Source organism: Anguilla rostrata, chromosome 2, assembly GCF_018555375.3.
Source record: "Anguilla rostrata isolate EN2019 chromosome 2, ASM1855537v3, whole genome shotgun sequence".
NCBI lineage: Eukaryota > Metazoa > Chordata > Actinopteri > Anguilliformes > Anguillidae > Anguilla > Anguilla rostrata.
Window position 1 is genome coordinate 56,806,136 of NC_057934.1, and position 144,179 is coordinate 56,950,314.

The window sequence follows — 144,179 nt, forward strand, 5'->3', positions numbered from 1 at the left end:
ATTCTGAGGGTCACATGCTCACAGTACACTGGGGTTGCATGTTATGTTTGGTCTTAAGGACCTGCAGTAGTGTCTATGAGTCCAAAAAAAACAAATGCATCTGACCAATCAGAGATAATCTGAGCAGGCTTAATGGGTGGAGCTATTGCACCGAAACAGAAAGTTGACCAGAACCATGCAGCTGGCTTTCCTGTTGACCATTCGGGAGAGTGCTGACAAGCGTTTGCTCTGTAAAAAGAGATGTCCGTTGACTGCTTCTTTTTACCCAACAGGCGCGAGTTTGCCTTAAAAGGGAAGTATTTTAAAAAAAAAGGAAGATACTTCTGATCTGTGATCAAACAGAGTTGATAGAATTAGTCTGGGGTGTTCATTTCACGATTGGGCTGTACATTTATACTGTAGCAATCACACCCAAGGCCCAGTGCCATCTTATTTTCAGAACTGGAAGCAGGAGGGAATCATGGAAATTGGCGAACAGGCCGCTGTGATTGGTGGACCCTTGGGAGAGTTATTGTCCCGACTCTTCTGAGACTGGCTCCTTTGTCTGACGTGTCACCAGCTCAGCGAATCAGAAGACAGGAATAATGAGTGACATCGCCCCAGACCTGGAAGGAGTTTGTTCTCTTTCTTGGTAGCTTCAGTGATCAGGGCTTAAGATCGCACGTGCTCAGTAAAAGCGCCGCCTGTGGCGTCTGGAGTGAGCACTGCTGTTTCGGAACGAATCCAGGCCGTGCCAGTGCCGACTGTGGCCAGCAGCCCAGCAGGGCAGGCGCATCGTTGGCTGGTGGCCGTCCGGGCATGTGCTCTTTCATGGTTGCGGTGTGAAAAGAAGCGGCTGGCTGGCAGGCGCGTGTTTCGGAGGAGAACCGTGAGTTGTGTTTGCACTCCCGAGCCGGCAGCAGGGGGCGTATGTGAGCACATTTGTACATGGTTTGTGAGCTGGACATTCCAAATTTGGGTTAGAGAGGGAAAAAAAAAAGATTGCATGAGCTGATCCTGGATCATTTCTTGGTGGCAAAAAAGTACCAGGAGACTCGACAACTTGTGAGTCTCTTGTATGCAGCAGGTGGTAAGTCTGAATCCTGGCTGTGGCACAGCTGTTTTTTTCTCCAGTGAAAATACAGACATTGTAATTATAATGTCCCTGAGGACGTGGCCCCATGTTTAAGGGTGTGGCACATCATTGGGGGCGTGGCCTCAGAGTTGCCCTCTGTTTGAGGGTATGGCCATGTGCTAGGGGGTGTGGCCCTGAGTGTCAGATTCAAAGGCGTGGCTGTATGGGAGAAAAATTAAAACAGCTTAATTACAACATGGACACAGTATCACATGCAACGTCTCTCCCATGTGTGAGCACCAACGGTCCGTTTGTCTCGTCTCCCTGAATCCTCTTTTCTACTGTTGACGGTGATTACAGGAAGGAGGAGGAGGAGGACAGACCAGTTTCCATGGTTCCCAGGTGAAACGGCAGGTTTCCTGGGTTTTGGCCATGGAGAGGGCATGGAGGTGGTGTGGAAAGCTCAGGGTAGGGTCCAACCCCCCCCCCCCCCCCCAAGCTTGTACAGAGCTCCAGTATCTGTGGGCCGGGAGTCAGGGATCAGGCATCAGGGGTCTGGGGTCAGAGTCCGGGGGGCGTCTCCGGGTTCCAGTTTCTCCGACAGCACCCTCAGCACCTTGTCGAACTTCTCCCAGCGTTCCTGCTTCTCGGCCGCTGCTCCCGACTGACCCCAGAACAGTCGCAGGGCGAACTCGGTGCGGAACGCCTCCAGCAGCTCGGGGATTGGTTCCCAGCCTGCTGGAGAGGGAAAAGGGGTGGGAGAGGCCAGGTGATTCAGCCAATCGGCTTAATCCATGTCAGGTTCCCTTGCTTATGTTGGCTGTCCTTGCCTAACATGTGCAGGCTACTGTGTGAGTACTCGTGATGAATTAAGACCTCATTGATGTTGGGGTTTCAGGTGCATTTGAATGTATTTGAGGGTATTTGTAAAGTGTTGGGTGTCAGGTGCATTTGAATGTATTTGAGGGTATTTGTAAAGTGTTGGGTGTCAGGTGCATTTGAATACATTTGAGTGTATTTGTAAAGTGTTTGGTGTCAGGTGCATTTGAATGCATTTGAGTGTATTTGTAAAGTGTTTGGTGTCAGGTGCATTTGAATGCACTTGACTATATTTGTAAAGTGTTCGGGAGCCTGGTGCATTTGAATGCATTTCAGGGCATTTTATTTCATTTGTAAGTGCTTCTGCAGTGCACTGAACACTCAAGGCACCTGTGAGCAAGGTGTGGGCGTGGGCCTGGTACTGGGGTGCGTTGAGGGCGGCTTGGCGGGCGGACTGCAGGGTGTTAAGCAACAACTGGCACCCCCGCTCTGTGTGCTCCCCCAAATCCTCGCCCTCCATCACCCGCAAGAGGGGCAGCACGTGGGGCATGGAGAGAGGGCCTTGGACCGCCTCAGCTAAAACATTACACAGTGCAAAACAAGGTGTTACATAGTGCAAAATAGGGCTTTTTTACATTTGGTAAAACACTGAGAAACGCTTTAGAAACTTTTCAGAGTGTAACGGCTTTGCCTTACTGTTTCCCTCGTTGAGAGCTTGCAGGAAGGGCTTGAGCACCTTCTCAAAGGCCACAGCGCTGTCTGTGTGGTTTCTCCTCAGAGCTTGCCACGTCATCTCCAGCCTGGCCACCTGGAACACACCTGAGTCTCAGTCACCTGGAGCACACCTGAGGCTCTTTCACCTGGAACACACCTGAGGCTCTTTCACCTGGAACACACCTGAGTCAATGTCACCGGGAACATACCCGAGTCTCTTTCACCTGGAACATACCGGAGTCTCTGTCACCTGGAACATACCCGAGTCTCTGTCACCAGGGACACACCTGAGTCTCTTTCACCTGGAACACACCTGAGTCTCTGTCACCTGGAACAGACCTGAGTCTCTATCACCTGGAACACACCTGAGTCTCTGTCACCTGGAACACACCTGAGTCTCTGTCACCTGGAACATACCGGAGTCTCTGTCACCTGGAACATACCAAATCTCGGTCACCTGGAACACACCTGAGTCTCTGTCACCAGGGACACACCTGAGTCTCCTTCACTTGGAACACGCCTGAGGCTCTGTCATCTGGAACACACTTGGCTGTTTGTGGTGGAGTGTGTGAGCAGGTGAGATGCCGTGGAGAAGTGAGGTAATGTGTGTGTCTGTGTTGGTGTGTGCACCGGTGAGGGTGTAAGGTGAGGGGGAGTGTAAGGTAAGGGGGTGTAAAGTGAGTGGGGAGGCGGGGTATAAGGTGAGAGGGTGTAAGTTGAGGGGTGTGTGTAAGGTCAGTGGATGTAGGGTGGGGAGCTGTAAGGTGAGGGGGGAGTGTAAGGTGGGTGTAGGGTGGGGATGTAGGTGAGGAGGTGTAGTGAGAGGGTGTTGAGTTTAAGGGGCGAGGGGTGTAAGGTGAGGTGGTTGGTGAGGGCTGGAGGTGAGGGGCGTTTAGGGTGTAGGTGAGTGGTGTGTGAGGTGAGGTGGTGTTAGGTGAGGGTTTAGGGAGGTAGGTGTGAGGGGCGTTAGGGGTTTAAGGTGAGGTGGTGTGTGAGTGAGGGCGTTGTAGGTGAGGTGTTGAGGTGAGGGGCGTTTAGGGGTGTAAGGAGGGGGTGTGAGGTGAGGGCGTTAGGGTGTAGGTGAGTGGTGTGTGAGGTGAGGGGCGTTTAGGGGTGTAAGTGAGGTGGTGTGTGAGGTGAGGGCGTTTAGGGGTGTAAGGTGAGGTGGTGTGTGAGGTGAGGGGCGTTAGGGGTGTAAGTGAGGTGGTGTGTGAGGTGAGGTGGTGTGTGAGGTGAGGGGCGTTTAGGGGTGTGAGGTGAGGTGGTGTGTGAGGTGAGGGGGCGTTTAGGGTGTAAGTGAGGTGGTGTGTGAGGTGAGGGGGCGTTAGGGGTGTTAAGGTGAGGTGGTGTGTGAGGTGAGGGCGTTTAGGGGTTTAAGGTGAGGTGGTGTGAGGTGAGGGGCGTTTAGGGGTTTAAGGTGAGGTGGTGTGAGGTGAGTGGCGTTTAGGGGTGTGAGGTGAGGGGGCGTTTAGGGGTGTAAGGTGAGGTGGTGTGTGAGGTGAGGGGCGTTTAGGGGTGTAAGGTGAGGTGGTGTGTAGGTGAGGGGCGTTTAGGGGTGTAAGGTGAGGTGGTGTGGTGAGGTGAGGGGCGTTTAGGGTTTAAGGTGAGGTGGTGTGTGAGGTGAGGGGGCGTTTAGGGGTGTGAGGTGAGGTGGTGTGTGAGGTGAGGGCGTTTAGGGGTTTAAGGTGAGGTGGTGTGTGAGGTGAGGGGCGTTTAGGGGTGTGAGGTGAGGGGCGTTTAGGGGTGTGAGGTGAGGTGGTGTGTGAGGTGGGGGGCGTTTAGGGGTGTAAGGTGAGGTGGTGTGTGAGGTGAGGGGCGTTTAGGGGTTTAAGGTGAGGTGGTGTGTGAGGTGAGGGGGCGTGTGAGGTGAGGGGGCGTTTAGGGGTGTGAGGTGAGGTGGTGTGTGAGGTGAGGGGGCGTTTAGGGGTGTAAGGTGAGGTGGTGTGTGAGGTGAGGGGCGTTTAGGGGTGTAAAGTGAGGTGGGGTGTGAGGTGAGGGGGCGTTTAGGGGTGTAAAGTGAGGTGGTGTGTGAGGTGAGGGGGCGTTTAGGGGTGTAAGGTGAGGTGGTGTGTGAGGTGAGGGGGCGTTTAGGGGTGTAAGGTGAGGTGGTGTGTGAGGTGAGGGGGCGTTTAGGGGTGTAAGGTATCCCTTGCTGGGGTACCTGTGGGAGCTCCAGAGCCTTCATCACAGCAGAGAAGGCGTAGAGGTCGTGGGCAGTGTGGCGCAGCTCCTTGGCCAGCTGGATGAACCTGTGCAGGACGTTCGCCCGCTGCCCCACCGTGCCCGTGCAGCCCAGGATGTCCACCGCCACACCCAGGGCGATCAGGTGGTGCCTGCCAGAGACAGCGGGCATCAGCAGATAGCTTAACACTTCCATACACGCCCAAACACCACAGGAAACTCAACACTGCTTAACACTTACACAGGAAACTCAGTACAATCGTTTAACACGCCTACAGGAAGCTAAGCCAGTTCAGCCTATCAGCTTGATTGTTCAACAGGAAGCAGTGATTAATCATCAGATCAAAAGTCGTAACGGCGACGGCCTGTTAATCATCAAATCAGATGCTGTTAACAGCGGTGGCGTTTTAATCCTTCAGCTTAAAGAGAGACTAACAATAACAATACTTTAACTGTTTGAAAAGATCAGAGGCAGTATCAGCGATGATTTTACCATCCTTTCTCATCCAATGCAACTTTCCTCTTATACTAATTATAGTGCTTGGAATTTTTTCTGGGATAAAAGATAGAAGTGATTTCCAGTATAGGTGGGTGAGGAATGTTGTGGCGCAGGGTGATGATGTCACTACCTCTCCAGCAGGTCCTGTCTCAGCTGTTGGCCGTGTGGTAGGGTGATCAGCTCCAACCCGGAGCTCACTCCCATGAGCCTCTTCTGCTCCTCCGTCACACCAGTGATCCGGGCCACCTGCCAGGCAACCAGCAGGTTAATGTTTGTGATGGGATAATGAGTACGCAGGACTGTGGCACAGATTCTGTAGCCAAACCAGATGGTCAGCTCCTGCATTATGCATATTTATGAACAGTCTTTTTTGTCCGAAATCTTCGTGACTGCGGGACAAATCTGTGGCAGCGACGCATTGGGGGAATGTCTTATAAGAGTGGATGACTGTTGTACTGGTTTGTGAGAGCAGAGCAGAGCAGCGAATTGTGGGACTGGTTTGTAACTGTGGAGGACCCTGGGACTGGCTTCTGAGAGTGGATGGTCATTGCCCTGGGTTGTAACTGCAGTGCATTGTGGGGCACACAAACGGTCTCCATGGTAACTGTACCTGGCAGTCGACACTGAGCATGTGCAGGGCGATGGTCTTGGGGTCGCTGCGGGTGAAGAGCTCCTTCAGGGCCAGCAGCACCGCGGGCTCCAGGGGCCGGTTGTTGTCGGGCAACAGGAGGGAGCTGAACTGGTCCAGGTCGAAGCTGGAGGACGTCTCCACCTGCGGCCTGACAAAGTGTGGCTCCGCCCCCTGGTCCTGGGGCTCCACCTCCTCCCCCACCCCCAGCAGCTGGGGAGCCCCGCCCATCTCCAGGAAGCTGAAGCTGCTCTCGGTGAGGCGGGCGCGGCTCTGCCACTTCTCCTCGGCGCGCAGGCGGTCCACGTGCCCGCGCAGGCGGGCCGGGGGCACGCGCGGCACCAGCTCGTCGTAGAAGGAGGCGGGGTCCTCCCCGGGGGGGCGGGCCGGGAACACGGCCGACACCCGCAGGGGCTTGGGCGGGGCGCGGGAGTGCAGCTGCCCGTCGGAGCCGCGAAGGGTGTCGCCCCCTGCTGGGTTGGAGGGGTGGGTGTGGCGGGGGGTGCGGGGGCTCAGCATGGGCTCGCTTCCTGTCCGAAAAAACGGGGACATGGGGGCGGGGCTGGGGTCCTCTGTCTGGTTGGATGGTGGGGTGCCTATGAAGGGGGGGGGGGTCAGACAGGGATGTAAGATGTGCAGATAGTTCATTTACCTATATGCAGACAGGCTGTACCTGCACTGGTGAGTTTACCTGAGCGCAGGTTGCTATCAGACTGTGCAGTCTGCAGGGAGGGTCTCCGGCCCAGGTTTTCCAGGTTACCAGGGTGACTCCCGCTCTTCTCCTTGTTCCTGGTACACACAGACACACAGCCTGTTAATGCAGGACAGCAGCAAGCAGCATACTGTGGTGTGTGTGTAGTATAACTCTGTATGCATGTGTGTGTGTGTGTGTGCATGTGCATGTGTGTGTGCGTGAGTGTGTATGTAGTATAACCCTGTGTGCGTGTGTGCGTGAGTGTGTGTGTGTGTGAGAGTGTGTGTGTGTGTGCATGCGTGCATGTGTGTTTGTGTGCGTGTAGTATAACCCTGTATGCGTGTGTGTGTGTGTGTGAGAGTGTGTGTGTGTGCGTAGTATAATCCTGTATGCGTGTGTGTGTGCGTGTGTGTAGTATAACCCTGTATGCGTGAGTGTGTGTGTGTGTGTGTGTGTGTAGTATAACCCTGTATGCGTGCGTGAGTGTGTGTGTGTGTGTGTGTGTGTGTGTGTGTGTGTAGTATAACCCTGTATGCGTGCGTGAGTGTGTGTGTGTGTGTGTAGTATAACCCTGTATGCGTGCGTGTGTGTGTGTGTGTGTGTAGTATAACCCTGTATGCGTGCATGAGTGTGTGTGTGTGTGTGTGTAGTATAACCCTGTATGCGTGCGTGAGTGTGTGTGTGTGTGGTGTAGTATAACCCTGTATGCGTGCATGAGTGTGTGTGTGTGTGTGTGTAGTATAACCCTGTATGCGTGCGTGAGTGTGTGTGTGTGTGTAGTATAACCCTGTATGCGTGCATGAGTGTGTGTGTGTGTGTGTGTGTGTGCGTGTGTGTGTGGTATAACCCTGTATGCGTGCATGGGTGTGTGTGTGTGTGTGTGTGTGTAGTATAACCCTGTATGCGTGCGTGAGTGTGCGTGTGTGTGTGTGTGTGCGTGTGTGTGTGGTATAACCCTGTATGCGTGCGTGGGTGTGTGTGTGTGCGTGTGTGTGTGGTATAACCCTGTATGCGTGCGTGGGTGTGTGTGTGTGTGTGTGTGTGTGCGTGTGTGTAGTATAACCCTGTATGCGTGCGTGAGTGTGCGTGTGTGTGTGTGTGTGTGCGTGTGTGTGTGGTATAACCCTGTATGCGTGCGTGGGTGTGTGTGTGTGCGTGTGTGTGTGGTATAACCCTGTATGCGTGCGTGGGTGTGTGTGTGTGTGTGTGTGTGTAGTATAACCCTGTATGCGTGCGTGGGTGTGTGTGTGTGTGTGTGTGTGTGCGTGTGTGTAGTATAACCCTGTATGCGTGCGTGAGTGTGGCGTGTGTGTGTGTGGTGTGGTGTGTATGTGGTATAACCCTGTATGCGTGTGTGTGCGTGAGTGTGTGTGTGTGTGTGTAGTATAACCCTGTATGCGTGCGTGAGTGTGTGTGTGTGTGTGTGTAGTATAACCCTGTATGCGTGCGTGAGTGTGTGTGTGTGTGTGTGTAGTATAACCCCGTGTCTAACCTGAGCAGGTTGCTGTTGACCTGTGAGGAGTCCATCTGGCCAGAGTGGAAGCTCAGTCTCTTGCTGCGCTCGGAGCATGGCTGCTGTTCCGCCCCCGGCCAGCGGAGGTCGCTGCTGCTGTGGGCGCGGGCTGCCTGCCGCTCCCTGATCACACGCAGGGGCACGGTGCGGTTCACGGGGTGGAAGACGATGGCCCCCGACGCCTCGGAGATGGGCCGACGCCCCCCCACGTGGAAGCGGACGAGCGCCGGGATGTTGTCGAACTGGTCCTGTTCAAACTGGAACAGCTCCCGCGAGTATCCCTGGGCAACCAGAGGTCAGATCGCCATGTCAAAAACAGACGCAACCGGCCTGGCTGTGGGCCCAATTGGGTGGGCCCTAAGCTGCGATTGGGTGAGTCCGGGGGGAGAGTGAATCAGGCAGAGAGTAACTGCTGGTTTGGGGAATGCACACAGCAAAACACCAGCGGCATGCTGGGACACATTGACAAAATGCTGACTGCTTGTCCACGGTGGGGGTGGATTCTAGGTGAGAGGAGGCTTTATAGGGGCGACATAGCTCAGGAGGTAAGAGCGGTTGTCTGGCAGTCGGAGGGTTGCCGGTTCGATCCCGCCCTGGGCATGCCGAAGTGTCCCTGAGCAAGACACCAACCCCTAATTGCTCTGGTGAATGCGAGGCATCAATTGTAAAGCGCTTTGGATAAAAGCGTTATATAAATGCAGTCCATTTACCATTTACCATGCAGTCCATTTATAGGGGAGGCGGGGGGTGGTCTAGGAATGGGCAGGTACTTTAGAATGGGGGCAGGGTTTAACAGTGGTGGGTTGTATAGGTTGAGGGTGGGGTCCAGCAGTGGTCAGGTATAGAATGGGGGTGGAACCTGGATGTGGGAAGGTCCTATAGAATGGAGGCGAGGTTCAGAGTAGGCTGATGGTAGAATGGGGCGGAGTCTTAGAAAGCAGATTATATAGGAGTGGGCAGGCACTGTCGAATGGGGCTGTGAGAGTGAAGGTTATGTGAGATAGGGGCAGAAACAGTCTGGGAGTGGGCGGTGTTTGTGGGGTGGGGGGCAATGGGCAGTGTGGCAGTCGGTGGGGTTTGCAGGGTGGAGGAGGGGACAGGGGTGGTCTGGGAGTAGGTGGGGTTTGTAGGGTGGAGGCAGGGACAGGGGTGGTCCGGGAGTGGGTGGGGGCAGGGACAGGGGCGGTCTGGGAGTGGGTGGGGTTTGTAGGGTGGGGCAGGGACAGGGCGATCTGGTAGTGGGTGGGGTTGTAGGGTGGGGGCAGGGACAGGGGCGATCTGGGAGTGGGTGGGGTTTGAAGGGTGGAGGAGGGGACAGGGGTGGTCTGGGAGTGGGTGGGGGCAGGGACAGAGGCGGTCTGGGAGTGGGTGGGATTTGTAGGGTGGGGGCAGGGACAGGGGCGATCTGGGAGTGGGTGGGGTTTGTAGGGTGGGGGCAGGGACAGGGGCGATCTGGGAGTGGGTGGGGTTTGTAGGGTGGAGGCAGGGACAGGGGTGGTCTGGGAGTGGGTGGGGGCAGGGACAGGGGCGGTCTGGGAGTGGGTGGGGTTTGTAGGGTGGGGGCAGGGACAGGGGCGATCAGGGGTGGTCCAGTACTCAGAAGTACCTTCTTGGGCCTCAGTACCACACGGATGATCTTGAAGTGCATGGGCTCGTTCCTCCACTGGCAGCTCAGCACGTAGTCCCCAGGGCTGGAGAGAGAGTCTCTGATCAGGAAGTCCCCGTCTCTCTCCAACAACTGCTCCGCCCCCTGTGGGGAGAGAGAGAGAGAGAGAGAGAGGCAGAAAGAGGGGGACGGGGGGAGGGAGAGCAGAGAGAGAGTGAGAGAGAGAAAGTGGGCGAGAGGGGGTGAGGAGGGAGACGGAAGAGAGAGGAGGAGAGGGGAGGAGAAAGAGGAGAGAGAGAGGAGGGAGGAGAGGAGAGGGGAGAAAGAGGAGAGAGAGAACGAGTAGGGAGAGGAGAGAGGAGAGGGGACAGGGAGAGAGAATTTGTTACAGGTCTGTGAAAAACTCAGAGAGACTCAGGGGCATATCATTTACAGGTATGTAATAGAGTTACAGTTTTGTGAGAGTTACAGGTCTGTAATTGTGCTACAGGTGTGTGAAAGTTACAGTACAGGTATGCAACAATTACAGGTATATGAGAGCTAAAGGTGTGTGAGCAATAAAAGCATGTAATAGAGTTACAGGTGTATGAAAGTAGGTGTGTAATAAAGTTACAGGAACGTGAGACACAGCTGAGGTTTAGAGATGGTAGGTGTGTTGAGGTGATGTACATGTGAGGTTAGAGACAATGTGAGGGTTACATTTGTTCAAGTGATGGTTACAGGTAAGGGTTGTACAGGTGTCTATGTGATGGCCACAGGTTGTACAGGTGTCTATGTGACGGTCACAGGTTGTACAGGTGAGGGTTACAGGTGTATATGTGAGGGTTACAGGTGCGTTTATAGATTGTACAGGTGAGGATTGCAGGTAAGGGGGTAGTACAGGTGAGGATTACAGGTGTATATGTGAGGGTTACAGGTGTACAGGTGGGGTTATAGGCTGTATGGGTGAGGGTTACAGGTGTACAGGTGGGGTTATAGGCTGTATGGGTGAGGGTTACAGGTGTACAGGTGGGGTTATAGGCTGTATGGGTGAGGGTTACAGGTGTATATGTGAGGGTCACAGGTGTACAGGTGAGGGTTACAGATATACTGGTGAGGGTTACAGGTGTGGTTATAGGTTGTACAGGTGAGGGTTACAGGAGTATATGTGAGGGTTACAGGTGTGTTTCTAGATTGTACAGGTGAGGATCGCAGGTAAGGGGGTAGTACAGGTGAGGATTACAGGTGTATATGTGAGGGTTACAGGTGTACAGGTGGGGTTATAGGTTGTATGGGTGAGGGTTACAGGTGTATATGTGAGGGTCACAGGTGTACAGGTGAGGGTTATACAGATGAGGGTTACAGGTGTACAGGTGAGGGTTATACAGGTGAGGGTTACAGGTGTACAGGTGAGGGTTATACAGGTGAGGGTTACAGGTGTATATGTGAGGGTTACAGGTGTACAGGTGAGGGTTATACAGGTGAGGGTTACAGGTGTTTATAGGTGTACAGGTGAGGGTTACAATCTTGAGGGTACAGGTGTACCAGGTGATGGGTTATACAGTGAGGTTACAGTGTTGTGAGGCGTTACAGGTGGGTTACAGGTGAGGGTTACGTTATATGTGAGGGTTACAGGTGTACAGGTGAGGGTTATACAAGTGAGGGTTACAGGTGTACATGGAGGTCTACCCGAAGTGGCGGTACGATCAGGTGCAGTATCACACTCTACAGCTTATCAGGGGTCCACCACGCGTCAGGTACGCATACACCTGAGCTTCACAGACTGCAGTCAGTACACGCTACACCTGCTACACAACACTGCAGTCAGTACACCGCATACACCTGCCTACACCACACACTGCAGTCAGTACACCAGCACCTCCACACCATCAGTAGCCTGCTACCTACACACTGCAGTCAGTACACCATGCATACACCTGCCTACCCACACTGCAGTCAGTACACCATGCATACACCTCCTACACCACACACTGCAGTCAGTACACCATGCATACACCTGCCTACACCACACACTGCAGTCAGTACACCATCATACACCTGCCTACACCACACACTGCAGTCAGTACACCATGCATACACCTGCCTACCACCACACTGCAGTCAGTACACCATCATACACCTGCCTACACCACACACTGCAGTCAGTACACCATGCATACACCTGCCTACACCACACACTGCAGTCAGTACACCATGCATACACCTGCCTACACCACACACTGCAGTCAGTACACCATGCATACACCTGCCTACACCACACACTGCAGTCAGTACACCATGCATACACCTGCCTACACACACACTGCAGTCAGTACACCATCATACACTGCCTACACCACACACTGCAGTCAGTACACCATGCATACACCTGCCTACACCACACACTGCAGTCAGTACACCATGCATACACCTGCCTACACCACACACTGCAGTCAGTACACCATACATACACCTGCCTACACCACACACTGCAGTCAGTACACCATGCATACACCTGCCTACACCACACACTGCAGTCAGTACACCATACATACACCTGCCTACACCACACACTGCAGTCAGTACACCATGCATACACCTGCCTACACCACACACTGCAGTCAGTACACCATGCATACACCTGCCTACACCACACACTGCAGTCAGTACACCATGCATACACCTGCCTACACCACACACTGCAGTCAGTACACATACATACACCTGCCTACACACCACCACTGCAGTCAGTACACCATGCATACACCTGCCTACACCACACATGCAGTCAGTACACCATGCATACACCTGCCTACACCACACACTGCAGTCAGTACACCATGCATACACCTGCCCCACACAGACACACTGCAGTCAGTACACCATGCATACACCTGCCTACACCACACACTGCAGTCAGTACACCATGCCTACACCTGCCTACACCACACACTGCAGTCAGTACACCATGCATACACCTGCCTACACCACACACTGCAGTCAGTACACCTCATAGCTACACCACACCTGCAGCTAACATAACCTGCCACACACACACTGCAGTCAGTACACCATACATACACCTGCCTACACCACACACTGCAGTCAGTACACCATGCATACACCTGCCTACACCACACCACTGCAGTCAGTACCACCATGACATACACCTGCCTACACCACACACTGCAGTCAGTACACCATGCATACACCTGCCTACACCACACACTGCAGTCAGTACACCATGCATACACCTGCCTACACCACACACTGCAGTCAGTACACCATACATACACCTGCCTACACCACACACTGCAGTCAGTACACCATGCATACACCTGCCTACACCACACACTGCAGTCAGTACACCATGCATACACCTGCCTACACCACACACTGCAGTCAGTACACCATACATACACCTGCCTACACCACACACTGCAGTCAGTACACCATGCATACACCTGCCTACACCACACACTGCAGTCAGTACACCATGCATACACCTGCCTACACCACACACTGCAGTCAGTACACCATGCATACACCTGCCTACACCACACACTGCAGTCAGTACACCATGCATACACACCCCTATCTATACTACACACTGCAGGCAGTACACCCCATACACACACCTGCCTATAGTACACACTGCAGTCAGTACACCGCATACACGTCTGCCTACACTACAGACTTGAGTCAGAACATCCCACCCCTCACAAACACACACACACACAAACAGACAGACAGACAGTAAAACTCAAATACATCCTGCTCTAGCTCAAATGTCAACTGAATAGCAGTCTGACAGTGAGTGCTGATACAGGGAAGCCTTAAGCCCTCTTTGTTCCAGGGAACTGAATACATGTCTCTACAAAGATGTGATGTCATCTCCTGTTTGTTAGTGCATACACAAACTACGGGCAACTACAGGCTGCATCATGCATATGCAACTTCTTTGCCAACAGCCAATGACATCATCATTTCCTGTACATGCATGACCATGCAAGGAGAGGTCGCCCTTACCTTAAGCTGACTTAAATACACGCCAACACTCTTCCGTTTGCTGGAATCAAAGCACAATAATTGCATATTAGGCACCACCAACAGCTTTAACCTAAATGGAAATAGATCAGGATGCTGTTTTTAAAGAATTCCAAAACTGCAAACGTATACTTGTGTTTTTTGGTAAGCAACTTGCTAGACTGCATCAGCCTGGTAATCAGACCTGGGTCAAATATGTATTTGTTTTGGATTCAAATACTTTTCTGTACTCTATTGATCTTGTCTGGTATAATTGAGCCTGCCAATATGACCCGAAGGCAGGGTTTGCACTTTTTGAGAGTATTTCATTGGTTCCAATACACCAGACAAGATCAGTAAAGTGTAGAAAAGTATTTGAATCCAAAACAAATACATATTGGACCCAGGTCTGCTGGTAATATAGTAAAACTAAATGATGGCTCAATGAGTTGGAACTATAACAAGTGACTAGCTCTCAAAATAAAGTATAGTCCCAGATTGTGCAGTCAGACAGGCCCTTGTAGGCTACCCTATGATCTCTCAAAACGGGTTGCACAGGCATTAGAATAGCTTGTAGCATTGCTAATTTGTGGTTGAGAAATAAATTGAGAATACAGGAGCAGCAAACTAGATAGTTACTGAGGGGTTTTGAGCTATAACTCAACCCTTCAATAGATAATGCATTTTTGGATAAGGGATTTCAGAAAGCATGATGCCTGCATGTAAGACACTGTTAGCCAAGGCAATGACACTGGGGTTAAGCCTGCTAATTGAAACTCTCTGTCTGCATGACGCTATGACCAATTGTGCAACTACAACGGTCATAATTCACAACTGTACCGTCGGTCGCGTCACTGCACACGCCCACATTGAGTATACCAATCGAGTTTAAAAAAAAAAAAATCCCCACCATGAAAACGTCCTTCAAATTTTTGCATAGCCCCGAAACGAAGTGACAAGAAATTTAAAAATGATTGTTGTTTTTAACGTGGCACTGGGCTTTGTGGAAAGTAAGCAAGTTTATTTAATGTTATGTGTTGTTTTTAACGCGGTTCTGTGTGGGACATCGCTGTCGTCTACTAATGCGGACTGTTTTCCGCACGAATCGGTACAGGTAACAGGCCACAACGGTTCACACGTGACTAAGAATCAACCGCTGCCACCACGCGCTGCCACCTGCCCCTCTGTTTCGCTTACAAAAGACCTCATGGCATAGGCTTTCAAACAGCATAATCAAAATTATTTCTGTTAACTTTCTACTCCCCCCTGGATATTTAATGAAATCCACTGGATCATTTAACATTCACGAGCTCTGAAGGGAGGGCATTTCAGCAGTGACCTCCGCAATAGTCTTGTCCTCGGCTGGAGTTGTCAGGGACACGGGCAGGATGAAGACGCTGCCAAAATCCCGTGTTAATGGCCAAAACGCTGCCTTTTAATAGCCACATCCTTCCTGATCCAACAGAGAGGAAGCCATTGTTCTGTGCGTCACCGCAAACATACTGCGTAACCGCGGGAGAGACCTCGGAGGTTACTTCCACTGCCATGGGCGTTACTGCTGACATAAATCCTCGGAGAGTGCAGACATGCATTCCAAAGGTTTTTTGGAGAAAAAAACTCAAATGGTCAGCAACGGCACGATCCGTTAACCAGATATAAATAGTGTACTTAAATGTTTCTTTAACCATCTGTATGCAGCATAACTTTGAATGTCCGTCCACAGAAACTGGCTTAGGTTTCATTTCAGCTTTGTGGGAGACACTGCTTGGAACATCTAGTCTCGCCTACCTAGTCAAACGTCTCACAAATAGCTAGTTTAGCAATTAATTGATATGAAAGAACTCTGGGTCTCCCCATCTCCCCGAAATCCTACGCCAATTGGTTCGTCCACCAAAGGCACGGGCATCCCAATTGAATTTCGTGTTTACTTCCTCACATTTTAGTCCATTCGGATACACAATACAAATTTGCATTTGCACAGGACTTCCAATTCAATTACGGGATACATCCCTTTAAAACGTGCCGGGACAGCGACTTTCTACTTATGACACGCATTTCAAGACTCAATTATGAAAAAAATAAAATAAAATTAAGCAACTGTACTCCGGAGTCAAATCGATGGTTTCTTGCAAAATAACTGTTGCAAAAGTATGTACGGTCATGTTACATAATATTACTCATCAGTCCTGTGAGATGTTTTGAACGGAGGGAATTACGTTCAGGTAATGGATCGCTACCTGCGTTTCCTACCTTGCGAAAATGGAATGTACTGCAAAGTACACTAATTATAGTGGTATAGGGTATATTATTTCGACACGTAACATCATACAAGTAAATAAGCGCATTACTGCCGATATCTGATTTTTAAAATGTACTATTAAAAATACCTGTCCATGAAATATATTCAAATATTCCTAATATGTCAACATATTTTCAATATGTGGTAGTATATAAAATTTCACAGTATCCTTACAGCTTCAGTAGACAATTCAGTAGACGACTTTAAAACATTTTGGGTATCTTAAAAATAAAACTTCGATCGTGGTGCAAGGTTTACCACGATATTGTCAATGACAATTAAAAAGATATGCTTCGTAGTTCTATAGGCGTTTTCCGCGTAAACGAAGGTCCAGGAGCCTGGTCGTGAGAGGGACACCTTACTGGCGCAGAATATAACCTGGAATCGGCAACGGAACGGCGGAGTCAACCATCGCACCGTAGCTTACCTGCACGCCCCGAGCCCTCCCCTGTCTTAATGCCGTAACATATTCGGATTTGTTGTTTCGTATAGCGATGTCCAGTGTAGAAATTCAAAACGAAATGGGAGTTTAAATCCATCCGCCGTCAGCCTCTCACCTCCTAAAACACGTTGCAGTTTTTAACGTGTCCTTACAAGTTTTCGGAATCCATTTTCAGCGCCTCGGAGCAAAAGTTAGCACTATCTAGGCATTCCACGGATTCCGCGCTCGCGCCCCATTCACTGCGTACACACAGTCTACAGTCTGACGAATTCCTCCCGGTGAAAAAAGTTTGTAAAACACCGTTAGGCGACATGAAAGTGAAAACTGCCAACGCTAACCAAAAGTCACGATTGGCTGCCTTTTGTCAGCTTGATTCGTCATTTCGCACCCCTCCCCTACTACAGTCGCTATCTGAAAGAACTAGCAGTTTTTTTTACTATTATCTCGAGCATTGCACAATACAAAGTGTACCTTTCCAAGGCTGTACCATTTGCAATGGACCGCGGAGGGGCATTCGATTTATTTCGACAGGAGCTATGTTTTTCCAAGTAGGTTAATGAAGACTCAGCGACTAAATCCAATATATAGACAGGCATTTCTAACGCGCTCTGTAATTATACAATATCGACAGGACCAGTGGACAGTTAAAGATTCCTAACTGCGTCTTGATTGCAGTATCCACCTGGACATTCACGGCCCGAACTTGACTCGCCAGGAAAAAAAAATTCCGGACAGACGAGAGAGCTTTAGTTCAAACTCGTGTTTTAGCGTTCTTATAATCCACTTAATTCATTATATTGGTTAAATGTAGAATCTTAAAGTGGACGTAATTAAGTTCGTGTTTTTTCTCAAGCTCAAAAAGTATCCGTGCTGTTTGTCCCGGGTACTAGCACAGGTGGTAATGTTTACCTTTATTTCCGATAATGTTTAAAGAAAAAAGAATATCTATCATGATTTTTACTCTTCATCACTGCATGTCTGGCTCACTATTCTCTTTATACCAGTTTCACCAGTAATTAAAAAAAATAATTAAAGGATTACTACTACTACTCATGTTACTTATACCGTTATTATTGTTACTTCTACAAAGCAGTAGGCTAATGAACAACATAAAAACAACACAAGTTATAATCACAGTTAGTGCAAATGGTGCTGATAGACTGACTTTGTGCAATATGTAGCATTTCATATAGAAAAAGTCTACCACAAAAAAAAACCTTAGGTTAAAGCGATCTGCTACCTCCCGTTGTTTGCTAATATTGTGGTCAATGGACTTTACATCATTTGTAATTAGCCTCATGACAGATCGTGGCACATTCCAAGTTGCCACACCCAGCCAAATGGGCTACAGTAAAGGAATGCTGTAAGTGTGTGTGTGTGTGTGTGTGAGAGAGGGAGAGAGAGAGAGAGAGAGAGTAGTTGCTATGGGCAATAAATGCAGGCCAGTAGACAAAGTGCAGGTCATGTATCCTAAGCCTGGTTGTTCAAACTGCAGCTCAACCTGCATGTGCTCACAGTGGCCAACATCGACCAGCAAGGCTGCACTGGACAGACCTCCCATGCTGCATCACTGGTGGTTTCCAGGTATTTCGCATAAAGGTAACTAACAGCATGATGCATTAAATTATTACTGAACTGTAAATGAAGGACCTGCTCTTAAAATCTACACTTTACCTGATACGCTATATGACCACAAGTGTATGGACACCACTTTGTCTGGGGCTGTTTTTCACGGTTTGGGCTAGGCCCCTTAGTTCTAGTAAAGGCAAATCTTAATGCAATGACATTTTAGATGATTCTGTGCTTCCAACTTTGCCGCAACAGTTTGGGGAAAGCCCTTTCAGCATGAAAATGTCCCTGGGCTCTCAGCAAGTTCCATATAGATATGGTATTGTTGAGATTGGTGTGGAAGAACTTGACTGGCCTGCACAGAGCTCTGACCTCAACCACATCCAACACCTTTGGGATCAATTGGAAAGAACTGCGAGCCAGGCCTAATCGCCCAATCACTGCACGACCTCACTAAAACTCTAACGGCTGAATGGAAGCAAATCCCTGCAGCGATGCTCCAACATCTAGTGTAAAGCTTTCCCAGAAGAGTGGAGGTTGTATAGCAGCAAAGAGTGAACCTGTACCAACTCCATATTAATACCCATAATTTTGTACGAGATGCTGGATGTAAGGTGTCCACATTCTTTTGGCCATATAGTGTACTTACGCCACAATTGTTTTTTATCCTGTCATATGGTAATATTTTGTTGTGTGTGCCAGCTTCAACTGTGAAGTGTAATACTCTGCTGACCTTCGCATTGTTTGGAGTTCACCTCATTAATTGTTTGGAAAAATGTCCAAAAAATGTTAAAATGAGATATACACAAATAAATAAATCATTAACATCCACTCTCCTTTATCATCCCTCAGTCTAATATTATCTGAAAGGTTAATCTGTTATTTGCTGTGAGTTACATTTATTATATTTGTTACATTTAACTTCTCGCACACAAGCCCTTGTCAATGAATAATTTATGCCGGCAAGCTTGTGTTTGTGGTGTTTGGTCCGTGTGTCACGTGAGCTGAATCGATGTGGTGTAAACAAATTCTCCTTCCGTACAGCTCTTTTGGGCGGGATGTTTCTGCTGTTCCAACATCTGGTCCGCGCGGCTGACGTTAATCATCAGCCAAAGCCGTGTGGGTCTTAAGGGCTTTGCTCTACATGCATGTTCAGACAGATGTAATTGACGGACTTGTACCTGCAATATTTGGAGAAGCACTGAGTGCTTCAGGTCTCGTGGGAATGTCTACACCAGTTCCTGTTTCCTGGTATTTATTCGTGGAGCATCATGGGATTGAGATTATTCATTACGTCATCGGCATATAGTATTATCCCTGCAGCTCTGCAGACTGCTGTAAGGCTGAACAACACTCAGGCACCTACAACAGAGAAGTGTGTTTGTGTGTGTGTGCATGTGCGTACGTGTGTGTGTGTGTGTGTGTTTGGTGTGTGTGTGAGTGTGTGTGTGTGCATGTGCGTACGTGTGTGTGTGTGTGTGTGTTTAGTGTGTGTGTGAGTGTGTGTGTGTGTGTGTGTGTGTGTACAGCATGTTACCTATTTGTTAGATGTATTACCTATTTAGGCCATAAGTGGGGGCCTGATTAAGTAAGGAGAGGTGCAATGTCTGGCAGTTTGGACAGAAGCACTGTGGCCTGTTGAGTGGGGAAGTGCAGTGATATGTAAGACAGGTAAGTGTCGTGACCTGTAGGAGAGGTAAGTGCAGTGACCTGTGGGGCAGGTAAGTACAGTGACCTGTGGGGAAGGTAAGAGCAGTGACCTGTGGGACAGGTAAGTACAGTGACCTGTGGGGAAGGTAAGTACAGTGATCTTTGGGAGAGGTAAGAGCAGTGACCTGTGGGACAGGTAAGTACACTGACCTGTGGGACAGGTTAGAGCAGTGACCTGTGGGACAGGTAAGTACAGTGACCTGTGGGGTCGGTAAGACAGTGACCTGTGGGACAGGTAAGTACAGTGACCTGTGGGGTCGGTAAGACAGTGACCTGTGGGCAGGTAAGTACAGTGACCTGTGGGGTTGGTAAGACAGTGACCTGTGGGACAGGTAAGTACAGTGACCTGTGGGGTCGGTATGACAGTGACCTGTGGGGCAGGTAAGTACAGTGACCTGTGGGGTTGGTAAGACAGTGACCTGTGGGACAGGTAAGTACAGTGACCTGTGGGGTCGGTAAGACAGTGACCTTTTGGGCAGATAAGTACAGTGACCTGTGGGGTTGGTAAGACAGTGACCTGTGGGGCAGGGAGGCACTGTGGCATTGAGGTTCACTGCAGTACCTGTGTTGTTCTTTGTTGGTGGAGGCAGCTGGCTGGGAAGGGTGGAGGAGTTCCGGGCCAGGGGAGGGGGGCACCAGCACCTCCTGCAGGGGGCTGAGCTGGGAGCAGGAAGAGGAGAGGGTGACCCGGTCCCTGCGCTTCAACCGGGGCAGTATGCTCTGCCGGAACAGATCCGCCGTCTGCCCTGACAGCCTCCGGCTCGGCTTCATCATGTCCAGGGAGGAGCCCAGCGAGTACTTCCGGGTCACCCTGCGTGAGGTCACTGTACTGTTCCCTGGAGGTCACAAAAAGAGTGGGAAGGTCAGAGGTCGGGGGTCAGTGGTGTGTCACATGCTGCTTCCAGGTCATCCTGCACAAGGTCAGTGCGCTATTCCTCTGGGTAATCTAAATGAAATCAGGAGGGTTACAGCAGGTCAGGGGTCAGTGGTGAGGCACAAAAACTACCTCCAGGTGACCTTGTGCAGGGTTCCCATTCTGTCTGTAGTGGTCACAACACAAGAGCAGAGGTAAGTATCACAAAGGCTGCTGGGTCAATTGTACTGATGCTCTGTGGAAAGTCTGGCTCACATTCTGTGTTGAATATATTTTCAGTCTGGCACAATGTACTGACACAGCCTGAAAGGAGGAGGCTACTGCTCAGGAGAAGGGATGTGTTGACTGAAATGTTCATGTTTTTAAAACTGCATTTGGAGGTCAGCAGTGTGCGTGCAGGCGTACCCAGTTCTTCCTGTCCCATGCCCGACTGTCCTTTGCTTTTATGTCTCACAGCCTCACCCAAATCTGCTGTGTCAGGGGTTTGAGCCAATATGTGTCTGTCTCCTGTGCATATCAATAAGTGCCTTGTTTTGTGCTTGGATAGCTCTGTCGGTAGAGCATCAGACTTCTAATCTGAGGGTCCAGGGTACAAGTCCCTGTTCGGGTGCAGTTGTTTACACTGGTTGGCACGTGTTGAATGTTGTCCTGTTTCAAGTCTTGATACATTTGTTTCACGTGTGAAAAGTATCACATACTTGTGAAATGGCAAGAGATGGTGGAATATGTGTGATTTAAAGCCTGTGTGTGTAAACCTGTTGTATTCATGCATAGCGTGCTTTCTGAGGTTGCTGCAAGCGCCTACATAAAAAGAGACTACACTGACCTCAACGTGATTTGAACACGCAACCTTCTGATCTGGAGTCAGACGTACTGCCGTTGCACCACAAAGCCAAGCTGGCTATGAGAAATGGCTTACTCATGCCAGGTTAGCAACTGTGCTGTGGAAAATATCACTGATACTAATGCTTTTTAAAAAATCTGTCCAAATATGGATCTGAATCCTGATCCTCTGAATCATTGCCACGTTCCGGTGCATCAGTTGGTCGACCATCGGACTTTTAATCTGTGTGTCCAGTCCCTTTCAAGTCCCTGTCCGAGTGTGATGATTTGCATTGTTTGACCGACACTAAATGTTGTGAACTGGCTGTGTTTTAAATTTTGAAGCTCTAGTTTCACGTGAGAAAAGTCACGGAATAATTGCAGGGCTGCTGACCCCTGTTCCCAGAAATCTACAGGTTTTCACTCCAACCCAAACAAAGCACACCTCATTCAATGAATTAGCAGCTCAATGGGATTTTTTCGCTGTTGAATGAAATGTGCTTTGTTAGGGTTGGAGTGAAAACAGCGCTAGATCTCCAGGAAGCCCCGGATTACGGATTTCTTATCTATCTATGGAAATCACTCCTCAACGTTTCACATATTTGTCAAACAGCATATTACTATTAGTAACTGCACAGTGCCAAATACCACAGACTATGAATGTTTCATATGTTTCCTTATATGGATCCTTCTTCTGATGCACTATATCGAGCTGTTCCTTAGAGCCCGGATAGCTCAGTCGGTAGAGCATCAGACTTTTAATCTGAGGGTCCAGGGTTCAAGTCCCTGTTCGGGCGTGTGCCTTTTCATGGTTTGAATATTGTGAAGCTGCTGTCCTTTACATATCGAAGCTTTAGTTTCATGTGTGAAAAGTCACAGATGTGACCATGGCTCCCCAACCCTCTTCCTGTCGATGCAATAATGACGATAACAGGCCATTCAGCCCAGCAATGCTTGCCTCTTTCCGAACTAAATTGTACCAAGTGCTCTGATTACCAACGGACTAGATTGTATCAAACACTGTATCAAGCCTGATCTTGAAAATCCTCAGAGTTTCTGCCTGTACTGCATGACCTGACAGGTTATTCTACACTTTGACGACTCTCTGCCTGAAACATTGCTTCATAATGTCTGTGCAGAATTTTTCTTTTACTAATTTCCATATATGTCCCCTTGTTCCACTAACCGAACTCAACCTGGAGAATCTCTTGTATTTCACTTTGTAATCCCTTCATGAATTTCAAAGAATCAGTCAAATTGCCCTGAAGTCTCCTTTTACCAAGCTTGAAGAGATTAAACATGTTTACTCATAGCTTTTGTCTTTCATACCAGGAATCAGTTTGGTTGCCCTTCTTTTGTCTTATCCTGTAGCCTGTTCTAAACTCACTCTGAAATACATTCTGTAATACAGTCTTCATTTTGCTAATAAGTATCTCATGTGGTGCCTTATCAAATGCTTTTTGGTAATCTAAGTGTATAATATCAAAAGCCTTGTTATAGTCAGAACACTTAAGGCAGTCTGAGTACTGAATTGCTTCCTGTCTATTCGTAACCTCCTCTTTAGTAAAACTCCCGACAAAGTAACTATTTAAGGTATCAGCAATATCATTATTCTTATAAAGCAATGCTCCTTCTATATTCCTCTACTTGACATCTTCCATAACTTTCCTTTTCCTGCTACAGTATTTTGCATCTTGAGTAATTTGTCTTTCAAAAAGCCTCCTAGTTACCCTTAATCAGCATAAGCAGCCTTTTTGATGCACAAGTTTTCAAGATACTCTTTGGCTGGATTCACACCAGATCAGATTGCCACAGGGTTGTGCGGCAAAAACGGCAGTCTTCCCATTCATTTGAATGGGGGTAGTGTGTTTAGGCTGCGGCAGTGGTTGACCGCATGGGGTGCCGAAAAAAAACGCAGCGGCCTGCGGCAAGAAAGTTGAACCAGAATCAACTTTTGCCGGAACGCAACCCGACGTCATGCTACAGTGGCCAATCACGTAAGTTGTTTAAATTACCACGTGGCAGTCCGCTGTTTACCGAGGCACTGTCAGATGAATTACTGATGCGATTCATTTCCTAAGATATGATTTTATCATTGTCATCGTGATTTGACAGTACCGGGTAATGGGACGCGTACCGAAACAACAATTAGGCTACTAGCTAAATATCAATTCCGAAAGTTGGAATTAAGCTGTATAAAAGATTAGCTATTTAGCAGTTTTTGCATGTTAGTTTATTGTACCTAGCACTATGGAGTTCATGGACCAAAGGATGATACTCTCCCAGTTGTGTCCTCGCTTGGTTTATTTTGTGTACACAGCTTCGACGTCTGCGTCTGACTGGCAGTCTACGCTGCAAAATAACGATAGCAAGAAGCTTCCTTCGGTTTGCGTTTTTGTCCATTTTTTTTTTTTTGAGTTAGCGGACAGGAAATGGAGGGGGGGCGGTTAAAGTTCACAACACGACGTCACACGAATAGGCCACGTAGTGACACGCCCACACCGCCACGGCAAGGTGCTGCATTGCCTGATTTCGCAGAAATTCGTTTCACCAGCGCAACTGCAGCTCTGAAATTCTTTGCTGTCAAAAAACACAACCACTGACCTCAACATGATTTGAACACGCAACCATCTGAGCTGGAGTCAGACGCGCTACCGTTGCGCCACGAGGTCTGACAGCAGATGTTGTCTGGGTGACTGACATCAGGTCTCCATATTTCTATGTAGAAGTAACTGTTCGGTGCCTGATATCACAGACTTTGAATGCTCTATTACATGTACTCTTATCGATCTAACTCCTCTCAATCGAGAACCCTTGCCGGGCCTGGATACCTCAGTCGGTAGAGAATCAGACTGCTAATTTTAAGGGTCCAGGGTTCAAGTGTGTGTGCATGTGTGTCTACCTGTGGTGGGGTTCAGCATCTGCTGATGTCGTTTCAGTTGGGTCATGATGGTTTCTCTGTGTTCAGGATCCTCCACTCCTGCCTCCTTCAGATCCCCCTCTGTCACATACAGCAGGCCCTGTGGAGGTGGACACGCACACACAGAGTGCATTAGAGGTGTTATAGCATTGACCCGTTAACCTGCACTCTCCACTGTACTGAACATATGCCTGGTCTGCAGCCTATAAAACGTTCTCCTGAAGGGGGGACAGACAGGCAGACAGACAGACGGGAGAAAGATGGAGAGACAGACAGGCAAACACAGAGACACTGACAGAGTGGGAGACTGATGAATTTTCCATACTTCTCATGTGTAATGCATGTGCTGGCAGTGCTGTTTTGCTTGTCTGACCAGTAAAGAACCATTGAACTGAGCTGACTGCCAGAAATACAAAGACAGAAGGACAGGCAGACAGTCAGACAGACAGGCAGACAGACAGGCAGGCAGGTAGACATGCAAAAGGACAGGCAAACAGGCAGTCAGACAGGCTGACAAAAGGACAGGAAGACAGGCAGACATACAGAAGGACAGGCAGACAGACAGACAGACCTCCAGTCCATAGTACTGTCCCTCCAGGGTCTTGGTGTACTGAGGGAGGCCGATCTGCCGCAGCCACCAGGCTATGGAACGGTTGTTCATCACTGAGGGGTCCTGAGTCCGCCCTGGCACGGGTCAAACCTAGGTCAAACCCAGGCCAGACCTGGGCCAGGTTCTGGAAAGGAGCAAAAAGACAAAGATCATCCTTATAAACTGGTTTAAACACTAAACTTCCTGTGTGTGTGTGTGTGTGTGTGTGCGAGTGAGCATGTGCGTATTATGTGTTTGCGTGTGTGACTGTGTATGCATGTGCAGAAACGTGTGTGCACATCTGTGCATGTAGTTGTGAGCGCTCATGCGTGCATTTGTATGTGCATGTCTGTGTGCATGCACAAGCATGTATCTGTGTGTTCAAATGCATGTATGTGTACGTGTGTCTGCACGCTCGTGTGTATTCATGTGTGAGAGTGTGTCACCTTGTTTCAGAGCACGCTTGTGTTTACATGCTTGAGAGTAATTTTTTAATGAAGGATTTGTTTGTGAAAGACAAATGCTTAGAAAATTGTCAGTAACCTTTGTTTTACACACACATACTTTTGTTTAACACCCAGCTGGTTTGCTGAATGCTGAGAGAGTATGCAGACTGACAGGTAGGGTCCTGCTCTCTACATACCAACAGCGCAGACAGCTTTATAGACGTCTATAATAATTACGAACGCTCTCGTTTTCCAGCTGGTTTTGTGTTAACAGTAGAGTGCACACATATTCTCTGCTGCTGTCTCTCTCTCTATCTCTCTTTCTCTCTCTCTCCCCCTCTCTCATTCACACACACACACACACCCCTGGCCCCATGCACCCGTATGCACACATACGTATGCATATGCAAACACACGCACACACACACACACACACACACATCCCACTTGTGTTGAGTGGTGAAAGAGGTATGTGGCACCTACCTGTGTGTGTGAGGAGTGGGGGGGAGGCCTATGCCCCAACTCCCTGTAAGTCTCACTCTCGCTCAGCTTCTCTCTGTCTTTGAGTCTTGCTTTTCTCTCTTCTCTCTGTTTCTTTAATAACCCGGGTCAACTCCTGTCTTTCTTTCTCTTTCTATCTCTCTCTCTTTCTCTGTCTCTCTTTCTCTCTCTCGCTCTCTCTCTCTCTCTATCTTGAATTTCCAGTGTGTGAGTTCCAGAAGCCCGCGGTTGCTCAAACATGCACATTTGCTCTCCTGGCCAATCAGCGTTCAGGGAATGCCCCTGGGGTCCCTGGTCTAGCCAATCAGAGAGTGAGGACTCTTTGGGTGTACTAAAGAGGCTAAATGTTACAAGCTGGGGCAGATTCACACATACTTGAGATTCAGGATAGGAGAGGAGGGAGAGAGAGAGAGAGAGAGCGAAGGAGAGAGAGGAAAACAAGATGATGGAGGGAGCATTAAGGAAGAGAAAAAACAGGAAGTTTCAGTCTCTGAAGGAAACATGTTCTGACAGAGAGCGCTGTCCATCTGCGTGTCTGTCTGTCTGTTGCTGCTGAGCTGTGCATTTGCTCAGATAGACAGGAGAAAATGAAAGAATGAAACGATAGCCAGCGGAGTGTTCAGCCGTGGAAAAAGCAATGGATCTGGTGAAAACACACCTTTCTTTATAAATAAGAAGCGGGTTCATTTGAATTTGTCTGTCTGGGAAGTTGCTTTGGTAACGGCAGCAGACCTGCTCCTATGTACCTGCGCTAGCTACATTACCATTCTCTGGGTTGCCACACCTCGTTATTGCCTAGGGTTGCCAGATTCAGAATTAGTTCAATCTGGACAACATGCGCAAGCTTTTTGGTGGGGGCTAAGAGAACCTATGGCAGGGGGGAATTATCGATTATTGGAATGGATCGCAGACTGGGGGTGGCTGGGGTGCACATTCATTACAAACTAACAGTAAATTATTTCAATCAATTACTCAGACCAAACTTTATATTGTCTAGTTGGGACCACAAACCGGACCTGTAAAAATAATTTGAAAGCCGAACATTCTGGCTAAAAATCCAGCATCTGGCAACCCAATTGTCATATTATGCTCTTATGCCATAATTTCTGCTGGATATATCTACCTTCCCGCTGTATCTCATGGTCATGATGACAGCATTTGGTGGTTAGAATTGTCTCTTTGGAAAAAGGATCTGTTAATATACAACACACTGTCTGTGTGTTTCCACTTCTGTGTTACTTTCAAAACATTTTGTGTCATGGTGACTACTTTTGTGTTACAAATATACAATTTACATGTTACAAAAAGGGAGACTTTTGTAACACAAACTGTGTTGAAAGTAATACAAAATGTGTAGTCCTCATCTAAGCATAGAGTGGCCACAAATAAAAGAGGATTACACATTGTTTTCAAGGATTATATTTTATTTATTTGCACACACACACACACATTTATATATATATATATATATATATATATATATATACACACACACACTTCACCAGGTGAACCAACAGGGGGCACTCAAACGATCCATAAAAGGTTTATTAAGAGGTTTCTGCTTTTGGCTCCATTGTATTAATGCAGTGAATATACAGTACAAAGGAAATACTATTCAATATATAACACAATGTTTATTTTCTAAAGCATACAGTGTAGCAATCCAGGTAGGTAGCTTGGCTTGTAAATTCTATTGGTTGTAATTCTATTCACAGTTGGGACACTGCTGTTGTACCCCAGAGCAAGCTACTTAACCCTAATTGCCTCATTAAACATGCACCTATTTAAATGGATTGCATACTTCTGCTCAGTACCTGAATGTATGAATGTAATCTCATTTGTGTGGTGAAATATTACCCTTTTTACAGGTGCTGAACAAAAGCACGAGGCCCAGGTTGCACAGCACAGGAAATTAAGATATTAATATTGATTTGGTGGACACCAAAAAACAGTGAAGAAGAGAATCATGGCTGTTGTAATTAATCGTAATAAATGTCATATCAGTTCCTGACTTGAGAAAGAACAAGATAGTAATCTCTCATTGAGAGCTGTCTCTCCAGAAAGAGACCTGATCTCCCCTGAAAGAGATCTGCTCTCCCCTGAAAGAAACCTGATTTCCCCTGAAAGAGATCTGCTCTCCCCTGAAAGAAACCTGATTTCCCCTGAAAGAGATCTGGTGTCCCCTGAAATAGACCTGATCTCGCCTAAAAGACGCCCGATCTCCTGTAAAAAAAGAGACCTGATCTCCCCTGAATCAAACCTGATCTCCCCTGAAAGAGATCTGCTCTCCCCTGAAAGAAACCTGATTTCCCCTGAAAGAGACCTGCTCTCCCCTGAAAGAAGCCTGAGTTCCCTTGAAAGAGATGTGCTCTCCCCTGAAGGAAACCTGATTTCCCCTGAAAGAGACCTGCTCTCCCCTGAAAGAAGCCTGATTTTACCCTGAAAGAGATCTGCTCTCCCCTGAAAGAAACCTGATTGCCGCTGAAAGAGATCTGCTCTCCCCTGAAAGAAATCTTATGTCCCCTGAAAGAGACCTGATCTCCTGTAAAAAAAGAGACCTGATCTCCCCTGAAATAGATCTGCTCTCCCCTGAAAAAACCTGCTCTCCCCTGAAAGAGACCTGATCTCTCCTGAATCAAACCTGATCTCCCCTGAAGGGACCTGATCTCTCCTGAATCAAACCTGATCTCCCCTGAAGAGACCTGATCTCTCCTGAAAGACCCCCAATCTGCTCTCGCAATCCCTCTTAGCCAGACGCCCCTCCCGAACCAAGTCTGATTTAAAAGGGATTGTTGAAATTCACCACCCACATTCTTAGTGACCACATAGCAGGTCTGCTGAACCCCAAAGTAACAAAGCACACCTCCAACCTCCCTCACTCAAAAAAAAAAAACAAACTAATAAATCAGTTATAGTTCCTGTAACATGTCTGTTTCAAAACAGCCAATTTCAATTTTTGTTCTTTATAAACCCTTTCTACCATTGTTCATCTTCCAATAATATTTTTGTTGTTATCGTTGTTATTTTTTAGAGCAATAATAATAGAAATATTCATTTTGTTATTTATTTTTGGTTGTTAGCTTGCTCTCTGAGCCATTGTAAAATAACTATATGAATGATACACTATCGATGTATTTTAAATTCAATGCATCAGTATTACCATCAGCTCCTCTCTTGCCGATTTTTAATTTGAGGGGCTGCAGTACTAAAATAGTACACTAGAGGGAAACAGAACCGCACTGACAAAAGCACTTGGCCAACGTTTAAATTTGCTATAAAACTACGACCCCGACATGCTGTCTGATTTGTATACACAGACACAAAATTATGGCTTTTCCATACACACACACATACATACATGCACGCACACATGCATAGACAACACACACACGCACCCATGCACACATGCACACACACAAATACACATACATGCACAATGCTCTACTGATCCGACTGCAGTTTTATTTTTGGGAAAACAAATAGCTTTACATATATCTGTTAGTCATATATATATATATATATATATATGACTAATATATATATATATATATATTAGTCATAGATGTACCCCTGAATCAGCAGTGTGTTAAAATAGCTTTATCTTTCCCCTACATCTGTATCAACGAAACTACTGACTTGTGTTGGGCCATTAAAGGAGTTGAATTTGATCCAGGAGACGGTCTTCAACCACAGGTGGTGTCATAAAATTCACACTAAATTCACAGTTACAGATCTGGGCTCCATACTCACATTGTTAGTGTAACCTTTGTTATACTTTACTGACCCTTAACTTGGTGGATGGCACAACTTCAAAACCAAGCTTCCATCTCACAACACAATGATCAGTAATGAATGTCTTAATTATCTCAACGATGTAATGATGTCTTTGTAATGCTATTTGGTTTTGATTTGATAGGCTACAATTAATTTGTAGGGCCGCCATGATCCCTCCACAACTTTTTAACCAAAGATTTATGCAAATCAACGTGATTAAATTCCCATCATGGCGATGATGGGTTTCTTGAAACTGTACACTATTTTCAGTTTCATTCTGCATAAATTGTGGTTGTTAAAAAGCGTGTGCATTTCAGTTATAGAATGAGGAAGAACTGTAAGGCACACATCATCAGTCTAAGCACTCTCTTCCACATACACCTCTAAAACATTCTAGACAGCAGTTGTCAGGGGCATTTCTAGGGATTCTGGGCCCCCTGATAGAATACTGATCTATAGAACACATTGAATTGATTCTTTCATTCTACTGGCATTTCTGCGGGTCCTCTCGAGCTGCACCCCGCCCCCCCCCCCCTGGTTGTGGGCCCCTAGAATCTTCATGAACCTTCACCCCACTAGCGCTGAAAGTTGTAGTCACTATTGGACTGGCCGTGCCATATTGGCCAGTCTAATTTTGACCCACATTGCCACCTTTGGTTCACAATCACCCCCACACCCCAACTCCCCCCCCACCCTGATAAAAAGGCCGAATTATCTTCATTTATTAGTTTTATGCGATTAAAATGATCTAAGTTCATTCATTTTACAAAGGTTGTAGGTAGAAAATATGTGTGGAAAATGTCCTTATTCTGAATTTTGATTTCCATCACTGTTTTCTGTAGTGTTATGTTTAAAAAAATTAAAGGCTGCTTCCTTTAGCAAGAGCAGAAGTGTACAGTGTTCTTATAATATCAAGGGTGTTATGTTGATTTTACTTCTCCTATTACACGGTGGATCAGTCTCACCCATTTTCAGCTTTTTAATGTGCTGCCTGTAATGCATGGGAAAGTCTCATTCTCAGAACTTTTATGACTTTTACTCCTTTGGGGTCCTGGACTTATATGGAGTTGTAATGTCTACAGGAAGTGTTGTAACACTAGTGTGCCACCTGCTGGTTACTGTTATTATGCGGGAAGTCAGTAGAGTATGACCCATGCCCTGTATATGCACTGGTAAAGAAAACCTCATTTGAATTGGTTGTCCGTTGGTTTCTTAGGTTATACACATCAGAAACATCACAGGACTGTTGTCATGCCCAGCTGTGCATGAAAAATATCTGTGCACATGCTGGGCCTGATTTATTGAGACCTTGAGCAATAAGATGACCAATTATTGGTCATGGTATTTGTTTGCACCAGTCATGGGTTGTGCAATTAGTTTTGTGCGTGCTGAAAAAAGTTTAGCTTATTCTAAAGCTATTAGTTAATCCAACCCTTCATGAACGAATTGGGGACCAGTTTGGGTCAATAATGATTTATCGTTAGTTTTATGAAATGCAAAAATGTTCTTGTATTTGTTTGTTGTGAATGGAAATATTAAACTAAAAGTTTTCACTGTTTAAGGTTATATATTAGTCATTATGACTATATTGACTAGATTTACACTGTGTGGGTCAATTTGACCTGCAACATAAGAGATGTAACTATTTTCCAAACGTAATACAATTCATAAATAAAATAATTAGTTGTTATCATTTTCATTGCCAATGTATTGCCAAGTGTTGCATTATCTTTATAATAAATCTTATTTTAAATATATTAAATTTCTGTAAGGAAAAGCAATTTGCACTTCCACAGATATAATCTGTATAATCCCACCATTGTCATAAATATCACATAAAATGGCATCTCTGTACCCACATAGCTCTGTTACCCACATTACTGGTAACGTCTAATGTTGTAACTATGATGTAATCTCTCTGTAAGTTCACAGATGAAATGAGATTGCTTTAATCTCCCAGGTAGAAATGTCATTTGCCTTCTCACTGGTGTAGAGTAGTCTTTGTAATTGTTTCACAAAAAAAGTTACAAAGCAGCCAGAATGTTCTTATCGAGGTGACGTAAGCCATTCGATGTCTCTGCACTCTGACCAATGAAATGAAACATGCCCTTTTGATTGTAGGTCTAGTGCTTGAACACTGACTCGCTTTACCGTGCGTGTCGTGCTGGGCAGAGTGTGAAAGTCACTGAAGTACACTGCACTGCTGATACATCCGTGTTTACTGTGTCAGGTTTGCCACCTCCAGAGCGGTGGTATGGCTGACAGTGCCGTGTGAAATCTGCACTGTGAGATCCAGCCCCACAGCGCCCTGCAACTCCTACACTCACTGCAGACTTCCTGCTGCTGCTGTGGTAAATGCAACACACACACATGCACACACACACGCACGCACGCACCCACACACACACAGACACACGTATTCGCACACACACGGACTCACACGTATGCACACACGCACACATGCACGTGCATACACACGCACGCACGCACACACACGCAGACACACACACACACACACACGCAGACACACACACACAATGCCAGACGCACACACACACAAGCGCAGACGCACACACACACAAGCGCAGATGCACACACACAATGCCAGACGCACACACACACAAGCGCAGACGCACACACACGCACACGCAGGCGCGCACACTCACACAGCTTTCTGAGGTAACCGCTCTGAGCAGAACTTTGTGTGGTGGCAGAAAGAGGAAGTTGAGCTTTGCAGTTAAAATATTTCACTGAGTGAGACAGAGAGAGAGAGAGAGAGAGAGAGAGAGTGTTCAGAGAGATAAGAAGAAAGATTGAGACAGAGAGAGACGAGATTAGCAGAAGAGCTTGTGGAGTGGAGTCAGCTAGCGGGGCACAGTGGTGTGGATCTGGTGCTGGTTCTGGTTCTGGTTCTGGTTCTGCTGAGGTATGGAGCTATGGCGCCAGTGTGCAGCCTGGCTGATCCGGTGCCGGGTGCTGCCAGAGAACCACCGCGTCACCTGGGACTCGGCACAGGTGTGCGACCTGGCTCACGCGCTGCGGGACGGTGTGCTGCTCTGCCAGCTCCTCAACAACCTGCTGCCCCAGTCCATCAACCTGAAGGACATCAACCTGCGGCCACAGATGTCTCAGGTGACTCACCTACACCTGCGCGGCTAACGGCTAACTCTGCTACAGGCACACAGGCACACGCACTCACCCACACACACACACACACATACATACACACTCATGCTTATACACACATACACATACCCACTCACGCACACACACACACACACACACACGCATTAACATGGACCCACACAGACACACTTTCACACACTCACACACACGCAGACCCACACACACATACACACACACACACGTGCCCATCTTCACACCTTCGCATTCCAACATACACCTCAGTATTTAGCTATGTTATTGTGTAGCCTCTGTGTGTTATTTTGCATGGTACGGTAAAGGAAGTGAACACCAGCTACACTGCAGCTCCACTCACCCTTAACGCTGTTGACAGCTACCCCATTTCACACGGAATTTAACACTTCAAAATGCCGGCACCTCGTCATGCGCCATTTTATGTTTTCACAAACATAGCCTGTTTGTTTTGCCCGAGTCAACGGGTTGCAGTTTGTGTTGTGTAGATGGTAAAACTGTAGTGATATTAATGAGCTTTGGCAATCCTGTGTGTGTACGTGTGTGTGTGTGTGCGTGTGCGTGTGTGCGTGTGTGCGTGTGTGTCAGTGTTTCTCTCATTATGTCTCGGTGCTTTTCTCTGAGTTTCTCAGTGCTTCTCTCAGAGATTCTCAGTGTTTCTCTAAGAGTGTCTCAGTGTTTCTCTCAGAGTGTCTCAGCTTTTCTCTAAGTCTCAGTGTTTCTCTCAGAGTGTCTCAGTGCTTCTCTCAGAGTGTCTCTGTGTTTCTGTCAGTGTCTCAGTGTTCCAGAATGTCTCAGTATTTCAGAAGTTTCTCAGTTTTTATCTCAGAGTGCCTCAGCTTTTTGTCTAAGTCTCAGTGTTTCTCTCAGAGTGTCTCAGTGCTTCTCTCAGACTGTCTCAGTGCTTCTCTCAGAGTGTCTCAGTGTTTCTGTCAGTGTCTCAGTGCTTCTCTCAGTGTCTCAGTGTTTCTGTCAGTGTCTCAGTGCTTCTCTCAGTGTCTCAGTGTTTCTGTTAGTGTCTCAGTGCTTCTCTCAGAGTGTCTCAGTGTTTCTGTTAGTGTCTGAGTGCTTCTCTCAGAGTGTCTCAGTGTTTCTGTTAGTGTCTCAGTGCTTCTCTCAGAGTGTCTCAGTGTTTCAGAGTGTCTGGGCGCAGCTTTAGCAGCGGCGCTCCATGCCCGTTGTGTGCGTTCTCTGGCCCCTTTGTCCCGGCATGCCGGGCATCACGTACAGATGCAAAGCTTCCACAGAGATTTCCGACAAGATAGACAGATCTCAGATAAGAAAATGAAGCCATTCCCCTCATGCAACATGGTGTAGGACTGTGTTGTTTTTTTTAGATTGGCAACCCTGTCTGCATAATGGTGTGGTCTCAAATCACAATGTGTAGGAAACACATATATATTTCTACACTATATTTTATGCATACAAAGGCTGTAATTGTTTCATGTTTGACCTGGTATGGATGTAAATTCCTTCAAATTTAAGCTGATAGTTTGCACTTCAACCTCATATTCAATATTTAATTTCAAATAATACAAAGTAAAATACAATGTGCTGAAGTAAAGGCTCATTTGACAAATGCAAAAGACTCTGATTGCATTTGACACTTGACTCTCTCAGTCTACTTTATATAGTTGACTGAGAGAGTCAAATGTCAAACGCAACCAGAGTGAGAGAAAAAGAGATACAGAGAGGGAGTGAGAGAGAGAGAGAGAGTATAATGGTCAAGGCACTGATATTCTAATTGTGTGTGAAACAGGTTGTGTGAAGGGAGATCCTGGAGTTGAGTAAAGCCATTTTGTAAGATGCAGGAAAAACTCACTCATGGCGTCATTTCAGTTGGTCAGGCCCATGTGAATCAGCGGCTGTCCGGCAGTGACATAAGACTTGCCAGACTGCCGTCCGGTAGTCACATCAAACAACGTGAGAAATTTAGTCAAATTACCACCTTGAGAAATTGAGCTCCGGACATCCTTCATGCCTTGTGGTTCAGCGTGAACCAGCCACAAAGACCTGAGGGGTGATTTCTCTGACCATATTTTTATAGTACACATTGATACAACAATGGAAATTGATTCTGAGAAGGTGAAAACGTGCTGTTTTTTTTACAAGACGTTTTAATTCGTGCAATGCTCCTGATAGAGTGGAGTTCATTCAAAATGACGCTGCATATAAATAATGCAGAAGAAAAATGAGCTGACATCTCCCCTATCCTTTTATACCCTACATTAGTGACGTGTGTCTTTTACAATCAATTTTTAAATTCTTTTACTTGTTGTACAATTATTTATCAGAATATCTTGTCCAGAGTATATTCAATAGTATACATTTAAATGCAAATAACAATTTTATTTGTATTTACATATAAATGCTAGATTTCATTATTCTTCATTAGCTAGAGGTCCACATACCTAGTTTCTATTCCATAAATTGACTGCTGATTGAAAGGAAACAACAAACACAAGCAGACCCTGTGGCCCTCCAGTACTGGAATTAAACCTGCAGACTCTGTGGCCCTCCAGGACTGGAGTTAAACCTGCAGACACCGTCGTCCATCAGGCCTGGAGTTAAATCAGCCTCCCTGGTCTAGAGTTTGGGAGACGTGCGAGTTTGTCTGATTCATAGCGTGCCTTGCCTGTACATATAGAGGTGTGCACAGGTACGCACATCTGGGTACCTGGCCCACATTCAGAAGGCACCTCCGAGTGGGAGGACTGATCTGAGGTCAGTTTTGAGTTACAGTGTAAAATGTTGGTGATATAGAAGGGGGACACCTGATCTTACATCAGCGCTCCTGACTTGAGACACTTCATGAAAATCAGCCCAGTTCTCCATCAGGCTTCCAGTCAGAGGTGCGGCCAGTTCCTGTTCAGTTCAGACTCAGGCTATAACGTAATCCCAGAGGGCAAATGATGTGCAGCATGAAGATCAAATGCAGCACAGAACATAAAAGAACCAACCGACAGTATGATATAAAACACTCACACACCCGTACTTCATGCAAATAGATTAGTGGCTACTGGGGTGTCCTTAGTCAGCTCCAGGCTGAACTGAAATTCAATGCATGAACTGAAAAACCCCCATAGAACATTGCGGACATTTTTAAAAATTGATTTCTTATGTTTCACTTTTATTTATTGGATTGACTGAATTGACGTGGAATTGACCGCGGCTCTGGTACTAACTTCAGTAGAACTCAGATCACATTTTTTTTGGGAGTTTATTTAGCTTCAGAGCTGGAACTGAACAGGGAGCACTACCAGGATAGCACACCGTCAACTGAAGCACAACAGGGAAAAGTACCGTCAGGCTTGACTTCCTCTCAAAGAGGAAGTGGGGACAACAGTGCCTGCGCCGTGTTCTGCATGAACTGTTTATTTAGGCTCATGGTGTGTGCCAAAAACACAGAAGACCCAATTGTGCAAGGGTGTGAGAGTGTACCTTTGTGCCTGTGCATGTGTGAGTGTGCTTGTGTGTCTATGTGTGTGCGTGTGTGTAGTTGTGTGTGTGTGAGTGTGTCTTTGCGCATGTATGTGTATGCCTTTTTGTGTGTTTGTGTGCGTGCATGTGTGCGTGTGTGTGTGTTCGTGCATGCATGTATGTGTGTGTGTGTGTGCCTGTGTGTGTTTGTGTGTGGTGTGTGTATGTGCGTGTGTGTGTGTGTGTTTGTGTGTGTGTATGTGTGCGGGTGTGTAGGGGACATGTTGTCTGGATAACAGACAGTTTAGCACACTGACTGTTTAGCTTACTGACTCCCATAATTCTGAGATTGAGGTGCAAAGTAACATTTCCTCAGTGTAAGTCTTATCCCACCCGGCTGTGCTCTGATGACCTGCTTATTCTGTGAGAGAGCACCACCGCACAGCCCAACAGCCTTTAAAGGGGTTGCCCAAACTATTTTCAGGTTTACCCTCCAAATGAGCTCAATTGAGGTTTTTTTTTTTGTTTCCTGGTCTCTGCAAAACATCTGTTGTGAAGTTTTGTGAGACACAGTGTTTGTAAATGGCGATGTACAACTGTATAAATTCACCCAATTGATTAATAGATGTTTGATTGATTGATTGATTGTGCCTGAGTCTGCTGTTGCAGTACTGTAAGAAATGGACCTGGCAGTACCTCAGACAGATAGAATTATCCCCATGTGCACAGTTTAGATGGAGTAGCACCAGAACATGAGGAAGTCACGGGCGTGACGATGTGTCACTTGTTTCCTCTTTGACAAACCTATCAGGAAGGATTGCCATGGTTATTGCCATGGTAACATACACACGCTATATCTGCAGCATTTCAATATGCCTGGCACAAATTACATGTATTTTGGTATATATATTTAGCCGTTGGCTTTGATTCAGGGCTGTTGTAATTAGACCCAGGACTGCCCCCGTCCTTATGGGGACACTAAACAAAATTTCATCACCCCCCTTTGTATGGCTATCATCCCAGGAGCCTTAAGCATTGCAGACTGGCTAGTCGTTGTCATTGCGGACTCGGGGCGGGGGGGGGGACAAGAAAGTCCTCTCTTGGACCCTATCCAGGGGTGACATAGCTCAGGAGGTAAGACCGATTGTCTGGCAGTCGGAGGGTTGCCGGTTCAAACCCTGCCCTGGGCATGTCGAAGTGTCCTTGAGCAAGACACCTAACTCCTAACTGCTCTGGCGAATGAGAGGCATCAATTGTAAAGCGCTTTGGATAAAAGCGCTATATAAATGCAGTCCATTTACCATTTACCAATAACAGGGCCTGATTAGTCCACACACACCTTCAGCTTTTTGTTTTGCTCAGTTTGGGCATGTAACAGCCTTTGTTTCTCTGTTTCTGTGTACGGCATGCCTGGTTCGTTCAGGAGGATTTTTTTCTCCAAGCCTCAGAGCAAGCATATAGAGGAACACACTGCATGGATTTGCCTTCTAAATTTCGTTCAGTTCCACACTTGTGGAAAACTTTTTCAGAACTGGAGAATGAGCCAAAAGATCCACCTAGGCGCTCAGTTTTACAAGGTTGTCTAAGGCCGGTTGCAAATGAACCGTGGCCTGCTTTTCAGAGTACAACAGTAATCAGCACCCAAAATAAGATGGCGGCTGCATCCACAAAGGACAACTGCGATTCGGCATCTGTCCAAACTCGGTGACTTGCCCCCCAAACCGGTTAGTGCACATGCGCAGCACTGACAACACAAAACCAGTGTTATGCAAACGCGTTCACGTTCAGCAGAATTTCTTTACAAATCTAGACTAGTAAAAAAAACTGGAATGACAAGCGCACTGTTTCAGTCTCTATCGAGTGAAACAGATATGAATGAACCCTCAGGGGAGAACTCTTTGGTATTGTGTGTGATAATATTGCGTTTGACCCGTGGTGGAAGCCGTACCCTTTGCCAGTGAGTGGGTCCGGGTTTCCGTTGTGAGAAATCTGTGGCCGTTTGATTGACCTACAATGGGACTGCGTTTGAGGAGCTGGAGAGAGAGAGAGAGGGCTAAAAGAGACAATCAAAGGTATAAAATTATCCAAGTGAATTTTGGAATGGAGAGGGGTATTTAAGAAGCTCTCTACCACCAGAGCTTAATGGGCCTTGCAGGAGGAAGTGCCCCCTCCCCCAAACTCCAGGAAGGGGAATCCGTGCGGGTGGGGGGGGAGGGAGGTGGTGAGACTAGAATCAGGATCAGCCTTGTCAGAGTACACCTGAGGGAACTGCTGTGACTCACGGGTCATTTGCATACGAAATGGAGTCCAAAAAACAGGTCACGTGCTGAGAGCAATAAATAATAATAATAATAACAATAGTAATAATAGAAGTAGTAGTAACATAATTGTTAGAGAGCTGGCATCTGTGTCATAAAGCTGGGCCCTGTTTCACCAAGCAGGATCATTTGACTTAGCTGGAGAAAAACCCGGAATCCTTAAAAAATCTGGAACATGGACTGAAGTAAAAAGAGCTGTTCCGGGTTTTAGTGCAGTGCAGCAGCTATCCAGCTAACTCAGTAATCCCGCTTTGAGAGCCAGGCCCCAGGCCTTGTAACTCCAAGGTTGGAGGTTTGATTCCCTGCCATTGTACCCTTCAGTAAGATACTTAAGCAGAACTGCATCAGTAAAATATCAAAAGGAGAGTAAGATTTGTAAGTTGCTGTGGTTAACAGCATCTGTCCAATACAGAAATACAACTGTTTGTGGGATGGTTGTGTAATGGTTGTGCAGGAATCTCTGGCTCAGTAGATTAACAGCATTACGTTTTTATGTAGCCAGTAATTTATGTCTTATAAGTAACTCATGACTTGTATCAGGCCACCCCATTACAGCGATGTTCCTCTTTTAAATTTAACCTTCCCCTTTTTAATTGCTGGAATATGTCACTTTAGCAAAAAATGTTGTCTTGGGAGAGGAGAAACACGCACACACACGCACACACACACACACGCACGCGCGCACACACACACACACACACTTAACATTCCATCTTATCCTGCTTTCTCCTCTCTGACTGCTCAGCATAGCATGTTTGCTAGTTTGCTAGTTTGGCTTGGCATAAGTTCAGAGGTAGAATAATGTTCACAGCATGAACTAAACTGTGTTCTATAAATAGCTGTACGAAATGAGTATTGTACCTTACTGAACCTGTGTTTTGTAGTTGTCCAATGACAATAATATGCACTGTACGTCGCTTTTGATAAATGCGTCAGCTAGATAAATGTAATGTAATGTAAGCATGTTTGGTAGCCATTATTAATTAAATATTTCTGCCTTTCTCAATAGAATAGGCTGTGGTCAGTGCACTTGTGCTCAGTCAGGTATACATACTGTAAAGGCTTTTGTTTTTTTTATGGCTTCAATGGTAACATTTTTCCCACATTCGTGTTTATTTCATAACATACAGTTTGTTATAAGTTGCGGTGGTTTGTTAGCACATCTGTTTCCAAGAATGAAATTTTACAATGGTGTTCTGCCTCATGTGCGCATCTATACCTTTCTAAGGTAAGCGCTGCCAGTCCAGAAAGTTTTCAGATAGTAGCGTAGCAACACACGACTGACAGCAACATAGCATATTTAAAATAGAGATTGTGATTGCAGGCTTCCCCCTCGCATCAAACGTAAAGGGGAACCTGGTTCTCATTGTCCTGCCATGTTTAAATAAAGGTGTCCCCAAGCTATCAACCGCTGATCTGTATTGATACGGATCGTAGCCTGGCTTGCGGAGTTTGAGTTTGACGTGTGCTTTAGGTGCATTGGCAGCTAAAACGAGCTGTATCCCTTGTTTGCTTGTTATCCATGGAAATCAACCATATAAACCAGGAGATTGGGAGCGAGCTGCCAGGCGACGGCGGGGCGCTCGTGCGCAAACCGAGGCAGGAACACGGCGAGTAAGAAACGAAACGAGGCCGCAAGTGAGCAGCGGGGAAAACCACGGGGAGGTTGTGAGCAAACCGAGGAACGAAATGAAGAACATTGTGACACACCCTTGGCCGTGAGAAGGCCGTGAGGAGGATCTGAGGCAGCTGCTCTGAGCAACCGAGATGTTGCCTGAGAAGTAAAACTTCTCTACTGCTAACGCAGAAAGAATGCCGTTTTAAGCGGACCCTACTCTGGCTAAGCTCCACATTGAGAGGTGGTCTGGTTAGCACCTTTTCGAACAAGATACGCTCCCAAATTAACTATGTGGCTTCATTTGCTGACACGAGAGTGCCGGAGGCTGGTGACTATAATTACTGGTCTATCGATATTTTTATTTCTTAAAAAAGCAGCACTCGCGAGACAGAAAGACTCTTGTATGAACGCCCCTAAGGTTCCTAAACCTTCTGAACTCACGGTCTGAGTGATGAATGAGGGATCTCTCAAAGCAAATAATTAAATGGGTTGGGCTGGTTACAGTCAGAGGTATTGAACTCGCTGCCAAAAGCCAGCCAGCCCAAGCAAAGAAATGTCCATTAATATGCTCTTCAGAGGGGCGGTGCATAAGGACCTTAGGTTCCATCTGAGACAGAAATAATCAAGGTCGATCAGCTCCTCATAAATTCATTCTGGTGAATTTCAAACTGTAATAGTTGAGTGTAGGTGCTGTTTCATTGCAATTAGAGAGAAAAATTAACGTACACATACTTGAACATGTTATGTATAAGGGCACATGTTTATTTTGGGAAAATAGACAAAAATGCAAAAATATATTACTATAAAAAGCCATTTCAATGCAGTTTCCAGGATTATCCACTGCTGTCCACGCACAGAGCGTATATCTGTCTCATGGTGCACTGCATCCGTCTACATCCAGATATAACATTATATGCAGAGCACACAGAGAGAGAGAGAGAGAGAGAGAGAGAGAGAGAGGAAAGGGTTTAGCAGACTTGCAGTGATATGATGCACAGGAAGTTGTGCAAAATGTATGTGTGCATGTGTGTGTCTATGTGTGCTGACATATTTCTATAATTTCACATTTCAATTTGTCTCATATAAAGAATGTGTGTGTCTACATGCTTGTCACTGCGCAAGCGAGTGTGTACATGTGCATGAGTATATGTATGATTGTGTTCATATGTGTGAGAGTGTGTCTACATGTTTGTCACAGTGTTTGTCTGTCTGTGTGTGGGTGTACGTGTGTGTGTGGGTGTCATCTGTGTATGTGTAATATTCTCTGTCTGTTTGTCTGTCTGTGTGTGTCTGTCTGTGTGTATGTGTGTGTCTGTCCGTGTATGTGTGTGTGTGTGTCTTTGTGTGTGCATGTTGGTTTGTGTGTGTGTGTGTGTGTGTGTTTGTGTGTTTGTGTGTTTGTGTATGCATGTTGGTTTGTGTGTGTGTGTGTGTGTGTGTGTGTGTGTCTGTCTGTCCGTGTGTGTGTGTGTGTGTCTGTCCGTGTATGTGTGTGTGTGTGTGTTTGTGTGTGCATGTTGGTTTGTGTGTGTGTGTGTGTGTGTGTTTGTGTGTGCATGTTGGTTTGTGTGTGTGTGTGTGTGTGTGTGTGTGCGTATTCACACGCCTTTCTGACTTCACCCAAGTGACCTTTATGAGAAACAGAGCGTGTTTAAGAACAGATTCTCTTCTGAGGCCCAGAGCTGCAAGGTTTGCAGAGAGATGTGTGTGTTTTTTTTTACAAAGCCCCCCCATCTCCCCTGTGATGTGGGAGCAGATTGAGAACTGTGTGGTTTATTTTACTGCGCGAGGGTCTGACTCTAACTTGTCGCTTTTACAATAACACCCCAGTAACTTCAGTTTACAAAAAGGAACTGAGAACGTTCAGACTGCGTCCCTCACCGCCAAACATGCTAACTAAATGCTAACATGCTAACTAAATGCTAATGTTCTAATTTTCATTCCTGTTGAAGCTGCTGCTTCTGCAGCCTAATATAGCTCTCGCCACAAAAGGTGCACCTGAAATTCGTACCAACTTCTGCTCTTATTATTTCATTTCTCCAAAATATAGCGTGATAGATAGATTTAAATAAAATCCAGAAGTTGGCGGAAACCTGGCGAATGAAATTTAATATAGCCAAAACTCAGTTTGAAGAAGACTTGGGAGTAATGGTTGATCAAAGCGTTTCTGGTTCTAGGCTCTGTGCTGTAGCAGTAAAAAGGCCAACAGGATGCTGGGATACATAGCCAAAAGTATTGAGTATAAATCCAAAGAAGTTATGCTTATCTTATACAATGCATTTGTTAGACCACACCTAGAGTATTGTGTGCAGTTCTGGGGATTGTACTACAAGAAAGATATAGAGGCTCCGGAAAAAGTTCAAAAAGCAACAAAATTGATTCCTGGTATGAAAGATAAAAGCTATGAGGAAAGACTTAAGATGCTTAACATCTTCAAACTTAGTAAAAGGAGATGCAGGGGTGATTTGATTCAGGCTTTTAAATTTATAAGGGGGATCAACAAAGTGAACTACAAGATACTCTACAGGCTGAGTTCTGTTAGTAGAACAAGAGGACATAAATGGAAATTAACAAAAGGGTAGATTCCATACAGACATTAGGAGAATAATTTTTTTCACACAGAGAGTAGTCAATGTGTGGAATAGCCTAGGTCACGTAGTAGAGGCAGAAACTCTGGGGATTTTCAAGACTAGGCTCGATACAGTGTTATATACTATCTAATCTGTAGGTAATCAGAGCACTAGTTTAGTTAGGAAAATGGCGAACATTGTTGGGCTGAATGGCCTGTTCTCATCATTATATTATGTTATGTTATATAAATTTTCAGCTTCGTTTTAGAATTTACTGATAAGCTCGCGAATGGAAGACCAAGACTATTATTGGGTCGATAACATTTTACTTTCGCCTAATCTAAGAATGAACTGGGCATTGGTTTAATGCTAATTAGCTAATTAAGACAGGATTAATTGGTAAAGGCTAAAACCTGTGTACGCTGGCATTTCAGGAATGGAGTCGCCCTTCCTTGGTCTAATAAGCTGTTTGCTGCATTGTAGCCTGTATTCAGTGTGTGTGCTTATTTTGTTACAACCAATTACCCTGGTTTTGTTTTCTAAAAACAAGAGCTGGTTTATTACCATAGATCAGATCACAATAAAATGTATTCTGCAAGGATGAAACTGCTGAATGTTTTATAAAATCAGATCAAGTAAACGACTGAAGCAATCAAATTATTTAGAGCAGGGGTTGGAAAGAAATCCTGAAATGGATTTGCCCCTGTTGTTAAGATGGGTGGGGGAATCCTATTCCTGGGGTGTCTGATATTTCCCCACAACCCCCCTCCTCCCCACCTCCTCTCCATGGCAACACCACATTATGCTGCTCCTCTTTCTCTTCCTCTACTTCTGCTGCTCTCAATCTCTCTATCTCTCTCTCTGTCTCCCCTTTACACCTTTTTCTTTCTCTTCCTCTCGTGTACTTGTTCTTTGTCATCCTGTCTCTCTCACTGTTTACCCCCATTTATATTTTTCTTTCAATTCCCTCTTTTTTAATGTAGGAGAACCTCTTTCCACCTCATTTGTCTCAAATTTACTACACAGCCTTCTCACTACTATGCCTGTTTATAATGGCCTATCTTATTATCCCGACTGTGGGAACTGAGCCCGACTGTTCATAATGGCCTTTCTCATTGGCCAGGCTGTGGTCATTGGGCCTGTATTTGGTCAGGATCTGTCTTTGTATCTCTGATGGTGGTGAGATAGTCTGCCAATATGTGATCATGTTATAGGGCCTATCAATTTGCTAATTTGCTTTCCATTTTGGCAAGGTTTTCGCTATGTTTCATGATATGGTTCATTCTTGGTTGTCATAGACCATTAGCAAAGCTGATCTGAACCAGTTTTAAATGATATTTGGTTTGTAAGCTTCAAGGTCATTTGACTCATGGTACTTTTCAGAGGAGTTTGTCTCTTGTATTTTTAATGCTGTTAATTGTATCTGAAATCTTGATTGCCTTCTCTCTCATCTTTCCTTTCCTCTCTCTATCTCCCTCTCCATCCTTTTCTCTTTCTTTCTTTTGGTCTCCTTCCCTCTATTTATTCTCATTTATTCATCTCTGTTCCCATCTGTCTCTCTCACTTCACTCGCTTCATACTTCCTGCTCTGTCTCTATGGCAACAGCAAACCCAGCCCCCCTGTGTAAGCACTTCCTGTAAGCCTGGTGGCAGGTTTCCCCCCGGCGACTGGTTTCCCCACTTCAGGTTATTGCGGCGAAGCGATTCGATGCGCTGCACGCCCATGCAGGGTGTAGACATCCTGCAGGATCAGGGCTGCACGGGTCCCCTCTACCAATCGTCTTCCTGTCACCATAGCGATGCAGTCACTGTCTGTAACTGTGGACTCATGCCTGTGTGTGAGGGAAATGTATGGGCACTGGTACTGAATTAGACAAGGTCTAAGACATCCCTGACATTTTTAAAAATCGGGGCCTTTTCCTGAGAGCTTAACTGAGCTATCAAATAAAGAATAAGTGTCACTGCCAGCAAAGCAGGCCACCATCTGGCTAGAAAATTAGAAGTGAGCTCAGCAGTCAACCACCTGGTAGACCTCAAACGACCTCAAGACCATAATAGTTGAGGTATGTCTGTCACTGGAACTGGCTCACTTGTCTTCATTAATGATGAAGATTGTTGACTGCTGACAGCAGCAGCAGTGATAAATTCAGAAATTTACAGAAACATCTTATCGGCTCAGACCCAATCAAATGCTTCAAAACTTGGACGGTGCTTCATCTTGAAGCGGCATAATGATTCCAAACACAGTGCTAAAGCAACCAAGGAGTTTTTTAAAGGGACAAAAAAGTGGAATGTTCTTTACTGGCTAAGTCAATCACTCATCATGAATCCAATTGAACATGCGTTTCACTTTCTGACTATAAGTTGCAGACTTCAGGCAGCCATCCAATGCAGAAGATTTGCAACCACATACTACACATGATGACTTATTTTCAGATTATGTAAATTTGTCCCATTATTTTCACTCCCATCAAATGGAAAGACGATGTTTTTGTGCTGTGGGGTGGAGTTTTTGTGATTTGCTTGTGTGGTTTTGTTCTGATGGGAATGCACTTGTCTATGTGTCCTGCAGTTCCTCTGTCTGAAGAACATCAGGACCTTCTTGTCCACCTGCCAGGGCCGCTTCAGGATGAAGAAGAGCGAACTATTTGAGGCCTTTGACCTCTTCGATGTGAGGGACTTTGGCAAGGTAAGAAACTCCCCTTACCAATGATCGCCAAGCTTGGTTCGTAACTCCTGCAGCAGTAGCCAACTGTGTCACAGCGACGTCCTCACAATGTCATGACTGTGTCACAGTAATGTTCTCATAATGTCATGCCTGTGCCACAGCAGTGTCCTCATAATGTCATGACTAGGTCACAGTAATGTCTATAACTGTAACATCACCCACAACAGGTTACAAACACTATGAATGAAATGTACGGTAGCTCAAGTTGAGAAGCTGACACATGAACCACTGTTTCTCCTGTGGAGCAAGATCCTGCAGGCACTATTGTAATGCATAAGATGGATAAACTGTTGAAAAGCCGGGGTAGTCCAGAAGTAACACATTCACATTTGAAATTCGACTGATCACGATCTAAGCAGCTACATTCACTGGAAATTTATCGAAAAGCATGTGAGCATTTTGTCCTCAAGTGGTCTTCAAACAATTTGCATATTTTGAAACTATTTTTGGCTACATTGTTGTTTACTTTTTATTGTTCAAGAAATTAATCAATTTGGCACCCGGTGCAGAACTAAGCATATCCAATTTCTTCCCAATTTGAAATGGCCAATCATCTACAACTGCAACTGGATTGATGTGCGAATCCCACTGCCAATTCGGGAGTGTGTAGAAATCCATTTTTCTCCTCAAGTGGCATTGACAACAAATAGAGTGCCTAGCTGCTTCTTTCCCACTGCAGACTATAGCTTAGTCCACACAGAGCAGAGTGGGAGGAAGACCTTTCATATGTGGCTTTGACTGCGATCTATGGATGTGTGATTGACCAGCAGAGGTTGCTCGATAGCAATGCACACTGAACCTTATCTAACTGAAGTGTACTGTTCCCTGAGTGATACAATCGGCAATTTAATTTTGTCCCATGCAGCTACTAGTCACAGTTGGCGCTGGCACAGTCTATATTTCATTTGAAGCCATGAGGCTCATCCATGTACTAAGGTGTGGTGCCCCAGCTGCTCCCCCCTCTCCACCCTATTACATTCATTATTAAGTATGAATTAGCCACGGGAAGCCTGCAGTCTTTACTTCCCGTAACGCTGCACATGCAGAATTTACGTATGCGGGCATTTGAAGGCTTTTGCAGTGTTCTTAAAAGTTCCTTTTCCTTCCATCCGCCAGACTTTCTCTTCCTCTTGTTTCAGGTTTCTGCACTCTGCGGTTCTGATCACTCTTACTAACAGGGTTGTCCCTCGGTGCCTCCCGGTCCGCAGATGGCCGCTTTTTTCCGCAGCATTGCTAACGGTCGGCCAGTCAGCCGCCATCTCTGTGCCTCAAGCTCACACTAAAAAGGGGGTGGAGTCAGGGTGGGCGGGGTTTTCACAGGCAGCTTTTCATCGAGATACAGAAAATGGCCGCCGTATTTGTGTGACATTCACACAAAGGAGGCTGTGTACTGGAAGGGTTTAGGGGGACACGGGCACATCCAAGGCCTGACAGTAAACAAACAATCATGCTAAGCAGTCTTCAGCATGAGGCTGTATGTATGAGCTCTTTTAGCTCGACTCGGCTGAAAACTGTGGAGATAAGGCTATTGACACTAGCAGGACGACATGCTCATCAAACGGGAAGTGTTCCCATGTGCCCCAGAGGGCTCTGGGTAATCTACTGTGGCAGATCTGTTTTATGATAGCCCAAGAGCACATGAAATAGAGGAAATCTCGAGGCTTGAAAATTATTCTTCCCTTTGTGCAGGATAAGTGATTAATGCCTTTGTCTGTTTCCCCATAGTACACAGTGGCTGTGTTTTTTTCTGGGAATCCCCGGTCACGATTGTATCTACTGTATACTTTCCTGTTGGCAGGTTGTGGTCCCTAAGTCTGCACTTTTGTTTGAGTTTTTCTTTAACCGTTATGGTGGGAAATCACAAATATGTGATTAGAATATTCTTTACTGAACATTACAATGCTGATGTAACAATCGCTACTGGTGATTGAAAGCAATGGGGTTCTAGAACACTGATTTCGAAGCAGTTCTGAGAGTAGATGTGTTAGTACACCACGTACGTGGGGAACCAATCATGTGCATGCTGTGGGGGGAAGGGGGATGTTTCTGTATGAATGCTCTTACCAGGAAGTAAATGGGAGCAGACCACACAACCGCGATACAGCCTGGTATTTACATTACAATAACCTTACATTACGAAAAATTAATTTATCAGGTACTCTTATCCAGTGTGATTTACATATTGTAGAGAATGTAGAAATGTATTGAAACATATTTTTAGTTTATTTCTGCATTTTACTTTGGAAAAAGATGACATAGATTTCCAAAATAGCATATGACACATTTTGACGTAAAACAAGGAAGAAGAGGTGATAGATCAAAAAAGTTAGTTGTCAAAACAAAGTCCTTGTGCTTAGATGGAGATTTGAGCATGTTGAGTTAGTGAGGATTTTGCATGTCCTTCTCTTTCAGTCAAAAATAAAAGTAAGCAGTCTCAAAACATGAATTTAAATTAAGTTAATTTAACATTAGCTCATATCCATTTGATAAATTTTTATATACACATAATGTCATTTTGCAGCTGGAAATTTACTGAAGAAAAGTTAAGGGTTGAGTTGTAGTGGTCTATCAGGGAATTAATTGAACCAGCAGCCTTTTTTAATGGTCCGATTTTCGGACCATCATATCATACCGTCCTCCTTGGTGTCTGTTTCATTTTGTTCTTTTTGAACAGGCTCAGTGGGAGTCTTTGCCTGAACTGTGCAGATAAAACTGTTATGTCGGGTCAGACCCTAAATTACAGTAGCCTTGTAGTTTGTCCCCATGGACTGGCAAATCCGTTGAATTTACTTCATTTGGTCTGATGTAACAGAGCTCTTTCACATTGTTTCCTGTTTCGGTCTTAAAAAGTAAAAGTGGGCCAGCTACTTCCCTACGAAGCCGTTTTTTAAAAGTTTTTTATCGAAAATGGTCACAATCAGGCATGTTGACAGGCTCGGGTTAAACCTATATTGTGACATAGGCATGGGCAATTCCCCCCTGACTACTAACCGGGGCTAAGTGCTAATTAGGGCCTGTCAATGGGGTAATTACAACTGTACTGTACCTTAATAGATTCATTTATACGGGAGGTTCCCAAATCTTTTCATTACTTCTGCATATTTATCACATATATTTACATATATTTCAATATAATTATATAGTAATGTATTGAAGTATGTACACAGTGAGTGTTAATCATTTCATAAATATATTTAAATATATATTTACATATATCTTGTTAATTTATGCATTTCATACATTTAAGTAGATTTTGAATATATTTAATTACATTAGTTTGTTGTTTGGGACTATAGGCTGAAAATGAGCTACGATTGAAGACGCTAGCACGTGGAAGCATGTCTAAATTGCGATGTCATCTTATCTTTGATCTGTGTGAACAGCAGTATTGTACAGTATAATACAGCCATCGAGTACAAAATTAATATTCAATATTTACATTGATCACAATATTAGCAAGGGTATGTAAGCATGGACAAGATTTATTTTAATCTAAAAGTCTAAAACGTGTTCATTTTTTTAAAAAGTGCTTGTTTTTAAGACGAAACATATTTCTTCCAGTTTGCTGACGACCATCTCTGAGACTCCTCTGTCAGGGCCCAGTTTGGGAAGCCCTCAATGTAATCTGTTAAGAAACTCTTTTAAACTCACGCCATGGAGGTGAAATACCCCAGAACTTTTGCCCTTTCACAAGACTGGAAAGGGAAGTTAGACCTCTGAAACTGCAATAACAGCGCAAATCAGCATCGGTTTAGGCCTGGCCACAGATATTTATGGCACAGTTTTCACAGTGTGCTGCATTTTCTAAAAATGTGTATGTAGACGCTGTAAGATTACAGTACTCGGAGTTTGTGTAAAATTTTGCTGTGGTTCTTCACTATAAGTTTTAAAAAATTAAAGAAAATGTCCATATTTTCAAAATGTGCCTCTGCCAAAGCCGCCCTTATTTGGAGCTGAACTCTTCTGAAAGGGGCGGGGCGTCTGAGTCAGCGCAGACGGAAAACAGGAAGTAGAATTATCACAGTCTAAGTAAGGCTGATTAATGCAATGAGGATAACTGGAAAACTAAATTGTTCAACAAGGACAAGCCGTTCTGACACCCCATTCAAATCTGCGTTCCTCACAGAATGACATGTTGCTTCTTTGTGGCTTAATGTTTGTTTTTCTGAGGCTGAAAAAAGAATTAAACACCTTTTCCTGAGGATGCAAAATAAAAACAAAAATAACTACAAAATTAAAAAAAAAAATCATTAATGATAAATAATTTTGGGATGAACCGCTAGGGAGTCCATACCATTCAGTTAATTTGGAACAATGCTAATGTTCAACTTGTTTGAACTGTGATGTCACAGGAAATAGCGCTCTGTAGGGCTCAATTACAAAGATAAAGGAAGCAGAAAGCAGTGAATGAAAAAGAGCATGTGCACAGGACGTGTTGACACTTGATGAATTCATTATTTAATTTATTAATCACTTTGATTTCATTTTACCTTTATGAAATGATAGATGAATTTAACTTTTCATAAAGTGACAAATGAATCTGTTTTGATGGACTTATTTGAGCTTGTGGCATGCATTTTTTATTTTGAGCATTACATCATTTTGCTAGTGAAAAGTGTGTTCAGAGGATTCCGTTATCTGTTCTTAAAAAGTGACTTCTGTTTTAAAAAATTATTGTAACAGAAACATATCAGTCAATCAATCACATTTATTTATATAGTGTATTTCACAGCAATTATCGCAATATGTTTCACAGACAACCCTGGCCTAAACCCCGACAGGAGCAAGCCTAAAGCAACACAAATACTGTAAAGGGGATCAATAAGGATCTTTATGTTTTCCTTAATGCTTATTCCAGGGGGAGAATCATTAAGCAAAACAATAAAGATTAAGGAAAACAAAGTTTAAATAAAGATTCAATAAGCGGTTCAGTAAGGACATGGGAAACAGGAAATGCAATTCAGTTGGGTTCAGTACATATAAGAGGGAAACAGGAAGTACAATTCTGGCGGGTAGAGCAAAGGATGGAGGTTCAATTTTGTTGGTTTGAGTGAGGGATATAGTTGATGTGTTTGTATCTTGGCAGACTGGACAGTGAGAGTAATTTAATCAAATAATTAATTTTCCCACACGCAATATAATACATGGGCCATTATGAATAAAGGACCGAAACAGTAAGGACAATAAAATAAATAAAAAATAGCAGTAATATTAGCTTTGCTGTTAAGCCATTTTGACCTTTGATGCTGTTTAATGTTGAATCTTTTTTCTCAGAAGGAAACAGCTGAAATTCTAAGAAAAAAAAAAAAAACCCACGAAGGCGGAGGGTGTGATTGAATCCATGACGACAATTAAACCACGGAGAGAAAAGAGAGCGTTTCTCTAGAAGTAATGCTTCTGTCCTTTTTCAGGTGATTGAAACGCTGTCATCCCTGTCCTACACATCGATTGCAACAGAGCGGGGAATCCAGTAAGTACCTGGCCACCCTGTATTAGCAGCAGTCCAGTTCAGATCAAGTTCGTTTTGTATAGAGCTTTTTACAAAGGGCATTGTCACAAAGCAGCTTTACAGAGATCTGGGCCTGAACCGTACCTCAAGCATTATACTACAGAAGGGGTTCAAACACTGTCAAGACCCCCAACACCCCTCTGTTTGATGGCTTCTGTTACAGCCAGCATCTTAATCAAGGTTGCTGAAAGCACACACATAAATTCTTTCATTTTTTCCCCTTACATATTTCCTTTACTTACATGTTGGCACAATATAGGGTTGGCTCCTTGCAATGTGTTTTGTCTTTGGCAATATCAGTTGTCAGAATATAATTTAATCCAGCCTTTTGTGATCCAGGGACCTCAAGCCAAGCTCAAAGACATCCGGGGGACCTGCATCATAAGTTAAAAAGGGTCCTCTTCTAAAAGGGATTTATATTTAGAAAAATTTTCCAAAGTTTATATATATATAGTCATTACATTTACATATCTAGTCTGGCCAGGGACCTCATGCAGTACCTGCAAGGACCTCCAGGGGTCTGTGGATCCCCTGTTGAAAAGCCTGGATCTAATCAATTGCAAAAGTGACCTCGTTGTAACACATAACAGACAGAAAATGAAAACACTGGTAAACGTACTCATTGAAGGTCCAGGGATGTGAATAAGGGACGTTTATTCACGGTGTACATAGCTATTCGTTATGTGGCTTTAAGAGGGGAAATCTCTCCACAAACAGAGATCAGGTGTATCTTATCGAGAGCGATTGATGACTCATTTACGGATTGTGCTTGTGGTCGGAATGAAAACCGCAGGGGTCCCTTAAAGGGGCGTGCTGAAAACCCTGTACTGTAGGCTGTGCAGGTGGAGTACCGGTGAGTGCTGCCTGATCTGGCGCTTAGCATGTTCATTTCATTGGCTACGGATATTTCAGTATGACCAGTGTGGTTTCTATGTCTTTTACTGATTATTATTGCACTGTCATCAGTGTGAGAGATAGGTTATTGCTGTGGTCAGAATGATCATATTTGATTGATGTTTATCGCAGTGAGTTAATGTCAGTATGGCTTGTGCGATTCGTGTACGCTTAATTGATCTATGATTTTAGTGTGGTTAATGTGTGTTTAATTATGGGGTGGGATTAGTATGGTTATTACTGCATGATTAGTTGTGATCAGTGTTATTGGTGCGGTCAGTATGGTGAGTGCGTGTTTGTGGTTTACTTTAGTCACAGTGGTCAGTATGGTGAGTGCGTGTTTGTGGTTTACTTTAGTCACAGTGGTCAGTATGGTGAGTGCGTGTTTGTGGTTTACTTTAGTCACAGTGGTCAGTATGGTGTGTGTTCATGGTTTACTTTGGTCAGTGTGGTCAGTATGGTGAGTGTGTGTTTGTGGTTTAATTTGGTCAGTGCAGTCAGTATATTGAATGTGTGTTTATGGTTTACTTTGGTCAATACGGGTAGGATAGTGAGTGTGTGTTTATGGTTTATTTGGTCAATGCAGTCAGTTGTTCTTGTCCCTGAGTGGTCGTTCTGTTTCTACAGGCCATTTCCATTAGAGGGCAGTGTTCCCGATGAAGAAATCTACAATGGCCTGTCCGACCAGATAGAGTAAGTTTTTGTGTGTGTGTGTGTGTCTGTGTGTATGTGCAGTGTGTGTGTGTGTTTGTGTATAGGTGTGTGTGTTTGTATGTGTACGTGTGTGTGGGTATGTGTACGTGTGTGTGTGTGTGTATGTTTGTATTTTTATGTGTGTGTGTATGTGTGTGTGTATGTGCGGTGTGTGTGTGTGTGTGCATGTGTGTGTGTTTGTATTTATATGTGTGTGTGTATGTGCGGTGTGTGTGTGTGTGTGCATGTGTGTGTGTTTGTATTTTTATGTGTGTGTGTATGTGCGGTGTGTGTGTGTGTGTGCATGTGTGTGTGTTCGTATTTTTATGTGTGTGTGTATGTGTGTGTATGTGTGGTGTGTGAGTGTGTGTATGTGTGTGTGTATGTGCGGTGTGTGTGTGTGTGTGCATGTGTGTGTGTTTGTATTTATATGTGTGTGTGTATGTGCGGTGTGTGTGTGTGTGTGCATGTGTGTGTGTTCGTATTTTTATGTGTGTGTGTATGTGTGTGTATGTGCGGTGTGTGAGTGTGTGTGTGTGCATGTGTGTATGTGCAGTGTGTGTGTGCTTAACTCTGTGACAGTGGCAGTATGACGGGTGTCTCTCTTTGTACAGTGACACAGCAGATGAGGATGATGATCTGTATGACTGTGTGGAAGACGAGGTTGATGAAGGAGACGAGATCTATGAGGACCTGATGCGGGCAGATGCCCAGGAGGTGGGTCGAGTCAGGGGTGATATGGAGAGAGCTCTAGTGAGGTTACCTCAGCTGAGGGAGAAGGAGAGACCAAATTTAAATATTACCCTGTGCTGAGAAAGAGATCAAATTCAATTTTACCTGAGTTAGCGAGATCAACAGTAATTCAACCTGAATGTCAGATCCTCTGTAATGTTACCTGGGCTGAGAGATATACTGTAATGTTACCTGAAAGGTAAGATATTTTCTGTGATATTATTACCTGAATAGAGCGTCACTTAATTTACCTGAGTTAGGAGTCAACAGTAATTCAAGTAAGAGGTCTTCTGTAATGTTACTGAAAGGTAAGAGGTCTACTATGATGTTACTTGAAAGGTAAGATATTTTCTGTGATATTACCTGAATAGTAAGAGGTCTACTGTAATGTTACCTAAAAAGATAAGAGGTCTACTGTAATGTTACTGAAAGGTAAGATATTTACTGTAATGTTATCTGATAGTTAAGAAATCTACTGTACTGTTACCTGAAAGGCAAGAGGTCTACTGTAATGTTACTGAAATAAAAGATATTTACTGTAATGTTACCCGAAAGTTAAGAAATCTACTGTAATGTTACCTGAAATGTAAGAGGTCTACTGTAATGTTACCTGAAAGGTAAGAGGTTCACGGCAATGTTACCTGAAAGGTAAGAGGTCTGTTGTAATGTATCTGCAGCAGAAGATGCCAGAGGTGGACAAGAGGAACTGCTGCCTGCAGGAGATCAGACAGACAGAGGAGAAGTACACTGACACCCTGGAGTCCATATTAAAGGTGCCACTAAAACTACACAAGTACACATGTAGGCAAATATATATATATATATATACAGAAGCATACACACATAAAGAGACATATACACCGTATATCCAGCTGTATAAATGATATATAAATGCCATATTTTTACAAAGTTGTATAAGTACACACACGCGCACACACACTCTCTCACCACTCGCCCTCACACACTCACACACACACACACACACACACACGCGCACACACACATGCTCACGCACACACTCTCACCACTCACCTCACCACCACACTCACACACTCACACACACACAACACCACACTCGCACACACACACGCTCACGCACACACTCTCACCACTCACACTCACACACACACACACACACACTCACACACGCACACACACACACGCTCACGCACACACTCTCACCACTCACACTCACACACACATACACACACACACACTCACAACTCACCACACACACCTCACGCACACACTCCACACACACACACACACACACACACACACTCACTCAACACACACACACACACGCCACGACACACCCACCACTCACACTCACACACACATACACACACACACACTCACAACTCACCACACACACACTCACACTCACTCACACACACACACACACACACTCACACTCACTCACACACACACACACACACACACAGTCTCACTCCCGTTCTGTCTCTGTCTCCTGCAGCACTTCATGAAGCCTCTCCAGCGGTTTCTGCAGCCTCAGGACGTTGAGAACATTTTCATCAACATCAAGGTTTGTCTATTTCTCCATCTCTCTATTACTCTCTCTATCTCTCCATCTCTCTATCACTCTGTCTCTCCATCTCTTTATCACTCCCTTTATCTCCTCATCTCTCTATTACTCCCTTCATCTCTCCATCTTTATCTCCACATTATGTGGCAAATAGCCCTCTTATTATTTAGCTGGACAGTTTGACCTGTTTTAGCATGGGGCGGGATGTAGCCCCTCCTGCACCCCTGTGAGTGTGTAAATGTTACATGTAAATCAATCTGACTGGGCAGGAGCTGGCCTCTACACACCGCAGCCTCCTGGAGGAGATCCGCACCTCCATTCTCTCCTGTGGGGCGGAGAACCTGTACCAGGTCTTCATCAGTTACAAGGAGAGGTACCACACTGCTCACCTGAACACTGCCCACCTGGACACTATTCACCTGTACACTGCTCATCTGCACACTGCTCACCTAAACACTGCTCACCTGGACACTGCTACCTGCACACTGCTCACCTGGACACTGCACACCCTGCACACTGCTCACCTGCACACTGCTCACTTGGATACTGCTACCTGCACACTGCTCACCTGAACACTGTTCACCTGGACACTGGTCACCTGTACTCTGCTCACATGTACACTTCTCACCTGGCTAGGCTGAATGCCAGGCCTTCTCCCAGCATTCTCAGTCTGACGAGCATTCTGTCTCCAGGTTACTGCCCTACGGCCGCTACTGCAGCCAGGTGGAGTCGGCCACCAAACACCTGGACAAGATCGCCAGCACTAAAGAGGATGTGCGCATGAAGCTGGAGGTGTGAATCAATGCCCCGTCCACACTGTCAATCAGTGCCCCGCCCACCCTGTCAGTCAGAGCCCCGCCCACCCTGTCAGACAGAGCTCCGCCCACACTGTCTGTCAGAGTCCTTCTTTTGCCATGCTAATGTATTTTTTCCTTCATTCATCCATCTTCTCCTCTCACGCTCTCTGCCTTTCCCCATGGTTCAGGAATGCTCCAAACGAGCAAACAGTGGCAGATTTTCCCTGCGAGATCTCCTCATGGTCCCCATGCAGAGGGTCCTTAAATATCACCTACTTTTACAGGTACGTCTGCACCTACTAAATACACTAACTACTTTCAGAGGAACATGACCGTGTGTGTGTGTTTGTGTGTGCGTGCGTGTGTTTGTGGATGTGTGTGTATGCGTGTGTGAGTTGCTGTGGCTCAGTGTGTTTCTCTCTCTGGTCTCAGGAGCTGGTGAAACACACCACTAATCCTGCAGAGAAAGAGAATCTGCGCACAGCCTTGGATGCCATGCGGGTGAGTCCTGTACTACACACCCTCTCACCCTGTACTACACACCCTCTCACCCTGTACTATACACCCTCTCACCCTATACTACACACCTTCTCACCCTCTACTATACACCCTTTCACCCTGTACTACACACCCTCTCACCCTGTACTATACACCCTCTCACCCTATACTACACACCTTCTCACCCTCTACTATACACCCTCTCACCCTGTACTACACACCCTCTCACCCTGTACTATACACCCTCTCACCCTGTACTACACACCCTCTCACCCTATACTACACACCCTCTCACCCTATACTACACACCCTCTCACCCTCTCACCCTATACTACACACCTTCTCACCCTCTACTATACACCCTTTCACCCTGTACTACACACCCTCTCACCCTATACTACACACCCTCTCACCCTATACTACACACCCTCTCACCCTCTCACCCTGTACTATACACCCTCTCACCCTATACTAACACCTTTCACCCTCTACTATACACCCTCTCACCTCACCCTGTACTACACACCCTCTCACCCTCTACTATACACCCTTCACCCTGTACTACAACCCTCTCACCCTGTACTACTACACCCTCTCACCCTGTACTAACACCCTCTCACCCTATACTACACCTTCCACCTCTACTATCACCCTTTCACCCTGTACTACACACCCTCTCACCCTGTACTATCACCCTCTCACCCTGTACTATACACCCCCCTCTCACCCTTACTACACACCTTCTCACCCTTACTATACACCCTTCACCCTGTACTACACACCCTCTCACCCTGTACTATACACCCTCTCACCCTGTACTACACACCCTCTCACCCTATACTACACACCCTCTCACCCTCTCACCCTATACTACACACCTTCTCACCCTCTACTATACACCCTTTCACCCTGTACTACACACCCTCTCACCCTGTACTACACACCCTCTCACCCTATACTACACACCCTCTCACCCTATACTACACACCCTCTCACCCTCTCACCCTGTACTATACACCCTCTCACCCTATACTACACACCTTCTCACCCTCTACTATACACCCTCTCACCCTCTCACCCTGTACTACACACCTTCTCACCCTCTACTATACACCCTCTCACCCTGTACTACACACCCTCTTACCCTGTACTACACACCCTCTCACCCTGTACTACACACCCTCTCACCCTCTCACCCTGTACTACACACCCTCTCACCCTGTACTATACACCCTCTCACCCTATACTACACACCTTCTCACCCTCTACTATACACCCTCTCACCCTGTACTACACACCCTCTCACCCTCTCACCCTGTACTATACACCCCTTACCCTCTCACCCTGTACTACACACCTCTCACCCTCTCACCCTGTACTACACACCCTCTTACCCTCTCACCCTGTACTACACACTCTCTTACCCTCTCACCCTGTACTACACACCGTCTCACCCTGTACTATACACCCTCTCACCCTATACTACACACCTTCTCACCCTCTACTATACACCCTCTCACCCTGTACTACACACCCTCTCACCCTGTACTACACACCTCTCACCCTCTCACCCTGTACTACACACCCTCTCACCTTGTATACACCCCTCACCCTCTCACCCTGTATACACCCCTCACCCTCTCACTCTGTACTACACACCCTCTCACCTTCTCACCCTGTACTACACACCCTTTCACCCTGTACACACCCTTCACCCTCTCACCCTGTACTACACACCCTCTTACCCTCTCACCCTGTACTACACACCCTTTCACCCTGTACACACCCTTCACCCTCTCACCCTGTACTACACACCCTCTCACCCTGTACACACCCCTCACCCTCTTACTCTGTATTACACACCATTTCACCCTGTACACACCCCTCACCCTCTTACTCTGTACTACACACCCTCTCACCCTGTACACACCCCTCACCCTCTCACCCTGTACTACACACCCTCTCACCCTGTACACACCCCTCTCTCTGCTACACACCATCTCATCCTCTCCCCTGTCGCCCTGTCGCTCTGTAACCCTTTGTGCTGCCACCTGTTATTGTACCTGTTGTACCTGTTGTTGGTGAAGCACAACCCAGCAGTTTTCTGAGGCAGACAGATGAAGTGATGAACCATAATGGTTAAGGGGTGAACAGTGAGGCGGAGAGAGAATAAATGTTGAGCAGAGCAGCAGTCCTTAAAGTGAAATGGTGAATAGTGGGCGTGTCTCTTTCTTTTTCTATCTCAGGACTTGGCGCAGTGTGTGAACGAAGTCAAACGAGACAACGAGATCCTCCGGCAGATCACCACCTTCCAGCTGTCCATCGAGAACATGGTGGGGACCTGCTGCAGGGAATTACCACTCTTTCATGTATTACATCAGTACAGCTACAGGGAATTAACACTCTTTCCTGTATTACATCAGTACAGCTGCAGGGAATTACCACTCTTTCCTGTATTACATCAGTACAGCTACAGGGAATTAACACTCTTTCCTGTACTCCATCAGTACAGCTACAGGGAATTAACACTCTTTACTGTACTCCATCAGTACAGCTACAGGGAATTAACACTCTTTCCTGTATTACATCAGTACAGCTGCAGGGAATTACTACTCTTTCCTGTACTTCATCAGTACAGCTACAGGGAATTAACACTCTTTCCTGTATTACATCAGTACAGCTGCAGGGAATTACTACTCTTTCCTGTACTTCATCAGTACAGCTACAGGGAATTAACACTCTTTCCTGTATTACATCAGTACAGCTACAGGGAATTAACACTCTTTCCTGTACTCCATCAGTACAGCTACAGGGAATTAACACTCTTTCCTGTATTACATCAGTACAGCTACAGGGAATTAACACTCTTTCCTGTACTCAATCAGTACAGCTACAGGGAATTAACACTCTTTCCTGTATTACATCAGTACAGCTACAAGGAATTAACACTCTTTCCTGTACTCCATCAGTACAGCTACAGGGAATTAACACTCTTTCCTGTATTACATCAGTACACCTGTAGGGAATTAACACTCTTTCCTGTATTACATCAGTACAGCTACAGGGAATTAACACAGTAAGTATTGTTTCTGTCCGTGATGAAGAGTCAGCATGTTGTCTTTATCCAGTAAGGTTCTTCTCTTCCTCAGACCCAGTCTCTCGCTCTGTATGGCCGTCCCAAAATTGACGGAGAACTGAAGATTTGCAGTTCAGAGAAGAGATCCAAACAGGACAGGTATGAGGGGCGCAGGATGGGGAGGGGCACAGCTTGTAGGTGTGACTGGAGTGGTGTGACTTTGGACTGTAACTACGGGGAGGGGCCATGGCCTGGGGGTTTGGCTGTTGTGGGGTGTGGCTGTGAGTTGTGCTTCCGTAGGGGGCGGAGCTGGTGGCTGACGCAGGTGTGTCTGTGCAGGTACGCCTTCCTGTTCGACAAGGCCATGCTGGTTTGTAAGAGGAAGAGTGGAGACAACCTGGAGCTGAAAAAGCTGATCGAACTGCAGAACTATCAGGTCCTGGATGATCCGGGAGGAGAACGGGACAATAAGAAGGTCTTTCCCTCCCTCTTTTCACTCTCTCTCCCTCTCTCTCTCTCTCTCTCTCTCTCACCCTTCTTATCTCCTCCTCTCCTCCTCTTTCAGGCATCACTTATTATCTCCCTCTTTGCCCTCTTTTTTCCTCTTCTTACCTCTCTCACTCTGGAGTATTGAGGTTGAAAGGCCTTTTGGTGTGAATCTATGAATAAATTAAACAAGCTTGATATTTTCTTTTTACCCTGAATTTCACAGCTTGGAACAAATGCATTCAAGATGATAAATTACAAATCATGAAATATGAATTTAAATGAATGACAGATTCAGATTCATCAAAGCAGACAGGGTAATATTAAATTGAGAATGTTAAACTCATACGGGGCACTGGCGTTGTTCTGCAGTGGTCCAGTGCGTTCTATCTAATAGACTCCTACGATGACAGCAGCTACGATCTCTACTTCAAAACCAAGGATCTGAAGAGGAAATGGCTGGAGCAGTTTCAAATGGCTCAGTGAGCGAAACCACCACCCAACGCACCTTAACACTGCACCCTAAGGGACCTTAACACTGCACACTGATGTGCTTTAACACTGCAACCTAACGCACCTTAACACTCCATAACACACTGTAATACTGTACCACAACACACCTTCACGCAGTGCTCTCATGTGTTTATAGGTTCTCTGAGATTTGGCAGTGTGTGTATGTGTGTGCTTGCGTGTATGTGTATACATGTGTGTTAACTCTGCATTGATTTGCATTCACTGCCACTGCCACCAGGTCGAACATGTTCCCTGATAACCACGCAGCCAACAACCATGACTTCCAGATGCACTGCTTTGAGGAGACCACGTCCTGCAAGGCCTGCTGCATGCTGCTCAGGTGGGTTCAGCATACACACACAAACGCACACGCACACGCACACGCACGCGCACGCGCACGCGCACGCGCACGCGCACGCGCACGCGCACGCGCACGCACACGCACAGCACGCACGCACGCACACGCACACACACAAACGCACACGCACACGCACACGCACACGCACGCACGCGCACACGCACGCGCACGCTCACACGCATACGCACGCACACACGCACACACACAGAACATTATAGAAATAAGTAACACATTAAAGACAGAAATAGCCTATACAAAATATAGACCCAGAAGTAACACCCCCTCCCTCTCCCTATCTCTTCCTCTCTCTCTCTCTCTCTCTCTCTCTCCCCTTTCTCTCTCTCTCTCTCTCTCTCAGAGGGATATTCTTCCAGGGTTACCGCTGCACACGCTGTAAGGTAGCAGCTCATAAAGAATGCCTGGGCAGAGTCCCTGCCTGCGGACGGAACTCAGGTACGCTGTGCTGGCACCACTCCCCTTCCAACCCTAAACCCTAATCCTTTCCCCCAAATCCCCTGTCCCCACCTCTCCCCCTTGCTTTCCCTCAAACCCCCTGTCCCCATCTCTCCCCCTTGCTTTCCCTCAAACCCCCTGTCCCCACCTCTCCCCCTTGCTTTCCCTCAAACCCCCTGTCCCCACCTCTCCCCCTTGCTTTCCCTCAAACCCCTGTCCCCACCTCTCCCCTTGCTTTCCCTCAAATCCCTGTCCCACTCTCCCCTTGCTTTCCCTCAAACCCCCTGTCCCCACCTCTCCCCTTGCTTTCCCTCAAATCCTGTCCCCTCTCCCCCTTGCTTCCCCATATCCCTGTCCCCACCTCTCCCCCTCCATTTCCCCCAAATCCCTGTCTGTACACAGCCCCCATTACACTTTCCTTGCCAGTGATTTGGCATTATTGACCTCACCTGTGCATTATCCGGTTCAGAAAGATTAAGATGCACTTTTTGTATGTCGCTTTGGATAAAAGCCAAATAAATGTAATGTAATGTAATGTAATATAATATATGATTTCTGTGCAGGCTGAGGTCAACACTGTGATTAACACTGATGGTGTGATAAGATTGTTTTCCTGTGCAGTGGTGTGAGAACAGTTTTGTGTGTTTGTTTTTCAGACACCTCTGGCACCATGAAAAAGGTACCGCCCTCCTGTTCCCTTCTGCTTTGGGCCAGCCCCTTGGGCATGGGCATGAATTTGGGGGGTTTGAGTGTTGCTATGAGTGTTGGTTTAAGAAATAATACATTTTTGTCTTTCAGAACAAGAACCAGCGGTCTGGAGGCAGCAGGCCACCTGATTCAGGTAAGAGTAAGAGGAATAGTTTCACAGTGTCTGACATTTTTAATGCTGATGCAGTCGTAAGTGTTTAATAGTGCCTGTATGTGTCTCATCCACCCCTGAACCTGAAGCATTTGCCTGTGTTTCTTTAATCCTCCACTCATAAGCATTTAATAATGCCTGTGTTTCTCTAATCCTCCACTCATAAGCATTTAATAATGCCTGTGTTTCTCTAATCCTCCACTCATAAGCATTTAATAATGCCTGTGTTTAATCCCCCTCTAAATAATGCCTGTGTTTCTCTAATCCTCCACTCATAAGCATTTAATAATGCCTGTGTTTCTCTAATCCTCCACTCATAAGCATTTAATAATGCCTGTGTTTCTCTAATCCTCCACTCATAAGCATTTAATAATGCCTGTGTTTCTCTAATCCTCCAGTCATAATTAAATGCCTTTTATCCCCCCTCATAAGCATTTAATAATGCCTGTGTTTCTCTAATCCTCCACTCATAAGCATTTAATAATGCCTGTGTTTCTCTAATCCTCCACTCATAGCATTATAATGCCTGGTTTCTCTAATCCTTAAGCTTAATGCCTGTGTTTCTCTAATCCTCACTCATAGCTAAAAATGCCTTGTTCAACCTCAGTCATAGATTTAATAATGCCTGTGTTTCTCTAATCCTCCAGTCATAAGTATTTAATAATGCCGTATTTCTCTACTCCTCCAGTCTTAAGCGATTAATAATTCCTGTGTTTTTCTCTCATGCTTCAGGATTGAGCATTTACTAATGCCTGTGTTTTTCTCATTGTGTAGCAAAGCCCATCTATGTCACGTTCTCCTTTAATAATGTTTTGTTTGACCCCTCCAGTCTTGCCAAAGATGGAGGTCTGTCAGGAGTATTTTGGATTGCCTCCACCCCCCGTTGCATTCGGCCAACCGCTGCACCTCTCCATGGGTGATGTCATCGAGCTGGTGCGGGCAGAGGTGGATCTGCAGTGGTGGGAGGTGAGGGGGCCCGGGCTTGCAGGAAGGGGTGGGGCTTGCAGATCAACAGGGTTTGAGTTGTGTACAGCTCGTAATCAAGAGGCATATTCTACATTCTCAAATATGTATTGATTTTTTTTTTCATTTTTAATCCTTCATACCCTTAAAGCATGTGTGTGTGTGTGTGTGTGAGTGTGTGTGTGTGCGTACAAAACTGAGATCTGTTCCAGGTGACCAAGTGGCTGTTACAGAAAACCTGCTCTGCTGTACCATTTGGTTCTGGACAGATGTAGTCTGGAACTGTATTTCATGATCCTATAAGCCAGTTGTTGCCAAGCTTCCTCTTACTGCTCAACCAATCAAAGCGCAGGGACATCTGGCTTGGGGGGGCTATTTGAATATATTTAAAGTAAACATTATGACAGTTTATGTTAATCTTTCACTGTCTCTTACAAATACTGGGCAGCTAATTAAAAAAATTAGCAATCAAAGAAAATTTTCGGGGCTTGTACATATGTACATTCTCATATACAAACATCAGCAGATGGACAGGCTCATATTTAAAATTCTACAGCTATTTTATGAATCTTAATTGATTCTAAAACTCGCTGTCAAACAGATGCCTACTAAATTAGAAAATGGCCCTCTCACCTCTTTACCTCCCCTTCTCCTGAAGCTTTACACGTTCCATGTGCAGAGCGTGAAGTTTGGACAGATCTTGCTGTGAGCGCGGTTTGCCTGTATCACATGACCATACAAGGAGATGAAATAGAATAGAACTTCATTGTCTAACATAGGCTGGAAACTTGTCTCGGGTCTCAAACCGGAAATAGAAATCCATATGTGGAAACAAAATACAATAAAATCACACAGAAGTCACCAAAGAATAATAAATAATAACTTTTTTTTTGGTTTTGTTTAATTGGTTGACTGCATTTGGGGCCAAGGGTCTCATATAAATGCATGCGTCCATAGCCACTTTTAAATTTTTAAATTGAATCCAGTTACTTTAGTTCTATGTGCTCTACAACACATTGGAAACAAGCGAGGGCTGTTAAGAAAAAAGAAAAAAACAATCTTACAACTTGCTTATTTATGGAAATAAAGTTACTTTTTTAACTGGCAGTAGCAGCAGATGTGATCTGAGTGAAACGATAACCTCTCTTTACACAGGACATGGGGGATGAGTCTGTGGTTCCTGTCAAGTACAGTCGTACAGTGACTGAATTAGCATGTCTGCTTACTTGAGTAGCTTCTGATCAGTCACTCCTGGGTGCAGTACTATCAGCAATCAATACCAACTATAATCATGATGAGATCAAGGGACTCTCTGATGAGCAGACATACTGACGCTGGTGTCCCTAAGAGTTATCTTCTGGCGCATCTTCTCCAGAGTGTCCTTCTAAATTTAAGTTGGTGGATGGTGATTAGAAATCGCATGTCATGAGGTCCTGGTCATCACTGTCAGGTTAATTACAAATCCCTGTGTAAAGGGGATGGAGCTCTGCCCAAATATTTTATGTGGCTTCTTCTCCACCTCCCTCTGGTTCTGGTCCAAAATGGCTGCCGTGCATCAGAGTTCAGAATTACCCCTGGCAGGGACTGGGTGGGCCCGTGTGCAGTATACTGTACATAAGAAATGAATCTTGTTTATTTGGTGTTTCAGAGTGAGGTTCACGCATAAGCCCTTTTGGACTTCTAACCTCACCTGTGCATCTATTCTTTATTCTAAACTTTTTACACTATTGTTTTGTTTTATGTATTGTAACATTGTTTGTGTGTGTTTTTTTCTTTTATTTAATGTCTTCAAAAAATAAACTTAAACTAAAACTTGATAGGGGCACATGCACATTAGATATTATTCACTCACATTAGACATTAGATGTACAGTACTCATAGAGTAGCATTGTAGCACTGGGACTAATTGCCCCTCGAAGAGAATAAAGGAAATCTTGAATCTTGTGTGTGTTTTGGAGGTGATGATGGTTGATGTGTGTGTTTTGGAGGTGATGGTGGTTGGTGTGTGTGTTTTGCAGGTGATCATAGTTGATATGTATGTTTTGGAAGTGCTCATGGTTGATGTGTGTGTTTTGGAGGTGATGGTGGTTGATGTGTGTGTTTTGGAGGTAACGGTGAAAGAGAGTCTGTGTGTTTTTGGGAGTTACTGTGGCTCAGGGACTGGGGTGCTGAATACACCCTAAGTCTGTCTCCCACTGACACTCACATGGCACGTCTTGGTTGCACGCATCACTGCAGAACAGTGAGTCTGTTTCCTGTGGCAGCAGGGAGGGGCCTACACAGGACGACCTCAGCAATAACTTTCAAAATGAAAGAGCATGAACAGCTCTTTCGTTTTCTCTCTCACCCAATTCCTCTCTCAATTTCATAATAGTGACAAGTGAACACAGGCTGCAAAGTACATATACACAGATAAATCTGAATTAAATATAAAAATAAAAAAAACACACACTACAGAATTATTAGTGCTCCCCACCACCAAAGCACACTGAAAGAACAACTGGATCATAACATGAACCTTCCTCCATGCTGTTGAATTTACTAGGTAAAATGCTTCCCCTGTTGGTGATAGTAGAGTATTACTGGCCAAGGACAATAAAACAGCAGTTGTTGTGAGTGCTGTGCTGTAGATGTGTGGGCTCCTGGGAGAAAAGTTCAAAGGTCAAAGAAGGGTCACTGATTTTTTTTTTCTCTTCTCTTCCAGGGCCGGAATATGGCGGTGGGAGAAACGGGCTGGTTTCCTTCTTCTAAAGTGCGACCCTTCATCCCAGTGAGTGTCATGTGGGGTCATTGGGGGTCATGAGGGGTTCATGTAGAGGTCATGAGGAGTCATCAAGGGGGAGTCATGATAGGGTTATCTAGAGGTCATGAGTGGTCATTTGGGGGGGTGTCATCTGAAGGTCATGAAAAGTCATCTGAGAGTAACTCAGGTGTTTATTTTTAGCTGAAGGGGGGCTGTTGTCTCTGTTTAATACATCAGCACTGACAATAGCCACAGTCTAAACGGGCAAACAGTAATGAATGATTTATCACTATGTGGCAGAGTAGTATAGTGGTGAGGAGACTGGGCTGGTTCATTCCTGGATGTAGCAGGGTCATTGATAGGGAAAATGCAAGCTGTGGAAGTTGCTCTGGATCTTTGCTAAATGCCATGTGTCTATGTGGCCTCAAATTTCTCTCCCTGTCTACAGAGAGCCACTCCAGATTTGACGGGGTTCCCCTGGTGCGTAAAGTCTTAATAAGCCTTCTGCTATATCGGTACCATTATGTGCATGTCAGCAATTCACAGCACTGACTCACTGTTCATTATAAGAGCAGTGACTCACTGTTATGTGTCTTATTCATTATAAGAGCACTGACTCACTGCTCTACCCGAGTCTTATTAATTATAAGAGCACTGACTCACTGCTCTACCTGAGTCTTATAAATTATAAGAGCACTGACTCACTGCTCTACCTGAGTCTTATTCATTATAAGAGCACTGACTCTCTGTTCTGTCTCTTATTCATTATAGGAGCACTGATTCACTTCTCTACCTAAGTCTTATTCTGGACACTGACTCACTGCTCTACCTGAGTTATTCATTATGAGAGCACTGACTCACTGCTCTACCTGAGTCTTATTCATTGTAAGACCACTGAATCACTGTTCTGTGTCTTATGCATTATAAGAGCACTGACTCACTGCTCTACCTGAGTCTTATTCATTATAAGAGCACTGACTCTCTGTTCTGTCTCTTATTCATTATAGGAGCACTGATTCACTGCTCTACCTGAGTCTTATTCATTATAAGAGCACTGACTCACTGCTCTACCTGAGTCTTATTCTGGGCACTGACTCACTGCTCTACCTGAGTTATTCATTATGAGAGCACTGACTCACTGCTCTACCTGAGTCTTATTCATTGTAAGACCACTGAATCACTGTTCTGTGTCTTATGCATTATAAGAGCACTGACTCATTGCTCTACCTGAGTCTTATTCATTATGAGAGCACTGACTCACTGCTCTACCTGAGTCTTATTCATTCTGACAGCACGGCCTTACTGCTCTACCTGAGTCTTATTCATTATGACAACATTGACCCACTGCTCTACCTAAGTCTTATTCATTATGAGAGCACTGACTCACTGCTCTACCCTACAGGTTTGCAGGGAACTTGGACCGAGCAGCTGCCAAAAACCTGCTGCAGACGCGCTCGGACGGAACGTACCTGGTCAGGCAGAAGGATGCCGGCGAGTTTGCGGTCAGCATCAAGTGAGTTTCAGTGAGGTGATGCTGTGCTGATACCTGCGGGTGTTACACATGTAGAACCACAAACACTCATACTTCTGAATGATCCATCTGTGAGTCCTGCAATTTCCATCATACAAGTGCACTCTCTCTTTCTCTCTCTCTTTCTCACATACACACACGTACATATGCACATGTAAATACATACGTTTTGGACATAAGTCAGGTGGTTATCTTTTTACCATTTAGACAGGTGTCACTCAGATTCTTCCCTGTTTTCCAGGTTCAAGTTGGACACCAAACACATAAAGATTACATCTGCAGAGGGGCTTTTTCGCATCAACGAGAAGAAGGCCTTCAAAGGGTTAATTGTATGTAACAAACTTCCTGCCAGACTCGTATTAATGGATACAGACTAAAGCATATAATTTCATCTTGTCTACAACTTAACACCTTAGTGGGTATGGATCTTCAGCACCATGGGAAATGTAGTACATAACACACTTCTGCTGTTGTGGATAATACTGACACTGTTGACTTGGGTAATGTAGTACAGTCACTCACATCCCCTCAGCTATTGTCTGTAATGAAGCACAGTTAACTTCACGGCTGCTGCATTATGGGTAATGTAGTATAGTTAGTCCAGCCCACTTGGCAATGAGAACTCTGTTCATTGGCTCTCGCAGGACCTGGTGGAGTTCTATCAAAAAAACACCCTGAAGGAATACTTCAAAGACCTGGACACACCCCTACAGTTCCCCTTTAAAGAGCCAGAGCACAGTGCCAGCCCACCTGCTCCTAGTAAGTTCCCCCGCATTTAAATATAACATCGCACCAGAAACTCCCATTACATACCAGTTCTTTCTGTAGCTAAGAAGGAGAGAGGATGGAAAAACTGCAGGAGCTGAATATCTGGTTGGCCTAAAGAATCTGTTGCACTTTCCTTTAGGTCAGGTGACACCTGTGACATCAGCAGCAGTAAACAGCTAAAGAACAGCTTGACTGGTGGGTCAACATTTTATCTGTGATTATGTAAATGCTTTGTATCCTCCCATCCAGCAGGGGGCATCACGCGATACTTTGGCACAGCCAGGGCGCGTTACGACTTCTCGGCTCGAGACCGCACCGAGCTGTCCCTGCGTGAGGGGGACACGGTGAAGATCATCTCCAAAAAGTCTTCCAACGGCTGGTGGAAGGGGGAGGTGTATGGCAGGGTGAGGGACTCGGAATGCTGACACTCCTCCCTCTGTCTCTGTCTCTGTCTCTGGCTCTCTCTCTCTCTCTTTTGGGTTAGGTCTCTCTCTGTGGTGTTCTTTCCTGTCTCTGCCTTTCCATGTCTCTCCCTCTCTCATGTGTCCTTTCCATCTCTCTTCTCCATCTTTCTTTCTTTCTCTTGTATGTCTATGGCTCGTCCATTGCATTACATTACATTACAGGCATGTACAGATGCTCTTATCCAGAGTAACTGGACCATTGTATAAGTCAGCATTCATACATCTGGATGTATTACAGAAGCAGTGAGGTTAAGTACCTTGCTCAAGGGTACAACGGTAGTGCCCTTACCTGGGAATCAAACCTGCAACCTTCAGTGCCCTAACGGTTATACTATGCCCCCCTCCCCCTCCCCCCCCCCCCCCCAGGTGGGACTGTTCCCAGCCAACTATGTAGAGGAGGATTACTCAGACTACTGCTGACCACATGAGACCAGAGCTCCGCCCCCCTGAGACCAGCACCATCCTATCCCAGCACAGAAGGGGTCCAGTCCTCCCATCCTGGAGCCGGACCCTGGCCCCCACTTTTCAGTGCTGTGAACTTGCGGTGTCCCAGACAGAGAGTTACGCTGCACCTGCAGGGGGACCCCAGCGGATATCATCAGTGTGGCTGATTCTGATCCAACACACAGCCCTCCTGCTGTCCTGTATGTGCATGTGCATGTGCGTGTGTGTGCGTGTATGCGTGTGTCTGTGTGTGTCTGTGTTTGCGTGTGCATGTGTATGTGTGTGTGTGTACATGTGTGTGTGTGCATGAGTATGTGTGTGTGTGTGTGTGTGTATCTGTGTGCGCCTTTCCTCTGCCTGTACCTCACCCTGTCGGTGCCACGCCCCTAACTGTGACCCTGTCTTCACCCCATTCCTGACAGACAGGCCTGGGAGACCTCACTGTGCTGTAGTTACATTTTGTTTATTAGTCATGTTTCAGTGTGCTGAATTCTCTACGTAAATAAATATGTTTATATTAATTTAATAGGGACCAAAGTACTCTATCCGAGTTGATTCCACATAGAAAATGCACCATAATTATCTTCATCCTGTACAAAAATCTCTACTATTCACCCTGTGCTGCACAGGCATCCGTACTGATCCCCCTGTCCTGCACAGACATCTCTTCTATTCATCCTGTGCTGCCGACATTTCTACTGTTCCCCCTGTGCTGCACAGACAGCACTACTGTTCCCCCTGTGCAGCACAGACATTACTACTTTTCACCCTGTGCTGCATAGACATCTCTACTATTCACCCTGTGCTGCACAGGCATCTGTACTGATCCCCCTGTCCTGCACAGACATCTCTTCTATTCACCCTGTGCTGCCGACATCTCTACTGTTCCTCCTGTGCTGCACAGACAGCACTACTGTTCCCCCTGTGCTGCACAGACATCACTACTTTTCACCCTGTGCTGCACAGACATCACTACTTTTCACCCTGTGCTGCACGGACATCACTACTGTTCACCCTGTGCTGCACAGACATATCTACTGTTCATCCTGTGCAGCACAGACACCCTGTCCTGCACAGACATTTTTTATCGAGAAAGAAAATGACTGTCACCAGACAACCATTCCTGCCAAGCCCCACATGCCCCCCCCCCCCAAAAAAAATAAATAAATAAAAATAAATAATTATAATAATAGATAAAACTAAATAAAATGACCTGGGAGAGAGGCTGATGGGGAAACTGCAGTGGGAGTGGCTAGCGAGCAGCACTGAAAACTCATCTCCACCCAACATAAGGATTGTGACTCCTGATGCGCCTCAATGTTCATTAGCATTAGTGAGATAGGCCACAGTGTGTGAAGTGGTTAAGAGCCTATTTAAATGACTGATAAAGATCAGTTTCATGACTTGATTTATACTAGTCTAGAGTCATGCCAAGTGTTTCTCACTTTCAGACTAAAAAATGTTTAAAGTGGAACGAGAGCCCTGCAATGGCATGTTAATCCGAAGTCATCACTATTGCTAAGATCCCCCTTTAAAAAAAGATATGCGATAAAGAATAGATCATTTGCCCTCCTTTTAAATTTGTATGGTTATTAGCCTGTATGCTTTTATGCAAGGGGCTTAATGCCAGGATTCATATCGGCAATAAAATAGAAGCTGACTTCGGCTGAATGCTGTTCAGAGGTTCAGTTTTATGTGTTTTCCTCTAGGGGGCAGTGGTGAAATGTGCAGAAATTATAATTGACTTCAGTTGTCCAGATGAGGGGGGGGGGGGGGGGGATATATGTGTACAGGTATGTATACTTTGAATGTTTTATTTAAAAAGAAAAATGTTGCATCAAAATACGGTCACCATACTGAACTACTGACAGTCCTAGCTTCAGGATGGGCTAGTGCAGACCAACAACTCATGGGTCACTGGGATTGGCTCACTTTTGATCGACCTCCCTCTCTCCAGCCCTTCTGCCTAGGCTCTGTACATCTGACAGTCAAAATATTTAATCCTCATCCTATTCACGTTTTTATAGAAAGGGAAAGGGAACTTTAATATGCAGATGAGGGGCAGATCGTATTGAGCTCACTACAATGAAAATCAAACAGCACAGAGGAGATGGATCTGTATAGGGGTCCCTTTTTTCTTCATTATGCTTCAATCGAACTAGAATATAAACACCCTCCAGGTAGCAGTAGCAGCGTACTGCATGTGCGACTAAACTTGAATATCATCCACACCAAATGGCAGCAGAATGTTCGTGTGGCCACTCAAATTAAAATGAACTTTACTGGCATGGTAAGCAGTGTGTTGAATTTACAATGTCTGTCGGCAATGAAACCATTAATGGAAAAAGTATAGCCCCTCATAAAAGCAACCGTGTGAGAATATTATAAACATTAGATGGTTTTTAAGTAACGACAGTGTCTGAATATATTTCTTCTGCTGTCTAAAAAGAGTCTACTAATACCGTGTTCTTTTTTTGAGACATTTGTGGTGCCCTAGTTTCATACCTATGAGTCAGATTGCATAGCCAGAGTGATAAGAAGTGGTTATAACTGAAATTTATTCTCTGACTCCCACTGCAGCAAGTCTGGTGTAATAAGATATGAAGATCCTGTAATATTTCAGGTTTTATGATAAGTTAATCTGCACAATTATAATTTAGTACTGGGTTTAAACTGAAAAAACAAATTTCTTCTAAATGTTGCACTCACTTCCAAATCAGTTCCTGCTGAAAAATGTATTGGTATTTCAGCACTCAACCTGATTTAAAAAACAGTAATATTGTCAAGACAATGACCTTTTTGTTTTAGTCAACTGGAAAACTATGGAGTGATTAGTAACAACGGTATAAATAATAAAAATGTCAAAGAGTTAAATTTATTCAATTACATAGTCTATTCTCCTCACAAAAATGTAATATCAAAATATTCCCCGCCCAACACCACTGAAAACATAAAAAATGTCATACCCCGCAAACGTTAAATCACAGAATCGGAATTCCCACTGGCCTACTGCTGCAGCCTGGTGGCCAGAATATGACATTACACCCGGGCGTTCCGAGAGACCATAGAGCGTACGCTAGAGGTTCAAGCTTCCCTGCACAGGCAGAAAAACATGGCAGACGACGAGAAATTACCATCGGGCTGGGAAAAGCGGATGAGCCGCAGTTCAGGTATCTAGCTTGAAATGAAACCTGATTTGCGCCCCCAGTTGGATCTTTCGCCGTTCTGCGAACTGTGTTGCTGTCAGCTATCAAACCAATCATAGGTTTGATAGCTGCGCTCATCAGTGAACAGCAGTGTTTGTAGCGGTAGCTAGTTTGCTAATTAGCCATCGTGCGTATGAAACGATATGTAGACTGCGTGCTGGCAGTTGATCTAGTTATATAGCTAGCTGTCTTGCATTTCTTGTGCTATCAAATTCTATTTCAATGCGTAACTTACAGTTACCTAGCAACACGACAGAGTACTGGCAATCGATAACTATGGAGCTAGACGGTGCATACTGCTTGCAAGCTAACTTTAGCTAGCTGAGCCGAATGAATGGATCTGGTAAATCAAGCACCAACTAGACCTAACATTCTGTAGCTGCGTAGATTTGTGGAACCGCCCTTTCTTTATTAGCATTTTTATGTTTGGGCCGTTCTGAAATGTGTGCAAAGAGAAATAGATTCAGGACAGTGAATTTTTTGGGATACCAGTTTTTCCCAAGCGATATGCGCTCTAACTAGCTCTGACTCGTTAGCTAGCCGGGCCCAAGTTAGCGCATGCTAACTATTACTTTCGCGTATGGTTATAGTTTCTCCCGCGTTAATGCGGTGGATGCTCCCACAACGAAATTTGTTTGGTGTGAGACTAGCTGCGAACCAAATGTGGGTCACGTGATTATATAAAAATTACAGCGTCAGTCAATAAACAATTACATGCGTTATGTCAAACTTATGGAGTTAACATCAGCTACCTTTCTTGGGCGGCGTGTGCTATATATTTTGTGCGCCGAAGTGATGTGTTTATATACGGAACTGTTTCTGATTCAATAGACAACTAGGTAGCTTCTGCGTTGGTAACGCCATCATTGGTTAGCAAAAGTTAGCTTGGCGCAATTTGTCCCCAGAGTATGCATTTAGCTTGCTTGTTAGATGTTCATTGTGGACATCTTGCGTTGTCATTCCTTCAAGAGCATCAGCACAGCTTTGAGAATGGGCTCTGTGATCAGTTAAAACGAGTAAAGTCATAGCAGGTTGCGGGAAGTTAAGCTCCTGATTGAGCGTGTTTTGCTTTCAGTTGGTTGACAGAAGTCAGCAGCACCTAGGTGTTGTTTGTTTTTCTGTGCGTTTGTGCAATCGACTGGAGCAAAGTAATTTGGTTTGGTTGCATTCAGAGTTAGCAAGGTGTGACTTTGGAGGTTTGTGTTCTTGCCCTTTCCCTCCCTTTGCATGTGATCTTCACCCACGCGTGCAACACTGGTAGTTTGTGAACTCCTCTTGCAAGAGAGGTGGTCCCAGTCGAGAGAGGCGAGTCACTTCGGTCTGGCTCTAACTGCTGATATGATGAGCTCACCATATTCTCAACTTTACGGCCCGAGCGTCCATTGGTAGCAGGAGTTTCCAGTGTTGTATTGCAGCACTGAACAGTCCAAGAAGATACTGGGTTTTAATCCTGGTCAGGACCTTTATGTGTGAAGTTTGCATGTTATGTGTTACCTCCCACAGTCCAAAGACATGCAGGTTAGGCTACTTGGTTGGGATTTGCTGTAATAGAGCATGCGTACTGAGTAAGCCTACCCTGTATAAATAAAAGGTTAAGAATTTACTGTATTTACTGTATTGCACCTGGCCACATCTCTAAAGGAATTTTCTGACGGTACATAAAACTTGGAATATATTGAAATGTATTGATGCATGGGAGACAGAACTTTGGTAAATATCCAGAGCTGAACATCTGGTGGTTCTATAAACATAATACTTGCTTGAATGTTTTGGCTGCATCAGTTCTTGCACGTATATGGAGCACTAAGTATGCAGTGAATCTAGAGAAGCTGTTCTTAATTAAACTTACAGGCCTGTGTTTGCTTTTCCCACATTGATATACAAATAAGTTGCCTTTCCTTTGGACATATGTTCTCAGTGTTCTGTATGGAGGGGGAAAAGGTTGCTGTTTCTTTAAATTTCCCCCTCAGGTCGGGTGTACTACTTTAATCACATCACCAACGCCAGCCAATGGGAGCGGCCGAGCGGGGCGGGGGATGGGAAGGGTGAGCCGGAGAAGGTGCGCTGTTCCCACCTGCTGGTCAAACACAACCAGTCCCGCCGGCCCTCGTCCTGGAGGGAGGAGAACATCACCAGGAGCAAGGAGGAGGCTCTGGAGATGATACAGCGTGAGCCGAACACACGCCCTCTTGTCATAACCACACCCACTGTCCTCATTAACCACCCCCACTGTGCTCATTAACCACCCCCCACTGTGCTCATTACCACACCCACTGCCCTCATGACCACACCCACTGCCACCAATTCCAAACCCACTGCCCTCAAAACTACACCCATTCTCTTATTAAACCTACTGGTCCCCCTAACCACACTCACTGTCCTCATGACTACACCCGGTGCTCTCATTAACTATACCTCCTTCCCTCATAAGCACACCCCATCCTCTGTCCTCGTAACCACACCCACTGCTCTCAGAACCACACCCATTCTCTAACCTCACCTGCAGGTGCATTTACCCACACTCACTGCTCTCAGAACCACACCCATTCTCTAACCACACCTGCAGGTCCATTTACCCACACTCACTGCTCTCAGAACTATTCCAGTTTTCTTATTAACCACACTGGTCCCCCTAACCCCACCCACTGCCCTCATTGACTATATCGCCTTCCCTCATAAGCACACCCATTCCGCTGTCCTCATAACCACACCCACTGCCCTCATAACTACACCCACTGTCCTCATAACCACACCTACTTCTTTCATAACCACACCTCCCGCTCTCAACCACAGCCATTCTCCAATCCCACCCACTGCTCTCCTGACCCTTGTCTCTGTCTCCCTGTAGAGTACATAGAGAAGATCAAGTCTGGTGAAGAGGAGTTTGAGAGCCTGGCCTCCCAGTTCAGTGACTGCAGCTCTGCTAGAAATGGAGGTGACCTGGGCACATTCGGCAGAGGTATGAAGCGCATCCTAACATCCAGCCCCTAAACGCCCTACAGGGTCTACACCTGACCCTGTAACCCCCTAAAGGTCTGCACCCTACCCCCTTACCCCTAAACTCTCTCCAGGGTCTACAGCTGACCCCGTACGTTGGCGTGTCAGGCGTTTCAGTCTGTGTCTTAAGTGTATTATTTTTCCGTCCCCATGTTATTGGAATGTCTGCTATGCGTCCAGGACTTAAAATTCATTTTTGGTTTGAGGGAAATTTCTCCCCTTTTGAGCAACATTTCTGTGGGATTTCAAAGGTTTGGGGGTGAATTTTCAGTGAGGGATGGGTGGTGGCTGAAGCAGTATAAAATGACAGGCAAAATTGCGTAATGTGTCTTTATTAACTTTATCTTTTCTCTTATTTCCATTTAACTTTATGGAGAAGTATGAACGTGTGTGCAAGTGTCTGTACTTGTACTGCCTCTGTAAATATTATCTGAAGAAAAACAGGTTTTCAACGTACAAAAATGCCAAGTTACTTGCACATACAAAGCACTGTCTATAAGTCAATAGTTCAAACTTGATAAATCTAGGCCTGCCATTGAAAGTGTGGATATCAAAATTAGGCCAAGTTATGATATTACCTATCTTTGGTCACACAAACTAATCAAGCTGTATTCCAGGGCAATGCTACCCAATGTTGATAAATAGTTTTGTGTAACTTGGCCCTGTTGTTTCATGTAACTTGGCCCTGTGCTTTGTGGTGAAGAGGATGTGTGCTCCCTGCTGTGTCCACACAGGTCAAATGCAGAAGCCGTTTGAGGACGCCTCCTTCGCTCTCAAAGTCGGGGACATGAGCGGCCCGGTGTTCACCGACTCTGGAGTCCACGTTATCCTGCGCACGGGATGAGCCCAAAAGCACCCCCTCACCCCAATATCAACACCCATAAAAATAACCCCCACTGCCCTATACTGTCAACAACACCCCAGGAAATAACCACCCCTTCTATCAACAACACCCCAAAAAACACCCATCTCAAGTAGCAGCAACACCCCAAAAACCTCCTCACATAGCAGCAACACCCCAAAAACCTCCCTCCTCAGATAGCAGCAACACCCCAAAAACCTCCCTCCTCAAGTAGCAGCAACACCCTGAATGCCAACAATGGCCTCAAAGATCAGCCCTCCCCAATGTCAGCCCCTTCTCTGTCCCCAAGTCGACATCTCCGATCCCCCATGCTCATACTTGGCTTTCTTAAATAATTTCCCTGAAACCAGCACCCCCACATAAAGGCTTCACAAAACCATGCCCCCTAACTTTCTTCTGATCTTCCTTCAAGAAAATGTCACCCTCTGTCCCCCCCTCCCCCTGCGTCCAACTTTACAGAAGCTTGCCCACTTACCTAAAGTTTCGGACTCCACTTACTTCCTGTGATCTAGTAAATCCAGGAAGACCTCTGTGACATCACTCTAGCCCCTGTCCTAATGATACTCTTCAGCCCAGCCCCCTCTTCTCACTCCACCCTCATTCCTGCCTGCCCCGCCCCCTTAGTGTAAGTGCATGGGTCTGCTGGGCGGGACTGAGAAACAGCTCTGTAGCCACGGTTGCCACGGTGACTGTTGTTGAGACAACGAGTAATATGTAAAAAATAATAAAAAAGCCTCTGATTGGACAGAAAGTGTGACTTTTGCTGTCTGCAGACGGTCACACATTAAAGAGTGATGTTTCCGCTGTATTCGTATGTCTGACGGGTAGCGAGGGTTTATGTTTAGGTCCTCAAATGAATATGTGCCTGTTCGTTTCTACACCCCCCAAAAAAAACTTCCATCCCAGCCTGGATGCCAAACTTTTCTTCCTCTTTTCCTTTCTGCTAGTCCCTACAGATAGAGACCAGACTTCACAATTTTGCAGTCTTTCTGCAGTGGCTCTATGTATGAGCAAGCCTTTGATTGGCTGAGACTTAGTGTTCCCTTAAAAAAAAAAGAAAGAAAAAAACGCTTTCCTGGACCGTGATTGGTCCTGCCGTCACACGTGTTGCGTCCGTTAGTGCTAGTTTCATGACTTGCAAAGACCGACAGAGGGTGAAGAGGGGGAAGAAAATCACCGGATTAGGCAGGAGGATGGAGAGTAGAATGCAATTTTGAAAGCATGGATGTAGAAATGTAGCTTTGCTCTCTGGGTTAAATGTGTTTTAAAAATTCGGAAACCTCTAATCACGCTTTATAACCGAGTAGAGAAACGTGTCTTTGACTTCTTATTGCTAAAGGCTATAGGTTTTTAAACGGGGGAAGGGACAAAAGCACTGGAGTCCTTTTGAATGTTATTTTTGTTTGTTTCTCCATTCCCTGCTTTGACTGTAATGCCTGGGCCCTAGGACTGTGTTACCGTATGCATGTGGAGGGTGTTTTCACATCGGTGCCAAAACATCATTTGCTGAACGTCACCATTAAAGGAATGTGTTTTTTTTTGTCCCCGTTTTATTTATTTTGAATAATCACTATTTTTTTTCCTCTTCTTTTTGACTGTGAGTCTCATTTCCGTCAGTTTTTGTGGGGGCTGGTCTGGTTCTGTTTGGCTACTTTTTCTGGTGGAAAAATATTATTGACTTTGCATTTTGACCAAATTGTAGCCATTGACTTGCATTAGAACGAGTGGCCGAAACACTTATGCTGGAGCCAACCGCACTGGCGCTAGTGAACAATGTCTCTCAACAAGACAAGGAAGTGAGCTTCAAAAACGCAGCCCTGTTTTGGCCACTTGGCTTACACTAAACTCTGCCTTTTTGGAGCTAGGTGTCTTTCCCCTTCGGAACTAGACCAGTGCCCTTTGGAGCTGCCCCTATCCAACCAGATTCTGTTCTGCTGCATGTTCAAGCTGAACCTAACTCAGCTTGTTTATATTGCTGCCACAGCTGAATGTGGCTGTGTAGGCAGTGTTCACTACGTTGAAGAGAACCCTAACCTTTCCACACACGTTAATGGTGTTGTCCCAGTGCAGATGTTAAGCATTGCGAGCTTAGGGTGTTTCACACGAATGTGCCTGCATTACCGATTCCTGCAGGGGTGACCTATCTACCCCACCAACATGGGGGCTGGAGCCTGTCCCAGCATGCATTGGGTGAAAGGCAGGAATACACCCTGGACAGGTCGCCAATACATCCATCGCAGGGCGCACACTGTTCTCTTGCACACTCTTACCTTGGGGCAATTTACACTCTCCAGTTAGTCTAACCTGCATGTCTTTTGACTCTGGAAGGAAGCCCAAGTGGACACGGGGGGAATATGCAAACTCCAAACAGAAGGACTGCGTTTGGGATTTGAACCCAGGACCTTACTGTGAGGTGACAGTGCTATCCACTGTGCCATTGTGCTGTTATTGGGCACACAAAGTCATCATATTTTAATAGCTACACATAAAGAACCAAATAAAACTAATACAATGATATTAAGCCTATTTGAATTGAGATTTTAATTGAGTGCGTCAAAAATTATACTTAAAGCAACAAAATTTGTGTATTGCCCCCTACAGGAGAGTTTAGTGTTGGTCTTTTGGAGACCCATGTTTTTTTAAGAGAACGCAGCGTGGCGATTTACATTGTAATTGATCTGTGGTGCAGATTATGGTTGGCCAGTCAGAATACTGCCAGACATCCAGCTCTCCTGTTTAGAAATCACACACTTCACATTAAAAAAGACATTTTTATATTTTCCTGTTTGCAAGTTATGGTAAATTGAAAGTAGATTTTTATCTTGTGCTTGATGAACACTAATTGTAAGGGGGAAAAGGTTATTTCACTGGAAGTGTTTGTGTTTGTGTTTGTGTTAATGTATCTTCCTGGATTTTCCTCAGTATATGGAGTCTGTCACTTCCTGTGTCCTGTCATGTGACCTTCCCAATCTCTAATAATAATTATAGAATGCATTTATATAGTGGCTTACTTCTCAAAAGATTTTACAGTGAAGGGGAGGACACTCGACTGAGCCCCCACCTGGGTGATACAGGGCAGCCATTTTGTGCCGGAATGCTCACCAAACATCAGATGAGACCAGGAGGTCAATTCATTAAGCCAATTAATTGGTTCTTAATTAAACTGCATTTTAATGATCTCCACTACGCAAGGATTGGACACAGATGAATTTGACACTGCACATTTGTCCAGCCGTCCTTCTGAATGCCTACAGGTATGTGCAAATGGCATAAGAAAAAAAACACCTGTATGACCGTCTTTGCACTAACGAGCAAAACGTTTCACGTTAGCAACACTTTATTGCATTACATATCCATATAAAGACATGATGTATGAAGTATGCTTTATGTGTGAAAACAGGTTTTCTAGGAGTGCATAAAAGAGAAACGCGTTTTTTTTCTAGAAGGTTTGGTTGGAACCCGTGGCCGGTCTCACGTTTGTTGCTGTCGGGCCTTCTGTCCTCCAGAAAGCACCGCAATGCGCGTGCGGATCACGCTCGCCTTCCGGTGATTCGCTAAAACGCGCGTGCCTTTGACGTCTGCGTCTGGCTTGCAGGCTACGCTGCAAAATAACGATGGCAAGAAGCTTCCTTCAGTTTGTGTTTGTGTCCATTTGTTTGAGCAGGAAATGTCACACTAATGTCACACTAGTTTGGATGGTATTTTGGTCCATATGGTTCCATGTAGTGACAACCCTGCGGCAAGGTGCCGCATTGCCTGATCTGGTGTGAATCCAACCTTACAGTAGGACAGACCATTTCAGCTTATTAACACTAGACCATACTGTTCAGTCAGGCCTCTTGAGTCAACATTTATGTGATCAAGATATTTTAATTTTATATATATATATATATATATATATATATATATAATATATCTGTAATAAATGTTTTGCAAATGTAAATTTCCACTGGGAAACGAAGGCGTGGAACAACAGATTTAGAGGTTTGAATAAAAATGAAACGGTGCGAAGTGGGTTGAGAAACTATGAAAGGTTTTTCAATTTATCATGCATATTTGATGTTAAATCACTGGAGGAGGTGTTCAGCGCCAATACAAAGATAAAGAACAAGCCAACCAGGCTTGTTTATTTCAATTAAGTTTTTCTCCATTTAATATCGCACTCTGGCTTTAGTGAGACGTTCAGCGCAGTATGGTGGAGACACACTAACACAAATCAGCACATCATTCACTCTAAAACAAGGAGGGGAGAGCAATTAAACAATGACATCTTAATCACGGTTTTAATTGGTTTAAATCACATAATTTGTTAGCTTAGCGGTCACCCCCTGTCTGGGGTAAATGACATAGTTCATAAAGTAATTGCTATTGAGTTCATGTATCAGGGCGTCTGCTGTGTTAGCCAAATTGGTGAAGAAAACTGCAGCGGGGCCTGTCTGAGATCGCAGTCGCAGCTCGTTTGGGCTCCTTTCAATTTCCGCAGCCATTCAGCGGCTCTGCTGCCTGGCAGGGTGGCGCCGGTCTGTCTCCACCGATTAGCGATTCAGCGAACGCAGAGGCGCCCTCGCGTAGCCCCCCCTAACCCGGCATTGATGCCAGGCCGTCTGATTCTGGTCCCCGGTGGCCGCAGGCTGCTGGTTGTCGGTGCGCGTTGAGACGTAAGCGACACATAAGGCCACGAACTGGCCACACGCTCACCTCGCGTTCGAGGCCTAAGTTAAATGAGGATGGGAAGGTAAACACAAGAAGCCCGCAGCCATTGACAGCCCTCCAGAACAGGAGATCAGCTTGGTGCTGCCACCTAGTGGTGTGGAGGAATGTAGAAACAAACATTCTCCTTGCTTCTCTGATTTGTGTGTTGGAAGAAAATGTAGGTTGTTGAGTAAATCTGCTTACTGAACAACAGGGGGGTGAAGTACAGGGTTCATACTTAACACACAGTAATAAGTGAACAATGGTTCCCTTTAGCCCACTCATAAGGATTCATAGGTACCCATGACAGCTTAGCTATTCGTTATCTGTTAACTATAGGTGTTTTAAGAAAAAAAAAGTAATCTGTATGAAAGCCTAAAGAGAAATACTGAAGTAACCTTTGGTTCCTTGATTAGCCTTCCCCTTTTGAGGGTCGAGCAGCTAGCTGGCCTCCGGAGACTGGCAGAGCATCTGGGCTGATGAGCCTGCTGAGGTAGAGCGGGACTCGCCAGATTGGAGGCAGGCGGCAGGAATATTCAGGGCTGCTCTGTATGCAGTGTGGAGTGTGTGAAGAGGCATCAGAAAGAGTGATATGTGAGGTCGGTTTTAATTAAAAAAAAAAAAAAAAAAGTCACAGGCAGCAGCATCTGCAGCATGGCCTAATAGGCGAGGGGAGCAAAATAGTGTTTGGGCTGCCAGACGGAGAGGGTGAGGCATTGCAGTGGTGTGGGTTGCTGGACAGGCTTTTAATGCAAACGGAAGTGCCCTATTTTTATTCATTTATTTTCATTTTTTATTTTTGTCATGATTATAAAATGAAAATGCTACTCCGGGAATAACTTGTGTTCATTTGTACGTGAGTTTATGTGACAAGGGTTGCATATATGACAGAAGAGGAGATCTGTGTGCCGTGTGTGTGTGTGTGTGTGTGTGTGTGTGAGTGAGTGAGTGAGAGAGAGAGAGAGAGAGAGAGAGAGATAGATATATATCTATGTGTCTCCGTATCTTCTTTCAGAGGTAAAGAAAATCAATAACATGTCACCTTGCTCACAGAAATGCATAATTTATATTTTAGTATTTTTATGTATTTATGTATTCTTATATCATATTGTGAGTGTGTGTTTGTATGTTAGTGCATATAGCAGACCTGGGTAAAACCTTAAATAGGAATATGTAACTTAATAGTGAAGATATTGTCATGTTTCACATACACACAGCAGGGGGCGATGTTGTTCAATTTTATGCACGTTTGCCTGCACCTTGTTTTCAGGGGAGTACATTTTAAATTCGATCCAGGATGTTAGGTTGAACGTCAACGTTAATTTTTTATTATTTATTTTCAGAAAAATCTGGGGTCTGCTCAACTCAAGTGCACATCATTTTACTTCATGAGGATTGGATTCATGTTGGATTGAACACTCTAAATTGATGCTTTAATGAAAATAAATTGAAGAAATATCTCTTCCCTCCGTTCCTGTTCCAGCTCTGTCTGCGTCAGATAAAAGTAATCCGACATGACGCTGTCACTCTCACCGCTTCTAATGTGCTATAGCGCACGAGCGCTAGCAGCAGGTGTGTTCTTCCACTGCGGTGCGGGTGGGGCTTTGTGACGTCATCACACCCACGCCCCTCCCATCCAGAACGGCGTCCTCCCAGAATCCCGCGGGGCAGCGACTCATGGATTCCCTTTCAAGCTGCTGCTGTGAAGTGCATTTTTTTCTGGGCAAGACGAGGGGAGTGGGGTGTCTTCACATTCTGCCTTTCATCTATGGGGGAACAGGGAAAAGATCGGGAGCGATTCGGGGGGGGGGGGGGGGTCTAGAGGGCAGGAAGTGGGACACAAGCAGCCCTCACCCCCCAGTTCCAGGACCACCTTGGGGGGTGGGGGGAGGTTGAAAGTGAGCAAGCTGGGCTTTGGCTGCTGTCCAGTGTTTCCGGTCTCTTCTTCTGAGGTCGGGAGTGAGGACTTTCAGGACCTCGGACAGTGGAGGTCCCGCACACCGGCACACACAGCTTAGGGTGATTGGTAATCAGCCCAGGTGCAGCCGGCTGCTGCTCTCAGGCCTGTAGGCCTGGCTCCCTTCCAAGACCTCCTGTGCTGAGGCTGACTTTACATAAATGTCATCCAACCAGCATCTGCCACAGAGCTACTCCGCCTAACATTTCCCTTTTTTCTTTGTCATGAATTTTTTATCTCTCTCTCTCTCTTTCTCTCTCTCTCTTGCGTCTGCAGCACCTTATCCAATAAACGCCTAGTGCCGTTGCGACATGACCCCATGAAATGTTGCATGATGTTGAAAATCAGCTTGTTTCCAAGATTGCCATCTCACACGGCCATGCGGAGCTGTAATCGTGCACATCTGCACAAATGTTCCTTTCTATTTCGCCTTTGAGTCTGAGTCCTCCAGACAGACTTGCTTCAGCAGCAGTTTGCTCGTTTCTCTGACAAGGAACAACATGATGTATATCTCTGGCAGTGTACGGAACAGTCGCCTTTTAATTATCCTCGGTACAGAAGGAAAGAGGAAGAAGAGATGCATCATGGGTATTTATAAAAAAACAACAACAACAAAAAACGCATGTACAGTCATCACCAGGGAGCCCAAACAAATGGCTTTGATTTAACACATTTTCAGAAAACAGTCCAAAAGGAGAAAAAATAAACTCCAAGGCTCTCCCTGCCTGTGAGTTTATAAAAAGGGTTGATAATGTGGTAGCCAATGTAGTTTGGATGGTATTTTGGTCCATATGGTTCCATTGGACTTTCCCCAGGAATAAAATATCAGCTGATTGCTTTTTCTTGAAGCCTTAAATCCAGACAAAATGAGATACAACTTCCAATGTGCCAAAGGATTTTTTTGTTTTCTTTTACTGAAAGTGACATTAGATTAAAGGAGTGCAGCATGGCGGTGAGAAGTACTAAACTTGATCTTTAAAATACTTGGCAGATACAAGGAATAAAAACAAAAATCTTCATTGCTGTGAAATATATTTGTAATGAAATACATACAAATGCAATGCCATGAGACACATTTGATCCTCTTTGTCCAACTGGGAGAGTGTCCCATGAATAGTGTTGAGTCTTGGAGGTGATAATGTGAGTGCAGGTAACCCTTTAAGGTGTGAGACCACAAATATGTGATTAGAATGTTCTTAACTGCACATTCAGATGCTGAAGTAACGCCCACCACTGGTAACTAAAAGCAGTGGAGTTCTATAGCACTGACTTAGAATTTTGAAGAAAACAAAAAAACCTGCTCATCCTGAGGGTTAGTCGTCCGACATCACCCTGCCTGTGCTTATGCTGAGTCAGCATTTTGCGGGCGCAGTGCCTAAGCCATGTTTTATGGTGTTAACCCGCCCCCTTCTCTCCACCCACCCTAAAAATAAGGCTCTTGTTAATGAAAATAAATCGGGAACTGCAACCTCAGTGGGCACATTTCCTTTACGGTCCGATAAGACAGGTCCTTAACTTTTACGGCCAGGTTTGTACCTGAGTTGGACGAGACGGAGGGTGCTTTCTGTTCCGTGACTGCATCTCCGTCCCGTCTATGCAGACATCTTTCGGATGAATTCCTCAGATCTGTGCCTTAACTCACTTTCCATCCCCGACTCTTGATGTTCTTATCTCTCACAGTTCCCGGGATTTGTAGCTTTTTGCTATTTTCGATCCACGCGCGATTGCAGACTCAATTTCACGGTGGTTTTTTTGAGCTTGACTTTTTAAAAATGAATATTTATGTTCACATCTCTGCAATGCTTGCTTTGGTTGGGGTCCGCTATTCGGTAAGTTATGTCCCCGTGTTTGAACATTTTTCAAAAGGATCTCAGTACAGCAGGGCGCCAAACTGAATTCTCAGGGGTCCACACTGTCTGTGGGCTCCTGTGGTTTCCATTCAATCAGCTGCCAATTAAGGCCTTGAGAACAATGGGTGCATTCCAACCACTTATTCTTTAACCTCCTTGTTCAGCTGTTTGGATTCTTTAGCCACTGAACCACTGGTACTGAGAAACACCCCCAAAAACCTGCAGACACTGCGGCCCTCCAGGACTGGAGTTAAACCTGCAGACGCTGTGGACCTCCAGGACTGGAGTTAAACCTGCAGACGCTGCGGCCCTCCAGGACTGGAGTTAAACCTGCAGACGCTGCGACTCTCCAGGACTGGAGTTAAACCTGCAGATGCTGTGGCCCTCCAGGACTGGAGTTAAACCTGCAGACACTGTGGCCCTCCAGGACTGGAGTTAAACCTGCAGACGCTGCGGTCCTCCAGGACTGGAGTTAAACCTGCAGACGCTGTGGCCCTCCAGGACTGGAGTTAAACCTGCAGACACTGTGGCCCTCCAGGACTGGAGTTAAACCTGCAGACACTGCGGCTGTCCAGGACTGGAGTTAAACCTGCAGACACTGTGGCCCTCCAGGACTGGAGTTAAACCTGCAGACGCTGCGGTCCTCCAGGACTGGAGTTAAACCTGCAGACGCTGTGGCCCTCCAGGACTGGAGTTAAACCTACAGACACTGTGACCCTCCAGGACTGGGGTTAAACCTGCAGACGCTGCAGCCCTCCAGGACTGGAGTTAAACCTGCTGACGCTGCAGCCCTCCAGGACTGGAGTTAAACCTGCAGACGCTGCAGCCCTCCAGGACTGGAGTTAAACCTGCAGCACCTGTGCTGTAGGGGGTAGGGAGGAGGTACATAGACTTTCCAGCTGAGTTAGACGACTGCAATTGTACATTTTAACAAATATAATTCCTCCATGAATCCCTTCAGGCTAATTAGTAAGTTTATGGTTGTATATGGTGAACAATCTAAACCACCCAAACTCATTTAGATTGAATGTAGATTCATTCAGATAATAAGTCATCTAATTTCTGTGCTTTGAGAGTGATAACATGCTAAGTATTTAGTTTCAGTGGTGCACATTCCTGAATTTATTGTCCTAAAAAGAGGCCCAGTGTTTTCCATAACAACTAAAACTTTCATTTTATTATAGTTGTTTTATAGTTCCTCTGGATACTAGTGTTCAATGACCATCCCATTTTACGTTCTGGTTATTAAAAAAAAAAAAAACACTGAGATTGCGAAACAACAAATAAACAACAGTCACAAAAAATTAAACCAAACACTAAGGCCGTCTAGAAAACGATGCGGACCTACAGTACATAAAAAACAATGGCTCCAGAGGTAAGGGGGGGGGGCTTTCTAATTTCAGTCTCTCCTAATCGAGCGTGTCTGTGGCGGCGACTGACTCAGCGAAAAGCGCCACAGACGCGCCACAGCGATGCGAACGGCAAAGCGCTGGCGTGCGACCCACCTCGGCGGGCGTCGGGAGGCGCGCGGCGAGCGGAGAGAACGCTGAGCGTCACTGTGCGACTTCCACCTCCGAAATGCTTCCAGACGTTCTGATTTATAAAGTAATCGCAGGGAAAAAATATGCTACAATTCGTTAATGGCTTTCGTTTAAAAAAATTTTTTTTTTTTACCTGGAATTCTCGTAGCCACAACCTTGACTCTAACGGCAGGCTCGTTCATACCGTGGCTCGCCTGTCCTCTAGATGTGGGGCGATGGCTTTTAGATATCGCTCTCTGCGCTGTCGGAACTGGTTCCAGATACAAGCTCCGTTTATATTTAATCGATGCTGGTTGTAATGTAGTTTGTTGCCGGCTATAAAAACGGAGATGTATTCTTCCTATGACAGATAAGGCGCTGTTGACCTGTAACCTCATTAAGGCTAGCTGTGTTTCATGGTCATTTTTTATCGCGCTGTGCTGAGCTGTATTTTTTGCTGAGAGCTGAATCTCTCTTCACCAGGGCTCTCTTCAAAAAAGGAGACTTATATCCTGGTGGTAATCACGTGGGTAAATAAAGGACAAATAAATTTAGATAAGTTATATTTAGTAGTGACATCATGTGACCACACACACCATGGGAATGGGAGTGGGAGGGGATTGACGTGGACTGGCATTACCGTGGCTACCCGTGCCGACTGCTCCACGTTCCGCTGGCTCTTATTGGGCTCTGCCATTGGTATGCGTGGTCGAAACCCGCGGGTCCAGCGGGAGTGGAAAGGTCAGAGTTTCCATAGCGCCCTCTGGCTCCATGAGGGGGGGCGGGGACGTGAGGTCTGGGGGTGAGTCTACAGTCACGAGAACGGGGCAAGGGGTGCTGGTGGGTGGGGGGGTGGGGGGAGTGGGTTTTGGCAAGGGCACGGAGCTACAGGTATAGAGAAGGGCAGTCTGGGAGTCAGAGGCACCCTGAGGCCAAAAAATAACAATCTGAGAGAGAGAGCGAGAGAGAGAGAGGGGTGAGGGAGGGTGGGGGGTGGAAGAGAAAGTGTGTGAGAGAAAAACAGTGAGAATGAAACAGAGAGCAAGAGAGCAAGAGAGATAGAGAGAGAGAGAGAGAGAGAGCATGTGTGAGAAAGAGTGAGGAGGGAGAGAGATAAAGAGAGAGTTGTTCTGTAGGTGCCTGTAGGTTTCCCTCTTTTCATTTAGTTGCATTAATGATGTGTTTTATGTGTTATTGTCCACCGTTTTATTGTTAATTGCTTTGGCAATATTGTTGATATGCAGTCATGCCAAAAAAGCATTACTGAATTGAGGTGAATTCAGTCGAGAGGGAGAGAGTGCGAGAGAGAGAGAAGGGAGAGAAAGGGGGCGGGAGGGAGACAAGAGAAAGAGAACAATCTATGGGACAGATAGAGAGAGGACAGGAATGGTGAAGAGAAAAAGAAGTGAGGCAGAAACAGATGGACAAGAAGGAGAGAGGGGAAAGGAGAAACAGATAGAGAAACAGACTGAGGACGACCAGGAGAAAAGGAGCAAGAAAGAGAGATCAATATTGAAAGAGAGGGAGACGGAGATAAAGGAGTGCTGAGACACTCAGAGAAGGGAGAGGCAGAGGATGGAGGTAAGAGAGATGGAGAGAGAGCAAGAGTGAGGAGAGGAGAGCTAAAGAGATAGATGGAGTGGGGGAGAAAGAGAGGAAGGGAGAGAGAAATGGAGAGGAAGGGAGGGAGGGAGGGAGTGAGACAGAGGGGGGACAGAGGAGAGCGATAGAGAGAGAAAGAGGGGGAAGAGGAGAGAGAGAGAGAGAGGGATGGAGGTCAGCATGCTACAGTCAGTGGAGGAGAAGGCTAAGCGTGTCTCAGTGCTGTAGTTCTGTAGTTACCAAGTTTTCCGGAAGCAGCAGGTGAGATGCCTGTGGGCAAGGCCTTCTGCGGGGGGGGGGGGTATGTGGTAGGCTGGGGCGGGTGGCTTCTCTCCAAACTGTCAGTGGCACTCTGGGTAATGTGTCACTGCGTGGAGCTGTGTTTTAACCTCAGCACCTTCCCCTGTCAAAGCACAAAATGATGGTGAACGCCATGGTAATGAAACACGTGACATGAATACACTTTACCTCCTTAGCCAATCAGAGATCTGGAGGGCCAAACAAGTGCTGGTACGTCTCTTAGGGTACGCAAGCCAGGGTTCTCTCTGGTTTTGGGGCACATGTACATTTGTTTCTCCTCAGATTTTTGAGTGTTTATTTGCCTTTTTTATGCTCTGATTTGTTGAGTCTTTCCAGTTTGAGATGCATATACACAGTTTGTTTCTGGTTCATGAGTACATATGTTTGAGCTCTACTTGGGTACTTGGTTTGAAGAGCATAATTCTCATGTCCCTCACTCTGACCATCACTACATTAATGATGATGATGATGATGATGATAATAATAATAATCATAATAACAACAACAACAACAACAACAATAATAATAATATAATAACAACAACAATGATAGTAATACTACTACTACTAATAATAATAATAATAAAAGCAAAAACAGATGCTATTAAAAGCAAGTGATATAAAATGGATATGAAAATCAGAGAATTGTAGATTTGGGGGTCAAGGCGCCTTAAAGTAGTTTTAGTGTGTACAGGTCTATAGATTAGTGGTGCTGCTGTCTTAAAGTAGCTTTATTGTCTGGAGGTTGTGGATTTTGGGTGGATCACAAACTTTAAGCCATAACCATTAGGAACCGTAACTCATAAGCTGCAAACTGCACACCATTTCTCCAGCTGACTTTTTAGAAGCGAAATTCAGTTCCTGCCTCTCATTAAAACATAAAACAGCTTTACAAGACTAAAAAAGATCAAAAAACACTCTGAATGTCTGATCCACAGCAGAGACCAGTAAAAAAAAAGCAGATTGTGTTTTCTTCCCCCCATAATCCAGGCTGTGGAAATCAGGCAGGTAATATTCTCAGAGGTCTTTGTGATTCACGTATGAGAGACACTGCTTCAACAGAAACGAACCTACCTTGTGAGACTGGTGCGCCCTAGTTTTCGAGACATTTTCAGGACGCTGTCCTGCGATCGCTTCTCCAATTAAACTTCTTTCCCCCCCTCGCAAAAAAACAAGTTCGCAAGTTAAATTTAGTGATCTCTGAAATTTGCTAAAGCATGTTTCTGAGGAAAGACGTGAGCCATCTGAGAATGAGGTGAAATGGTAACGGATGGTTATTTGCTGGCCTTCTGTTTGGAGCACTCAATACTCAATTCTATGCCAGGCCTACAGACTGACCCATGTGCTACATCATAATAAACAGACACCATCTTTACTTCACCCGACACTATTACAGATTGCTTGCCTCAGTTTTGTATGGCCTATGCTCCTTTGCTATTTATTGAGAAAGTTACATCTCTTTCAACTGTAAAGAAAAGCACAAGTACTCGCTTTTATTTATGTATTACAGCTAAGCACAAATATTTCCCGAATCCAGACATATACGGTATTGACAAAAATCCTCATTGTTGCATGGACCTCGATACAACAAAGAAAGTTTTTTTGCCATTATGACATTTTTCTCTGGTGGTTTTTTCTTCTTCTTCTTCTTATTCTTTTGAGGGCAACTGTAGAGTTATTTCTTTTCTAAACAGTCGGTTCTTTCAAAACCACATTAGCAGCCGAAACTCTGGGAGTCCAGGTAATTTATGGCTTTGTCTGGGGCGCGAGTGGTTTGTTGTTGTGGAGCCGCGCGGCGGGACGGGCGGCGCTTCCCCGCAATTAGCCGCTCCGGCGGCGCGGCGCTCCGGGGCTCATTTCCAGGGCTAATATCCCGTCTCCCCGGCCGGCTCGCGGCCGCTCGGGTAATGCGCTGTCCTCGTTCTTCAGGGGCGCCGCGCTCCAAAATAACAAACAGTTGTTCCCCCGCGTGAAAACGGCGGAAGCTCGGCCGGGAGAGCGGACGGGGGGAGAGGTGTACGCACGCCGCGAGACGGGAGGGGGGAGAAAGGCGCGTAAAGACAGCGCTGGATGCCGGCTCCCTCCCCTTTGCGGAATTATTCCTTCACTCTGGAACTTTATCCACCACTGAGCGTTTTCTTCTTTCCGATTTTAAACATCATTTTCTGCATTTTTGAGTATTCAGACTCAGACTCCTAGTCCCTGATTCTCTAAAGGGTCATTGTGACAGCGTCTCTCTGCATAAAAAGGCACTATACAAGTCAAATTCGATTTCAAATGATTGAATTAGTTACCGCGAGTGTAAGAACGTCTGCATCTTTCCACTTTGCCTGAAACTTATCCGTGATGGTCCGCCCACGGTAATCTAATCGCTCTCCCATCACGAGGAAGGGAGCGTGATCGCTGCCCTGCTAACGCTCTGACACAGCGGCTGGGTGAAAGGCTGAATTTCCACCAGCGCCAGCAGAGTTTTAGACACCACCTACCATTTTCGCCGAGCCAGTTCAACAACCATGCACAGTTAAGGATCCACAGTAAGTCACGCAGCCATCATCCCCTCCCAGCTAGAGGCAGGAGGTCGTGTTTGCGCGAGAGTAGCTCGAATCCTGGAGGGCCTGAGTGTAGAACGCTCCATAATTTTCTCCAACCGATCATTCTGGCTCAATTTTCTCAACAGCTGCACGCGCAACCGGCGGTTATCTCCTGTACCGGCTCCTGCACCGGCGCTGCGCGGTAAAAAGGATGTTTTTTTTCGGTGCCTAGGACACGGAACGCTCGGCACTCAGCAGTAATCCAGTTTATACGAGTCCAGGAGGGATGAGTGTGCTCTGTCGCCGATGATGTACGGCGCGAGCAGCGGGAAGCCGTAGCTCACGACTTTATTGGAGGTGCGGGATGAAATAAAGGTCGGGCTCATTAAATAATTTAGAGCGGACGCTAAGTTCCTGTGTCAGTTTCACACGGGAAGCCGACAGGCGCGCGGTAATACCTCAGACATCTTTTCTTTCCCTCTTTTAAAGCGGCGGTGGCAGTCACAAGCCCCCAGAGGGCCGGCCAGCCTCCAGGTTTCTTCTGCTTCCCTTTCAACCATTTTAGGCATCAGGGGCCATGAGTGTACTGACTGTTTCAGCTGTTAGTGACTCAAACGGAAGGCTTAATTACAGAAGAAGAACCTGTAGACACCGTAAGCCCCCCCCCCCTCCCCTCCCCTCCCCTCCCCCCCCCCCCCAACCGAAGTGGGCCAAGTTAACGAGGTTATGAGGGGGAATCGCAGTCCTCTTTGTGTGGAGGTGCCAGCTCCGTCGTCTAACCCCTGTGGTCACGACGACGGCGGTCGATGGCGGTCAATACGAAACTGAGGGAGGGCTTGTGCTGTGGTTGCAGCGGCCGGCCGCCATTACCGCGTGCCTCTGTGGAGATCATGGAAGGGATTCTGAAGGAAAAACGCATCTCTCTGTGAAGGAAACCCCCCCCCCCCATTTCATTTATTACAAATGCTGTTATGATTACAGTGGTTGTAATATTTATAATATTTGTAATACTGTACATCTTAATTTGATTTTTAAAATATCCTGTCATGCCTGGCAAAAGCTGCAAATTTGTCCTCGGTTTGCCATCGAACTACAGCGGCCATCAACCATTTCACCAACATCTCATTGACACTGTTGCCAATGACTTTGCAATGAACTGTGGGAGACTGAGGCAAGGAAAACAGAGAAATAGCCACAAATGCCTATCAAGATAAAGTTTCAAAGATGGGAACATTGAATCGACAGGCAGAATTGCTTGTTTGGCAAGGACTTGTAAACATGCACGTATGAATACTTTTTGATTTAAACAGGAGTGGAGGTCTTACCAGCTGTGCCACCAATAGTCATCATTTTTACTAATTTTTAAATTTTTTGTTTTGTTCTTTCATACAGGTCAAAGCCCTAGTGATGAACAAAAATAGTTTTTTCACCCACAATTTTCATGGTAATCTAACACAAAGTTTTGCTTCACCTGTGTTTCAAAAGTCACTTTGCTGGGCAAATTATGCCTAAACTCAGGAAAGGGCCTTTGTGATGTGCATGTTTCTGTAAGGGCCTTTGTGATGTGCATGTTTCTGTAAGGGCCTTTGTGATGTGCATGTTTCTGTAAGGGCCTTTGTGATGTGCATGTTTCTGTAAGGGCCTTTGTGATGTGCATGTTTCTTTAAGGGCCTTTGTGATGTGCATGTTTCTTTAAGGGCCTTTGTGATGTGCATGTTTCTTTAAGGGCCTTTGTGATGTGCATGTTTCTTTAAGGGCCTTTGTGATGTGCATGTTTCTTTAAGGGCCTTTGTGACATACATGTTTCAAAAGGACCTTTGTGATGTGCATGTTTCTTTAAGGGCCTTTGTGATGTGCATGTTTCTTTAAGGGCCTTTGTGATGTGCATGTTTCTTTAAGGGCCTTTGTGATGTGCATGTTTCTGTAAGGGCCTTTGTGATGTGCATGTTTCTGTAAGGGCCTTTGTGATGTGCATGTTTCTGTAAGGGCCATTGTGACATACATGTTTCTCTAATGAAGAACAGAGCTTCCCTGTTCACCAACAGGAGAACAAGGCTTCCTGAAAACTACAGCAGGCGGGGCTACCATGTGCAAGCTGCCACTGATTTGAACCAATCATTATGCTTTGCTCTGAGATCAATGCTTTATGATTGGCTCAACAAATTAGTGATTGACAGCTGGTTATAGCCCCACCCATTAGGAGGGTTCAATGAAGCCAAACTGTTCCCTCGCTGGCTGTGATAAACCCGTCTCTGCCTAGCGCCAGACACCGCTTTGAGACGCACCGGCGGGACGTTGTGCAATCTGAGTCCTTTTCTCCTCTTCTGTGGGCCGGCCTGGGAGCGGTGAATGGGCCCTTTAATGAGAGCCAGATTAATTAGAGGGCCTTGATTGCGAGCTTGTCTAAGCAGGCGACTCCAGGGGCACTTAGTGATGCCCTCTTCCTCCCGGCGATAGCCAGCGCGGCGGTAGCTGGGGGGGGAGGAGCGCGCGGAAAAAAAAATTCCTGTCCTGTTGCCATGGGAAACGCTGCCTGACTTCCTGTGGCTTCCTGGGCCCCGCTTCTTCGTCAAACCTAGAAACTGCGTTTTTTTTTTTTTTTTTTGCAAGTCGGTCCTTTTCTTCCGACATTTTTCTAGGGCAGATTTTATACACATCTGAGTGCTTTCACAGTGTCAGAGATTCACTGGAGAATCTCAGGTCAGCCGCCCCCGTTCAGAGGCTCAACAGTAGCTTCGCAAGCCTTTGAACTCCTACATTTGAGCTCGTAACTCGTACTTTATTTTTTTTAAGTACCCGTTTAATTATTCACCTCAGACCTAAGCAGTAATCCAGAGTAGGCCAGTAGTAGTCCATGCTGAAGGGCCAATCAGTAATCCTGCATGGTCACATACAGTCAGCTGTAGCCTCACTCATGAATGTTGGACCTCACAGATTGCTACGTTGACCAATTGCACGCCAGCACACTCATCTGTGGCATATTAAAAAATAAATACATAAAAAATAAAAATTGAGCTGGCCTGCTGCTAATATTGCAAATTAGCTGCATTTTGTAAACTGAATGTAGACTAAATCGGTATATTTTTCAGCATAAATATTTCTGGCAAACCCCCAAAACCCTCACCCCCACCTGGCAACAATTCTGCCTGTCTCAAGACACTTATCTGACGCCATTTTGGATTTTGGAAACTGGACATATACAGACGGGTGACAAATTAAATGAAATTATCTTTCTCCATTGAATAAATGAGTGGAGAAACATAATGAATGCAGATGCTTCCATGCAGGTGTACTGCATAATTCAGTTAAGCAATTAGCATCCTATCATGCACTGTGGCATTTATAAAAATGCTGAGCAGGCCCAATTGACCTCAATTTTGAATGAAGATGGCAAGAGGAAAAGATCTAAGTGACTTTGAAAGATGATTCATTGTTGGGGCATGGATAGCAGGAGCTTCAGTCACAAAGACTGCTCAACTGGCTCCTGTTTCAGTAGGAGCAGTGACTAAAGTGACGTCTCTGTTTAGATCTATGGGAAAGACATTAGTTAATAGGGTCAGATTTTGTACTCAAAAGCACAATTTCATTGACTGTGATGCTTGTGCATTAGTGTGATATGTAAAGAAAGACAGAAGAGCAACTCTTCCTCAGGTGACTGAGATTGTCAAATCAGGAGGTGATCAGACTGTGTCAGCAAGAACAGCCTATCAACAACTACATAGAGAGGGATATTATAATAGAGTTACGGTGCATAAACCCCTCATTACTAAGAGGAATGCACATTTGAGAGTTCAGTGGTCCAAAACCATAGGCACTGATCTACAGATCAAAACACTAAATGAGGGAAAACCTTTTGAAAGAATGTTGTTCCATCCCTCCAGTAGAGTTCCAGAGATTTGCAGAATCTATGCCGAAGTGCATTGAAGCTGTACTGGCAGCTCCTGGTGGCCCAGCACCTTACTAAAACACTTTAAGTTGGTTTCTCCTTTAATTTTCCAGCCGTCTGTATGTGACTTCTCCAGAAACTAAATGTGCACTGCGCCATAATGAGGAAAGTTTTTGCAATTAAATTATTGCCGTAGCGGGAGCTGCATGGTTTGTAAAATCGTCGGTTACGACTGTACATTCTGTGCTTCTGCAATTATATAGTCTTCACATCTTCAGCTCTGCAGCAGTCCGTCTGGGTGGCTGACTGTGAAAAAAAAAACTGGGTTTACTGTACTGTGTGTGCGAGTGAGAGAGAAAGTGAGTGTGTCTATACCTGTGTGAGTGTGTATATGTGTGTGTGTGTACACTTGCGTATGTGTGTGTGTTTGCGTTTTGTGTGTGTGTGTGTGTGTGTGTGTGAGTGTGCATGCGTGTGAGTGTGTATGTGTTTGTGTGTGAGTGTGTGCGTGTGTGTGCATGTGTGTGTGTGTGAGTGTGTGCGTATGTGTGTGTGTGTGAGAGTGTGTAACTTCAGTACCCTGCTTGTGCATGCAGCAGAGCGCTGGGTTACTGATGAGCCCCAGGGGGCTGGGCTGTCATTGGCTGGCTCTGACACATGGGCCTTGGGAGGTCCTGTCTGGCCTCGGCTGCCCTGGAAGACTGATGGTCCGGCAGAACCGCTGCGCGCTTTTTAGCTGCAACAGATGGCGGGGGAGGGGGGTTCACCTCCTGCACAAATGCCCGTCGCACTGGCGTGAGCGACACTTGGGCCATCTGTGTGAGAATGCCGGCTCGGACACCCGTACCCAGAAGAGCCCACTTCCTGGGGATGTCTGCCTGTTTGCTGATTCACAAAGAACAGATCAGTCACTGCTAGACTGTTTATGCAGCATTACTTAAGAAAGTCAGGGGTGGACTACGGCTATTTTAGGATTAGACTGCAGACACATCTTTGTTAGACTGTATATATTACTGTCTGTAGGAATGTCAGGGGTGGACTGTAACTATTTTAATATTAGACCGTAGACGTATATCAGCTCGCTAGACTGTATATATTACTGTCAGTTGGTAGGTCAGTGGTGGACTATGGCTATATTAGTATTAGGCTATAGCTTTATTTCTGTTTGCAGGTTAATAGTTACACTATACATATTACAGTTTCACTGTAGCTGTTTTGCCATTAAGCTGTTAATGTTTCAGAGTTTGACTGTATTGTTAGTTGTCAGTTTAACTGTAGCTCTTTCATTTTTAAACTCTGGTGTTCCAGGTGTTTGGCTGGGACTGTTTCGTTGTGAAGCTGTTTGTGTTACAGTTTTCTGTTGCCGTTTTGTTGGTAAGGTGTATATTGTTGGACTGAGTTTGGGGAATTTGTCTGGAAAGTGGAAATCTTTTTTTCCAGATGCTGAGATCCATCATGCTGTCAGGTTTTATTAAGCTGCACTTAAATCTTCATGAAGAGGCCCGTATCTCAATATCATCCCACAGAGATAGATGGGAAATGTATTCATGCGGGGGGTGAATGAAAGAGTGAAGGTTTGTGTCACATCAGAATGTAAATATGGAGCAAACGTGATGTCCGAATGAGCACATGTGTATATATGACTGTGTGAGAGTGTGCATAAGTCAGAGGTGCACAACGCTGGTCCAGAAAGGCCGGTCCACATGCTGGTTTTTGTTCCAACCAGCCACCTCAGTCTTAGTTCTCGGACAGCTCTGTAATCTACGCTGATTCGCCCCTGTACTTGAGCACAATTAAATCTTTAGAACACACTTGCAGTCTGCAGCTGCAGCTGGCGCTTGTACAAATTTCAGATCAAGATATGACTGGGCTAATTAAATAATTAAGAACTGAAGTTGGCACAAAATCCTGAAACGGGTCAGCCCTCGTTGTGCACCCCTGGTATAAGTGTACGTATCTGTGTATGTGTTTGGAGGTGTAATTGTGTGTTTGTGCGTGTGAATGTGTGTGTGTGTATATGATTATGTGAGTTTGTGTATAAGTTTGAGGGTATGTGTATGTGTGTTAGCGTGTGTATGTGTGCATGCGTATGATTGTGTGTGTGCATGTGTGTATGTGTGTTTGTGTGTGTGTGGGTATGTGTATATATGATTATGTGAGTGTGCTTAAATTTAAGTGTGTGTGTATGTGTGTGAGTGCATGTATATATTTGTGTGTGCGTGTGTGTATGGCTGTGAATGTGTGTGTGTGCGTGTGAGCTTGAACAGAGTGAGCATACATCATTTTTTTACCTCAGGACCTTGTAATGAATGTGTTCATGATGAAAGCATTGAATATTTCTGCAGGACCCTGCAGGAGAGAGAGAGAGAGAGAGAGAGAGGTGTAATCAACACTTACCTGACGTGACCGGTGACGTGATGAGGTCCCGGTGATGCGACGCGATTCTTGGGAAAAAAAAGAAAAAACTCTGCTGTTGGCGGCTTTAGCCGCGCGTTCGGAACGCCTTCCGCCCCCCTGCTGCGCTGGCTAGCGCCCCGGCTCTGTTTCGTGAAAACTCTGGGGGAAGCGGGAAAAACAGCTCAGCACACCGCCGGGCGGGGGAGGCGGCTCGGCGCTTTCACACACGGGGCGGCCATTACGCGCAGCCGCCTAAAGACGCGCGCTGTTTATAAACCGCCTGTCAGGACTGCGGTCTGCGGTCGTCTGCGCGTTACTCACAGGCCGCCATACCGCAGGTAAAACATGAGAACCAGAACCCGACTGCTTTTCAGAGGTTTTCTGGAAAAGCCTTCCCTGTAACTCACACACACACACACACACACACACTCTCTCTCTTTCTCTTTCTCTCCTTTACACTTCGCACTGCATTAAAGCTGAATGGCCATTCTCACTTCAGTCCTGTCACCAGAGGTGGAGATGTCCAGTGGTCAGAAAGCAAAAGTCCTATCATGTTTCTCTTACATCAATGAACTCAGCCAGGTGGTTTCACTAATTAGTTTTTTCGTCCTGGCTGAAGAATTGTGCTAATTAGCAAACTAGGTGATTGGAACAAAATACTTGGGAGGATTTTCATTTTCTGAACCCGGATTTTCCACCTCTGACTGTCACCCCCTCCCTTCCCCACTTCCCTAAATCCATTTCCTGCTCTTACCCAACCCCTTCCCTCCACCCCTCGCCCATCCAAATGTATCGGAAGCTGGAAGATAAGGTGCGTCCCCAGGCACAGGGTAATGCCTCGGCCCCCCCAGTGTGTCTAATTTAATCGGCAACAGGAGTCATTAATAAGCATGGATTAAATGTCAACGGCTAGAAGACACTGTCCTGTCAGACTGGCACCATCCCAAAGAACAGAGAGAGAGAGGGGGGAGGGAGAGAGAGAGAGATGGGTGAGTGAGGAGAGAGAGACAGGGGGAGAGGGAGGGAGAGAGAAAGAGAGAGAGGGGAGAGGGAGGGAGAGAGAGAGGGGAGTTAGGGTTATAGAGAGGGAGAGAAGGATGGAGTGAGTTGGGAGAGACAGGTAAGAGAGGAAGAAGGATGGAGTGAGAGAGAGATAGTAGGAAAGAGGAGAGAGAGAGAGAGAAAGAGAGAGGAACATGCCATGTATATTGTTTGTGCAGTAGCAGGGGGCTCACTTCCTGTTTACAAATACATGTCGCTGAGCAGAGAAAATTCTCCCCTTATAATAACCAGGCAGAACAAAGTATATCCATGTAAGAAATAGGACTTATTTCTGCAGAAAGAGTCCGGCACTTACACACAACAAGATGAAGTCTGGGAATTTCCTCCCCTTGCTCCTCTCAAACAGAAGCTGGTTTTCACAGTGTGCCACAGAAGGAGCGACTCACTCGTTTTGCTGAGAGAAAGCTGGAGGGGGTTGAGGGGTTGGCGGGTGGACTTCGATCACTGAAGTGCAGGTTTTTACACGGACACATACATCAGCTGATAAATGTTTCTGGTTGAGAAATCCTCTTCAGGTGTTCTGGAGGGTTTTCCACGGCAGGTCTGATTCACCCAACAGCCACAATTCAAAGTGAGATATGTGGGTTTCAAATGGTGGTGACCTACCGGTGCAAGTGTAGTTTATGTCTGTACAGATGAAGGGCTTATTTTCTACCTGCTCTCAGGTTTGGTAGGTTTGGTTTTAATAATCGGTTACAACGTACCTGTTTTCCTTTTCCGTGAAAATATGGGAATCGGGATGAATAATTATACAAAGTATTACATGTATTACAAAGTGTGTCATGTTTGTCAAATTATATGTCACAACACTCCTTAAGTTTTTTGATAGAGGCAGGAAAGGTAGGAGAGACAGATTGAGAGAGACAGAGAGAGAGAGAAAGAGGGGGGAGAGGGAGAAATGAGGGATGAGGCAGAGAGGTATGCTCAGAGAGAGAATGAAAGAGAAAGTAGGAGGGAAAAAGAAAGAGAGGATGGGTGAAAGAGAGATGTGGAAGAGAGAGAGAGAGAGATAGGGACAGAATGATGGGGAAGTGAGAGAAAGGTGGGAGAGTTAAGAGAGTAAGAGCTTTAGACAGCTGGTTGGGTGAGTGTGGGAGAGAGACAGGTGGCTGCCCCCCCCCCTGCCCCTCTGCCCCCCCCCCCAACCCCCTCAGTGCTGCTGAAACTGTGTAATTAAGGGACATTATGCACATGAAACATCAGCCTAATGCACCAACCTCTGGAGAATATGCACACACACATGCACACAGACACACACACACACACATACACAGACAAACAAACACGCACACACAAATGCATGCACACACATACAAACAAACAAACAAATAAAACAAACACATACACACTTTTGGCATTTAACATTACACATTTACACCTTTGGCAGATGCTGTTTTCCAGACCGATTTTCATTCTTTACATAAAATACATTTAAAGACATGTTTATTTATGGCGCTGAATGCTGAGTGCTCTTTTACCCCCCACCTGGAAATCGAACCCGTAGCCTTGGTTAGAATTGCAAAGCAGGCTCCCTAATCACTATGCAGCCACCCCTGTTATGATGTGATGGTGGGAGTGTGCTTTTTTAAAACCTTGCTCTGTATTGTATTGGGTGTGGTGGTTATGGAAATGTGAGCACGTGTGGGTGACTAGTTAGTGTAGTACCGGATTGTTATGATTACTTTGTGTTCTTTACTGAAGATAATTGTGTATTTGCACTTCAGCATGCCTATTGCTTGTGCAACGCATATGTGGGAGTCAAATTTGGTGTGTACAGTGGTAGTGCATCTGTTTAATAATACTAAAAATGGAAACTCCAATTATGGTAGGTCAGTAGGTAGATAGATAGATACTGTAGATAAATAGATAGATAGAAAGATAGATAGATAAATACTGTAGATAAATAGATAGATAGATAGATACCTTTATTGTCCTCAAAGTGGAAATTCCTTTCCACAGCCAGTACACTCAACAATACATCACATAACATATAATATAATACAACCAGACGCTGCAACATGTATATACAAGAAAATCAGGCAAAAACATGAAATAATTGTGCAAATAATCACAGAGTAATGCACACACAAGAGACATACAGTACATAAGGGAGAGCGCACATCCAATAAAGGATTAGCAGTACATACGTAAATCCATCTGTTCAGTAATCTGCTAAAATGCCTGAACACTGCTGCTTCAGTACTGACAGTAGGACCTTGACCTGCCTCTTTATTTACCTATTGCTGAGCTACGGCTGGCTATCAAGGTAATGCATATACATTCTCACTGCCAGGCAGCAGTTACCGAGATGGACCAGAGGTGTCACTGTTGTGCAGTGAGATAGCGAACACCCTGCTAACAGAAACAAGTCCTTTGTGGCTGATGTTGAGATCAGTTGTCCTTGCCCTATGCTAATGTCCACACTAGTGTTCTCACGATTTGACCCAGTCTATGATATATATCACTAAGTCACCTAATCATTTAAATACTCATACTAATTTAGTAATACTGACACTAATTTAATTTAACTGGCCTATACATTAACTGCCTTAGAGCTGAGTGACCAGGAGAGTGGGATCTCTGGACAATCAGTGACATCAATCAGTTGGTTGACTGTCAGGTAGAAATAAAAGCTGCAACTCTGCTAACCTCCAGGGTCAGAATTGAGTAGCCCTGGTGCAAAGAGACTGTGTGACACAGGCAGTGTGCAGACAATAATACATGACATCCATTCATCCATCCATCCATCCATTATCTATACCCACTTATGCTTGTCAGGGTTGTGGGGGGTGCTGAAGCCTATCCCAGTGTGCATTGGGCGAGAGGCAGGAATATACCCTGGACAGTTCGCCAATCTACCGCCGGGCACACACACCATTCACTCACACACTCATACCTATGGGCAATTTAGAGTCTCCAATTAGCCTACCTGCATGTCTTTGGACTGTGGGAGGAAACCGGAGTACTTGGAGGAAACCCACGCAAACACAGGGAGAACATGAAAACTCCTCACAGAAAGACCCAGGCCCAGATTCAAACCCAGGACCTTCTTGCTGTGAGGCTACAGTGCTCTGTAATACATTTTCTTTCCTATTATAAAAAAGTAATTTGAGATTTCCTGTTTTTGTTTGACCGTGTATTTTTATTCCTATGGCAAATAAGCAGGGCGAACCACTGAGGCCATATGAAAATAAACCCTATCTGTTTATGCAAATTAACCGTTACACTTTACTAATCTCTGCCCCCTCTGCCGGCTTTCATTAAGATAAGGTTCTAACCGCATAACGGTGATTTGATGACTGGGGATTTGTCTCTGTTTCAGACTTCCAACTTCCTGTCGTGCATAGCTATTGCTGGGCTAAAGAAACGGAACAGAGCACGACAACGCCGCAGCGATTATTTAAAAAAATACAGAAACCTTTATCAAGAAATACAAAATATCATTTATTTAACCGCATGCAACATAGCGGGGAAAAAGATTGTTTTGCAAAGATGTTCAAGTCACTCAGTAAAAAAAGAGATGGGAAAATTGTATTGCATGCAAAGCATGTGCATGTGTATGCATATATATAACAAATACATTCATGTTCGCCATCACTAGGAATTCAAAACTTAGTACATTTACGCATCTCTCTTCTCTCTCTTTATACACACACACATATATATATATATATATATATATATATATAGGTCAAGGTTAAGTGCTCAAGGGTACAATGTCAATGTCTTTGCTGGAAATGGAACCTGCAACCCCCCAGTTCCAAGCACAGTTCCCTTAACATTCCCACTGCATTACTGCTGCACCAGGGCCCTAGTAGCTCCCAAGGTGACCTTGAACCGCATCCAGAGCCCATTACCACTTCCTTTAGTGTGTTGCCTCATCGCCGAGACACACGCTAAATATTTAAGGGCCCAAACCGGTCCTTTGGGGTGGAGTCGGATTGCCCGTCCTCCGCCCTGTGACCACGGCAGGCCTGCTGTTGTTCTCTCCCTTGCCTCTGATGCTGTGGTCTTTAAATCTTTTATGAAGCTAATCAGGGAGTCTGCCCAGGTTCCATCAACATTTCTCCTCAGCTCGAGTACTCTTTTCGCCCCCTTCCTTTCCAGTTTTTTTCCCTTCCTTTCCAAAGCCTAGTTCAGAAAGTTCATTTCGGCTACTGCCGAAGACCCAAACTCAACGCTCAAATGTAATTACGCGTCAGTGCTAAAGGACAACGTTCATTCTGACTCAGGCTGTTGTCGGCAGAAGCTGAGAGGCGAAGAGGCAAAGATTAACCTCTCCTGTTCTGCACAAGCCTGTAAAGAAAACCACTCCATTGCCTGCCCTAAGGAGGCTCCTGCTCTTTAATCACCAGCTCTGAAGAAGACCCTCACTTTATTATCACCTACTTGAAAAACAGCCTCCAGATCTATAATTCCCTGCTCTGAAGAATACTCCAGCTCTCTCCCTGGTTTTAATGGAGCCTCTTCAGCCATTATTGTTAACTTGAAAGAAAACTGCTATATTACTCACCGTTTTTTTGTTTCACTGTTTCCTGTTCTAAAGATGACTTCAGCTCCACCATTTCCTGTTCTAAAGATGACTCCACTGTTTACACAATATCCATTTTTGTAAGGACGTCATGCCTCACTAAAAACAAATGATTGTTGTGAAAGTTGGAACTGGCCACAGTTTAGTAATCTACAGTAATACAGTTTAGTAAAAAACTTCTTAATCTAAAATGATTCATATGTGGAAAAAGCTTGTCAGGACATGCAGTAATGTAGCCCTGGATAATATCTAACAAGCTAACATAAACTGTTCTCACAATGTTACTGGAATGTCAATGTCATAAAATTGGAAATACGGCGCAACAACATTGTGAGAACATTGTTTTTTTTGTTAACTGGGTAGTTTGTTGGCGAAGGGCGCAGCTGTATGTGCTGAATGGCCTGTTCTTCTCATTTTGTATGCTTGCAAATGTGCACTGCCACTGCAGTGCCACATATAATAACGACCATTCATTTATCAGCATTAATGCACTGACTGTGTGATCAACATTTACATATCCAATAGCCCCGAGAGAGGGGGCTCCGTGTATCCAGGTACTGGCTACAAAGGTAAATTTTGGCAGGTGCAACACATGAGCGGGTTGTTTTCACTCAGTTTAATTAGTTTTCAGGAGAACAGCTGCATGACCATAAGTAACACAATTAGCCATCTCTCTGGCTGGCTCTCTCTGTTTCTCTCTGTCTCTGTCTCTCTGTCTCTCTCTTACACACACACATTCACGCACACATGCTGTCATCTCACAGCGAGTTTAAATCCTGACCGAGGGCCTTTGTGTGTGGTGTTTGTATGTTCTCTCGGTGTCTGCGTGGGCTTCCTCTGGGTACTGTTGTCAGTTGCTATGAATATGTGAGTGAATGGTGTGTGGCCCCTGCGGTGGATTGGAGACCTCTCCAGGGTCTGCCTCTCACCCAGTGCATGCTGGGACAAGCTCCAGCCGTACCACCCCACACATCCCCCGCAACCTTGACCACTGGTCAAATACATATTTTGATACTTTGTGAACTTTACCCACTGTTTTGGTGATGATGTCCTACGTATGTATAACTGAACAACTGAACTATGAACAACTGTCCTAACTGTCCTGAACTGTCCTGTCCTAACTGTCCTTAACTATCTGTCCTTAAATAAACGTCCTTAAATATCCAAACTGGACATGGACAAAGAGAGTGATGTGGACCTTTTGGCATGTTTCCAGTCCTGTTGTGACTATGTGAGTGCACTGTAAAAAAAAAAAGTTAAAATCCTCTAAATTTTAAGACAACTTTCTCCACTTAGATAAAAAAAAATGAAATCCAGTTATGCCAACTAACATTTACTAGTTCAGAAAACTTACATTGTTTCTAACAATGAAATTTAAGTTTTCCCAACAAAACAACTAATGAATATTCGTTGGTAAAATGACTTAAAACTCTAAGCTCAAAACATTTAGTGAAGTATGTTGCCTTGACATTTTGAGTCTTTCAAGTTTTATTTTGGAGCGTGATCTTGGGTCTGCAGTACTAAGGATGACAGCCCTGCTGTTGGCTGAGCTCTCGTGACAGAGTGATAATTCTCCTCTTTCTGCTCTCCGTCTTTCTTCTCCCGCTAATGGAATTACCTGCCACCGCTTGTTCTCTCCCCCGCTGTGATCCGTGACTCGTTCCGGAGGTGCCAAGCTGCTTTCCTTCCTTTCTGTTTCATTTTTCTTCCCTCCCAAGTCAGTCGTTAATCTTTAGAAGCAGGGGGGCCAAGACATGTGTATGTACATTTATAAAAAATAATAAAATAAAATAAAAACCAGTAAAAATGGTCTCTGGGCTCAAGTTTGATGGTTCAGGCTTATTGCTTCTCAGGAACGGGAGCAGGCACTGTTATGCAGAGCACTTCACACAGCTTGCATTCTAAACACAAAAATTCATTTATACGACTGGATACTTTGCCGAAACCGTTCAGGTTAAGTGCCTCGCTTGAGGGAAAAACAATGAGCGAAGCAAGACGGTGGCCCCCGGTTACGAGTCAGCTTTGTACACTGCCAGCCTTCACGATGCCACGAAAGATGAAATGGAGCCTTTTTGTCCTGAGGAATCAACACGCGAATCGAACGTTAAATCGAATGTTGGGAGCAAATTTGACACTGATAGAATGAAAGTTTGCCCACGCATGTGGCAGCACTTCTCAGAAGTCTGGTAATATCTTAAGTCTGATAAATCTGATATATAAGTATATCTAGGAGTCTTCTCCTTCCGGAATGAGCTCTTGGTGTCTGTGACGAATGCGTGAACCGTTCTATATCATTCCTGTTTTTGTTTTGTCTTGCGAGGCAGAGGTTCCTAAAACTGTGGATCTGGGACCAATTGCAGGGTTGCCAGAGGGGTGTTGTTGAGTTGGTTTGTACCTCTAAACGTTCACGCACTGGTCAAACCAAATTCTGCACAGTAAAATGTCCTGATATTCAACTATAACAGAGTACATTTGGTCTCACTCTGGCTGCAAGTGTCGAAGTAACACTGGACAATTTATTGTGTGTAATGGTGCCGGTGAGGCTGGTGGACATGCTTTGTTTTCTGATACACATTGAAAGAAAATTATATATTTGAGCGCATATTAGGTTAAATTCTGAAGTTGTTTTGAAGCACAATTTGGTTGATCACAGGAATTATTCAATAAATGAAAGATCATACAGATTATATTACACAGATTAGACTGTATAATAAGTGTATTTAAAAATGCATCCGCTCGTTAAGTGCTGCTGAGTAGGGAAGTTTGGGATGCCCTGATCTGTGTGAAATGCAGTACTGTGCTACGTTTCTTTTTGTGAATTTCTAAAAAAAATAAGAACCCCTGGGAGAAACGTGACCTGCATTCACTCAGCTGAGTTAGAAATGAAACACAAACCATTATGTAAGCGACACACTGCAATACGTTTTTGATGACCCAACCCACTTCTTTTAACAGCTTCTTAAACATAGTTTAACCTGTTCTCAAACATGGAACTCAAGCAGCATTAGTAACATATAACTCTGGAAAAAGTTTAAAGACAGCCCCATATTTTTTGAATAAGAACCAGGGGTTACTCTTGTTTAGTTTGCATTATTCAATTTATAACAACACTATATTTTTTAGATCATCTGACTGCCCACTTTCGACAAATGATCCTTCATAAGAGCTATATAAATTCATCATAACAGCCTTATAACTCCTTCATAACAGCTATATAACTCCTTCAGAAGCAATAAAGGCTTGTAAAATAATGCTGTGATAAACATATTTTCTGGGAAGTGTCACACTGAAGGAAACAAATGTCAGCAGCAAATGTCTACAGCAGACACGCTTTGACAGTGACCATGAGGCACACCGGAGCTCGTTCAGAATTTAGAATTTAACTGACATTCCAAAGATTCTTTAGACTCACCGGATTCCCAGCTCTGCTCTCTTAACACTGATTTTCCTTTGTCTTCTGAAAATCCATTTCTAAAAGTCCAGTACAGTGGCAATGGATAGTATGTGCTTTAACACTGCAACAGAAACTTCTGTTACCAACCAGGACCTCCTGTAGGTAGGAAGCACTGAGGCCTAATTGAATATAGAATCCAAGTATCTGGTGAGTGTGTAGAATCTGGGTCACTCCCTCTCAGGTCATGTGTCACCTGTGACATCACCAGAGTCAACTGGGAAAGTGCTTAGAAACCATGGAAACGGGAGGCAATGACAGTTTACAATTTTGTGACTACAGTGCATTATGCTTTCTTAAAAATATGGATCTTTCCGTGTCACTGGCTAGTGTTGCGTGACAGTTAAGCATGAGGTCTGTGACAGTGACAGATGCCTGGAATATGGCTGTCTAAACATCTACTATAATACTGGATTCATAGATAAAATCATAGTTTGTCAGATATACAAATTTAGTATACAAATATTAGTTGTACCTAATAATGGGGGACTACTACTAAGGCTACTACTAATAACACTACTATTACTCCTAATAATTAACACTATTTTAAAAAACGTAGCCTCTGTTTCTAGGGTCATAACCTTACAGTACTTGACTAGATTTAACAGCCTGGCGTGAGACCCACCAAAATTCTGGGGATGTGTTCGGCTAATAAACCAGTGATCTGTTACTTTATGTGCCTGGTGTCTGTAGGGTGGCAGAGGGACACATCTCCTCCAATCAGTGGCAGTGGCATGCGGTATAGAAAACAGTCAGTATCTCACTGAAGAATATGCAGTCTTCAGCTTCAGAGTTTCCACAAGGGCAATTTTTATTTAAAAAAAAAAAAAATCTGAATCGTTTAAAATATAAAATATATAAATATATACACATGAGTATGGATAACATCAATACGGGCTGAATACTGAGGCTGATAACTCTGAGATTGTGTGTCCCAGAAGCTCGGGGAGGCCCTCCGTGTCCCGCTGTACTAATATCCGCTCTTTCAGGACCTCGGCGAGCTCTAAAAAAAAACAAACAAACAACAAAAAAAAAAAAAAACTGGCAATCTGCTTTGACACAAGCTGCTTCCCTGCATCTTTGGCTTTCTCTCTGCTGTCGCTACCGTGGCAACAGTTTGTAATAACTGCTGGGGTTGCTATGGTGCTACCCTTTAAATACAGCAGGGTTATTTTTTTATTTTTGTTTGCATACAAATTGCTACTGTTAGCTGTGGCAGTCAATGCCCCTCTGTCCTCCCATCACCTCCTCAAATATGTCATATTTAGACACATAAATTACCATACTCTGTGACTCATCCAGTAAAGGCACTATTCCAGTGTGTGGATGTGCCCCACAATCTGGTATCTGTTAAGGCTCTGTTCTTGTGTGTGGATGGGCCCCATGGTCAGGTATCTGATAAGGCTCTGTTCCAGTGTGTGGTTGGGGTCCATTGGTCTGGTATCTGTTGAGGCTCTGTTCCAGTGTGTGGATGGGGTCCATTGGTCTGGTATCTGTTGAGGCTCTGTTCCAGTGTGTGGATGGGGTCCATTGGTCTGGTATCTGTTGAGGCTCTGTTCCAGTGTGTGGATGGGGCCCATAGTTTGGCATCTGCTAAGGCACTCTTCAAGTGTGTGGATGGGGCCCATGGTCTGGTATCTGTTAAGGCACTGTTCTAGTGTATGGATGGGCCCCACAATCTGATATCTGTGAAAACACTTTTTGATTATAAATGGGCCTCTGTGCCTTCTTGGTGACACCACATTTTTGTATTCCTGAAAATGACACTGCTTTTGCTGTAAGTCACTCAAGATACTCACTGCTGTTACAAGTGCTTGTAATGTAATGTGCACAGTGCAGTGCAAGTATTTTATGAAATACATTCACACTCACAACCAGGCATTGGCACCACTGTGCACTGTGAGGTCATGTCCAGAAAGTATACATGTAATTTGAATCTGATGGAAAGCTTGGGAGAGAGAGAGAATGACACGCTGTAGGGAGTGGAAAAGAAGTGTAATCAATGAGAAAGAGGCAGAGGGAGGGAATGAAGGAGGGGAACAGTGAGAGAAAGGCGGTGATGTGGAAGTATGAGAATTTTCAAATTGTACATTCTCATATAGATACTCCTATCATTATTTTTTAATAAAGCTGGTCATACTGAATTAGACCTGCTTCTTCTTCTTCTTCTTCTTCTTGCCAATAGCAAAAAGGGAAAACGAAATGAGGGTTTCCAGTGTTATCCATTCATCATAACATAACAAAGTATTTATTATACATTTATTCAGTAAATATTTTCTTACATTCATGTAAATGCTTCATACATTTAACATGCATTTTATGTGCGTAGAGCAAGGCTACTCAACTCCAGGTCCTGCCGGCTGAAATGTCTTTCCTGTATTTGCTCCGACCATGCGCTACATCACCAGATTTCACCAATGAGCTCACATCCTGAACTGAAAATAATCAGTGAAATCAGGTGGTGCAGTGCGTGGTTGGAGCAAATATGTGCAGACAACTGGAGTTGGGTAGTGCCGGTGTAGACAATGCTTAGTAAATGTTTGGACACATTTAGGTAATGAAAGGTATTTTATCTTTTTGAAAAAATGTAGTAATGTGAAAAAAAAATCAGTCAGTGTAGGCAAAACATTGGGGGGTGTGCGGGCACTCTAAAATAGGTGCTTTTTATTTTGCATTTTGGCACCCCATGTCAGAGTCCACCAGACAAAAAAGGCAGCTGCAAGGGGGAGGGGGAAGGGGGGGGGGTAACATACGTCTAACTGGCTCCAGGAAACCAAATTAAACAACAAATTGAAAATCTAGCAGGCTTTGAGGAGAGAAGTGTTCACTGGCAGAATATCACGAGCAGGCGACAGAGGTCAGAGTCGCAGGTGCTCAGTAATGATGTACAGATTACTGCCGTGGTGCTGGAACAGACCGGCGTTAAGAGACCCTATCAGCCAATCAAAACCGTCCGTGTGATTGCAGCAGTCTGGCAGAGAGAGACTCATGGGCCCGCTGCCCCCCTCCTTTTCTAACCCCAAAACACCCCTCTGCTGGAAAATACTTCCTCTCTCACACACCCAGACACTCCTCATATCCTCTGCGCCCAGCTCTCTGATCCAAGGGCTCAGGCTTTAATCGTCTGTAACTGATCCCGTCGTGGAGAGACACAACTGGGTGAGACCTGTGTGCGCGTTTATGTCTGCGTCTCTGCGTGTCTGCGTGTGTGCGCTTGTGTGTGTGTCTGCATTTGTGTCTGTGTTTGTGTGTGTCTGTGTGTATGCATGTGTGTGTGTGTGTGTGTGTCTGTGTGTGTGTGAGTGTGCGTTCCTCATTAATCTGGGAACAATGGCATCTGGCTTCTCGACACGCACCTGGCCTCTGACAGGTGGACAGATGTTTTTTTTTTCCTTGTCCTTGTCTACATGACACACACTCTAATTTGGTGCTTAATTAAAGGCGAATGTCCTGTGGTAATAAGCTAGAGTGCATGGGCCGGAAGATCAATAGGAGTGGAGTACACCCGTCCCTCTGTCCCCCCGTCCCCTTCTAAAGTGGACAGAGACATAGACAGACAAACAGTCAGACACAATGTTAACTGACCATACACTGAAACAGCCACTGACATAGTGACTACCCAGAGCGACAGACAGACACACCAACAGGTTGCATATGCTTCAGAGAAAAGAGGCGTATGTAAAATGTCTCAGTATCATATCAGTATATATTAGTAAGGGCTGAAGCTCAATCAATCGGTTAAATAAAAAAAAAAAGATTTGTTACAATGCCCTTCGCAGGACCCCTCAACCCGAACCCCCACAGAGCAACCGGGAGGCCCTAGCAGCAAGAATGTCTGTAATGTAATGTAATGCCTTCAATGTAATGTAATGTAATGTAATGCCTGTAATGTAATGTAATGCCTGTAATGTAATGTAATGCCTGTAATGTAATGTAATGTAATGCATAAAGAACGAAAACACGGGAGGAACCAGACTCAGTGAGGGCGACCCATCCTCCTCCGGCCGGCTCAGGGTGTGTGCGTGTGTATGTGTGTGTGTGAGTGTGAGTGTGTTGGTATGTATTAGTGTGTGTGTGCGTGTGTGTGCGTGTGTATGTGTGTGTGTGAGTGTGAGTGTGTTGGTATGTATTAGTGTGTGTGTGTATTAGTGTGTGTGTGTCTGTTGTTTTTGCTGTCCTCGTGTTTGTGGTAGCGGGACTTTCCTCGGCTGTTACAGGGACCAGAGACGGTGTGGCGGCAGCCGCGTTTCCCACTCAAAGCATCTGGAGCCGTTTGCGTTTTGATTAGCGCTGATAAACAATGAGCGGCACATGCGCGGGCGGGGCCGCTGTCTGCCCACACTCTCTGTCTGGCAGCTGCAGGACTCCGCTTCCGGAATTCTGAATGAGAGCTGCCCCCCGCCCCCCCCCCAATGGAAATGGAACATACTACAATATATGATCAATATGTGAACCTATGTGAAAAATACAATGAAAAATACATTTAATACAGAGAAGTATAATATATTACTGCATCTTAAAGTGGCAACAATTTGTATACTTGTCAATACACCATGAAATGTTGCGATATATATTGATAATATATTTAGTTATGTATATTTTACAATATATTCCAGCTGCATAGCTCTAGATGTGAAGAACGTACATGCCAGGTGTGCTTTTGATGAGAAAGCAAAGAGCTGCTTTTGTAGATCATCTTTAAATATCCAGTGTTAATTCAACTCTAACAGAGCACGTATGAGTCCAATAGTAACCATACAGTATGTACTCTGTATGAGTTGATTTAACACTGAACTGTCTTGATTTCCTCTTCCACTGAGTGGCAGCTGGACCATGACCTGTTCTTATAAATATACCTTAACTCTATACAGGAGATTAACACAGCCATAGCTGATTAACACAACTACAGCACACTAACACATGTGAGACTCATCTGCATATGAGACTAACATGTGTTCATGTGTTGTAGTTGTGTTAATGTGCTACAGCTGTGTTACAGAACATTAACATAGCTATAGCACACTAACACAACTACAGCACACTAACACGTGAGGCTCATCTGCATATCTACGGCACATTAACACAGCTGTAGTACATTAACACAACTACAGCACACTAACATGTGATGCTCATCTGCATATATACAGCACATTAACACAGCTGTAGTACATTAACACAACTACAGCACACTAACATGTGATGCTCATCTGCATATATACAGCACATTAACACAACTACAGCACATCAACACATGTGAGGCTCATCCACATATCCACACCACATGAACACAGCTGTAGTACATTAAAACAACTACATTACACTAGCACGTATGAGGCTCATCTGCATATCTACAGTACAGCACATTAACACAGCTGAAGCACATGAACACAAGTACAGCACACTAACACGTGAGGCTCATCTGCATATCTACAGCACATTAACACAGCTATAGCACACTCACATAACTTCAGCACACTAACACACGTGAGGCTCCTTAAGGAGTACAAAGCACAAGTACATCACTCCTGCGCATACCCAACCGCGTAAAGCCGCCAAACCAGCGCATAAACAGCCGCCCATCAGCGTGCGTTTGATCGGCCTCAGTGTTGCCGTGGAGAGACGCACAGGAACCCGCGCGACGGGGGAGAACGGCCTGCTTCATGCCTCCATCTGTTTCAGGGGCTCTGGCTCTCCCCTCCAGTTCTGCAAACCTGGCCGTTTAAATATAAAAGAACCCCCCAGAAAGATTCGGGAATGCGGACTGGGGGCTGTTGATAGCACGGAGCTGGAAGTGAACGGAGGGCACCGGCATCGCCTGGCTTCTCTATCCATTAACGAGCACCAGATAAGGCGTAGAGTTAATTAAAGAGCATGATTAATTACATGTAATGATTACTTATAAAACTTCTGTTCGTTATTAGGTACACGGAGCGCTTGCTGGGGACAGCGGGGAATGGTGTGTGTGTGTGTGTGTGTGTGTGTGTGTGTGTGTGTGTGTGTGTGTGTGAGTGCGTGTGTGAGTGTGTGTGTGTGTGAGTGTGTGTGTGTGTGTGAGTGTGTGTGTGTGTGTGTGTGAGAGTGCGTGTGTGAGTGCGTATGGTTGCACTATAATGGTCTGTTTTGAGTATGCACACAGGGCGCTGGAGACTAGGCTATATGTAGCTGTTATTAGTCTGTGTTTTCATGGTACAGCATAAGAAAATAAGTATATTTTATAAATATACATAATGAGGAGAACAGTCTGTTCAGCCCATCTAGAACATAAGAACATTAGAATACATAATGAGGAGAACAGGCCATTCAGTCCATCTAGAACATAAGAACATTAGAATACATAATGAGGAGAACAGGCCATTCAGCCCATCTAAGCTCATCATTCACCTACGATCTAGAGCAGGCATGGCCAATGCTTCCTCACAAAGGGCTGGTGTATGAGCAGGTTTTTGTTTCTTACCCTTGGCTTAATTAGCTAATTACCCGCTAAATGCTTCATGTGGAGACATAAAACAAAACAGACTTCAACTGAGATTTAAAAGCTTATCAAAAAATTGAGTTATGATGTTACATCAGGTGAAACATTGGGCTCATTAAATAATTAAGTGTGACAAATTTGATTTGAAAGCAGGAAATGGGTATGACTTCCTTGCCTAACCCCTGGATTAGAGAGCATCCAGCACTTCCTCAGGCCTGGACTTCAACACCCACAGGTCTCTGCCTCAACTATGTGGCCTTGATGAGCCGTTTTGCGCTTCCACAACTTAAAGGTGAAAAGAATAATACTTTTTTATTGGCAGCTCAGAATCGACTCTTCAGCTAATTTCTTTTACCTTCTTCTTCCAGAAGAATCCATCAGAAGAATCTTTTGTAATCAACTTTACAAATCCCCTCTTTGATTGGATTTCCTTCTTTTTATTTAATTTTCTTCTTTTCGTGTTGTTTCCTGTGAGTGCTTTTGGCCCGGTGATTTATTTATATGGCACTAGCATACTTTTAATCACTAGCATGTTTTTTTTGCAGATTACTTTTCGCCTCCATATTACTTTTTGGTTTTTTTTTTTCTTTTATGTTATAATTACAACCTTTTCTTGTTCCTCTCAACTCTCTTGTGATTTTGTGCGTTTGCATATTTTGAAATAATTTTATAAATACATTATTATCAGGATGATGATAAGGATGATGATGGGTATAATAATAATAATAATAATAACCATCATCATCATCATCATCATCATAAGACAGAGGTCAGTGACTAAGTTTGTTGTCAGGCCAGATTTTTTCAAGTTACTTTCAGGTGGAATATAGCCTATCAACTAACAGGCCTACCTACATGACAAATTGCATAAATTAAGTCTGATAAAATCGCCAATGTCCTCTGAATTATTGTTGCATCTCAGGCCATTGCTTGGTGATGATTTTGGGGAATATGTTGGACAGACTGTCAGTGTGTCATAATTAGGCTACTAGGATACTGTAGATAACCAGTGCTGGGGAAGCTGCTCTGAACATGTAGCTACCAATTACTCGACAGTGGAAGGAGTTAAGCAACAGCACAGCTATCAACAAGAGAAAAGTAGTTAATTAAACTGTCGCTGCTTTAAAAAAGTGGTTTACTGCGCCGAAGCTATTTTGTGAAGAAACATAAATTAGGCCACCTAAGCAACATGCCGGACGTTGGCTAATGTTCTCACTCAGACCCACTTTAAATAACATAAAAATTAATTTGTAAGTTTGTTTAGCTACATGTTTTTTTCAAATTGACTTCAGGGGAGTAATGATCAACATAAGTTTTCATGATTTTACGTTGTTCAGTTAAAAAAAAACAAAATCTAGCCTTAGCTTACCAGACACATTTCTGGCACTTGCTAATTTGCGACTTCATGAATTCAAAGCAATAAACTTGCCAAGTTAAAACCCGGTAAAACCCAAGACCTAGCGGCCAACAACCTTCATCCCACGGCTATGGTTCTGCAAACTCCAAGATTTCACACATGACACGATTTCATCTAAAGACTGCAGAGGGAAAATGATAGGGGATGGAAGTACTTGCCGCACACATTGATTTTACCAGACCTCATTTTCACACCAACCTGCCAGAGCCACTCAATGTTTCACACGGCAACTCGAGACAGTTGTGTGGACCAAAATGCCTATTTTATTTGTTTATTTATACGTGTTTATTTAGCAATTTATGATAATTTTATTAAGCTAATCTTGCTTCCACGACTTAGCCCAGGAGGAAATGTAGCTCTGTCCACACAACCTCATTTTGAATTTTACCAAATATTTTTTTGCGAGGGGGGGGGGGGATTTGATTCAGTGGGCCAAAAATATTTCTAAAGGGGCCAGATTTTTCCCATGGGCTGCCAGTTGCCAACCCAGGCCCTGGAATATATAATGTGACAAAACCATTTCATTAAATGGTTGCGGTATCTGTGGTCCCTCGGTGTGTAACAGATCCGGCCTGGAGTGACAGCCAGTGGCTGGCCTTGATATGATCCTGTCCCAGCAGGATCCCTCTACCAGTCCCAATAACCCCCCCCCCCCCACACACACACACACACCCCGGGCGTGGCTGGGACCTGCCACAGACTGTGAGTTCCCCTGCTGCACTCACATCAATCAGTGGGAGAGAGGGAGAGGGAGAGAGAGAGAGAGAGCCCACCACTGAACCATCCTCCTTCACCCCCAGCACCTTTCACTGAAGCGGACAGACAGTAATATTCAGTTGCTTTTGTACTGCCCACACTAATGTTTGTGTGTTTTTCTGTGTATTTTTGTACGATCGTTTTGTACATACGGATTCTAGCAAATGTAGTTAACATTACCATTCTTTTCTTTTTATGACAGTTATCCATACCGTGTTGCTTTGGTAACATTGGAGGCCTTCCCAAGGCCAAAATAAAATGGTGTTTATTAGGTGATGCCTCCTTTTTTATATTTAAAGTTGGTGTGCCGCCATCTTCATAGCTTTATACTCTAGTCTTTTATTCTCAGTGGAATCCTTCTTGTCATGCCAATAAAGCACAACTGAAATTGAGAGAGAAAGAGAGAGACAGAGGCCACCGCTGGACCACTCTCCACCTTCCCCTAGCACAGTTCACTGGAGCACTTCATATGAGGAGGAAGAGGAGGAGGAGGAGGGTTTGGGTGGGGTCGGAGTGGGGGGGTCTTGGTGGTGGCTGTGATTAAGCAACTCCCAGAGGACTGGAAGGATTAAAGATTAAGAAGCGAGAGAGAAAAAGAAAGAGGAAAATGGCAATCTCACTCAGACGATGAAGATAATGGAGCACAACAAAAGCCAAGAGAGGAAGACGGAGAAGCAGACGACAAGAGAGAAATGGAGAGAGAGGGGGGGAGAGAGAGAAATTGAGATAGAGAATGAGAGCAGGAGAAAGAGGGAAAGAGAGGAGGAGAGAAAAAGGAGACAAATGGCAGTGAATGAAATGCAGAAATGTGTGCTGAAAGCTTAATAACCCACTGAGACAGATTTACAGATTAGTGCACCGCTTTACTGCAGATACTGGCTGTTAAATCCCCTGTAACCGGTGGCAATTTGGGGATTAACAGCCCCCTCAGAAGAAAGCAGGTTTCAGTGACTGAAACCGCTGGACACACACAAACACATGCACATACACACACACACACACACACACACATGCACACACACACACACACACTGACACACACACATACACACACACGCACACACACACACTGACACACACACGCACACACACACACTGCCTACACACACACACACACAGACTGACACACATGCACACACACACTGCCTACACACACACAAACACACACACACACACACTGACACACACACAAACACACACACACGCACACACAAACACACTTACACACACACACGCACACACACACATGGCCTACACATACACAAACACACACACTGACACACTTACATGCACACACACACACACACACACACACCTATAACGAGGGGGAGGAGGGGCGAGGGGGGACTAGTGATGGGGGTAGAGAGGTTCATCACTAATACGGTCGGTCAGGGGGTGCGGTGGGTGGAAGGGGTGCAAGTTTGATTCCCATACTAGCTTCCTCCCACCACACCCCTCCAGTGAGGTCCGTTCTCATGCCCGACACTCTTCAGTATCCACACAGCTGGCTGAAGAGATAAAGGCTAAAATCGGGAGGATATACGCTACACTAATCCCCCTGCGTTAGACCATCTGCTACGCTAGCACATTCCCTCAGGGAAAAAAAATAACAGGTGTGCAGGTTTGAATCCCAAGCACCGCCGCGCTGTTCCTGCGTCGGTACCCACCAGGGCAGGTTCTTGATAACACCGAACCGGCTTCATTAAACATCCAGGTGCGGGAACGGGCGATGTGTGAAAATTTACGCTAAGTACGCACCGACTTGGACGGGGGCATCTGTTGGGCGCACCTAACGTACGATATCCACCGCTGAGAGACTGCACGCTAACGGAAACATGTAACAGAGAGGTTGCAGGTTTGAATCCCAGTGGTGCACCTAAACTAGGGTTCTATAATTAAGGGAAGAAGAGCTAGTGCTTAAATGCATAATGTATGAATTTGTCTGCTCGGTACGTCCTTGCAGAATGGTAATGATCGCAGGTGGCTGTGGGAAGGATTGTGTTCATTCTATTGGCTGGAGCCCTTCTTTAATGAGTTCTGCTGGGCAGTGATTCGTCTCAGAGGGACCGAAAGGGAGGCTGTTTGATGAGCGGCTACATGCAGAGATAACAGGCTCTTTAATCGCTGGTCAGGTATAAGCAAACAGCACACAGATGATAATCAATAGCAGAGTCCTTGTGCACGGTAATGGGACAACAACGCAGCTATTAACCACTGTGGGGGATATGGATGACATGAACACACACACACACGCGCACACACACACAGACACACACACTGACACACACCAACACACACACCAACACTCACGCGCACACACACACAGACACACACACTGACACACACCAACACACACACCAACACTCACGCGCACACACACACACACACTCACACAGACACACACACACACACACGTACACACACACAATCTCACATACCCACATACACACACACACACACAGGCACAAAAACACACAGAAACAGAGACACACACACAAACACAATCTCACATACCCACACACACACACACACACAGGCACAAAAACACACAGAAACAGAGACACACACACAAACACACACACATACACACAGAGACACACACACATAGACACAGACACCCATACACACACGCACACACACACCCACAAAGCAACAGATACACACACACTCTCTCTCTCTCTGCAGCAGAGGTGGGGGAAGGGGCGGAGTTTTCAGGTGACTGACAGTCCTTAAGCCCACTGCCAAATAGCTGCACTGCGCTGGTCAATAAACTGGAACAGTACGATCCAGCCGAGCAGAATGCATCACCCCCAGCCTTCACCCTGCCCCTCCTCCACCTCCTTCCTGTCACCACGTTTTCTCTCTCTTTCATCTCTCTTTCTCTATCTGTTTCTACCCAACCCCGCCTCTATCTGTCTACCACTCTCTTTCTGTCTATCCCCTCTCTTTCCCTCTATTCCCATGACTGTCGCTGTTTTAAATGTTGCATCAGATGCAACTGATGTGCTGTTTGTAATTGGAGCCATGGGAATGGTAGGGGGGAAAAGTGTATGTGTGTGCGTGTGTCCATGCACGTGTGTGTCTGTGGTATTTTGTGCGCATACGACTGTGTGTGTGTGTGTGTGCATGTGGTTGTGTGTGTATGTGTGTGGGTAAGTGTGTGTCCGTGGTTTTGTGTGTGTGTGTGTGTGTGTGTGTGTGTGCGTGCGTCTGGTTGTGTGTGTGTGTGTGTGTGTGTGTGAGTGTGCACGTGTGGCTGTGTGTATGTGTGTACGTGTGGTTGTGTGTGTGGTTGTATGTGTGTGTGTGTGTGAGTATGCGTGGTTGTGTGTATGTATGTGTGTGTGTGTGTGTGTGAGTATGCGTGGTTGTGTGTATGTGTGTGTGTGTGTGTGTGTGCATGTATGGCTGTGTGTGTGTGTGTGACGTACATGACAGTCAAGGTCCTGACTCATTGTGCTCATTAAAGATCACAGGCACATTACTGGCCAGAGTAGCGACATTAGGTCTGTGCGCACCAGCATCCGTCTACAGCAGCGCTCTCTCAATAATGTCACCATTTTATATCCCATAACCGACCCCAGAAAATCTGCAGAGAGAGCGAGCCATAGCAGCAGAGAGAGAGACAGAGTGAGAGGGACACAGAGAAAGAGGGATATATTCTATATATGTACAGAGAGAGAGAGAGAGAGGGATGAGCCCCAATGTCCACCAAGGACAAAAGAGGAGATAAACAAATGGACGGGAGAGGAAGATTAAAGGACGAGGCTCTCCCCGATCTCTCATTAGCGGCAAACAGCAGTTCAAAAACACAATATTTTATAAAATATGTTGCTGAGAGAAGATTGTGAAATTGGCAATAAAAGGGGTGCGAAGCTGGAGTTTGCGGAGGCTGGCCTTGCAGAGTGTTATACGGCGTGGGAGGGCTGCGGTTATGAAGGAGTGATGACACTCCTCTCAGGAGGGGAGGGGAGGACTGGGCCAGGCGAGCACGGAGCTAGAGGTTAGGGGCTAGGTGTTAGAGGTTAGGGGTCAGGGTTTAAGGGTTAGAGGTCAGGGGTTAGGGGCTGAGGATTAGGGGTTAGGGGTCAAGGGTGAGGGCCTAGGGGTCAGGGGCTAGGAATAAGGGTTGAAGTTATGGGGCTACGGATCATGGGTTTGGGATTAGGGGCTAGGGGTTAGGGGCTATGGCTTTTTGATTAGGGCCTAGGGTTTAGGGGATAGAAGCTAGGGGTTAGGGATTAGGGACTAGGGTGTAGGGTTTAGGGGCTTCGGCTTTTGGATTAGGGGCTATAGTTTAGGGGTTAGGGTCTATGAATTTGGGATTAGAGGTTAGGGTCTGAACAAAAATATGTCTTACATTCTCAAAAAATATATACTCATAAAGAACAGGTATTCTAAATGCAATATATGTCAATGCTTCATCCATATTGCAGATATTAATTAAAACTATACTTAAAATATATACATAATGTATACTACAGGCATTACATTGGACTCAATTAGCAGATGTTGTAATCCAGAACAATCCGCACGCACACACACCCAAACACAGAAACACACACACATGAACATGCACAAACACGCACCCACACACACACACACACACACACACACACACGCATATGAACACACACACATACACACATAAACACACACCCACTATTGAGAGAGAGAAGGGAAAAGCATAAACTCCCCACTTTTCTCTTTCTCACCAAAGAGCAACAGGCCCTAAATAAAGTAGTCAATAGTGGATTCTGTGCTGCAGAGTACTGTGCGTGTATGTGTGTGTATGCAGGTGCTAATGTGTGTGTGTGTGTGTGTGTGTGTGTGCAGGTGCTTGTGTGTGTGGGTGCGAGCATGTGTGTGTGTGTGTGTGTGTGTGTGGTGTGTGTGTGTGCAAGTGTGTGCAGGTGCTTATGTGTGTGTGTGTGCGTGTGTGTGTGTGTGCAGGTGTTTATGTGTGTGTGTGTGTGTGTGTGTGTGTGTGTGAATGAAAGGTAAAGCCCTACAGTTGCTCGCCTCCTCTATCTCTTCCTTGCTGTCATTCGGCAGATAAGAGCAAGAGCCCCTTCCCCCCCCCCAGCCTGCCCCCCGCCCCCCCAGCTCTAAGCCCCAGATAATCAGAGAGAGAGCAGGAAGCAGAGTAAGTTTGTGGAGCAGAGCCCGGATCTCTGCCTTGACATTTCCCGCTCGCCAGGGACAGCAGGTACGATGACTGACTTCCTCTTTGGGGGACACTTCAATTAAATCCACAAGCAGGAGAATGGACGGGAAGATCCTGCAGTCCCCTGGGGCCTACTGCTGCACTCCCCCCTCTCTCTCTCCCTTCCTCCCTCCATCCTCCACTACCTCAGTCTCCTGCTGTAGATAATCACAGTGTCTCCTTCTGCCAAGCCAAGAAAGAGAGGGAGAGAGGAGAAATCAGGCAAAGAGAGGGATGCGGGGATCGAGAGAAGAAGAGAGAAAAAGCGAAACAGGATAGAGGACAAGATGGAGGACAAGAGAAGGGAATAGAGAAACTGGGAAAGACAAAGAACAAGACAGAAAGGGATAGAGGAAGAGAGACAAAAAGAGGGAAGGGGATGACATCTCGGTTTGTGTTTGTAAAATGAAGCGTTAAAAAGAAATTAACTGCTCTTAAACATAACAACAAAAGATACATCAATGTAAAATCATATATTTGGTGCAGTGAAAGCATGTCCAAAGTGCTAGTGTACATAGGGCAGAAGATTTCAATTTTCTTTCGTGTACGCAACTTCCACTCTAAGCCACACCCACTTCCTGCTTCCCATCCAACCACAGGTACAGACGTACAGAGGGTTGTCTCAGCACACCCCTCCATCCATCCATATCTATACCCACTTATTCCTGGTAAGGAGGTGCTGGAGCCCATCCCAGAATGCACTGGGGTCACCAGTTGGCACACACACCATTCACTCACACTCACACTCATAGGGACACCCTAGGGGCAATTTAGACTCTCCAAGTACCGGGAGTAAACCCACACGGACACGGGGAGAACAAGCAAACTCGACCCAATGACCTTCTTACTGTGAGGAGACCGCACTACCCACTGCACCACTGTGCTGCCCCTCTCCACATCCCAACAACATGCTATTCCAACAGTTCAGGGTTCTGGTGCTTCTACAATGGTTTGGGGTGGGTGCATCTGAACCCTTAGAAAATGAAGCTTAGGTCACTGTTGTGTAATGACCCTGGGTGATCATCTTTATCCCATGTTAGAGAATATCCTTCCCGCAAAAACACATCATAAGCCCTGTCTGCTGACCTTGACTAATTGATAATTGACGGGTGGCTTGTGGAGCACAGCACTGGTGTTAAGCATAAGGTCATGGCTTTCATTGAACCCTAATCCCAATCAAGCATATGTCCTCTTAAAACCCGGCAGAAAAAAGAGTTTAATCATTAAGAAGTCTTAGATGACAAAAACATATTGCTGTGAAATTTTATTTAATTATTTAATTTAAAGTATCATTTATTTCATTAATATGTGTAGTGTGGGTTTCAGCATAGTGGAATATATGGGAGAGACTAAGACTAGAGACTCATCTAAGAGTTAGGGGCTAGGGGTGGCAAGGGGAAGGTGAACTTACCACTCTCAAAAAAAAAAAAAAAAAAGGGTGGAATAGTCCTCCAGCAGAATTTTGGATGGTGGTGAACCCTATGCCCCAGGGCACACCGGCTGTACTGACCACCCATGTTAGCCCAACACCCGAGTAAGCGACTTTACACCGCTGTTTCAATTTCTTATTTCTGTTCACTCTCTGCAGGCAGCAGTGTGGGATGATGCCTGCGGACCTCAGCTTGTTCATGTGCTCAGTTCCCTAATAAGACACTCATACGCCGTCGAGGAAGGTGCTGACACCTGTGTCGCTTGCGTAAATATTCAGCTCTATACCGTTTGAAAATGTAAGATGTGTTAAAAGTCCCTTTGGACGAGAGCATCTGCTACATGCCCGAAGAGTGACTGTAAATATGTTCTGTGGAAATATCTGGGCGCTGCGGGCTTCTCTGAAGCGAAGCAAAGGAGGAGCGAAAGGCTAGGAAAAGACATGGAACACAGCCGTGCGCTGTTTGTCTCTCATGGCCTGAGGAACCTTTTTTGTTCTGTTGTTCTTCCACCAACCGCACGGCCTGCTCTTATTAAAGTATGCTTCTGTCAAACCAATAAAACATCGCAAACGGAACTGAGAGCGAAAGAGAACTTTTGAAGAAAAAAAAAATATATATAGGAAGACAGAGTCGAAAATAGAAAGGAGGAAAGATAGGGAGTGGGAGATAAAAAGGGGTGTAAGAATAGGCTACGCTGCAGAGGAGAAGGGAGGAGGTGGGTGGAGCGGCGGGGGAGTTTGGGGGGGAGAGTGTAGGTGTGGATATTTATGATGGACCAGAGCGCATTCCTGACCGTGTGAATATTCACTGTCTCTGCAGAGGCCTGGAGCGGCGGGGGCTGTTCCATGCCTGCATCGGAGCGTCAAAAATAGAAAAGCGAACCGCGGCGCCCGTTTGTCACCTGACCGCGCGCCCGCCGTGCTCACTGCCTTCCTGTGAGGAGGCTTCACTATCGGGGCTGTTTTCGGATTCACTCCGTTTTTGTTCTTCTCTTTAAAGGCCGTGTGCACGGTGTTCTCATTGTGCAGTGTTCTGTATTTATCAGGAGTTCTGCTGAAGATTTCTCCCACCCCCCCCCCCTTCTCTGTTCAGGTTTTTTGTGTTGTTGTAGGGCTGTCTTCAGGCTTAATCCAGCACTGTGTTTGTGATCTGCTCAATCAGGTTTCCTTTTGAAACTGTGTTCAGCTTTAAAGTAACTGGGTTACTGTTGGTACAGCGCTGGGTGTTCATGCGGCAACTCGCCAGAGGTGTGTTCAGCATTAATATGTATTACTACCACGGCTGTATCGACTATGTTCAGTTTTAAAGAGCCATATAATTGAGGACTGTGTTCAGTATTATGAGTCAAATCATTGGCGACTGTCTTCAGTATTGACGAGCCATATCATTGGAGGCCTTGTTCAGTATTATGAGTCATATCATTGAGAACTGTGTTCAGTATTATGAGTCAAATCATTGGCGACTGTATTCAGTATTAAAGAGCTATATCACATGGGGATTGTGTTCAGTATTATGAGTCATATCATTGAGGACTGTGTTCAATATTATGAGTCATATCACTGGTGACTGTGTTCACTGTTAATGAGTCATATCATTGGCGACTGTGTTCAGTATTATGAGTCATATCATTGACGACTGTGTTCGCTATTAATGAGTCATATCATTGGCGACTGTGTTCAGTATTATGAGTCATACCATTGAGGCCTGTGTTCAGTCTTATGAGTCATATCATTGGCGACTGTGTTCGCTATTAAGGAGTCATATCATTGGCGACTGTGTTCAGTATTAATCTACTGCATTAATGGGGACTTTGTCCAGTATTACGATATTGTATATTCAGGACAATGTTCAGCATTGATCTGGCATATAGGGACTGTGTTCAATATTGCAAATATATATTTTTTTCTGTGTTCAGTATTAATCTGACATATTATTCAGACCGTGTTTAATATTAAGAACACATATCATTGTGTCTGTGTTCAGTATTAATCTGGGATATTATTCAGACTGTTTTTAATATTAAAAACTCATATTATTTTGTCTATGTTCAATATTCATTTGGCACATTATGCAGACTGGGTTTAATATTAAAAACACATATCATTTTGTCTATGTTCGGTATTGATCTTGGATAATATACAGACTGTGTTCAATATTAAAAACATATATTATCTGACATGTTATCAGGACTGTGTTCAGTATTATTCTGGCATGATATCAGGACCGTGTTCAATATTATTCAGAGATATTATCGGCGTTTGTTCAGTTCTAATCAGGTCAGCCGTGCCGCCGGGTGTTTCTATGGAAATGTCCCTGGTGAGGCGCGGAGCGTGTCTGTGATGTGTTGCCCCTCTCTGTGGGAACAGATGGTTCAGAGACGGAGGCGTTTACCTTCCTCTCTGGCCCAGACATTCGCAGTGCTCCCCCGCCTTCCCCTGGACAACAGGACGTTTGTCTTTAACCCTTTGTCAGAGCAGGTTTTTTGGAATGTTTTTTTCTTCTCTCTGAATTCTAAGTCAGTGTTCTAGAACTGTTGCTTTCAGTTACCAGTGGTGATTGTCACACCAGCATTAGAATGTTCAGAAGAACGTTTATAAGAACATTCCAATCACGTATTTGCGATCTTATGCCTTATAGGGCTAATAAGACCCAGCGGCTTGTTTGCAGGGGTAACCGGATACACTGCCTGCCCAGGCAGAGTCTCATTTACGGGGCTTCATGCTAGGTAGCCATGCTCCAATCGTCCAGACTGATCTCGGGTGTATAGGACCTGATTTTCACAACCATGTGCCCACAGTCATGCCAGCCCAGGCCCATTTTCCTTATTGGACCAAAAAAGCAGGCTCATTACTCGCAAGGTATGAGATTTTTAAAATGGCAGCCGAATAATTACTTCAGGCAACTCTGAAAAGGCCCAGATGGAATTCAGAAATAAACAGGGCAAGGAATCAATTTGTGTGGACTGGCGCCATTAAATAATGTGAGCGCTCAAATTTATATATATATATATATATATATATATATATATATATATATATAAATTTATGTATATGATAGGAGGTCCCAGATTTTTGTCAGAGTGACGACATAACACGAAGCAATTTCTGACATGAAGATTTCGAAAGGTCTTTGTGAAAACAATGCAGTCGTGAACCAGTTTTATGCGATCAAAATTTATTCCGTGGGGTTCTTTGGGGCAAAGATGTTTCTCATTTCGAAACATCCTTGGACAGGCAGCTCCGGAGATGCCAATAATCTTGTTTCATTTACTTTGTGAAGAACTGCTTTGATTGCCTTTGGCCACAAGCAAAAGAATGAATCACTATGACTGTGGTATGAATAAATAGTGAGAGAGAGAGAAAGAGAGAGAGACAGCATGCGAGTGAGTGTTGTGAGTGAGAGAGAGAGTGAGAGACATGATTAAGAGAGAGAGAGTAAAGAAAGAGTAAAAGAGAGAGTGAGAGTGAGTATGGGAGAGAGGGTGGGTAAGAGAGAAAGAGCAGGGGGAGAAAGAGTAAATGGTAGAGTTTTGTTCTGGAGGTTGAAATGTCATACCTCCTCCCCCTGAGGCTTGATATCCTCTCACTATCTTAGGTCCAGCCCTGAGTAAACTCCACGCTAGCTTAGCCACCAGTCTTGCGTGAGGAAACCTGTGGATGGAATGGGCTGATAGCGCTACAGGGGATATGTTGGACATTAACCCTTTAAAGAGTAGGCTTTTTGTGAATGTTTTTTTTCTTCAGCATTCTAAGTCAGTGTTCTAGAACTCCATTGCTTTCAATTACCAGTACTACTTGTTACATCAGCATTAGAATTTTCAGTTAAGAACACTCTAATACCATATTTGTGACCTCACACCTTCCAGGGGTATAGAACAAAGGTAAGAAGCCTAGCTTAACCTAGTCCATGAATGTATGGTCTGAGTTGGGTTAGAACATGAATTGAAATAAAGTTGGGGCCTCATCTGCTCCGTTTCTTTTTCCCTGGGGCTCCTGCTTCTCCCTCTCTGAGTTCATAAGAACACTCCAGCCCTGCCCCTCGCTCCATGGCCGTGGACTGCTGCAGCCATTCCTGCCCTGCCTATGCCTCAATACAGCCTGGAGCTCTAGATCTATCACCATGCCCCTCTAAACTCCACTATACTGAATAATGCAATCTGGACTTCTGCTACCCCAGTTAGTTTATTGCCTCAACTGTAACCTGCTCAGCCTATTTAATTTGCTGTGATTACTACGTTTCTGCTGCACCCATTCTACCATTACTATCTGCTGAAGATGAGAGAAAGTAGTGAATGGCTGCTGTCCTTAATTAATGTAGTCATCATTTATTTATTTAAAGTGCATTTCACAGACGTCTCAACACACTGTACATTTAAAAACATAAAAGATTGTAAAAGATAATGCATAGTGATTGGGCAACAGTATAACAACAATAACAAAACAACAAGAACATCATCAGAAACAGCAAAACAAGTGATTCATTGATTGATTATTTGATTAATTGTTTGTTTAAAAAAAGAAAAAAAAAACAGTGTGTGAATATGTACGACTTAATGACCAGTGATTCAATGACCAGTGACTCACTTTCCAGTGACTCAATGATCAACTACCGAATGACAAGCGACTCAATGACCAGCAACTCAACGCCCAGCGACTCGATGACTAGCCGCTCAATCATCAGTGACTTAATGAGCGCAGGCTGTCAGCGAGGCCAGAGAACCTCTAAAGGAGATGGCGGAGCAGCAGAGACAGGCTTTGCCTTCTCTCTGTGGAAAGAAGCAGAAGCGCACGACAGACGGCCGTTCTGCTCTGAATATGGTCAGAAGAGGGACACGTCTCCAGAGTCACATGGCCAGATCCACCCTTTCCCCTACCATGGGTCTTCCTTAAGGAGGAGACAGAGGGGGTCGAGTCTGTCTGAAAATCAGGGTCAATGCACCTCTTCTAAAATATGTATTTTTCTTTTGTGCGTTCTGATCAATTATTATTTTTTACTTTCTTTTTAAATGCTCCCGTTAATGTATTTTTAGAGATAGTGCTTATCTCAGGGTACAGAAATCGATGCTCTGAAATTGAGAGAGAGATAGAGGGAGAGAGAGGTGAACTGAAAGAGAAAGAGGTGAATTGAAAGTGTGAAAGTCTTTATATGTGCCTGCCTCAGAGTAACCTGTAAAGTCCATGTGCAAGTGTGTACATGTGTGTGTGTGCACTTGTGTTTATGTGGGTGTGTGTTGCCAAATGGGGGTTTTCTGTTGGCTGAATGTCTACAAACCTTTAACCCCAAGCACACACGCACACACAAGCACATGCGTGCATACATGCACACACACACACACACACACCCACACACACACATACCGCACACACAGACACAGGCACACGCACACACATACATACACACCCACACACACACACACAGACACACACACATTGAACCCCCCACACTTACCAGCCTTGCCAGCCTCCCAGTGTGTGCTACTGTGTGTATTACCCCAAACACCTGAAGAAAAACTGGGTTTGATTTTATTTATATATTTAGGTGCAGTGGTGTGTGTGCATGTGTGTGTTTATGTGTGTGCATGTGCGTGTGCATGTGCGTGTGTGTGTGTATGTATGTGTGTGTGGTGTGATTAGTGTTGTATGTTTGTTGTGCTCTGTGTGTGTAGTGACGATGAGGTACTCCTAAGGAGGTGAATCTCTCCAGGAATCTCTCTCAACTTATGCACTTTTCCTTTCATGCAGGTGCTCATCCAAAAAGCATCCTTTCCCAGGAAGCACAAGACACTTTGTCCTGCTAAGTGCTTTCTGCGGTCCTCATGAATCTGCCCTGGCACTGAGTAGCACTGACACCTACACATGTCCCGTTTCAACAGCCGTCAAACTCCCGACTGATCTGGCCCTTAAAAAAAAGACCTCATACATAATTGATATGGTTTTAACAAGTCTTAGACTCTGATTTGCAAACCCGTTGGGGGATATGTTTTTTTGTGTTTTGTTTTTTTGACACGTAGCGGGAGATGGCACTTGATGACTCGGGCCCGTGTTGTTAAATTTCTTGACAGCTCGAGAACCGGCAGCCTCCACAGATACCTGCCAATTGTTGAACCCGGGAGGAAGTTCACCCGCAGACGCCCCCAACCTGCCAAAGTGCCCTCTTCAAATTGGTCCCTGCAGAACTGTACGGGCCAATGTGTCTGTGAAACTGGTGGGTTTGTTAGTGTACCCCTGAAGGCTATGGCCAAGCTGTCTGCTTTCTTTCCCAAGTCTGAAGCTATCTGCTGCCCGCGGGTCAAGGACAGCCCCATATGAAGGCACTAGGGTCATATTTGTGTCTTTCATCGCAATTATTTCTACCTTAATAAGTTTGCACCTGCGGTTGCTGGGAAGGCCCTGTGTGTGTGTGTGTGTGTGTGTGTGTGTGTGTGTGTGTGTGTGTGTGTGTGTGTGTGTATGTGGTCTATTGCCTGCTATTACCTTCTTACATTACATGTATTTATCAGATACTCTTATACAGAGCGATTTACACAGAATACATTGCTTTACCAGTAATACATTAATACAGCTGGATATTAGCAGTCCAGGTTAAGTACTTTGCTCAAGGGTCCAGCAGCAGGGCCTCAGCTGAGAACTGTACCCACAGACTCTGAGTTATAATCCCATTATGCTTCTGTGGACGGTTGTATCTGACCGTGCCGCTCACTGATTGGTGGAGTATCTGACCAAGCCACTCACTGATTGCCAGAGTATCTGACAATGGCACTTACTGATTGATAGAGTATCTGGCCATGCCACTCACTGATTTGTGGAGCATCTGACCGTGCTGCTCACTGATTGGCGGAGTATCTGACAGTGGCACTTACTGAATGGCAGAGTATCTGGCCATGCCGCTCACTGATTGGTGGAGTATCTGACAGTGGTGCACACTAATTGTTGGAGTAGCTGGGTGTGTGTGTTTGCTGTAGCAGGCTCGGTTGACTGATGGTGTTTGTCAGGCAAGCTTGAGCACTCCGCCCCGAGCCCCCTGTTCGTCTGCTGCTCGGCTGTACAGCATGATGGGATACCTGCCTGAGCATCAGTCCTCCTGCTCTTAGAATTCTGTTATTGCAGGAAATTAAAAACATGTCTGTCACTTTGCCTCTGCGACCACGTCCATCATGCAGCCAGGCAACCAGGGGGAGGGAGAGGGGAGGAGAAGAGGCAGCAGCAATTCAGGGAGGGAGGGGAGAGCCAGAGCGATTAGACCCATGCACACTATCTCTCACACTCACAAACATTGCGTACGCATTCATGCACACACACGTGCGTACACACATGTATATAAGTGCACACGAGGACACACATACACATGTGTACACGTGTTTTGCACACGCACTCTCTGTCTCTCTCTCACACACACAAACATGTAAGTACACACTTGTACACACACAATCTCTCTCATCCTCTCTCTCCCTTGCTCTCGCTTGCTTACATGCACACACACACACACACAGCATGTGCCTCTCTCTCACATACACACGGTAATTTTCCCCTCTGGAGCTTCTTCCTAATCTTTTCATTTCTTTTTCTTTCGTGGCTGGGTTTCCATAAATCTCCCCACTGTAGACGGAAATGACTAAGGTGCCTGACGGCAGCCTTTCTCCCAATTAAGTACTTAAAAAATCTCTGAGATTTACTGGATCTCATTTTCATTACATATTTATTTATCGCCACGGCAACTGTCTCATCGCCCGGGAAACCGCGATAAACTGCTCAGGGGAGCCGATGAAGCCAACCAAAAAAAAAAAAAATAATTAAAATAAATGAATAAATAAAACATGGAAATAAGACTCTGATCGCCGGGCTGGCTCTTGCTTTTGGGATTCAGTTTCAGTTCAGTTGAGTTCTGTCTGAATGGTGCTTTTCACAAAGGGCCAACTGCCCCTGAGCACTTCTACAGAAACGCTGTGCCCGGGCCCCCAGGCCCCCACGAGGAGGCCAAGGGCCACAGAGTCACGGAAAACTCCCAGGAGGAAACAGGGCGGAGCCTTGGGCAGGTCTCGACTCACAGAGGGAGGCCATTCTGTGCCGGCAGACACGGCACAGGCTAATTAAAGTCAACTAATTAACGAGGATCATGACTGGAATGGAAATGCTTGCTTCTTTCAAGTGCGTTTTTTTTCTTCAAAGAATCAAATGATCAGTTTTACTTTGTCCGTAGCCTGGCCTTATGCGCTCTGAGCTGAAAGACTAAACTGATCCTGGATCAGCACATCTATTCTGAGAAGTTTTATGAATACAGACCCAGCTCTTCTCACATAAATGTCAAAGAGCAGCATGGTAAAAAGTACTCTGCATATATGCATGAGGTGGTGTGTGTGTGTGTGTGTGTGTGCACGCGCAACATTTTACAGAAAGGTGGGTAAATCAGGGACAGAGAGTAGCTGTTTCTACACAGGTGTGGTTGGTGAGTAAGTTAGATAATTAACATCCCAGCATGCTCTGGACCGGTCAGGCCTGGTGGACTATAATTATTGTCAGAAGTGCATAGTTCTGGATTTTGATATCCATGTATTAGTTTGAGGTGCAGGACTGGAGAGGTGAGCGACTCCACATTGGCTGATTCCAAATTTGAAACTAGTTTTTTACCAAGAGCTGTCCATCCACAGAGCAGGATCACACAGATAAGTTGCCATGCCAACCTCACTCATTACACTGGGAAATGCACGTTTGGTGTATAGAACATGAGCATTGGATTCCTCAGCAGTGGAGAAATGTTTTAGGAGCAGATGAATCATCCTTTGCCAGGTTCTCAGCAAACAGAGTGCATGTGTAGCGCACAGCTAAAGAGACCTACAGGCCTGAGACCTACAAGACCGAAGGGTTCTTATGGTTCTATTGTGGTGTTCTAACAGTGAAGAGTTCTGTGGTTCTATTGTGGTGTTGTAACAGTGAAGGGTTCTGTGGTTCTATTATGGTGTTCTAACAGTGAAGAGTTCTGTGGTTCTATTGTGGTGTTCTAACAGTGAAGAGTTCTGTGGTTCTATTGTGGTGTTCTAACAGTGAAGAGTTCTGTGGTTCTATTGTGGTGTTCTAACAGTGAAGAGTTCTGTGTTTCTATTGTGGTGTTCTAACAGTGAAGAGTTCTGTGGTTCTATTGTGGTGTTCTAACAGTGAAGGGTTCTGTGGTTCTATTGTGGTGTTCTAACAGTGAAGAGTTCTGTGGTTCTATTGTGGTGTTCTAACAGTGAAGAGTTCAGTGGTTCTATTGTGGTGTTCTAACAGTGAAGGGTTCTTATGGTTCTATTGTGGTGTTCTAACAGTGAAGAGTTCTGTGTTTCTATTGTGGTGTTCTAACAGTTAAGCGTTCTGATGGTTCTATTGTGATGTTCCAACAGTAAAGGGTTCTGATGGTTTTATTGTGGTGTTCCAACAGTGAACGATTCTGGCAGTTATGCTATTGTGCTCCAACAGTGAAGGACTGGTGGTTCTGTAATCGTGTGGGGTGCAGCTTCCTCGTATGATTTGGGTGCATTCTGTTTGAAGGCGAGTGCCAATAATTATTCTGAGTGATGACCATCATCCCATGTCACAGCAGAGGAGCGTCTTCCAGGATGACAATGAACCCGATCCACAGAACCAAGTGGTTTGATGAGCATGACAACAAGATATCCATATCCCTTCTCAGGCTCCCAGTCCAAACCCCATGGAGAATCTGTGCGAGATTCGGGAAAGACGCCTGAAGCATTTTTGTTTTTAATGAAAACCAGAAAGTGTGAGTTGGGTGGCTTTCCCCTCAAATAATCCTTTAGAAGTTCAGATGCGGGTGGATTTTTCGCCCTGGTGGTTACAAGCATGATCTGGCAGCCAAGCACTGATTTCATATTGGTGTATTAGGGTTTCACGCATACACAATATGCACTATACATGTACATATATATATATAAAACCACATGCATTTTTCAGCCTTTTCTGATTTAATATTTTATTTTCTCTGTCTGTAATCAAACAAAGTTTCTACACATCAGAGTCTGGATATCTTATTGTCAGGTTGTCCTACAAGCGATACAAAAACTCTTTGCATTTGAATGGATCTCTATGGGAATTGGGAGGTGGGACTAGATTCAGCTGTAAATTATGCTGATACAGTATAGAACACATTTATTGGTTAAATGGCTTTAAGTCATCAAGGGTCCGAGGTATCAAATGAGCCTCAAACCACTGTGCTGCTGCCAGATATGCAGTAGATACTACAAGCATTGTTTCTCCTGAATATTTTTTCCATTGAGTTTAACAGGAAAATTAATCTGGAGAAACAATGTGTATGTACGTGTGTGTGTGTGTGTGTGTATCTGACTGCCACAGCATGTATCTCCTAATCCCCTATGCTCCAACCTCCACTCTTTGGTGTGTTTGTTATATAAAAAGGCATAAAAGCTGCAGTTCATCAGCTGAACAGAAGGGCCTTGAACGTGCTCAGTCTTCAACCCATCAGCTGAAACGCCTTTTTAAAAAACCAGGATGCCCAGTCAAATAATGGTGGTTTGTGAGCGGGCCGGGTATTCATCAGACTCCTCCACCCATCAATCAAAAAAAGTGGGTGTGCGCAGCCATGCATGTGGTTGCCGGGGGAGTCGGTTTGAAAGCAGATGCAAGTCTTCTCTTCTTTTACATGGGCGGTGTGAAATTGAGGCAGTTTGTCACCCGGCTGGCAGCTCTCACACTCTGTCTGACAGACCCAGTGTCTATAGTCACTTGGTTTGTGTGTGGTGTGTGTGTGTGTGTGAGTGTGTTTGTGCTTGTGTGTGTGTTTGTGTACAGTATGAGTGTGTATGTGTGCACTTGTGTGTGTGTTTGTGTATGTTTGTGTGTGTGTGTGTGTGTGTGTGTATGTGTGAGTGAGTGAGTGAGTGAGTGAGTGTGTATTTGTGTGAATGTGTACATCTATGCATGTGTAAGTTTGTAAATGTGAGAGGAACTAGTGTAATTACTGTGAGTGTGTACATGTTTTTATCTCTATCAGGTATGAAGTCAGATTTTGGAGTTTGGTGTAATTGGAGTTTGGTGTAATTGGAGTTTGGTTGGTGGGGTAACCGTGCCGTGGCCCGGAAAGAGGTTCTGAGCCGTGGTGTGAGGCGGGCAGCAGGACGCCAGTGACCGGCGGTCTCCCCGTCCCCCCGCCCGCGTGTGCGCGTGCGTTCTCTGGGCGCGCGGGGGTGGCCACATTAAGCATGCACACCGCGTCGTCCCACTCCGCGGGGTTCCGGAGCGCGGTTCCGCTCTGACACCTCATTTTTCTTCCCGCCGCCCGTTGCTGTGCGCCCAGAGCCGCGGCGCGCGAGACCCGCTTTCCCGCGATGAGGCGCCGCCGCCGCCGCATTAACATTTACACTCGCCATTAATAATGCATGAGCCAGACGCAGAGAAGCCTTTAAAGATGCAGGGAATAGGTGAGGGCACCTGAGGCTGCTCTGGGTTCGGCTTTGCGCCCTGCTCCTGATTCTGATCCACGGTCTGCTCTGGGTTCGGCTTTGCGCCCTGCTCCTGATTCTGATCCACGGTCTGCTCTGGGTTTGGCTTTGCACCTTGCTCCTGATTCTGATCCATAACACTGAGCACTGAGCGACGCAGTTCTGCTCTGGGTTCGGCTTTGCGCCCTGCTCCTGATTCTGATCCAAGGTCTGCTCTGGGTTTGGCTTTGCACCCTGCTCCTGATTCTGATCCAAGGTCTGCTCTGGGTTTGGCTTTGCACCTTGCTCATGATTCTGATCCATAACACTGAGCCTCGAGTGACGCAGTTCTGCTCTGGGTTCGGCTTTGCGCCCTGATCCTAATTCTGATTAATGACGCTGAGCACCGAGCTATACAGTTCTGCTCTGGCTTTGACTGACCTTTTTACAAAAGTGCATGTTCACAGATGCTTAAATGTAACAAGTTTACACATATCTATCTATTTATCTATCTATCAACAGTGAGCTCCAAAATATTTAAGATTATTAGATATTAGATTTGTGATCAAACAATTCACATGTGGTTAACGTACAGATTCTCCGATTTTATTAAAGGGTATTTTTATACAATCTATTTATATATCGATGTGTGTGCCAATGAATGTGTGCATGTATGTGTATGTACACACAGATTTATGTTTTTCTCTCCCTCTCTCTCTCTCCCTTTCTCTGCCCATCTCTTTTCTTTCCTCTCTCCCTGGGATCTTTGGGGGGTTCCACCATCCTGTGTGACTCACAGCCATTTAGTTTTAATGAGGCATGCATTTTACATGAGACTCCCCCCAAACCCCACCCTCATCTCCCCCTGCTGACCCCCCCCCCCCCACACTCCTATGCTTGTACATGTGATATTTCCTTATCTCACAAGGCCAGAGTATGTGGCACTGCTTGACAAATGAGCCCCACGGCCTTCTGGGACACCTCAGGGGTGGATGGCTATTTGGTGTAATCCAATAAGCTGTGTGGACCCTGCCCCCCCTCCCCCCCACGTTAACAGCCGTAGCAACACAATAGAAAGGCCACAAAATCATCACATTTTGACTTCACTTCCATTAGCCTTGCTGTTCTACAGTTGTTAGGGTCATTAAAGCACGATTACTGTCACTGTCCAAAGTCTTATGATTGTCACCCCTGTAATGTAGTCAGTTTCACTGATGTAGCATAATGATAGTCTACGCTGTAGTGCTATTAGTGTCCTCGATGTTGCCACTGCAGAGTCATTAATATTAGTTCTGTAAGTCCTTAATATTATTGTTTTAGTGTGGATTTCATAGTCTTATCGTTGTAGCATAATTGCCCTTATTGCTTAGCATTACTTTTGCAGTCATTAAGCATCATTTAGTAGACAATCTTATATTTGCAGTGTAACTGCTATCATTGTAATCGTATGATTGCCACTACTGTTCAGTCATTAGTGGTAGACCTACTGCTGTGAAATCCTTACATTTAGGATGATAACATTTGAATTCATGAACACAGCTGTATACTATTTTCACTGTTAATAAATCTACATAATGACTGTTACATATATGAGCCCCACAAGGACTGCGCATACTCTTTTAGCATTCAAATGTACTCTTTCAGAGTTTAATGTACACTGAAAATTCTGCTATGCTAGAGTCAATTCTATAGTGCAATTAAAATAATAGTGATTTTTAATGCTGTAGTGTCATTGCTGCCATTGCAGTGTAATTAGTGTCAATGATGTAGTTTTGTAATTCTCACCCTAGTAATTCTAGTAGTGTCACTGGCAATGTGTAATTGGCATTGTTGTTGTAGTGTAATGATTGTTACTTGCTGTTTCATTAGTGTTACTGCTAGTCATTAGTTTGTTGTCGTAGTGTAATGGTTGTCACATGGATGTCATTACTGACAGTGTGATGGTGTAATCAGTGGCACTGCTTTTGAATCATTATTGTTATTGTTGCAGCGTAATTAGTGTTTACTGCAGTGGTGCCACGGGCGTCATCGTATCGTCATTAGCTTCATTGCCGTAGTGTTCATTAGTGAAAGTTGCCGTAGCAACGTCTTGCCTCGTCGTTATTGATTCGTTAGGGTTACTGGAGTAGGGTCCCCCTGTGTTTTTCGAAGTCTTTCGGTGTGATTTTGGAATGCGCCGGTCCTCTCTCACACCGGGGCACTGGAAAATCACAGCGTCACCGGGAGACCTGGATTTGAAGCGCCGAGCCTCGTCGCTTTCTGATTAAAAATTTAGCGTTCACGGAGCCTCGATACGGAGCAGCCTGTCGCATTCCCACCGGGACGCGACTGGAAAAACAATCTGCCTCGCTCCACACAGTCCGCTGGGCTACCATCCCACAATGCAACTGTGAACAAGGTCATGTGACGTGATATGCTCTAGTTTGTCTAGTAAGGACTGGCTATACAAACTTATGTAAAACGTCTCTATAGAAAAATCCGGCTATATAGGGTCTCTCTCTCTTCCTCTCTCCCTCCCTTTCTCTCTCAAACACATACACATGCACACACACACACACACACAGACACACACAAGCTGTCTCTAGCTAGCGTTCATGAACACACGCGCACACACTTAAACCATACACACACTACACACGTGCAACCATGAACATTCACAATGCAACACACCTTGAATGAAAGTGTGCGCTGGTATGTGAGTGAGTATCTGTGCGTGTGTTTGTGTGTATCTAAACTGCAAACTAGCACAGTGCAGTTTTCTTCGTTTGGCCTCAGAGTGCGTTGCCCCATGGTAATCACAGAAGATGTGTTGCATTTGATGTTTGCATTGAACAGGTTGCGCTAAATCACTTAGAGTTGCACTTATCCCATGTTATTTCATAACTCTCAGGCATGCCTCAGGAAACCACATTTCCCACAGCGTGCTGACATCATAAGAATTTCTAATGTGAATGATGAGCCATTTGCCTCTTTAGCATAATCTATGGCGAGAGTAAATAAGCTGGAGGAGCCTTTTGATGGCGTTCTTTTCCTATATCAGAGATTCTATATTCGCACCAGATACTTTGCTCCGTATTCCTAATATTTAAAACTTCTGTCAACAATCGCTGAAGATGAAGCATCCAAAATTTGATTTACCTTCTGACAGTCACCCCTCTCTGAGACTGGAGGGGTGAGTATTGGTTCATTTGTTTGCCCATTTTCACTCTGAGCTGGCCAGAGGAGGACAACCTCCCCCACACTAAAAACTCAGGAAATTGAATGTCAATCGGTCAGTCCTGCAAGCAACGTATACCTGGCAGCAAGTAGGGGGCCACCCAGGCAGACTGGGTTTATACATGCCAACATTATAACATATCTTTACATTAAGAAGCAAGGAAAAATCTGCCTCATCTGAATCTGCAATTCAAAAGCAAGAAATTTAGGTAAACAGCATTTATAAATGCTCAATAAATGATGAATTGATCCAATTATGCCGCAATAAAAGAAAGCTAGTAAAAAAAAGTGTTCTTAAGAAGAAGACTTTCTGTACTTATTGCCAGTAAATTGCCTCTCCATGCTTTCAAACTTGCTTTAAAAATGTCCTGTTGTTTTTGTTTGTGGTTTAGTCGTGTTGCTTGTCCAGTCTGGAGAGTTTGTTTTTAATTGCCTGGGGGTTTACGCACCCACAAATAAATCCCTGTTAGACATTCAGAGAGACAGGATTAATTAGCCCTGCATTTATCTGATACTCGTCAAGTACAAGGTGAGGGTGGCCAGATTAACAAACAATCCCCCAAGGCCACGGTGTGCACAAGTGTGAGGAAAGTATTAAACAGCTTAACAAAGTACAGAGTGTAACCTTGCATAGATTGCCTCTGGAAAACCATGACCTTTTTTCTTAATAGTGTGCTTACAAACATCCATTAATGTTGAACTATCAATCAATGCAACCACAATCTAAAGCGTTAATAATTATAATAAGGCAAACTAGTATTACAATATTAAAGGCTTAGATTGTCTGCAGCAGCACTGAAAGCTATACATACTGTACACAAGATATATATATACATATATATATGTATACTGCACTGTGCTGGTGTCTGTAATGCGGTCTTCTGCACAGCGGCTGCAGTCTGTTGTCGTCTGTACTGCGGTAGCGTCTGTAATAGCCTCTCGCCTGTTGTTCTGCACATATCTGCGAGTGTAAAACAGTAGGGTGAGTCACCGCATTGCCTGCAGGAACGTCCTTGGCTGGGGTTTGAGGAAGAAATTCAATTCAACATTTCCCATTGTAGTGTTGTACATTACATTACATTACATTATAGGTATTTAGCTGACGCTCTTATCCAGAGCGACTTACAACAGAGTAACCAAACTCAGGATCAAGTCCGCTTAAGTCCATTGAACAACATGTAGATAAAAAGCCTTTACTATGATGCATACAATAAGGAGAAACAAGATAGTCTGAACAAAATTTTTTTTTTTTTTTTTTTTTTTTTTTTATAGTTATGGGAGGGGGTTTAGGGAAGAGGAGAGAGGTACACAGAGAAGAGGTGCGTCTTGAGTTTCCGTTTGAAGGTGCTCAGACACTCTGCTGTTCTGACCTCCACTGGAAGATCGTTCCACCATCGTGGGGCCAGAACTGCAAAGAGTCGAGACCTTGTTGCTACTCGTGTAGGGGGAGGAATCAGCCGCCCTGTAGTAGCCGATCGGAGCGATCTGGCCGGCTTGTAGGGTCTGATCATCTTCTGCAGATAACCAGGAGCTGACCCCTTGACTGCTTGGAAAGCAAGCACCAGTGTCTTAAACCGGATGCGAGCTTGCACTGGTAGCCAGTGGAGGGAGATGAGGAGGGGAGTGACGTGGGAGTCACGAGGGAGGTTGTAAACCAGACGTGCTGCTGCATTCTGGATGAGCTGAAGGGGTCTGGTGGCTGATGCTGGGAGGCCAGCCAGGAGGGAGTTGCAGTAGTCCAGACGTGACAGTATCATGGCCTGGACCAGGAGCTGTGTGGAATAATTGGTGAGGAGTGGTCTTATTCTGCGGATATTGTACAGTATTGCAAGGGTAATAACGAATCAACTTCTGCATCATATTTCTTTTGTTGCGCATTATATTTCATATTTCGTTTATTGTGCATTATCTTTCATATTTCTCAACAGTACAGAATGTTATCGAAGCTTTATTGCTTCTTTCTGCCACTAAATATTCTATTCCATCAGACGGTAGACTAGAGACATCTGCATCACTGACCGCCATTTTAGGTCCTGTAGATGCAGAAGTGATAAAGAATATGGACATATGGAAGAGATGGAAGGGTAGAATGATGAATAGACCACCACCTCCACCCCCAGCAGCTATGAGCTATCAGCAGTGATTCACTGTGGGTTCTATCAGTACTGTTAAAGTCAACAGTAATGTTCAGAGATTTGTAGAATCTCTGCTGTTCTAATCAGAGGAAACTGCTGCCCTGATCACTGCTCCACACTGCTGCTCTGACTACTGATCAACACTGCCGCTCTGACCACTGCTCTGAGACCTGCTCCACACTTCTGCTCTGATCACTGCTCTGACCACTGCTCCACATTGCTGCTCTGACCACTGCTCCACACTGCTGCTCTGATCACTGCTCCACACTGCTGCACTAACCACTGCTCCACACTGCTGCTCTAACCACTGCTCCACACTGCTGTTCTGAACACTGCTTCACACTGCTACATGAACCACTGATCCTCACTGCATTGTTAAATGTGTTAAATGTAGGCTGGTATATATTGTGTACTTATGGGGCTGTAGAGAGAGTGCTGCTTCTCCTTCTGCCACACACACACACACACACACGCAGGCACAAACACACAGACGCACACACACACACACACACAGACATATCGACATCGGCGACATTCAGTTTCTCTCCTCACACAGCAGCCATTTTAAGGCCGGGTGGGGAAGTAAATAAATCAATATGGCCGTCAGCACTCCTCTGTTCCCACTGAAGTCAACACAATAATTGAATGAGTGCCTCACAGCCCCTGACGAATGGCCTTGTCTGAGGCTAATCACAGAGGGTCACAATACATTCCTCTCTCCTTACGTCCCCCTCTTCCTCCCTCTTCCTCCCTCTGTCACCCCATCCCACCCATACCTGCGCAAGAAAAACGGGGATGAACGATGTGCGAAGCCTTAATGAGAGCCCGAGCTGAAAGCCAGGCTGGTCTCGAGTGAGGGCTTTGTGGCATCGCTTCGGCATCGCGGCGATCCTTCTCGGCGGCTAAATTTGGGCGGGAATCCTGGGCTGTGAGCCCAGGCGTTTCCTGCGCTCACCTCTGTTGGCCTCGCTATGTCTCATTGACTCCGAAGCCACCCATAATCCTTCACTGTAAGGACGTCTCTCTTCAGAGACTCCCTATTCACCTCCAGGGCTCAGAATAGCTCAGTATAATTTGCACTCATCCCAAATTCCTTCCTGTGTGTGTGTGTGTGTGTGTGTGCATCTGTTTGTGTTCGTGTGTATGCTTTCTTTTTGTTATGAATTTGTATTTTTGTGTGTTGTAGCCTGACAACAAAACCCTTCTTAGAGATATTTTTGGGGATGTATTGGGCACATGAAGAATATTCATATTGCATCAGATTTGCTCAGCAGACACTCTTATCTTAAGAGAGCATAAGTGCGTTCACCTGGCTTATGTGAAAGCAGCATTCCTAAATCAGTGAGTGTACGTGCAACAAGCATTAATACCAAAGAACTAATGCAAGTTAACTATGCAGTGCCTGTAGCAGTCTGGACACCTTACTGTGTTTCCTGTAGTATGGCTCCCCACAGTGTTTCCAGTGGTGTGGCTCTTTATGCTATTTTTTCCTGTAGTCGTGTGACTCTCTTTATGGCATTTCCTGTAATGCGGCTTCTCACTGCTCATGCTGTTTGTGACCCTCTCATTGTATTTCCTGAACAGTGACCACCTTTAGTCCACTTCCTGCAGTGAGGCCCAGTTCGGAGTGCTTCCTGTAGAATGGCCCCCTGTAGTCGACTTCCCGTATTGTGGTTATCTCGGATGTGCTCCTGCAGCTATGAAAACTTCTTTAAAAAAGGACTTTGCCACTTAGGGGCCGTGGAACGGACGACTGCTGGCAGCTGGCCGCAGGGCCCTCCGTGGAGAGCAAATACATAAGTGAATAAAAATATGGCGTTTTGAGCCTGTTTTATTAGAGTGCTTGTCAGCTGTCAGCGTCAGTGTGGGGCTCTGCAGTTAGCGGCATGGCGGCAGGCGGGGGGTGGCACAAATGGATGCAATGTAAATGCTGTGTAGAATGTTGTGTAAGTCGCTCTGGATAAGAGCGTCAGCTAAATGCCTGTAATGTAATGAACAGTGCTTTGGTAGACTTGGAGTGAAAACCTACAGGGCGATAGACCTGGTTTCTGGGGTGTACACGTGCATTGAAAGACAACGTATAAATACGGAGGACTGTTGTTACCCATGTGCAAGGATGCACGAACACACACTCAATTATACAAATATATATATATATATTACTTACTCGGCTTTTACTTTTTTCCCCAAAGTTTTCATCATGATTTTTAGTGATATGCAAGTTTTTTATCTTTAAAAAAATTTTTTAAAAACATTTTTAGACATTAGTATTTATTCAGCCATGGCTTTTGTTTGATGCTCGATTATAATTGGCCAATGTGTGCCAATGAGTGCCTGTTATTTCTGTATAATGATGGCTGTACAATGAGGACTGTTTCGCTGCTGGTTTTATCCCTTTTTCCTTTACATAGCCAAACGGTTCAGTCAGAATGCACTGTGTGGCATTGGTCATTAGCAGTAGCATTAACCAGGAGATGGGGAAAATAAAAGCTTGGAAAGAATGAAAGATAAATTTAAATAGCTGATCACGCTGTGGGATCACACAGATATCCTGAGTTCTATGCGTATGTTAGGACTTTAAACTGCTTGGTGTGCAGTGTCAAGAGTCAATGACGAATGTCAGGTTAAAATGAATGCAGTTTATTGTTTGGTGTGTTCAGTAATAATGACAATATACAATGGTGAAAATAGTGTGCTATGCTGTGTGGTAGACCTTATATTCGACATTGCTTTGGCGTGCAGTGAAGACCGTTGTACTCGTAGTTCAATGTAACCTGCCGTTTCCCTGAATACTTACCTCTTGCTTCAGTATTCCATATAAATGACATGAAGTCTATAGTGCTGAAACGCTTAATCCTGCATATAATGTAATATATATAAGAAAAAACTCATGAAATAAATGAAATAAGACACAATTATAATAAAACAGTACAACAATCAATCCTGCTTGGACTATCTCTGTAAGCATATCTCAGCGGGTTAACCTTTGTAGCTGAGACACCAACTTGTTACCGAAGACATCGGCTTTCCAACAATACAAAACACGATTTCACTGTATTATGGAGAACATAAGGTTTACATACTGATCCAATTGGATGTTTTGCAACTGAGCACTGTCTCTTTATCACACCTGCTGACTCCTTGTCAGCACAGTAAACACAGTCTGTTTTCCTTTGCAGGTCTGATAAGGATCACACTTCTGTAAACCGTCATACATTACAATACTTCTAACATCTACTCCACTGATAATATGCTGATAATTGCTTTAATAGTTAAACATTAAAAAAATTAATTTACTAAATGATTCCACACTGAGGTCTCTCTGTCATCGTATCTCTCTCTTCTGTCTTTTCTCTATCCCCCTTTCTTCCCCCTTCTCTCCCTGACTTTCCTCTTTCTTCCTCTCTCTCTCTCTCTCTCTCCCTCTCTCTGTTATCAAGAGCGACTTACACAGATTACAAATTTTGCATACATTCTATTTTTTAAGGCTGGATATCTTTTCTGAAGCACTTCAGGTTAAGTGCCTCTCTCTAGAGCCCTATGGCCAAAATACCCCAGCTGGGAGTCAAACCAGAACCTTTGATTCACAAGCCCAGTTCTCTTAGCCTCATACCAAACTGCTGCCAAGCAAACTGGGTCCAGGCAGTGTGCCAACCCGTGAGCACTTTAAAGTGATAAACCACCATCCCAGGGAATGTTGCATTTTGGGTAAATTTTTCACGTACATCATAAAAACAGTTAATCCGGCCAAAACCTGGGACACACACAAGCGGTGGGGGGCATATTTGCTGAAGGGTCTGTGCTTATCTTGCTCATGGTTTAATAAAACAGTCATTCAAAAAATATTTTAGCAAGTGCTCTGCTGTCAGATTACACTCTTATGAAAACCATTTGTCCCCAGAGCCTGTTCCCCTAAACGTCAGACCTGAGAGAAAGAGAAGGGGAGCGGGCGGGGTGTTGGGGGGGGAGGGGGTGAGTGAGAGAGAGAGAGAGGATTCAAGTGAGAGAGAAGGCAGGAAGAGAGGGAGAGACATGATACATGAGCAAGAGAAAGAAAGAAGGAGATTGCAATCTGAAAAAAGTTCCGTTAAGCTGACATGGTTTCTCTTTTTCCTGTGTCTGCACAGTTCATACTCGTTTCCTGCCCACTTCCTCCTTACTCCACGGCCATTTCACATCCATATCAATGTCTCTTATCCTCACTCAACACCCTGATCTGACTGTTTCAGACCGTGTGTCCCGCTGAAATATCAGAGACGACTGAGCCAAAACTCATCATACCTTTAAATATTGATACGCAGCTATCTAACAACTAAGCCAACAACTGCATTCCTCTTATGTCCTCTTATGTCGCATGCTTATTCCTCTGATGATGCATGCTTATTCCTCTGATGTTGCATGCTTATTCCTCTGATGTTGCATGCTTATTCCTCTGATGTTGCATGCTTATTCCTCTGATGTTGCATGCTTATTCCTCTGATGTTGCATGCTTATTCCTCTGATGATGCATGCTTATTCCTCTGATGATGCATGCTTATTCCTCTGATGTTGCATGCTTATTCCTCTGATGTTGCATGCTTATTCCTCTGATGATGCATGCTTATTCCTCTGATGATGCACATTCCTCTGATGTTGCTCTTTTCTTTCTGATGTTGCATGCTCATTCCTCTGATGATGCATGCCCTTTTTCCTCTATATTGCTCTTATTCCTCTGATGTTGCATGCTTATTCCCTGATGAGCATGCTTATCCTTAATTGTTGCATGCTTATTCCTCTGATTTGCATCTCTATTCCTCTGATGATGCATGCTTATTCCTCTGATGATGCATGCTTATTCCTCTGATGTTGCATGCTTATTCCTCTGATGTTGCATGCTTATTCCTCTGATGTTGCATGCTCATTCCTCTGATGATGCATGCTTATTCCTCCTATGTCCTTTTAAGTAGCATGCTTATTCATGTTATGCTTTCTTATGTCGCATGCACATTCCTCTTATTTTTGGTGGACTCTCCGTGGCTTTCTCTTCCGGGGATGAGGGTGAGAGGAAAGATTAGCACTGCCTGTCTAATGCGACCCAGACTAGTCGTTTGCTGACCGATTCCGCATTTGTGCCAAGCGAATCTAATTTAATGAGACGCAGACTAATTCTCACTCTGTTAGGCTCGTTAAGTTGAGGAGCAAGTCAGTTTAATCATGGCCAGTGGCTCCTTCTGTGCTCTTTCCAAAAATAAGAAATACAAGCATGTTCACCGCCTTTGGAATTAGACGAGATTGAACCGGAACTGGAGGTGGCTGTTTACCCATCCATGTACAAAGATGATGACATCAGTGATTGCGTCAATAAAAGCCAACTTCAATGACTGCAGTGGGAAAAGAGCGACGTGCCTGTGATTAGGTGAAAACAAAAACCCAGTGCAGGCAGTCACTGTGCCCAAACCCAAAAGCATTCTGCAGTCTTAGAATTCTGAACCTCAAATCTAAAGATTTCAGCCTGGTCGCAACTGATAGCTCAGAAATTCCACTGCCTATATTTTCATAGATTTTCGTCACCTTATATCCTTATTACCGAGGCAACATGGGGAAACCCTCTAGGATCTGCCCGGTAATGTCGTTCTGTGTCACATCTCTGGCCTGTTTGAATGCAGCTTCCTGTTAAGAGTGGCAGTCATGCTTCTGGGATTAAAATAACTCCTGAATTTAAGGTTGAGAAATGGACTGCATGGTTATTATAAGCATACTTATGACATGTGGATGAGCTGCAAACAGTTCTTGTACTACTGTGGTATTTCAGCGTGTAGTGTAATGTAAAATTTCCCAAAATTCTTTAATTCCCAAATTAGGATGTACAAAGTGTTTAATGGGCAAGGAACTGGTCTTGTAACCTGAGGAAACAGGTTTGATTCCCAGTAAGGACACTGCTGTTGTACCCTTGAGCAACGTATTTAACCTGAATTGCTTCAGTACACATCCAGCTGTTTGAATGCATGCAATATAAATGCTCTGTAAAAGTTGTGTAAGTAGCGCTGGATCAGAGTGACTGCTAAATGCTTGTAATGTACTGTAAGGTAAAGAATTCTGGGAATGTATTGAATTCAGACCAGGGTATTTGGCTTGCTCCTTCCTCAGAACTGTGTGTAATTACACGTTGATTATAAATGAAACCACCTGGCATTCTCACCTGGACCTTGTAATTTGCTATAGTGTTACAGGGAAGATCAAGCACTGTAATTTAAGGCCTCCCCGGATGAACAGTAACCTCTGAAATTCTTCAGCTCTCTCTGTGTCAGAGAGCTATAAGCTGTCCAGCTGACTGCAGAGCCTCTGTGTTCCTCCAGCAAACACTAAAACCATCAGTGTTGTAGCACTCAAAGTACAGCTTCCTGAGCATCGACTGTTTAAGATATTTCTCGCTTGCCTACTTGCTTTCAAAAAACTGTTTCACGCTCGAGCTCCCTCCCGCCCCCCTTCATTCTCTCTGTTTTC

The 144,179-nt window shown here is 45.2% G+C and overlaps 3 protein-coding genes and 4 non-coding genes across 9 annotated transcripts; 4 read left to right on the top strand and 3 right to left on the bottom strand.

Annotated features, from left to right (window-relative positions):
* Positions 1 to 307: 307 nt before the first annotated feature.
* On the bottom strand, positions 308 to 26,058 carry sh2d3a (SH2 domain containing 3A). Its single transcript, XM_064323378.1, has 15 exons — positions 25,868 to 26,058; positions 24,921 to 25,083; positions 24,332 to 24,449; positions 20,296 to 20,569; positions 13,717 to 13,756; positions 13,292 to 13,405; positions 9,709 to 9,852; positions 8,082 to 8,383; positions 6,587 to 6,684; positions 5,878 to 6,491; positions 5,398 to 5,513; positions 4,749 to 4,920; positions 2,570 to 2,681; positions 2,264 to 2,449; positions 308 to 1,789 (listed from the first exon to the last, which is right to left on the bottom strand). The coding sequence occupies exons 2-15, from the start codon at positions 25,008 to 25,010 to the stop codon at positions 1,602 to 1,604; spliced, it is 2,568 nt and encodes an 855-aa protein (XP_064179448.1). The 5' UTR covers positions 25,011 to 25,083; positions 25,868 to 26,058; the 3' UTR covers positions 308 to 1,601.
* Positions 21,145 to 21,217, top strand: trnar-ucu (transfer RNA arginine (anticodon UCU)). The gene has a single exon. It is a non-coding gene; the product is annotated as a tRNA-Arg (tRNA).
* Positions 21,430 to 21,501, bottom strand: trnaw-cca (transfer RNA tryptophan (anticodon CCA)). Its single transcript has one exon. It is a non-coding gene; the product is annotated as a tRNA-Trp (tRNA).
* trnak-uuu (transfer RNA lysine (anticodon UUU)) lies at positions 22,154 to 22,226 on the top strand. Its single transcript has one exon. It is a non-coding gene; the product is annotated as a tRNA-Lys (tRNA).
* trnaw-cca (transfer RNA tryptophan (anticodon CCA)) lies at positions 24,030 to 24,101 on the bottom strand. Its single transcript has one exon. It is a non-coding gene; the product is annotated as a tRNA-Trp (tRNA).
* Positions 26,059 to 32,153: 6,095 nt separating the features above from the next.
* Positions 32,154 to 69,322, top strand: LOC135248543 (proto-oncogene vav-like). Of its 3 annotated transcripts, none has more exons than XM_064323321.1 (27): positions 32,154 to 32,791; positions 45,314 to 45,430; positions 50,881 to 50,939; positions 52,500 to 52,565; positions 53,180 to 53,282; positions 53,975 to 54,070; positions 54,775 to 54,843; positions 55,113 to 55,216; positions 55,536 to 55,635; positions 55,829 to 55,924; positions 56,073 to 56,141; positions 58,385 to 58,471; positions 59,288 to 59,373; positions 59,554 to 59,689; positions 60,073 to 60,182; positions 60,452 to 60,553; positions 60,930 to 61,024; positions 61,681 to 61,703; positions 61,823 to 61,865; positions 62,713 to 62,849; positions 65,551 to 65,616; positions 66,038 to 66,069; positions 66,992 to 67,102; positions 67,362 to 67,449; positions 67,765 to 67,879; positions 68,028 to 68,083; positions 68,719 to 69,322. In XM_064323321.1, the coding sequence occupies exons 1-26, from the start codon at positions 32,588 to 32,590 to the stop codon at positions 68,066 to 68,068; spliced, it is 2,355 nt and encodes a 784-aa protein (XP_064179391.1). In that variant the 5' UTR covers positions 32,154 to 32,587; the 3' UTR covers positions 68,069 to 68,083; positions 68,719 to 69,322. The 3 variants fall into 3 exon arrangements, with proteins under 3 accessions (XP_064179391.1, XP_064179390.1, XP_064179389.1); XM_064323320.1 differs by lacking the exon at positions 68,028 to 68,083 and adding an exon at positions 68,138 to 68,292 and having other exon boundaries at positions 32,166 to 32,791; positions 53,978 to 54,070; XM_064323319.1 differs by lacking the exon at positions 68,028 to 68,083 and adding an exon at positions 68,138 to 68,292 and having other exon boundaries at positions 32,186 to 32,791.
* A 2,487-nt stretch (positions 69,323 to 71,809) lies between these two features.
* pin1 (peptidylprolyl cis/trans isomerase, NIMA-interacting 1) lies at positions 71,810 to 77,403 on the top strand. Its single transcript, XM_064323323.1, has 4 exons — positions 71,810 to 71,966; positions 73,973 to 74,170; positions 74,851 to 74,961; positions 75,734 to 77,403. The coding sequence occupies exons 1-4, from the start codon at positions 71,909 to 71,911 to the stop codon at positions 75,841 to 75,843; spliced, it is 477 nt and encodes a 158-aa protein (XP_064179393.1). The 5' UTR covers positions 71,810 to 71,908; the 3' UTR covers positions 75,844 to 77,403.
* The last annotated feature ends 66,776 nt before the right edge of the window (positions 77,404 to 144,179 follow it).

Coding starts and splice junctions, on each gene's coding strand:
- LOC135248543 (XM_064323319.1), top strand. CDS start 32,588: ATGGAGCTATGGCGCCAGTGTGCAGCCTGGCTGATCCGGTGCCGGGTG. Junction 55,925..56,072: donor AATATCACCTACTTTTACAG/GTACGTCTGCAC, acceptor CTCTGGTCTCAG/GAGCTGGTGAAACACACCAC. Junction 60,183..60,451: donor GAGCAGTTTCAAATGGCTCA/GTGAGCGAAACC, acceptor CACTGCCACCAG/GTCGAACATGTTCCCTGATA.
- pin1 (XM_064323323.1), top strand. CDS start 71,909: ATGGCAGACGACGAGAAATTACCATCGGGCTGGGAAAAGCGGATGAGC. Junction 71,967..73,972: donor GCGGATGAGCCGCAGTTCAG/GTATCTAGCTTG, acceptor TTTCCCCCTCAG/GTCGGGTGTACTACTTTAAT. Junction 74,962..75,733: donor CCTGGGCACATTCGGCAGAG/GTATGAAGCGCA, acceptor GTGTCCACACAG/GTCAAATGCAGAAGCCGTTT.
- sh2d3a (XM_064323378.1), bottom strand. CDS start 25,010: ATGAACAACCGTTCCATAGCCTGGTGGCTGCGGCAGATCGGCCTCCCT. Junction 5,514..5,877: donor TGCTCAGTGTCGACTGCCAG/GTACAGTTACCA, acceptor GTTGCCTGGCAG/GTGGCCCGGATCACTGGTGT. Junction 4,921..5,397: donor AGACAGGACCTGCTGGAGAG/GTAGTGACATCA, acceptor TGTCTCTGGCAG/GCACCACCTGATCGCCCTGG.